This window comes from Eucalyptus grandis, chromosome 11, assembly GCF_016545825.1.
Source record: "Eucalyptus grandis isolate ANBG69807.140 chromosome 11, ASM1654582v1, whole genome shotgun sequence".
Classification (NCBI taxonomy): Eukaryota; Viridiplantae; Streptophyta; class Magnoliopsida; order Myrtales; family Myrtaceae; genus Eucalyptus; species Eucalyptus grandis.
Genome location: NC_052622.1, coordinates 23,553,940 through 23,697,583, shown reverse-complemented (window position 1 = coordinate 23,697,583; position 143,644 = coordinate 23,553,940). Strand labels below are relative to the sequence as shown.

At 40.4% G+C, this 143,644-nt stretch overlaps 9 protein-coding genes and 3 non-coding genes across 17 annotated transcripts; 5 read left to right on the top strand and 7 right to left on the bottom strand.

The window, feature by feature from the left end:
* Positions 1-712: 712 nt before the first annotated feature.
* On the top strand, positions 713-2,602 carry LOC104445670. Its single transcript, XM_039305205.1, is given in 4 exon segments — positions 713-1,378; positions 1,594-1,920; positions 2,046-2,151; positions 2,154-2,602. Coding segments are annotated over 3 exon segments (519 nt in total). The 5' UTR covers positions 713-1,378; positions 1,594-1,626; the 3' UTR covers positions 2,273-2,602.
* Positions 2,603-40,672: 38,070 nt separating this feature from the next.
* On the top strand, positions 40,673-42,557 carry LOC104445669 (1-aminocyclopropane-1-carboxylate oxidase). Of its 2 annotated transcripts, XM_039304101.1 has the most exons (5): positions 40,673-40,749; positions 40,782-40,891; positions 41,022-41,248; positions 41,687-42,020; positions 42,105-42,557. In XM_039304101.1, exons 2-5 carry the CDS (start codon positions 40,787-40,789, stop codon positions 42,390-42,392), a joined length of 954 nt encoding a protein of 317 aa, XP_039160035.1. In that variant the 5' UTR covers positions 40,673-40,749; positions 40,782-40,786; the 3' UTR covers positions 42,393-42,557. The 2 variants fall into 2 exon arrangements, with proteins under 2 accessions (XP_039160035.1, XP_010057880.1); XM_010059578.3 differs by having other exon boundaries at positions 40,710-40,891.
* Positions 42,558-45,235: 2,678 nt separating this feature from the next.
* Positions 45,236-45,377, top strand: LOC120290089. The gene has a single exon (XR_005547963.1). It is a non-coding gene; the product is annotated as a small nucleolar RNA snoR111 (small nucleolar RNA).
* Positions 45,378-45,580: 203 nt separating this feature from the next.
* LOC120290090 lies at positions 45,581-45,716 on the top strand. Its single transcript, XR_005547964.1, has one exon. It is a non-coding gene; the product is annotated as a small nucleolar RNA U19 (small nucleolar RNA).
* A 107-nt stretch (positions 45,717-45,823) lies between these two features.
* Positions 45,824-45,962, top strand: LOC120290098. The gene has a single exon (XR_005547972.1). It is a non-coding gene; the product is annotated as a small nucleolar RNA snoR138 (small nucleolar RNA).
* A 15,925-nt stretch (positions 45,963-61,887) lies between these two features.
* LOC104445668 (F-box protein CPR1) lies at positions 61,888-68,627 on the bottom strand. Of its 4 annotated transcripts, XR_726044.3 has the most exons (4): positions 67,407-68,627; positions 67,213-67,309; positions 66,148-66,210; positions 61,888-65,050 (listed from the first exon to the last, which is right to left on the bottom strand). XR_726044.3 is itself a non-coding variant. In XM_010059577.3 (3 exons), the coding sequence occupies exons 1-2, from the start codon at positions 68,349-68,351 to the stop codon at positions 66,171-66,173; spliced, it is 1,179 nt and encodes a 392-aa protein (XP_010057879.2). In that variant the 5' UTR covers positions 68,352-68,625; the 3' UTR covers positions 61,888-65,050; positions 66,148-66,170. The 4 variants fall into 4 exon arrangements, 2 of the variants coding, with proteins under 2 accessions (XP_010057879.2, XP_039161467.1); XR_005547821.1 differs by having other exon boundaries at positions 61,888-62,657; positions 62,744-66,210; positions 67,213-68,625; XM_010059577.3 differs by having other exon boundaries at positions 67,213-68,625.
* Positions 68,628-73,168: 4,541 nt separating this feature from the next.
* Positions 73,169-76,863, bottom strand: LOC104445667 (probable tyrosine-protein phosphatase DSP4). 2 transcript variants are annotated; one of them, XM_010059575.3, is made up of 6 exons: positions 76,298-76,863; positions 76,071-76,164; positions 74,990-75,055; positions 74,218-74,275; positions 74,078-74,121; positions 73,169-73,986 (listed from the first exon to the last, which is right to left on the bottom strand). In XM_010059575.3, the coding sequence occupies exons 1-6, from the start codon at positions 76,504-76,506 to the stop codon at positions 73,801-73,803; spliced, it is 657 nt and encodes a 218-aa protein (XP_010057877.2). In that variant the 5' UTR covers positions 76,507-76,863; the 3' UTR covers positions 73,169-73,800. The 2 variants fall into 2 exon arrangements, with proteins under 2 accessions (XP_010057877.2, XP_010057878.2); XM_010059576.3 differs by lacking the exon at positions 74,990-75,055 and having other exon boundaries at positions 76,298-76,857.
* Positions 76,864-82,367: 5,504 nt separating this feature from the next.
* On the bottom strand, positions 82,368-83,506 carry LOC120289840 (G-type lectin S-receptor-like serine/threonine-protein kinase At1g61370). The gene is made up of 3 exons (XM_039305204.1): positions 83,272-83,506; positions 82,987-83,181; positions 82,368-82,576 (listed from the first exon to the last, which is right to left on the bottom strand). Exons 1-3 carry the CDS (start codon positions 83,504-83,506, stop codon positions 82,368-82,370), a joined length of 639 nt encoding a protein of 212 aa, XP_039161138.1.
* Positions 83,507-84,154: 648 nt separating this feature from the next.
* Positions 84,155-91,307, bottom strand: LOC104430687 (G-type lectin S-receptor-like serine/threonine-protein kinase At1g61370). Its single transcript, XM_039305203.1, has 10 exons — positions 91,258-91,307; positions 90,070-90,125; positions 88,592-88,762; positions 87,253-88,485; positions 87,077-87,178; positions 86,674-86,891; positions 86,389-86,599; positions 86,061-86,298; positions 84,751-84,901; positions 84,155-84,655 (listed from the first exon to the last, which is right to left on the bottom strand). Exons 1-10 carry the CDS (start codon positions 91,305-91,307, stop codon positions 84,353-84,355), a joined length of 2,733 nt encoding a protein of 910 aa, XP_039161137.1. The 3' UTR covers positions 84,155-84,352.
* A 5,825-nt stretch (positions 91,308-97,132) lies between these two features.
* LOC104447553 (G-type lectin S-receptor-like serine/threonine-protein kinase At1g61370) lies at positions 97,133-105,360 on the bottom strand. Its single transcript, XM_018873876.2, has 2 exons — positions 104,662-105,360; positions 97,133-97,467 (listed from the first exon to the last, which is right to left on the bottom strand). Exons 1-2 carry the CDS (start codon positions 104,888-104,890, stop codon positions 97,250-97,252), a joined length of 447 nt encoding a protein of 148 aa, XP_018729421.2. The 5' UTR covers positions 104,891-105,360; the 3' UTR covers positions 97,133-97,249.
* Positions 105,361-105,487: 127 nt separating this feature from the next.
* LOC104445665 (G-type lectin S-receptor-like serine/threonine-protein kinase At1g61370) lies at positions 105,488-109,976 on the bottom strand. Its single transcript, XM_010059573.3, is given in 8 exon segments — positions 105,488-106,046; positions 106,142-106,292; positions 107,452-107,689; positions 107,780-107,990; positions 108,065-108,282; positions 108,469-108,570; positions 108,645-109,614; positions 109,616-109,976. Coding segments are annotated over 8 exon segments (2,532 nt in total). The 5' UTR covers positions 109,955-109,976; the 3' UTR covers positions 105,488-105,743.
* A 16,967-nt stretch (positions 109,977-126,943) lies between these two features.
* Positions 126,944-129,941, bottom strand: LOC108956847. The gene is made up of 2 exons (XM_039304116.1): positions 128,760-129,941; positions 126,944-127,356 (listed from the first exon to the last, which is right to left on the bottom strand). Exon 1 carries the CDS (start codon positions 129,720-129,722, stop codon positions 128,781-128,783), a length of 942 nt encoding a protein of 313 aa, XP_039160050.1. The 5' UTR covers positions 129,723-129,941; the 3' UTR covers positions 126,944-127,356; positions 128,760-128,780.
* Between the last annotated feature and the right edge of the window lie 13,703 nt (positions 129,942-143,644).

Sequence of the window (143,644 nt, the reverse complement as noted above, 5' to 3'; positions counted from 1 at the left end):
ACACTTGTGACAAATTTACCCCAAACTATTTTTTTGATCATGAAAAACCCCAAACCGGTACACACGCCGTGACAAATTTATCCCGACTAACTATAAAAAATCCTAAACTGGTACATTTATGACAAATTTACCCCAAATTAATTTATTCGACCACAAAAAACCCCAAACTGATAAATTTGTGACTAATATACATTCCGAAAAATTAGATTAATACCACAAAAAATCACAAAAATTATAAACTACTTTGTAAAATCTCAAATTGATATACCGGTCAATTGTCACGTGTTATTTAATTTTATAATTTAACAAGAAAATTTAACTAAAACTAACGAGAGGGTAAATTTGTCACAAGTGTACCAATTTAGGGTAAATTTGTCAAAGGTATACGAGTTTGGGGTTTTTGGTGATCAAAAAAAATAGTTTTGGGTAAATTTGTCGCGAAATGCTTAGGTTTGGGGTTTTCAAGGTATTAACCCAAAATTTATTAATCACATTGAATAAATTATAAATTTACGAATCATACTATGTATTGGGGTGAATTTAAAAATCACGTTGCACATGAGGTCAAAATTCACCAACCATTCGTTATTACCCCCTTCTTAATACATATGAACATCTCCATAGGCCTGGTTAATTTTCTTCGAATAACGAAAATGGAACTCCGCGAGCCGAAACTCTTTTGAAATAAAGAGGAGGAGGGGAGCGGCCAGGGAAAAGCGAAACGGGCGGCTCCGATTCCACGGTCCACATGCAAACCCGTAGGGGAGGGCGCCACGTGGCGAGACCCCTCTCGATTCCAGAGCCGGCTTCGATGGCTGCTGGCCCTTTTGACCTTGTTTTCGGCCGGCGGAAGCTCGCGCCTTTCTACCATCCCCGGGGGAACGAAGGCGTGGCCGAGGACGCGAGGAAGAAAGCGAGAGGAGGGGAGAAGAACGCCAAGGCGCAAGCGTACAAAAGAGAGCAGCTGACTTGGTGCAGTGCGTGCTCAGGAAAGTGGGGAGAGAGAGAGAGAGAACAAGAACGAGGTCAACAGCTTTGTTGTTTACGTTTTTGATGCTTGATTGAAGCTGAGCTCAATGGCAATGGCAGCTGAGCTCATCCCTCGCTCCACGACAAACCGGCAGGAGATGAAACCGATTTATAAAGGAGCTCTTTTTCTCTCTCTCTAGCTCGCTCTGCTCTGCCCTGCGCTTCTGTTTTGTCCTTTCTTTCTCTCTCTTCCGGCTTTTCATTCTCCCTTCCTCGAAACGAAGCCTCTCTCTCTTTCTCTCTCCCTCGAATTAAACCAGAGGTGGGTTCTGCGGCTGCGCTCTGTTCCGCTCCGTTCGGCGTCGTGTCATTTCTTGAAGGAGCTCACGAGACTTCCGCCACCACCACCGTAAGCCCCTCTTAATTTCCCTCACAATCTTTGCACTGGTTTTTGGGGTTTTTCTTTTGAGGCACATTTATGGCTTCGTCGAGAGATTTTTATCTTACTCACGTTTGTCCCATTTGGAGAAGAAGAGATTCGTCCCTCTTTTTTTACTGGCGTTTTTTATGTGTTTCGGCTTCTGGGTGTGTGCCGAAATGAACCAACTCGTGGCGATGTTGCAGGAACCGGTCCTCGGCCTGCTGAGGGGAGCGGAAATGGACGGCTTCGATCGGAGGAGGAGGCGGAAGAGGAGCCTGAAGGAGCGGCTCGGGTTGAAAGCCATGGCCTGCTGCGGCGGCCCGATATGGGGCATCCGGTCCGCCGCCATCAGCGTCCGCGACGACGACGAGGGCGACACCGAGATCCACCACCAGCTGCCGCAAGAACCGCCGCCCCCGCTCAGCCCAGACCCCGCGAGCGTATCGGGTCCGGAACCGGCCTACGACCCGATCGACCGGGCCCTCGACCCGGGCTGCGGCGTGCCCGAGGCGCAGCCGGCCGGCTCCCCATGAACCTCGCGGCGGCGCTGGCGGCGGAGCGGCAGTACAGGGCGACGCAAGAGCCGGAGGCGGGGGCCCGGCCGGCCGGGCCGGGCACGCCGCTGCGGGTGTCGCTGATGAGGCTGCTGGAGGAGGCGGACGGCGGGGACGGCGAGGGGGGACGGCGGTGGCGGTGGCGGCGGCGGCGGGGGGTGGCGGGGAGCGACGCGTTGTGCTGCGTGTGCATGGGGCGGAAGAAGGGGCGGCGTTTATCCCGTGCGGGCACACCTACTGTAGGGTGTGCTCCCGGGAGCTGTGGTTGAACCGAGGGAGCTGTCCCCTCTGCAACCGCCCGATCCTCGAGATCCTCGACATCTTCTGAATCCGACGGTCCCCCACGCGCCTCTGTGTTCGCGACGCGTCAAATTTGCGCGGGGTTTTTAATTTTTTTTTTTTTTTACCTTTTTCTATTTTCAATTCTATTGATTTCAGCAAAAGTGCCAAAGAAAAAGGAAAAAAGAAAAGAAAAGAATTTAGAGGCCAAAAAGACATGAATGCTTTGTGGGTGAATTTGGCGTTACAACCTTAGACCTTGGTTGGACCAATCCCCGCCGGCTTCTTCGTGGGAAGGAAATGTATTAGCCATGTAATCTGACCCATGTTGAAATTATACAATTGAATTGGATTGAAGTGATTGGAATTGTCGAGAAAATATGTCTAATTTTCGGGTTTTCGATGGATAAAAGAAGCTCGATTTTAATTCACAAACGATGCGTCATTATAAGACATATTAGCTCTCAATAGATTGTATTGTACTTTTGAACCAGAAAAAAAAAAGGGATTGTCTTGATATGGATAGGTATTTGAATGCCACTTTTCAAGGTTCTAGAGAGCTTTGAGTATAGAGGACATTTTTTGGGTACCAAATCATTTCATTTCACATTCAATTCCCCAGCCATAGAGGATAGTTATAGGGATCCATAGGCAGAAAATTTCACATTCAATTCCTAGCCGCCGAGATAGTTATAGCAGCCCATAGACATAAGTACGACTCTGCCTAATCATGCGATTAGTGTGAATTTGGATGGGGACAAGTCAATGGTCAAATAATTTAATCCTGTTTGATGTACGACGGCCAAATTCTAGGGGTTGGACCACGTTTTAGCCAGAACCTCTAATCTAATTCCGTGACCGACTAAGAATTTCGAGTTGAAAAGTAAACAAGTTTATTTCATAATCTATAGTGAAGATGTCATATGAAATCCCAGGTATTAAATATGATTTGGAGCATGCATATAACCTTTTTTTTTTCATTAACAAATGATGTTAGGCATCGTGAAAGGCAAGAAACACAAAGAATAAACATTTTTTTATAAGTAGAGGCGAGTAAGTAGAGGCGAGCAATTAGGCCGGTCTAATCCAGCAACCAAACTAAATTGGCTTTTCTTCTTCTTCTTCTTAATATAATAATTTTTTTATAAAGATAAATATGTCGGAGATTGAGGGCGCGTTTGTAACGATTACATTCCTGAGGCGATTCGATAAAATTAATTCTTTTGATTACATTCCGGAACGATTCCGAGTAAAAACACGTGTTTGGTAATCTTGTTCAAAATTTTTTATTCGGAATAGAATTGCGTTTGGTACCGTATTAATTGATTCTGTTCCAAATTAATTTCTTTTGATTTTAAATAAATTTTAAATAATTTCTTTTGATTTTTAAATAAATTTTAAATAATTTCTTTACTTTTTACTTTTTCTTTTTTTTTTTTCCTTTTTTTCTTTTTTTCTTTTTCTTTTTTTTTCCCCTTTTTTCCTATTCTTCTTCTTCTTCATTTGGCCGGTCGCCGGACCGCGACCAGGCCAGAGAGGCGCGACGCTCACCGGAGCGCGCCGGAGGTCGGCTGCTTCGTCGGCCGAGCCTCGCCGGGCGGCCCAGGCGAGGCTCGGCCTCGCCCAGGATCCGGCGAGGCCGAGCCTCGCCGTGGCAGCCGGCCTCGCCCGGCCTCGGCGAGGCCGCTTGGCCACCGGCGGGCCGGGCGAGCCTCGCCGATGGCCGGCGAGCCTCACCGGCGGCCGGCGAGGCTCGCCCGGCCCACCGCGAGGCTCGACCTCGCCCGATCCGGCGAGGCCGAGCCTCGCCAGTGCCGGCGAGGCTCGCTGGCCACCGGCGAGGCTTGCCCGGCCCCGTCGGTGGCAGGTCGGCCTCGCCGGTCTTCCGGGCGAGGCGGCGGCTGCCACCGGGCGAGGCCGGCCTCGCCGGATCTGGCGAGGCCGAGCCTCGCCGGTGGCCGGGCTTGCCTCCGCGAGCTCGCCGGACCTCGCCACCCCGGCCCGGCGAGCCTCCGCGATCTCGCCGGACCGGCGGCGGCGGCGGACCGGCGACCGCGGCGGCGGCGGGCGGCGGCGGGGCGGACGGCGGCGGCGATGGCAAATGGCAACCGAGATGATGAAAGAGAAGAACAAGGTTTTACCGTTTTGATTCTTTTCGATTCTCGGACGAGAATCAAATTTTTTTTATTCTCAAATCTTGTCCAAAATTGTTCCCTGGGAACAAATTTGTTCCCGAGAACAAAAAATTTACCAAACGCGATTCTCGTCCCAAACCGGTTCAGGAACAAAAATCGGAATGCGCGCTTGTTGGGCAAGTTGCCAAACAGGCCCTGATTTTGAGCTTGAGAACGTTAGAAAGTCAATCAATATTGTAACAGTATACTTTAGATTATTACACGGTATATTTTCCTATAATAATATATTACTTAAGTTTGTTTTCCTAAAAGGCATGTTGGTTCCCAAATTGACCCTGATGATGCTTGGTTTGGTTCTAGGCCGGTTCATTGGTTTGATTTTTTGTTTCAAAATCGTGAATCGACTTTTATTGGATAAGTTCTAGGTTCCATATAGAACATCTACTTGTCCCGAATTGATAACTATCCATATACAACACACACCCGATTATCTTTTTTGGAGTCGATTGGTGGATGAGAATAGATAGAATTAAGTGTGACAATTAGGATTAAAACGTTTATATTTGTACTCTTTTTGTTCACTTCAAATCCGAGGTCTTGTTCAAGTTAAAATATCTTACTCTTGAATCCTTTAAAACCTGGTATCCTGTCAGAAAACTATGTGGGTACACCGCACTTGACTTCAACACATACGATAAGGACATTTCCAACATCTGTACTTTGTTAATGGATAAAATTATGCATGATGAAGTCCAGAGGTTTGTGGGCTGAGTGGGCCCGTGAAGGGTCTTGTGAAATTTCCGTAGGCCAAATGGCCGGGTCAGATGGGGCCTGGCCTATGACCAGCTCATGGGTTATACCCAAGCTCACTCGTTACCCGAAAACACCTATAATCTTATATGTGAGAATATTTAGGACAAACCCACGAAGGGTTATCTCGCTTACTTAAGCCTGCCCATCATAAAAATCACGTGAATCAGTCGAGTCGGGCCAGCCTCGATAAGTAAAAAAAAATTATGTTTAAGCCCGTCCAAGCCATTTAAAGTGTCCCATAGCGATTATCTTATTAACTCAGTTGAACGTTTGAGATATATTTGTACTTTAACAACGGTTTAATAATCTTTTCAAGTAAATTGGTTTTGCAATGTGATCAATTCTGATTTCCTCCGATTGAATAGATCGGATGCATGAATAGATCGGATACCTTTCTAAATATGGGAAGATTGCCATGCTATTGTAGCATATCCTTCAGGTTGATGAGTCAGGAGAACAACAGCTTGAATGACTTCCTGACTTTTAGTAATCATAAAATAATTAGCTAGGTTAACCTCCTTTTTAGGTCATGAAATCATGCTGCTGATCATCTTATTATCGATGACATTGGCCACCAGCTAAGTCTATAAGAAACCTTGAATTGAGGGAATCTAGATAATCTAATATAACCAAGCGTATTGATTCAGTGTGACAAATGATTAACAAGCAAAACATTTCAAATATGTGTTCAAAGGCGAAACAATCGCTTGTAGATGAAATTCACGGAAAGCTCTCTCGATGCAATACAAAAAGTCATCAAAAGACGACTACCTTCCATTTAAGCATGATAGAAACACTCCCTAAACCCTAGGTGACCCAAGATTAACCCTAAGCAGCATTAATGAAAACTGGTGATAAAAGAGAATTAACAAACAAAATGAGGTTGAATATGTCTGCTGTTCTACTCATATATTGGTTGAAGGAATTGGATGTTCTTCAATTTGGGCCTCGCGTATCTTCAAAGAAACAAAATCTACAACTTCGTGCATTGGCAATCAAGCAGTCCCGGTCCTAGCATGGACCATGGCCATTGTCTCGTAGGCAGGTGACCACAGATCACTAAAGAACACATGAAAGGCCAAATAGATGGAAAAACTCAAGAACCCGGTCCGGCTTGCCTTGATGCACAGAACCTTGAACTCGATCCAACTTGGTCACTGCCAAGTCGAAGAGATGTGGACATGCGTGTTGTTTCTATGTGTTAGCGACATTAACGCCTTGATGTATTACCTCTCATTTGATCTAAGTCGTACCATCGCTTATTCTTTCGACTAAGGGAAATGTCAAGATGATCATAATCTCATTGATGTAACCTAAAGACAGTGGAGAAAAGAAGCATGCGTTTTAATGGTCCATGAATAGCCCTTTCATTTAGGAAACAAGGACCACTGAAATGCGTAACTTAATTGAAAGTTAGTTTCGGCGACGATGTTTTTCTAGTTCCTCTTTTGGCCAGTTAGATAGAAAGATGGCAAATCATCTCGAAGAACCTTATTATATAGAAAATAATCTCTGTGGGATACAACAAATTTCAAATGAGTGTTCAGATTAGTGAGATGGATAGAAAAATTAACCTGCGTAAAGTTAATTGAAGACTTTGGTTCAGTGCAAAACCCGCACCACTGTTTAGAAACATGCAAAAACATGCAAATTGAAGACTTCCACTAGAACGTGGCTGTTACGCCTCAACACGCTCTGGACGTGCAACATCCCTCGCTATCATCATTCACTTAGGCCATTTGTTTGCGATGTCCCAAGAGGGGGAAAATTGTCCAAAAAGTCTTATACCTATTGCAGTTTTGCCAATTTAGTTATAAACATTTTAATCTTGCTGATTGAGTCCTAAACCTTTTGTCAGTTTGCCAATTGAGTGCATCCGGTCAATTTTGATTGGAAAATGCTGACGTGGACGCCGGCGGTGCCACGTAAGACTGCTGGCACTGATGTGGACAATTTTTAATAATATTTTAATATTTTAAAATTTTTTTGATTTTTTTGATTTTTTTCCTTTTTGGTTTTTTCCTTGGCCATTTCCGGTGGCCGGCTACGGCCACGGGCGACGGCCGGCCACCGGCCACAGCCCGCCGGCTGGCCTTGCCAGATTTGGCGAGGGGAGCCCTCGCCGAGGCTTGCCCTCGCGCGGGCAAGCGTCGACCTCGCCTGGACCAAATTTGGCGGCCGGCCCTCGCCCTTGGCCGGTCGGCGTCGGCTCGTGGCCGGTGGCCAACGTCGCCCGCCCAACCGGGGCGAGGCCAACGCTCGCCCGGGCGAGGGCGACCCTAGTGAGGGCTCCCCTCGCCCGGATCCGCAAGGCCAGCCCTTGTTGGGGCCGGGCGGCCTTGCCCGGCATCGGCCACCCGGCTCACCGTGGCGGGCGAGGCCCGGCCCGGGGCCCGGGCCGGCCATCACCTATGGCGGTGGCCGGCCACCGGAAAAGGCAAGGAAAAAAGCCAAAAGGAAAAAAAAAAAAAAAGAAGGAAAAAAACATAAAATATAAAAAAAATAATTTTTTTAAATTTAAATATTATTAAAAATTATCCACGGAGCCTCACCCCACATCAGCATTTTTCGGACCGGATGGCTCAATTGGCCAGAGCTGTCAAAATGTTTAAAGCGAGGCAAGATTGAAATGTTTATGACTCAATTGCTGCAATAGGTTTAGGACTTTGGACAATTTCCCAAGAGGCACCAACCCATTTGTCACGTGTCGCCTATCAACAATCGAACCCAAGAATACAAGCTTCTTTAGCACATCCTATGCCACATCATGTACATTCAAAAAGCGCGGCTACATCCATCTTTAAAAAGGGTTTTGGGGTAAGCCTAACACTTCTTGTACTATGAGGGTGACTCCAAAAAGTGTTGTACCCCTACTACCCCTAACTCGCTAAGGGCTCCATAATTTAGGGCTCGGGCTTGACGATTTTATCAAGGTTGATCTTTGGATGGGACATAGCCCCATTGGGTATGTCCACATCCATAACATCCTAGCTAATACCCCTCTAATCCTCCAGCACCTAGGTGTCCATCAAAACTGCGAATGGGTTCGTGAACGTCGTCTCCTATCCAAATGTACCATCCTACAAAGCGGTGAGCTACCAAATTAGGATTCCCTCATTAAGCTAGAGAGTCGTGATGTAGTGCGTATAACGTGCATCAGTCCCCTTAATCGAATAATCGGTCATTTCCTGACTATACTCAACGAGGAGCCCAAACCTGATCTAACAAAAATGCTCAGACATTCCTAGGGCCTACAAACATTTAACAAACAATAGCGAGATAAACTCAATGAGTGAACTTTCTAGATCTTGTGTAGAAAAGCCATTCACCTCGGACCCAGCCTAAACATGCAAGTTATTTGTTGATGATAGATCAATAGTAAAACCCTTGATTTGCCTTAACTAATAACATGAATAGTTATCTCAATCCCTCAAAGCCATCATTAAACACACATACAATTATTATAATAGTTCATATATGTATGAGGGAAAAATGAGAACGTGCAACATCCCAAAAGCATGCACCAATGCCATGTAACAATCCATACATATCCACATATTAGTCTCATGCACGTTTCACACATATATGTTCAAATTATTATGACCGCTTAAGGTCACGGCTAACCCCAAGGTGGACGGTCTTCCGGCATAACCAGATATTGTCTCGCCTCATCGAGCATGGTAACGTCCCACGTAAATGCATAAAGACAGCATTCCATTAAGGAGTTTCGTTCTAAAATCCATCCATGAATGGCATCCCGTTGACTTGTGGGCATCCGAATTTAATCAGGTATCATCCCACGCAAACACATCAGGATAGATTCACTATATTACGTAAACGCATCAGGGTCTTTGATTGATCATACGGATATACCATCACACAACTTATTTTATATCTTTATCATTAATCGATGTAGGAGAATGTGATGCCCATACTATATGCAATAACATTTGCCACATGCCATCATGTCGTACTCGTATCTCATATCATATCATATCATACCAATGCACCATTCAAACACTCTAATGTGTTATCCTCTCCACCTATCATGATATGCATGAAAATTGGCTATAATCCTCGAATGCCATAAAGATGCATCATCTTCCATTCTAAGAGTTACACAAGCATGCACTATATTCGACTTTGGCAACAAACAATGCACCAATCAATTTAAAACCCATGGCATATAGGTCACTCACTAAAGTAAGATAAGGCATTGCAATTGAGTATAAGTTATTAGAGTAATCTATCACATATCCCAAAATGATACCTTATCGCATGTCTATTGATCATATCTTAATAACTCATCGGATATTATAAAAGCTTATTGCAATAGTCTATTGGAAAATACGATAGCCTATTGGAAAATATGATAACCTATCATGATAACATATCGATAAAACATGATAATTTTTATCAACAAAACTTGATAACCTATCGCAATAACTTAGTGATAAAACATGAGAACTTATAGGCGAAACTTGATAACCTATCCCAATAACTTGTCGATAAGATATGATAACCTATCGGCTAAACATGATAACTTATTGTGATAATCTATCGATATTCTACGATAACTTATCGATTAAAACTCACTCATCACATCATCAAATCATCATTTAACCTTAATCTAGTCCTAAACTGAGTCCTAAGTGTAACAACAACCCTAATCAAGGGTTAGAAAGCCGCTTACTCCTAAATCCAGGCTTAACAAGCGTCGGGAGAGGGGCGGCACGGCTGGACAGCGAGCTGTGGAGGTAGGTCTCGCTCCAAATAGCTCACAGTGAGGGTTGGACGTTGGCTAGGCGGCGGTATGACGGTCAGCAAGGCGGTGGACGGCCTTTGGGCTTTGCAGGGGACCAGACTGTAAGAGAAGGGGAGAGAGAAAGCTACGGTGAAAGGCTGAACAATTCCCTCACATGGGTGCATTTATTGCTTGGATTTCATAAGGCTTAAGTGGGCTTGGGAGGCCCATAGCCCTCTTGGGCTATCCATCTCCTTAGGGGCGGGCCCTTGGGCCGTCCAATGTGGGTGCGGGCCCTATTGGGCCGTTCTTCATGGGCTTGTGCCAATTGGGCCATCCAATGTGGGTTTGGGCTCACTTGGATCCTCGTCCATGGCCCGTTTCCACTTTCTCGAATTTAACCATTCCGCCAATGAAAAATTGCGCTCCCGCCCCATGAGTGGCCTTTTTTTGCATTTTCGTGGTCTATCAATCACTATTGTATTCTCATTCGAAGGTTGGCTGCGATGAAATTCCGTTCAGCATATCCGGGTCGGATCGAGGGTACCACGGTGGCAAACAAAAAGAAGACTTCTAAATTAGAACATCCTAGTGAAGTGCGTCATGTGGTCCTCACTTCTTGCGGGATAGCATGTGTGGTCGGATAGGCAATCGAACTAAATCCTTCGACAATAATTAGAGATTGAAATTCAGACCTCACAAGCAAAAAAAAACGCATAGAAGGTGCTCTTAAAGTAGATACGGATGTAGGTGCATTAAGACTCTAGGGTTTAGGAATCACGTGCATTGATTGGTTGATTGATGATTAACGTTCAATGTGTTCTTTCCTTTCGTCTCCCAGATCGCGGCTTAATTTGGTTCAAAGGGGCCGCTTGTCACGACTTATGCCTAATGTTTTTAGTTGTAGGAGAAGAAAAAATGTGGCTATCATGTTGATAGGAGTTTGATTATTCATTTTTTAAGTTTTTGTGAATAACGAAAAAGAGCATCTCTTATGTCCACGACTCCAAAGGAATATTAACGGGTGAAAATGTAATATAGATGTAACGGGATGAAATAGAGCCACTTTGAGGTTCTTTATGAATGAGTCTTGAGATATACTTTTGATAAATAGCCCTTGACAAGCTTACTTTTACCCTAATGTCTGAAATTGAGAGCAATCAGATATCAAGAATATTGATGAGGACTTCAATTTGGAGACCTTTGAAGTTTTACGTATTAGTTTTCACCCCTCAATTAGGTTGAGTTGATTTGGTAATATGACAATCTAGAAACGTGATAAATTAGACTGTCAGGATATCCATAATTCCAATTCTTAGATTAAGAATCATTTGGGGATGAATAGGACTAACTAAAATGGTTTCTCTTTTTACAATAGAGAAGGTTGACCTATAATCTCTTTGCATTTCTCATAAATTTTTTAAAATTGCATCGACACGTATAGAGTTTTAACCATCAAATGGATATAGATTTTCAAGCAGCAGAGACCCTGATAATGGCTCAAAATGAAAATATGAGGTGTACATGGGTTTGACAACCGGCCATTTTCTCCGTCGGCAGTGAGCTTGGGAGGGATCCGCTGATGGAAAGTTATCATGTTTTGTGAGTTGTGTGGACAAGGTCTAGTCCAGGGTAATTTTCCGATGTGACCCCACTTTAGGGGGTCATTAGCATTTTTCTCCAATATACATGATTCTAAAAAATAAATGAGAGATTGAAACATAATTTGTAGTATGATCAACTACCATCTTAAATAGATTGATTTAAATAGTTAATAACCTCAAGTGAAAAAGTAGTCACGAAAATTTCAAACTATATCCATTATGACATACTTACCATAAATTTATTTTTGTAATATAACAAATTTCAGACAATGCCTATGGTGACATATTTACCTTAAACTTTTTCTTATGACGTAAAAAAACCCAGAACTTGTAATTACGTGACATATTTACCATTTGTCAAGATTCTGTTAGATAATTTTTCAGCCAAAGCAACAATGATTTTATTTTAATTAAGCCACATAAACATCATGTTAACATTGTTTGCTTTCTGACATCTATGTAGGTAGATTTTAATGGTTTTCACTGATATGATTTTGACAAAGAATAAGTTCAAGGTGAATAGTAGGGCATAATCAGTTTGCAATCAAGTTAGATATTTGGTTTGTATAGCTACTTGAAGCCGATGTCAAAAATCTCGGGGTTGATAATAGAAATTTTTCTCCCATAGTATATGTGATCTTGTTTTTTCTGTAACTAATGAAGGAGAAACAAGACCATGATGCTAGGTTCTTTGTGTATTAGATAGGAGCATTAGAGCATCTCATGCATTTAGTTGGTTCTTCTAGCAGGTCAATGTACTACAAGCAACATAGCTCACGGGGCTTCAATTTTAGAATGTTACTTCATATTAACTCAATTCTTTCCTGCCGTCACTTTCATGGATATTGTTGTTTTTCTCTCGTCTTTTGGCTTTTCAGGATATTTGACATTAGTTTCATTGTTTAGGTGGCTGAAGAGTGTACTTCCGTGCCTGAGCTTTGAAGTTAGTTTGCTCAGCATTGCTCATCTACTTTCAGTTTAAAACTGAATAGTTGGTTTGTTCAATGCACGCAAAGAAATAAGATAATTTGGGAACATGACAAAGACAAAGACAGAGACAAAACGTAGTTTAACACCACGGCAATATACCTTTTGTTCAAGTCCTATGTGTTTTCCAAGTTGTACTCGGCGTAAATGCTAAAAAGAGTAAATTTGAGAGAGTGGACTAGGTGTCCAAACTCATTGTGGGTGGGTTTTTGATAAAACATTTATCTTTAACCCAACTATTGTGGTTGACAATAAATGGTACCATTTATGTGCTTTTGAAGATTCGAGGGTGTAATTCTCGATGGTTGGTTGAATAGTTAAGTGTTGGTTAGGATCCAACATATCTCTTGTTTAAATCATAGCGTCGCCCAACTCATGTTAATCTTGGTGGCCACATCCACTGCCCTATAGGTGAAGGCTTACTTGATGCACTTGAACATGACAGTTTCTGTGTATTTGTGGGGATCAATTGAGTTGCAAGGTCGGATACCTATTATATATTAATAAAGAGATTAAAAAAGATTTGTGAGTTGTCAACATTATTTGAAAGTATTATTTGAAAGACGAGAAAAGAAACACGTCGAAAACTAAAGCAGAAGCCAAATGGACACTCTATCATGGTGGATAAGCATGTAAGCTACGCAGTGAGAAAAGGTAGACATTGTGAACAATGTGGCGCAAAAAGGGCGAAAAATAGGGCAGAGCGAACACGATTCGGAGAGAGTACGAAACAGATGTTTCGGTTGTTCCGTGCAAGGAATGTCTTTGAAGTATATGTCTCTTTTAGGCCTCTGTGGGTCGTGCGGGACGTGCATCGGTGTGTTCATCATGTCCTACTTTAAAGACAAAGAACAAAGAAGACATGTTCTACTGTTGTCTGGGTTCTCTAGTAATCATCACGCTAGACTCAGCATTCTGATACAACAGTTGCTTCCATTGTCCCTTTGCTTTAATCTGAAGTTGATGCACTGGTGTTCCGGGAACGATGAGAGTGTTGGTTGGCTGTAGTCGCTCTTTCACACCTATCTTTTAACGCATTCGTTATTCGATTGAGATCAACTATATGCATTTCGAGATATATTGAGCAATTGATATGAAAAACATATCTTGAGATTCACATTCGAGTACTAAGGGTCATCTGTGCAATCGTTTACTCCAAAATATTAAAGTATTAGATTGATGGAAACTATACCCCCATGAAGCCTCGGAGAGAAGTGTTTTGAGATTATTTCAACACCCTATCTCATGCGTAAATTGGACCTAAGATGGCACGTGGAATTATCTTAGGGAAAGCCACGCATGCAAAATATATAGGGGTGAAATTGGCTCTAATACCACTAAATGGGCAGCCTAAACCTAGGCCTATCATCAGCATGATATTATTCAATTTGGTTGTGACTTCACTTATGCTGGCATGTATTTAAAATGAACCAAGCTAAATTTGACATGACACGGAACTTATCTATTTGAGTCACATCCTATATCTACCTGTGGACTAAAGAACATCATATCTGACACTTAGCGTGCCCGCCCATACTGTCATATCTGACATTCTCCCTCACGCAAAGGTTGATTTGATGACAAGGGCCTTGGCCATGCAAACCGGATGCATGTGGACGTTTCTTTTTCAGGCCTACTGCACATGAATAAAGGCAAATCCATAAATAAATGAAAGGGGTTATTTGGAACCGACTTAAATCCTTAAACTCTGATGGCAATCTAAAGTTAGATGCACAACTTTTTAATCCAAATGTTTCAGCTATTAGGTGGAAATGACTCTAGATGTAAGATCTTTTGAAATTTCATAGACAAGCTATCTAAGATTCTTTAACAAAAATCGTGCTGGTATAATGACATACCAATTTGAGAGATCGATGCCCAATATTCCTAATAATACTTTAATCAGGTGTACAAGCGCAGAGAACAGGCTATTTAGAGGAGGGCTGAGCTTGTTTGTGTATGTAAGTGTTGATTTGATCGTTGGTTTTGGAGGGTCCGACAAATCAGTGATAAGATTCGTTTCTATCATGTGCGATAAAGCGAAAAGAAAGAACCAAGAAAAGAAAGGGGGCGTTTGTTTTCATTTTTGTTTTTTTTGTTTTAAACAACTTTTCTATTTTTTTGTTCATGGGAACAAAAAAAGAACAGAAACGTGTTTGGGCGCGTTTTTGTTACAAAATTGTTTTTTTGTTCCCAGAAACACATCTGGAACAGAAACAAGAAACAAAAAAAAATTATTTTTTGTTTCTGAAACAGATTTTAAAAACACATTTTTTTTCTTCTTCTTTTTTCTTTCTTTTTTCTTTGGCTGGTCGCCGGCCTCGGCCAGGGCCGGCGTACTCGCCGGAGCGTCGCCGACCCTTGGCGAAGCTCGGGCTCGCCTTGGCTGGGCGAGCTCGCCCGGATCCGGCGAGCCCGACCTCGCCCGGCGGCCGGCGAGGCTCGGCGTTGCCGGGCCACCGCCAAGTCGGCTCCCGGCGGTGGCTCGGTGAGGCCGAGCCTCGCCGGCCGCCGGGCGAGCTCGATCTCGCCCGGATCCGGCGAGGCCGAGCCTCGCCTAGCTACGGTGAGGCTCGGCCTCGCCGGGGGCCGGCGAGCCTCACCGTGGCCGGGCGAGGCCGCCGGTCCTCTTCGACCGGTTGCCGGCCATAGCCGAGGCCGGCGACCGGCCAAAAGAAAAAAAAAAAGAAAAAAGAAAAAATAGGAAAAAGAAATTTAGAAAAAAAAAAGAAAAAGACAAAAAGAAAAAGAAAAAAAAAGAAAAAAAAAAAAAGAAAAAAATAAAATAGAAAATAGAAAAAAAGAAAAAAATAGAAAAAATATTAAAAATAAAAGAAATAAAAAAATTATACAAATTTACCAAACGTGTTTCGTTTTATTTTTTATTCCGAACAAGTTTACCAAACGCGTTTTTTGTTAAAAAATTGTTCCCCGGAACATAAATACTTTTTTCTATTTCTTCCATTCCTAGAACAATTTTTAAATAGAAATGTTATCAAACGCGTCCAAAGTGGCTAAGCTCATTCCTAAGACCTGAGAATCTGGAATTAACAATGCCCAAGGGCTTGCCACAGAAGAGGCACAACTTGCGCAAGAAGATGATGGAAGACCTCTCACTCAGATTCTATTCTGAGTGGTAAAACGATCGCAAGATTTAACTTTAAGATAGGAGAGACCTAAAACTCGATTTCTACTTGACGAACAGCTAAGTTATATCGCTCAACGCTTTTTTTTTTTTTTTGCTTGAGAGTCTTGTGGTAATATGTTGGTTAAACACGATTACTCCTATTGTATCACCTACTTAACGCTATCTATTATTTGTTCTATCACACTAATTCAACCATCGGTTAGTCTGAAATTCCCATGATGCTGAATTACAGTCTTGTTACTTATTTGTGGCGCAAGATTGAACTTTTTTCGATGCTCGCGCTTGAAGGTGCATAAAGTATCCCATGTCGACTTTCTTGTCAACTTAATACAATGTTCAAGTGCGTATTTTAACTTCAAACTTCGGTTTATTAACCTTTGCGGGGGTTGATTTTCCAACACGGCCAATTATAACTTCTTGCAAATTAATAGATCGGATGCGTACACTTAACGCTACGAGGATCACGACCTTACACGCATGAATGAGGCACAACGACCACAACAACATGAGAAAACAACCCTAAATGTGCCATGTGCATACCAACTACTTCAGTTCGACTTCAAGCTCGACATTGAAGAACAGTGATTTTAATTCCCTCCGACAATCTCGGCGTGTTTGACCGCAACCTAATAGCGAGAGGAGTGCTCCTGGTGGCGCCACGTGGCTGGGCTGGAAATAACAACTGTTAGAGAGAGAAGTTGAAAAAATTGTCATGTCATTCGAGCGTGGACTTTGCTTTCTGAGTGTCGAAGTGTCTTCCGCAGAACATTAACATCAATATCAACTTCCTGGATTAGGAGCATACGAGTCAGATGCTTATCTAGTGGAGATAAAATTTCATCCTTTAATTACTATTGTTGTCTTTCTTTTGGCTACTAAGTAGAAAACCTAAATTCTTTTTGGAGATCCGTAGTAAGATTGCTTTTTCTTCTCGTATTTTTGGTCTTTCTATGTTTAGACAGATGACCGAGTAGTTCCTGTAGCAGTTGCTCTCTTCGACACCTAACTTTGTGCCCAAAGTTTAATCCTATAGTTCGATTTTGATTCGCTCAATCTTTCCTTGACTAAAGGAGGAAGATGTCACTAGGACACCGGCCATTAAAGTATCTGCCTGTTGACATGATGAAATTTGTAAAGTCGGAAAGCTTTCGGCATTAGATTGTGAATGCACTCGAATGGAGAATTATTATCAAGAAATGTCATCATTATCATCATATTTGAAGAGCATTACCTGGATTGACGAATCATTGGATGTCCAAAAAAAAAAAAAAAAAACCAGACTTATAGCGGCATCATTGCTGTTGCCTCTATACGATTTGTACCGGATCCTATGAATTGATTTCCATATACGATAATCCATTATGTTCTCGATGATTGATTTGAATGGAAAAAAAAAAAGTTGGTGTTCCAAGGACATGTAGAATCTTATCTAATATATTCATGGCTCGATTTTTATCTTCTTTTGGGAAGGATGGAGCAGTTGAAATTGGATCCACCACATCCTCATGGCACATGGCAAAGTGTGGGAAACAAGGCATGTGCCCAAAGCACCCGAGAGAGAGAGAGAGGACCATGCTCAGTAGAGATACATGCATGTTCCCCGTTTCATTGTCTTGGGATCTCCTTCTCCTAAAGACATAATAACTTTAGCTTTCCAAATATGGGAAATGGCCATGCTCTGCAGCATATTCTTTAGATGCGATCAGTCAAGAGAACAGGAGTTGAGTTGACTAATTTGTTCAGGCTCAGTATTTGTAACATTTCTGAGCTCAATTGCATGAAATCATGCTGCTGATCATTTGCGTCGGCCTTGCCGTGACCTAAGTCCATAAGAAAACCTTGGATGGAAGGAATCGGCGTAACCTAATATGACTGAGCGTACATACCCATTAGAAACCATTAACAAATCCAAATAGATTATCTCACAAACACGCAGAAACGATTAACAACGAGCAAAAGTCATCACAACCTGTCTACCTTCCATCAAGCATGACAAAAGTGCTCCCTAAACCCTAGGTAACCCAAGATTGGCCTCTAACAGCTTAAATAGAAAACTGGTAATGAAAGACAAATTACAACTAGGAACTAAAACATTGAAGAGAGTGGGCCTAAAAATAGAAAAATGGTTAGAAAACCCGTGCAAACAATGGATTTTGAGGTTGAAAATTACATGAAACTGAGGTATCCAGTTTAGCCATGGCGTAGCACTGTGAACAAGCTTCCTTCGTACACGCGTCCCGTAACACCTCCCATTTCAAAAGTTACGGCTTATTTATCAAGCACTACAAACTCTTTAACCCAACCATTATGGGTTAATTCTGAAAAAAATAGAAGATAATGTTGACAATAAATGGTACCATTCACGTGCTTTTGAAGATTTGAGGGTGTTAATTCCCGATGGTTGATCGAGCAGTTAAGCATTTGGTCAAGATCCCAACGGATCCTACCTTTAAATCATAGCTTCACCCAGCTCATGTTGACCTTTATGGTCACGCCTGCCAACTTGTGGGTGAAAGTTTACCCAATGCACATGGACGGGATGGTTCGTGTGTATTACTGGAAGTATTATTTGAAAGGCAAAACAAGAAACATGTCGAGGGCTAAAGCAAAAGCCAAATGGACACTCTAGAAGTTCCATCGTGGATAAGAATGTAAGCTACGCAATCAGAAATGGGAGACATTGAAAAATGTGGCGCGCAAAAAAAGAACAGAGCGAACACGATTCGGAGAGAGTCCAAAACAGATGTTTCGCGTGTTACGTGCAAGGAATGCCTTTGAAGTATACGCAAAAAGTTCTCTTTTAGGCCTTGGTGGGTCATGTCGGACGTGCATCGATGTGTTCATCAAGTCCAACTTTAAGGACAAAGAACAAAGAAAACACGCTTCTACTGTTGTCTGGGTTCTCTAGTAACTATCTTGCTGGAATCAGCATTCTGATACAACAGTCGCTTCCAATGCCCCTTTGCTTTTGTCTGATGTTGATGCACTGGTGTTCCTGTAAGCGGTGAGTGTTCAAGAATAGGGCTATGTCTCTCTCTTGCAACTGTCTTTGAGTGCATTCGTTATTCGATTGTGATCACCCATGTGCGATTCCGAAACCCATTGAGCAATTTGTTGATTTGAACAGCATATCTTGAGGTTCGCATTCGAATAGTGAAAGTTGTATGCAAAACCATCTCACTTTAAAAGCCTGAAATATCAGGCCGAGGAGATGATATATAAGACCTAGTGAAACCTCATAGAAAAATGTTATGAAATGCTTTCAACATACTCTCTCCCACGTGCAAACTAGTCCAGTAAGTGGAACTGACGTATGGGCAGCTGCACATACAAATAAATGGGGTGGGGCGGGCAATCTAGCTGTGGTACTAACAAATGGGCAGCCTTATCTGGTACCGTCATTATAATATTGTATGCCTTAGTTGTGGCTCATCTACACCATCACAGTTTTAAAATGCCTCTGAGTTAATTTGACATTGCATGGAAATTATCTATTAGCGTCACAACACCATATTTACGCAATGTGGGAATGCCCCCCCTTGCTCGGACACCATTGTAGTGAGGCATTCCATTCAAAAAGCTAGAATTATAAAATGCGGTGGTGAATACGATTTAAATCTTACCACTCACTCCTTCCCACGTGAAGGTCAATTTGATGACAAAGGTTTTCGGCAATGGCATAATATCATGGCAAAAGAAGAAGAAAAGAAGAAGAAAGTGGTCAAGCTCAAGCCCTGGAATTATGCCGAGAGCTGACCCCAGAAGAGAAACAAATTGCGCGAAACATTATCTAGATCTCTCACTTTGGAGAATGCTGTATTCAACCCGAATGGGATGGTCAATGTGTTAAAACGATTGAGATCTTTGGTTTTGAAATAAGAGGGATCTAGATCTCGATTTCAACTTGCGCCAATCAGGTTGCAAAAAAAAAGTATTACAACTTTTGACTATGACCTTCAAAAATTTATTTCTGGAATGGTTATATGTTCTATAATATTATTCCAATTCTCAATTATTATGAAGTAACTGTGTATATATACATATTTGGTAACTCTGCTTGTGTAGGAAAGTGTATTAAAGTATCTCGTGGCTATTATCTAATCAACTTGGTTGAACATTTCAGACATACTTGTACTTCAAAAGACGGATTAGTAATCTTTTCATGTACATTGATTTTTTACTGCGATCGATTCCGATTTCTTGCGATTGAATAGATCATATGCATGTGCGTAACATCAATCACAACCTTACATGCATGAACGGAGCTGGAATGGGGGCCACACGACAAGGACAACATGAGAAGAAACAACCCTAAATATGACAATGACAAATGATTAGCAAGCGACACGTTTTACAGATGTGCTCATAGACGAAATAATCGTTTGTAGACGATATTCACGAGAAAGCTCTCTCGATGCATAAAGTCGTCGAAAGCCGACTACCTTCCATTTAAGCATGACAGAAACACTCCCTGAACCCCAGGTGACCCTAAGCAGCATTAACGAAAACTGGTGATAAAAGAGAATTAACAAACAAAATGAGGTTGAATATGTCTGGTGTTCTACTCACATATTGGTCAAAGGAATTGGATGTTCTTCAATTTGAGCCTCGCAAATACTCAAAGAAACAACTACAACTTCGTGCTCTGGCAATCAAGCAGTCCCCGGTCTTAACATGGACCACGGCCATTATTTCATAGGCAGGTGACCACAGAATGAAAAGCCAAATAGATGGAAAAACTCAAGGACCGGGTTCGGCTTGCCTCGATGCACAAAACATTGAACTCGATCCAACTTGGTGAAACGATGCTGCCAAGTCAAAGAGACGTGGGCATGCATGTCGTTTCTATCTGCTAGCGACATTCACGCCTTGATGTATTACGTCTCGTTTGATCTAAGTCATCCCATCGCGTATTCTTTTGACTAAGGGAAATGTCAGGTTGATCATAATCTCGTTGATGTAACCTAAAGACAGTGGGAGAAAAGAAGCACGCATTCTAATGGTCCATGAATAGCCCTTTCATTTATGAAAGAAGGACCACTAAAATGCGTGACTTAATTGGGAGTCAGTTTCTGCAGCGGTGTTTTCCTAATTCCTCTTTTGGCTAGTTATATAGAAAGATGACAAATCATCTCGAAGAACCTTGTTATATAGAATTTAATTTCTGTGGGATACAACAAATTTCAAATGAGTGTTCTGATTAGCGAGATGGATAGAACAGTTAACCTGCGTAAGGTTAATTGAAGACTTTTGTTCAGTGCAAAACCCTAACCACTGTTTAGAAAATGCAAAAGCAAGCAAATTGAAGACTTCCACTAGAACGTGGCCAACCATACGAAGACTTCTGAATTAGAACATCCTAGTGAACTGCATCACATTGTCCTCACTTCTTGTGGGATAGCACGTGTGGTCGGGTGGGCAATCGATCTAGATCCTTTGACGATCATTAGAGATTGAAAATCACACCTCGCAAGCAAAAGAAAGCTCATGGAGACTGCTCTTAAAGTAGATACGGATGTAGGCGGATCAAGACTCTAGGGTTTGGGAATCATCTGCATCAATTGATTGATTGATTATTAAAGTTCAATTTGTTCTTTCCTTTTTGGCCCCCAGATCGAGGCTTAATTTGGCTCAAAGGGGGCCGCTTGTCACAACTTACAACAGATGTTTCTAGTTGTCGGAGAAGGAAAAAATATGGCCGTCATATCAATAGGTGTTCGACTATTCATATTTTTAGTTTTTGTGAGTAACTAGAAATAGCATCTCTTATGTCCACGACTCCAAAGGAAGATTAACGGGTAAAAATTTAATGCGGGTGTAAAGTAATGAAATAGAGCCACTTTGAGGTTATTTATGAATGAGTCTTGAGATATATTTTTTTATAAAAAAAACCCTTGACAATCTTAATTTTACCTTAATGTCTGAAATTGAGAGCAATCGGATATCAAGAATCTTGATGAGGACTTCAATTTGGAGACCTTCAAAGTTTTACATATTAGTTTTCACCCCTCAATTAGGCTGAGTTGAGTTAGTAATATGACAATTTAGAAACGTGATAAATTAGACTGTTGGGATATGCATAAATTCCAATTCTCGAGTTAAGAATCATTTGGGGATGAATATGACTAACTAAAGGTGGTTTCTCTTTTTTCAATAGAGAAGGTTGAACTATAACCTCTTCGCATTTCTCATAAATTTTTTAGAATTGCATCGGCACGTATAGAGTTTTAACCATCAAATGGATATAGATTTCCAAGCAGCAGAGACCCTGATAATGGCTCAAAATGGATACCTGGGGTGTACATGGGTTCGATAACCAGCCATTTTCTCTGTCGGCGGTAAGCCTAGGGGGGATCCATTGATGGAAAGTTATCACGTTTTGCGAGTTGCGTGGACAAACCCTAGTCCAGGGTAATTTTGCGATATGATCCCACTTTAGGGGGTCTTTTAGCATTTTCCCTCGATACGCATGACTCTGAAAAATAAATGAGAGATTGAAACACAATTTGTAGTATGATCAACTATGATCTCAAATAGATTGTTTTAAATAGTTAATAACCTCAAATGACATGAAAATGCATTTCTTGTAGGGAAAAAAAAATCTCAAACTACACCAATTATAACACAATTACTACAAACCTTTTTTTTTTTTTTTTTTTTGTAATATCAAAAATTCCAAATTATACTCATTGTGATACATTTATCTTAAACTTTTTCTTGTGACGTAAAAACACTCTAAACTCGTACTTATAGGACACATTTATTATCCTTCGAGATTCTATTAGATAATTTTTCAACCAAAGCAACAACGTTTTTATTTTAATTAAGCCACATATATAAAATGTTAACCTTGTTTACTTTTTGATGTCTATGTAGGCAGATTTTTAACGGTTTTCATTAATATAACTTTGACGGAGTAAATGTGTCGTATATGTATATATTTTGAATTTTTTGTGTTACATATAAAAGTTTAGCATTGACCATAATTTAAGGGTTTTTTTTTTTTTGCGACTTTTGCCATTTCTCGTAAAATGATCTACTACAATCTACTCTTTAATTTTAATTTTATTTTTTTTGTCATTCTCTCCGGAATATTGCACACCAGAACAAGGAAAATCTTTTCTCAGATCCACAATGATTAAAACAATTGTCCTTCCCCATTTCTTTCACTGGCCATCACATCTTTCTTCCTACTTTCTTTTATACCTTTTTGATGATTTTCTGCTTGCCATGCGTTGGTTTTTTTTATTTTACTGAGTGTGCTTTTCCTCGATGTTGTAGTTGGTCATCAGTCCTCACCATGGAAATCCCATGCAAGAAAATTCAGAAATCACAAGGGCACAATGATTGGATCTAACCGGCTAGGGACCTCCATTGATGATGATGATGACAGCAATATATCGAGGATGTTACGTTGCTCAATTATTGTCCCCATTTTCGTAGAGTGGGGATGAAGACAAAGAGCTTTCATGGACACATCTCTTCAATTCATTTATAACCATTTTAGCACAGATGATCGTACGTGTAAGTAAAGTTTCAGCAAATAGAATCACCGTTTAGCAAGAGGCGTGCGAAATCACTTTCTCGAAACAATAATGCTCGAGAATTCAACTAAGACCTTTCAAATCACTGTGTCTTGCGAATAGACACAATTATTAGATAAGACAAAAAGTTTAATTTCTGACAGATATATTTATCTAAAAAAGTTAACATAGGCCCCTTTTTATAGCCCAATGAAGTGTCGAAAGTTAAAAATCGAGCACTTTAATGAGATTAAGCTTGTTTGATAATCTTCAATAGAATTGACTTGAATAATTGAATCAAGTAAAAATCCACTTAACCCAGTATGGTAAGGAATGCATTACTTAATAAGAATAATTGAAGGTAATTTGAATCCATGCAAGTATGTCGTTTTTCTAAGTTCGGTAATACACTAATAACATTCAACTATCGATTTTCAATTACTATCAAACAAACTTTTAGTTCCTATTTTCATTACTTAAAGATTGTCAAAACTTAAGTAGAGTAGATTAAAAATAATTTAATCACAACTTTTCTTTAATTTCGAATAAATAAAAGAACCTATCCAATGCACTAATATTCACTTAAGAGCCCATGCCTTCAAAAGACACTTATAATAGTGCTATCTTAGACCACTCAATTTCCTTCTATTCCTTCTTAAGAAGCATCGATACTCTCCGGGAGCTTTCATGTCATGTCTGACACGTTTTGACATGTTTGGACACATTCTAACACACAAGTCCAAAATTCCGACATACGATTCCAACACGCATTTGGTCAATTTTAAAAACTTTCAATATTTGAGGGGTCAAAATGTAAATATATAAAAGAAATAACAAAAATAGGTAACCAAAAAGCCAAATTAATCGTTTCCTTTCTCCTCCCTCCATCGTAGCATAAGGTAAAGCACCAATCCCTTCCGGCTATCCTCCGTCGTCTTCCCCCACCTCCTCCCTGTTGCAGTCGCCGTTGTTGCCGACCTTCTTCACCCCCATTAAAGGAGCTCGACAAGCTATGCGATCGGCTGCCACCGCTGTTAAGCTTCAACCAACTGATCCTCAACAGCAAGGAGGTGGAAATGAGGCATTGCAAATGCTAAGCCTACAGCCGCCTCGAATATAAAAGTGCACTGATTAAAAAAAGTTTGATGTTAATATGCACAACAAAAATAAAAGTTTGTGAATATTTGAATGGGTTAAGAAGTGATTATAAAATTATATGAGATTATTACTTTATTAGTTATCATTCCTTTGACATGATAATACAATACCCCCTTACTTATTATGGTTCTCTATTTTTATTTTATTTTATTAAATAAGGTACTATAGTGATTAATACTTAATGAAGATCCTACTTAAGTTTCTCCATACAAGAATAGGAAGATCGACCAAAAAAGACTAAAATGCTTTAGGAAATACTTTTCTAACATGGATAAGCGTAACAAAGTGAATATGGAAGTATTTAAATTTATTCTAGGCTCTCTCTTTTTATTATTATTTATTTGTGAATTTAAATGATAATTTATCATTTATATATAAAATTATATATTTAATATATAACGTATTTCAATGTGTCGAAATACTCTACTTTTTAAAAAATGACATGTCGGCGTGTCATGTCGCATGTCACATGTCTATGTCGGTGCTACATAGATTCTTTATATACATAACTCTTTTCCAAACAAGCACATCGCAAACTCTTCTAACATTACATCTTTGAATTTAATCTTATAAGAACAATTGCACCTTCGTAAAGGGATTTAAGGACATATACACATTAAATCATAAGTTTGTAAATAGTATTTTTACATTAATGATGTACTTCTAAAGAAAAGGCTTCGAGAGTGAAAGACATCATCTTGTTCTTTTCTTAATTAATCATGAATTGCCATTTTGACTAACTGATAAATGGAAAAAAAAGAAAAAAAGAAAAAAGAAGAAGAGAGTAGCCGCTCCCACGGAAGTCAATTTCCATTTGAACTTTATGTCAGAAACCAATTTTTTTAAATCCCCTCGTGGGGGGTAGGTGGTGCGGAGAAGTTATGTGTAGCTGTCATGAAAACGTACATATCTCACCTCGCTGAAAGTTGGCATCAATAGAAGGCAAATTGTGCGTCCATGTAAAGATTTTTATATTTCCATTCAACTGCTCAAAGAGATATCAAGATACGAAAAAGGTGGAAAAATGAATTGGGAATTTCTATAGAATTTGATGTATCATAATGAAGATTACATCAAATTATCTGTATGAGATGATTGTCTAAAGTAAAATATATTAATTACGATATGCACAATTAAAAAAAGCTACATGCACAACCTTAATAAAAAAAAAAAAATCCCTAGACAATAATACTAATTGTTCTTGATTCTTTTCCATGTGGATCACACCTTATGTGCCTATAAATGTCTCCTCCATTTCACTCCTCTGAGAGAGAGAGAGCAATGGAGTCATTCCCAGTAGGAGTGAGCATGGTTCCAGGGTAGAACCTGGAACCTGAGAACCGGATTGGCATGAACCTATAGGTTCTAGGTTCCAAGATATGCAGGGTAGGTTTCAGATTTAAAAAAATGAGGAATCTCTTTCAATGGGTAAATTCTAGGTTCTTAGTTGGAGGAACTTGGAACTTGTAACCTATAATTTGGAACAAGTTTTAATATTTTTCTTGATCCATGTCTCTATGCGATCTTCCGATATTCCATGATGTTTGATAATGAGTGTATAATCTTGAAGCACTAGTCCATGTTTCCATTTAATGGTTAAGATTTTTACTTTATTAATGTTAATATTTTTCGTGTATTTAAACATAAGTTATGGTTAGTGAATTGTAATCGTTCAAATAATAATATAAGTGGAACTTGGATAGACCTTGGAACCTATGACATGATAGGTTCCAAGTTCTAGGATATATAAGATAGGTTTCAAGTTCCAGAAAATAAGAACTTATTTCAACGGATAGGTTCCAAGTTTCAGATGAAACCTGTACGGAACTTAAAACCGTTCACCCCTACTTTTATTTAGTTTAATTCCTTGCCAACAATTCATTTTCTTTGGTTGATAGTTTTGTACATTTTGTAGTCTCTTTGATTAATGACAAGCTTGTTTATTATTATTGTGTTCATTTTCGTTTTGTTTAACTAAAAAAAAGAACCTGTTAGATCCTGGAACCGACCGTGGAACCTATGACAGGGTAGGTTCCAAGTTTCAGGTTTCGATGGGTAGGTTTCAGGTTTTAAAAAATGAGGAATTTGTATCTAAGGGTAAATTTCAGGTTTTAGACGGAACTTGTAAGGAACCTGGAACCGCTCACTCATAATTCCCAATGATTGATCTGGAGAAGCTGAATGGTAAGGAGAGAGGAACCACCATGGCCAAGATCAAAGATGCTTGTGAAAACTGGGGCTTCTTTGAGGTATTTAAGCATTCATTACACAACCATTAAGTCAATTACAGAAATTATTTCATTAAGACAGAACTGTGTTTTTTGGGGTGGTGTATAACAATCATTTGTATGTGCTATGATACTGTGCAGTTGGTGAACCAAGGGATATCACATCAACTGTTGGACAATGTGGAGAGGCTGAACAAGGAGCATTACAAGAAGTGCATGCAGCAAAAGTTCAAGTAGATGGTGGCAAGCAAAGGCCTCGAGGCCACTCAGTCCGAGATCGACGACATCGACTGGGAGAGCACCTTCCGTGTCCGCCATCTCCTAGTCTCTAACATCTCTGAAATCCCCGATCTCAAAGAAGATTACTGGTGATCAATCATTGAGCATTTCTTTTAATCATGCCTAGGTGTCATTTAACATTGCTCGCTTTGTTAAGGCACAACGATGTGAACTATGCGACTATTGAGGAACCTCTTTAGTCCTTTTGACTTTTCCCACATATTTGGACATTCTAATAGTCATCTAACAAAATGTCGAAAATTCAAGCTCTAATTTCGAATGGCACACTCTCTCTTGGGCCTGCATATCGTTTACCTCACTTGGATGAGAGTCTGGATCGGTCCACTCTCTAGAAATTTTCAAGCCGCTAGGGTATATCCTTACTCGATTATGAGTCCGCTTCACACCATACATGCTTAAGAAAGAAAGAGCAAGACAACACATCATGATTCTCCTATCTGCGGCTGAGTTGGATAGATTCAGCTCATCATATCTAACTAAGGCCCCACTGTGATTGCACACTTCTTCTTTTTTTCCAACTTTTTCCAATATATTGAAATTATTTCGTGGTTGTCCATAGGGCTATCAAATTCAAAGGATTGTTCTTAGCACGTCTACTGTACAAACTATACACCAGATCAATTGATTTGTCGTTCGCTTAGGATTAACTTCGTGCATTACAAGGGGAGTGGTAAATCCCATGTCAGGCAAATGTCACGATGTACCGTTTTTCCATCGCCTCAAAATGAGCAGTAGTCCTCAACTTTCTCGTGCACTTTTGGAGTACTTTAATTTAGCCTAAAATTATGGTGTCTAGGGACGAATTCTTAATCACATGGAACGACATGTGATCACAATAGGCGTGGCAATTCAAACTCTCTCCTTTTTGTCCTTAAGTCAAGAAATCGACTCCGTTGTGATTCACACTTTCATTCATTGTCCACTCGAAAAGAGTGGGAACAATGCCTCAAATTTTTCGCAACAACAAAACCCCAGAAAACATGTTCGAGTTTACGCTGAGTGTGCCACCGATAAGGCATCAAGAAAACTGATTTCATCAGTCACGACATACTCGATGCCGGAGAAGGAAAAAGAAAACTTATTCGTATTCGGTGAAGAAGGAAACAGAAGGGGGTGGACCATGTACATAAACTCGAAATCTATTTGGAATGTTGAACTCGATAAATTTTACGCGTAAAACACGTGGGTCTTACTAGATTGAAGGGTCCAGATGTGTTCGGCCGGTGGAAATGCTCAGATATCGTTTGCCACGCGGCAAGCCACAGTGGCCACCGTCAGCTCCTAAATCATTCTTAATTGTCGATTCTGATAATGTGTTGCAAGTATTTAAAAGAGTGATAGCATTTCGCGCAGCCTAGCCTAAGTATTCTCTAAGTGTTGCCAAAGAAAAGGTCTTCACCTAATGAGTAGCAAAACACTTCCGATATACAACAAAGCAAAGTCCACTTGATAATAGACCCCCTCCTACTCTCTCTCTCTCTCTCCTCTCCCCCCCCAAAAAAAAAAAAAAAAGAGGAGGAGGAGAGAGACACCCAAAATAAGGTCGATCGCCCGGATTTGATTTACCCAGACTCACGGTCAGGTTTGGTATGAATGAAAATATGATGCTATTTTCAAAACAGTTAAGACAAAATAAAAGTTTTTAAGTCTTAGGTGTTTTCCAAGTTTTGCTGGTCTTAAAAACTAAAAAGAGTAAGTTTGAGAGAGTGGATTAGTTGTATCAACTCATTGTGGGTGGTTTTTTTTTATAAAACATTTATCTTTAACCCCACCATTGTGGATGAATTTTGAAAACCATTAGAAGTTAATGGTGACAATAAATGATACCATTTAAGTGCTTTTGAAAATTGAGGGTGTTAATTTTCAATGACTGATTGTGTAGTTAAGGTCCAACATATCCCGTGTTTAAATCATAGCGTCACCCACCTCATGTTAACTTTGGTGGCCACGCCCACTACCCTATATGTAAAGGCTTACTCAATGCACTTGGACATGGCGGTTTATGTAGATTTACGAGGATGAATTGAGTTGCAAGATCCAGATACCTACTATTTAAATAAAAAAAGGAAAAGGAGGAGGAGAAGAAGAAGAAGAAAAAAGAGTAAAAAAAAAATGTGAGTTGTCAACATTAATTGAAAGTATTATTTGAAAAGAAAAAAAAGAAGAAACATGTTGTAATCTAAAGCAAAAGCCGAACCCTCTAAAAGCTTCATGGTGGATAAGCATGTAAGCTACCCAGTCAGAAATGGGAGACATTGTGAACAATGTGGCACACAAAAAAGGGCTGAGCGAACACGATTCGGAGAGAGTAAGAAACAGATTTTTCAGGTGTTACGTGTAAGGAATGCCTTTGAAGAATATGTAAAAAGCTCTCTTTTAGGCCTCTGTGGGTCGTGCGGGACGTGCATCGATGTGTTCGTCAAATTCAACTTTAAGGACAAAGAACAAAGAAGACAGGCTTCTACTGTTGTCTGGGTTCTCTAGTTACCATCGTGCTGGACTCAGGATTCTGATACAACAGTTGCTGCCATTGTCCCTTTGCTTTTATCGATGTTGATGCACTGGTATTCCTGGAACGATGAGAGTGTTCGAAAGTTGGCTATGGTCTCTCTTTCGCACCTATCTTTGAATGCATTCGTTATTCGATTGAGGTCACCGGTATGCGATTCCGAGACACATGAGCGATTGATATGAAAAAATTATGTTTAGATTCGCATTCAAGTGCTACAAGCCCTTATCTCATGCGTAAATTGGACCAAGGACGGCACGTGGAACTACCGCATGGGGAGCCACGCATGCAAAATATATGGGGTGAAATTGGCTCTGATACCACTAAATGGGCGGCCTAAACCTGGGCAATCATCTACTTGATATTGTTTGTATCGGCTGTGACCATACTCGCTCCAGCACATCTTTAAAACGAACCAAGCTAATTTAAGATTGCACGGAACTTATTTATTTGAGTCACAATCCCATATCCAGCTATGTGGACTAAGAGAAATTATATCTGACACTTAGCATGCCCACCCTGACTCTCACACCGTCGTAATAGCGCCATCAAAAAGCTTATAAGGTGTGGAATATGTTTCAATTTTAATATTCTCCCTCACGTGAAGGTTGATTCGATGACAAAGGCTTTGGCCATGCAAAGCTAATGCATGTGGACGTTTCTTTTCTAAGTTTACTGCGCATGATAAAAAGCGAATCCATATATAAATGAAAGGGGCATTTGGAACAGAACTTAATACCTTTAACTCCAATAGCAACTTAAGTTATATTCACAACTTTTATATCCAAATGTTTAAGCTATTAGGTGGAAATGACACTAGATATAAGTTCCTTTGAAATTTCACAGACAAGCTATCTGAGATTTCTTAACAAAAATAATGTAGGTGTGATGACATACCAATTTGATAGATCGATGCCAATATTCCTAATAATACTTTAATCAGGGTACAAACGTAGAGAACCGGCTATTCAGAGGAGGGATTCATCTCTATCATGTGGGATAAAGCCAAAAGAAACCAAGAAAAGAAAGTGGCCAAGCTCAGGATTGTAACTCTTTAAGACATGAGAATCTGGAATTAACAATGCCCAAGGGCTTGCTACAGAAGAGGCACAGCTTGCGCAAGAAGATGATGGAAGACCTCTCACTCGGATCCTATTTGGATAATTCGGGTTCGACCCGAATGGAATGGTCTGAGTGGTCAAACGATCACGACCTTTCGCTTTAAAAATCGAGAGATCTGGAACTCGATTTCTACTTCACAAACAGCTACGTCATATATAGTTCGACACTTTTTTTCTTTTTGTCGAGTGCCTTGCGGTTTGTATTTTGGTAAAAACGATTAATCATATTGTATCACCTACTAAACACGATCTAATTATGGAATGGCTATTTGTTCTATCACACTAATTCAACTTTCAATTAGTCTGAAATTACCATGATGCTGAAATTACCCTCTCGTGACTTATTTGTAGCACAAGATCAAATTTTTTTCAATGCTCACACTTGAAAGTGCATAAAGTATCTCATGTTGACTTTCTTGTCAACTTAATACAATGTTCAAGACATATTTTAACTTCAAACTACGGGTGCGTTTGTTTCATGGAAAACAAAATGATAAAGGAAAATGTTTTCCAGAAAAGCATTTTCTAAGAATACGGTTTGTTTTCCTTTGTTTGGTGATGTATAATTGAAAATGTTTTCTACCGTTTGGATCCCATTAAAAAAATAATTTCACACTTCATCACAGGAATTTTTTTCCTACCTGGCTTACAAGGGGTGAGCTCCAGCTGTCGCCAGAGGCACCGAGCTCACCAGCTGGCCGCTAGAGGCTGCGAGCTCGCCCAATCTGGCAAGGCTTGAACCTCATCATTGGAGGCCACGAGTTCACCCGATTTAGCAAGGCTTGAGGCTCATCGGCCTCGGGTAAGCTCAAGCCTTGTTGTCGAAGGCCATGAGATTGCTCGATTCGGTGAGACCAAAGCTCATTGGCCGTCCTTGTGGCCAGTGATGGGTGAAGAAGAAGCAAAAAGAGAAAGGAAGAAAAGAAAAAGAAAAATAAGCAAATTCGAATTTTTTTATTTTTAAAATGTTTTCCAAATTTTATTTTTTAAAAAAGAAAAATTCAAATTCAATTTTTTAAAATATATTTTTATAAGAATAATTGTTTGTAAACCAAGCATCAAATCTAAGCTTTGGTAGATTCGGAAAACGTTTTTCGGTTCTTTTAAAGGGAAATCATTTTCCTAAATTTAAGCTTTGTTAGGAAAACGTTTTCCGTTGACCCATTTTTTTTGAGCGACCCAAACGCCAGAAAATGAGGAAAACGTTTTCCTTGAAAAGATTTTCCGTGAAACAAACGCACCCTACGGTTTAATAACTTTTGCGGGCGTTGACTTTCCAACCTCATCGGTTCTAGCTTCTTACAATTAAATGGATCGGTTGCATACACGTTACATTGTGTGGATCGCAACCTTACATGCATGAATGGGGCCAGCACGAGGGCTACACGACAATGACAACATGAGAAGAACAACCCTTAATATGATCGGTGCGTGCCAACTACTTCGGTTCGACTTCAATCTCGACAGAATGAAAAAGAGCAGTGATTTTAATTTCCTCCGACAATCTCGGCATGTTTGACCGTAACCTAATCTCGAGAGGAGTGCTCCAGGTGGTGCCACGTGGCAGGGCTGCAAATAACAACTGTTAGAGAGAGAAGGGAGAAAAAAAATATCATGTCCTTCAAACGGGGAGCTTGCTTTCGAAGTGTCAAAGAGTTCCCCACAGAAAATTAGCATCAATATCAACTTCCTGGATCAGGACGGTACAAGTAAGACGCTTATCTAGTGGAGATAAAATTTCATTCTATAATGAATACTGTTGTCTTTCTTTTGGCTGCTGAGTGAGAACCTGAATTCTTTTTGGAGATCCGTTTTTTTTTTATTTATTTTGTTAGATAATATAGTAAGATAGCCTTTTCTTGTTGTCTTTGTGGTCTTTCTATGTTTAGACAGATGACTGAATGGTGGCCGTGGCAGTCGCTCTCTTCGCCACCTAACTTTGTGCCCAAAGTTTAATCCTAAAGTTTGATTTTGATTCCCTCAATCTTTCCTCGACTGAAGAAGGAAGATGTCACTGGGACTCCCCCCATTAAAGCATCCGCCTCTTGACATGACGAAATTGTCAGAAAGCTTTCGGCATTAGATTGTGAATGCACTCGAGTGGAAAATTATCGTCAAGAAATGTCATCATTATCATCACATTTGAAGAGCATTAACTGGAGTCGTAAATCATTGCTTGTCCAAAATCAATCAAAAACCAGACTTATAGCAGCATCATTGTTGTTACCTCTATACGATTTGTACCGGATCCTATGAATTGGTTTCCATATACGATAATCCATTCTGTTCTCGATGATTGATTTGAATGGGAGAAAAGAAAAAAAAAGGTCGTGTTCCAAGAACATTTAGGATCTTATCTAATTTATTCATCGCTCGGTGTTTATCTTCTTTTGGGAAGGATGGAGCAGTTGAAATGGGATCCACCACATGCTCATGGCACATGGCAAAGTGTGGGAAACAATGCAAGTGGCCAAAGTGAGAGAGAGAGAGAGAGAGAGAGAGAGGGAGGGAGGGAGGGAGGGAGGGAGGGAGGGAGGGAGGGAGGACCATACTCAGGAGAGAAACATGCATGTTCCTTGTTTCATTGTCTTAGGATCTCCTTCTCCTAAAGACAAGATAACTTCAGTTTTCCAAAAGAGGGAAGATTGCCATGCTGTGCAGCACATGCTTCAGATGCGATTAGTCAAGAGAACAGGAGTTGACTAGTTTGTTCAAGCTAAGTATTTCCAACTTTTCCGAGCTCAATTGCATGAAATCGTGCTGCTGGTCATTTGCATTTTGATGGATTGCCGTGACCTAAGTCCATAAGAAAACCTTGGATGGACGGAATCGGCGTAACCTAATACGACTGAGCATACAAACACAGTAGAAATAATTAATAAATCCACATAGATTATCTCACAAACACGCAAAAGTGATTAACAACAAGCAAAAGTCATCACAACCTGTATACCTTCCATCAAGCATGACAAGAGCACTCCCTAAACCCTAGGTAACCCAAGATTGGCCTCTAACAGCATGAAGGGAAAACTGGTAATAAAAGACAAATTACAACTAGGAACCGAAACAGTGAAGAGAGTGAGCCTAAAAATAGAAAAATGGTTTGAAAACCCATGGAAACTAGGGGTGAGTATCGGTTTAGGGTCAATCTTGGACTAACATTGGACCGATCCAACCCTACCGGTCCTAGATCAATTCCTAAGAGGACTGGGTCGGTCCTTGATCTTGGGATACTTGGACCAGTACTATGTGGATTGGTCCTCGATCCTAGGAACTTATTGTCGGTTTACCCGAATAAACCTTGACTGTATATATTATATATAATATATTTTAGATATATTATAATATATCTAATGTATTATTTGTAATTTTCAACAACATTAAATGGTTCCTTAGTAAGGAGTCCAAGTGATCTCATTAATCTTTAATAGCCTAAACTTTTAATGTCTTTTACAGTGTCAACGACTGTAATTTACAAATGAGAAAAATGTCTTAGTGTGGAGTCCTCGTAGCATCCAAAACAACGTAAACAACTCCTCACGATATCCTCCTCTAGTACTTGTTCTTTGATGTCTTTTTTGTCCTCTTAGTCTTCAATTTTGTCAAAATCGAAAAATAACTTCTCCACTCACTGCTCGATACTCACCTCACTCGTTTCTGGTTGCTCGTGCCCGCTTGCCGCTCGCCTCTCGTGCCGGTCACCTCTCTTTGTTGACCTTGCTCATTGCCGAATCCATTGAATTAGTCCGATCATCAATCACCTTTTCAAGGAATACAAAAAATGAAAAACAAAATTATCGATTGATCCTGAATTGACCCTAGAATCGAACCGAATCCATTAGGTCAATCCAGTCCTTAGTCTCAAAGTTGACCCTAAAACTGATCGAACCCATTGGGTCGGTTTAGTTCTCGTTCTCAGGCTCAATAGAGTTGGTCCTTGATCCCGAAAATTGAGGATAAATACTATGTGGATTAGTCCTAGGGTTAGGAGGTGGACTAGCCCAAGTTGGATCATGCTCACCCCCGAAAACAATGGATTTTGAGGTTGAAAATTACATGAAACTGGGTATCCTGTTCAGCCAAGGCATATCACCGTGAACAAGCTTCCTTCGGACATGCGTCCCGTAACTCCTCCCATATTAAAAGTTACGGCCTATTTATCAAGCACTACAAACTCTTGTCCTAGACCTGCGCTATGGTCCTCTACTTGTTTCAAGGCCTTAGAAAGTTTTCAATAATCACGTCGGCATCACCAGTCAAATATTGAGGCGAAAAGCTTAAGGAGATGAATTGAGTGAATTCAACCCTTTAGATCGAGAGGATTCATTGAACTTAGTGGTTAAAGGAATTGGATAATCTTTTATTTGTACAACATGGGATAAGTTGCGGCATTGCAATTTGAGCCTCACGTGTGGCCAAAGAAGTAAAATCTACAACTTCGTGTATAGGCAGTCACATGTCCAAGGTCTTAAGATGGACCACTGCCTTTATTTCCAAAGCAGGTGACCACAAATCACCAAAGAAAGCATGAAAGGCCTCGATGCACAGAACCTTGAACTTGAACCAAACTTTGGTAAAACGACACCGCAAATTTGAAGAGATGTGAACGTGAAGCACGCCTTGATGTGTTACATCTTATTTGACCTAAGTCGTCCCTTTACATAGCAGCCTTTTGCGAAATCAGTCAACGAAGGGAATTATTGGGAAGATCATAATCTTCTTGATGTAACATAAGGACAATAAGGTTGACTCCATTCACCCTTTGACCCATTTAATGGTCCATGAATAGCCCATTCATTTAGCCAAGAGGACCATTAAAATGCATAATTCCATTGGGTGTCACTTTCTATAGCGATGTTCTACTAATTCCTCTTTTGGTTAGTAATGTAGAAAGACAACAAAGTATTCCTAAGAACCGTATCGTAGGAGTATGAGCCTTGCATCTCATTAATGTGCCACAGCGAACCTCTTTCTTGTCCATTGATGGTTATATGACCACCCTTTTGCCCTTACTAGTGATTTGATGTCGTTGCACTGAATTCCTTCTGACCCTGGAAATCATCGCCGAGATTTCCGATCAAGATCAAACGTTAAATGTATTACTAGAAAAATTGATTTGTATCAGATACAACAAATCTCAAATTAGTGTTCAAATAGGTGGGATGTATAAAATGTTTAATCCGTCTAAGCGCCAATATAAAGTCATGACGGGAATAGGTTTAGTAACGTTTTTTAGTAGACATAGTCTTGCTTAGAGATAGCTGACTCACTCGACGCTTTTGTTTAGTGAAAACCCTATCCACTGATTAGTGACATGCAAAAGCACGCAAATTGAGGACTTCTATTAGAAAGGGGCCAACCGAGGGGGATCTTCTCAGTAAGAACAACCTAGTGAAGTGTATTATGCTGTCCTTACTTCTTGTAGGACAGCACGTGTGGTTGGATAGGCAATCGAACTAGATCCTCTGACAATCATTAGAGATCCAAAGTTGCTGCTCACATGCAAAGAAAGCTCATAGCGAATGCTCTTAAAGTAGAAATAAATGTAGGTTCATCAAGACTCTAGAGTTTAGGAATCATGAGCATTGATTAATTGATTATCATAGTTTAAAATGCTTCTTTTTCTGGCTCCATGATGGTGTCTTAATTTGGGGAAAAGGAAAAAGTAATCACTGCTATAGGGATAGATGTTTCATTTTGTATATTTTTATTTGTGTGAGTAACTAGAAATGATATCTCTTCAGTCAAGGACGCCAAAGTGATATTAAATGGATGAAAATGAGAAATAGATAGAATACTATGAAATAGAGCCACTTTGAAGTTCCCTAGGAAATGATAGATGGACTAGATCTTTAGTAAATAACATAGGACAAGCTTGTATTTTCTCTTTATATCTGAAATGGAGAGCAATTGAATCTCGAGAATCTTGATTAGGACTTCAGATTGGAGACCTTTTCAATTATAAATAGTAGTTTTTTTTCCTTCAATTTGACCAAGTTGACTTTAGCAATACAATAATTTAGAAACGTGGTAAATTGAGCTGCGTGGTGCTAAGTTCAATGATACAATCTAGAAGAGGGAATAGGTTGATTTAGAAAGTAAACAAATTTTTGAGAAGTATCAAGTTAAATTTGATAGATGCAAGAACAATTTAACAATATTTGACGTAGACATTTCTATCAAATATATATAGGCAATAATAAGCAAATAGACTACCTTGCACACGGATATATAATGATTTGACCTATAATCAAGTCTATGTTCACTCTCCATCACTAATAGCCACAACATTGGCTCGAATCCGCTAATAATCTTAAGAGAGTTATAATATAGCAATAGTTGTTTCCATCACATGATCGATCACACTATAAAAATGCATGGCTACTTTCACACTCATACCCTTCTCAAATCCCAAATTACAAAAGCAACAAGGACTGTACAATAGAGAGAATCACAAACAGATAATGGCACAATTTGCACAATGGAAAGAGAAGTTGATGATAACAGAGTAAGCTTTCTCAATTTCTGCCGACCCCTTCAACTTGCGTCGATGATCGTCCTTCATAGACATACCTTCTCCAGCATAACTGTTGGAGAGTCTTCAGATGGATCAAGTAGCCGTTGGGCGTCGATAGGAGCAAGCATCGATGTCCGGGTTGCCCAAACAATCTGTTTTTATTAGTAAAAGCAAGGCTTCTTAGAATGGAGTCTGCTGCCATTGTCCATCAACTATTTCTACGATTGCTAGACCGAAATTGGCAAAAAATGTTCCGACTCATCTCTAGTCCTCTTGTCATGAATTTCCAACCTTGATAATGGCTATTTTCCTTCCATTCAACGGTCATGTCGTGGTAAATAAGTGATCCTCACCTTCCAGATCATCGATAGAGGCATGATACAATGCTCTTCATCACTTTATAAAGGGAGCTACCTTTATCAATTACTTGATGATGTTGTCCAAGCAATTCCTTGGAAATTGACTCGTGATTTGCTATCTACTAGTCTTTCAAGCTATATCACCTTCCACGACTCTACTCAGATGTTCACCTTCTCACGGTCCTTCCAAGCATATTAGTGGTCAAAGTTCCACCCAACTGTCGACATATCCATGATATCTCCAAGTCATTCCTTTTAACTTGTTTACCTTCTATCATGTCCACCTAGCTTGTAGATACCTTAGTGATTAATATCTTGTTCACCGTTTATCAAGGTATTCACACTTTGTAGACATCCTTAGGAAATCAATGACACAATCATAGTCTTCTAGAAATCATCATCCGCTGATATTAAAAAAACATCTAAACTTTAAAATATATAATTTTGGTATCATCTAAATCTCAGAGGGAGGTTTACTAAGCACATGGAAATCCAATTTTCTATACTTGAGAATCATTTGAGAATGGATACGACTCACTAAAGATGGTAAAGAGGGTTTATCTAATCATTTTCGCTTTTCTTTTAAATTAAATAAAAACTGCATTGACATGTGTAGAGTTTTAACTATTGGATAAGCATAGATTTTTGAGAAACAAGAACCTTGAAAATGGTATGAAATGTAAACATGAGGTGCACTCATGAGAGTAAGGGGTCCATTGATGCATAGTTATCCCTTTTGAGGGGTTGTGTGAGGGGTTGTGTGGGACAAAACTAGTTTGGGGTTACATTGCGAAAATTACTCCACTTTAGAGATTTATTTGTTGAGATTTTCCTGAAATTTTTCCTAAATCTATAAAATTGTGAAAAAATGAATGAGTGATAAAAATGCATTTCATTATATGATAAAATACGATATCAAGTAGATTGATTTAAGTAGTTAATAACCTCTAATAATCTTGAGATGCATATCGTCATAACTATTATTATTATTATTTTATATTTTCTCGACAAAATTGCCCACCACCAAAACCATAAAAATCCTTGATTAGATCCACAATGATTAAAAGAGTTGTCCTTCCCCATTTATTTCACCGGCCATTACACCTTTCTTCCTACTTTCTTGGTTCACTCTTTGATGATTTTCTGCTTGGCATGCGTTGGTTTTCTTTTTGCTGGGTATTGTCTGTGATGTTATAGTTGGTCATCAGTCATCACCATAGAAATCCCATGGAATCGAACGAGCAAAATGATTGGATCAAACTGGTGGGACCTCCTTTGATGATGATGATGATGGCATTGTATCCGGGAGGTTGTGGAGCTCAATTATTGTCCCCACTTTCACAAAGTGGGGATGAAGACAAAGATTTTCATGGACACGTCTCATCAATAGATTCTCAACCATTTTAGTAAAAAATTATCGTTACCAATGTAAAAAAATCACTTGTTGAAATATTGTTCCGAGCTTCAGGGATAGTCTATAATATATATAGAAACAAAAATGGCCCAATCTTCTTTAAAAAGTCCTGATTTTTATGCGAGTTTCAATTCTGACCCAACCTTTTTCTATATCATAAAAAAACCAACTTTCAGTCGGTACCCGAATTTCACCGCCCTCAAGTTTCAATCACATGCATGTGGAGCGAAACATCGAATTTTCCGAGACATTATAGGACAGAAACTTGACGGTGGCAAATTTGAATATTGACTGAAAGTTTGTATTTTTCGTGAGACAACTAAAAAGTCAGATCATAATTGAACCTAATTTAAAGTTTATGTTTTTTCATGAGACAAATAACTATTTGGGCTAGATCTGAAGTCGATTTTATAGATGAGACGAGAAAAAGTTTAGGTCAACGTTGGAATCCGACCTAAAATTAACACCTTTAAAAATATATAAAGCTATCCATTTTGAGGTTTTCAGAAAAAGATACAGAAACAAGAACTATCGTTTGTTAAGAACCGTGTGAATTCACTTCTTTAAAGGGATAATCTCCAAAAATACAACTTAACCTTTCAGAATATATACGTTTAAAGTGGTGGAGCACAAGAGAGATCTAAGCCATGCATCCATGCAGACACATCTGTCAGACACCTGTTCATGAAAATCGACCCCTGTAATAGTGAAGATATGAATCGCTGTCATGAAAACGTACATGTCTAGCTGGTTGGTTCCTTCCCAATTAATTGGGTCGTACTCAGCAACGTATAACCCTAATCACAAATAGGTTGCTGCATGGTTCCCCCAGAAATTTCTTGTACCGCGTGTCATGTTAACCTGAGCAACACTTACAATGTATCTCGCTTCACATGCAATTTGACATATCTGTTCAAGTGCAAAACTTGAAAGTTTGCATCAATGGAAAGCAAGTTGAGGGTCTAGATGTAATTTCTTTATAATTGATATATCATGTAGATATATGTAAAGTCACTACATATCCATCTGATAGTAAAAAATGACAAATAAATGGACCACGTACATACCTTTATTTCCGAGTGAAAACCCCACATTGAAAAGATCAAACGACTCCTCCTTGCAAACTCATTTTAGCCAATGCTTTAGGGTTTGAGGCAGCGTGGTCCTTAGTTGGGTTTTGAGTGAGTTGGGTGGATACGGGAATTTGGGGTTTGGGATTCAGTATTTTTGGAAAGAAAATGGCATTTTAGTAAATAAAGATATCAGGATAATTGATGTGAAAGTGCAAGGCAGTAGAATTCAAGATTCATCCTATTGGGGTGTGGTTCATGTAATGGAATGATCTGTTGGATATAGGTCTAGTTTGAGGATGAATTAAAATAAACTTTGTATCTTAATTTATCTTTCTCTAGCGTACCTAATCTTAACACATCCGCCTGTTTGCAAAGACTTCCAATTGAAATCATAATCCAAGTCAAGCAGGTTACTGAGAAAGCAGCTCCATAGATCCTATTTTCACAGCATCCAAGCAGAGGAAATAAATACATGTATATAGGTGGCTAGTGCATGGGTAAAGGAAAGAATTTGCAATTTTTCTTTTTCGGCCATGCCCATCAAGAAAGAGCAAGATTAGAAGTGGAGTGAAGTTGCATCAGAATGGGACCCAAGAAACCAACTCAACAAAGAAGATGACTCAACAGTGCCTCGGAGACCCAATAGGGTGGGGGTCCATCACACGAGATGTGAACACATTCATGCTTCACGAATTTAATTGCTTCTTTTAACTTAGATTTGGACCTATAACTTTTGCTTTTTCATTTTATTCTGCCAATTACTGGAGCACCCATTTTCTTGGTTCCTTCCTTGTTGATCACACTTTTAGTGCCTATAAATATCACCCCCATCTCACTCCACCTCTCCAAACTACACAAGAGTCATCACGCAGAGAGAGAGAGAGAGAGAGAGAGAGAGAGAGAGAGAGAGAGAGAGAGAGAGAGGGAGATATGGAGTCGTTCCCTGTGATTGATCTGGAGAAGCTGAATGGTGAAGAGAGAGGAGCCACCATGGCCAAGATCAAAGATGCCTGTGAAAATTGGGGCTTCTTTGAGGTAATTAAGCTTTTATTACACTACCCATTAGAGAACATTAGACGAACTATTTCATCAAGACAAACTGTGTTTTGAGTGATGGTGGATCACAATCGTTTCCTTGTGCTGATTTTATCTTCATACTGTGAAGTTGGTGAACCATGGGATATCACACCAGCTGATGGACGGTGTGGAGAGGCTGACCAAGGAGCACTACGCGAAGTGCATGGAGCACAAGTTCAAGCAGATGGTGGCGAGCAAAGGCCTCGAGGCCGCTCAGTCCGAGGTCGACGACATCGACTGGGAGAGCACCTTCCACCTCCGCCATCTCCCAGTCTCTAACATCTCCGAGGTCCCCGATCTCGAAGACGATCACCGGTGATTAATCACTGAACGTTTCTTTTTAATTGTTCCTTGATATCTTTACCATTGCTCATTTTGGTAAGACATAATTTATATAATGATATCTCCGAGTCCTTCCAACTTTTCCCACATATTTGGACATTCAAACAGCCATTTAACCTGATATCGAAGGTTCAAGCTCAGATTTTTGGCTGGGGACCAGTCCCTGTGGTTATGGTCTATTTCGTGCACGAAACGCCCTCCAATATTAAAGATCTATACTTCATCACATCTTTACTTGTATTGGGAAATTTTTTTTATCTTGATTCCATCTGTACTCTTTATTAGCAGATGTATGGACCACGCGCCTTCTACACGCAATGTACGAAATAAAAATCAGTACCGGCCCACGTCCGCACAATTATAGTATTTTGAGACTAATGATATGACCTCATTTGTGATCTTAATCAACAGGAAGGCAATGAAGCAATTTGCACTAGAGTTGGAGAAGCTAGCTGAGCTGCTCCTGGACCTGCTCTGTGAGAATCTTGGCTTGGAAAAAGGTTACTTGAAGAGAGCCTTTTATGGTTCTAAAGGCCCGACCTTCGGCACCAAGGTGAGCAACTACCCTCCCTGCCCGAAACCGGACCTTATCAAGGGGCTCCGGGCCCACACAGACGCGGGCGGCATCATCCTCCTCTTCCAGGATGAAAAGGTCAGCGGCCTCCAGCTCCTCAAGGACGGGCAGTGGGTTGACGTCCCTCCGATGCGTCACTCGATCGTCATCAACTTAGGCGACCAGCTCGAGGTATGTCTACTCTTAACCCATTAATAGTTGAGATGCTCGTAATTTGAGGTCACAAATCAACCTGATCAGTTGGCAAAAATATAGGTCATTACAAATGGCAAGTATAAGAGCATCGAGCACCGCGTGATCGCCCAGACTGATGGGAACCGGATGTCCATCGCGTCATTCTACAACCCCGGGAGCGATGCGGTCATATGCCCCGCACCGGAGTTGGTGGAGAAAGAAGAGAAGGGCCAGGTGTACCCCAAGTTTGTGTTTGAGGACTACATGAAGCTCTATGCGGGGCTCAAGTTCCAGGCCAAGGAGCCGAGGTTCAAGGCCATGAAGACCATGGAATCATCCACCAATCTGGGTCCAATTGCAACTGTTTGAGCTTATGCAGTAGTGGATTAAGAGAGATGTCTCTTCCCTATTTTCTTAAGTAAGTCTTTTTGGGTTTGAAGATCAGTGCATGTATGTGTATTTGCTTCGCTGAGTCTTGTACTTCAGCTTGCCTAGACATAACATAAGAATAAGGTTTTCTAAGATGTTGCCAAACTCGAAACTTGCCTTCTCCTAAGCGACCAAATCTCATGCGCATCTCAATGTACTCGCATCGCTTAAGGAAGTTGGTTTTCCACTTACGATGGATGTAATACCTGATCATCTCAGGATGAACATATTATGCCGAGTGCTCAACTTCACATAAAGATATGCTTAAGAAAACAAGAACGAGATAAGAAATCACGATTCTCCTATTTGCAACTGGGATTCAGCTTGTCACATCTAACCGAAACCGCGCTTAGTTTCAATCCTGACTGCCCGACTTTACACGAAGATATGCTTTCGTCGGACTGTCGCTACGCGAAACGACGAAGCAAGTAACCGGATTTCACTCGGCACGCTGCTTTGAGTAAAAGAATCTCCATGTCGTGAGCAAAGATTGAACAGAACGGAATCTTTTCCTTTTTCATCATTGGATTGACAAGTTGAGCCAAGTCTTGTCAGCGGCCTCCCCGAAAGCTTTGCCCAGGATTTTGCCTGATTTGGGTCCCTATTTGGGGTCTTTCCGCAAAAGCCCAGCGAACCGGCTTTGATTCAAGTTGGAAAAGGAAATTGTTAATATGATCCGTCCACTTACTTCCGCCATTGCCATGGCATCACTTGTCATGCCATAGCAGATACTGCAATTCGTGCCGGGCCAAAAAATGTTCTAGCTGAAATAATTCAATGAGCAGAATCATAGGCCGAGTTATATTTTGCCAAGATGACAACATCTCATTGCTAACGAGTCGGTCCATTTAGAGTCATTCTCATTGTAACATGGGGAAAATAAAAAAACAAAGTAAAAATAGGTTCTTGGTTAGAGTGGGGAACCGGAGTGAAAAGAATATGGTAGGTTTTAGGGCAATAAGAATAATCCAAGTTCCGAAATTTAGACAACCGCTCTAATAGAGTAGGTCAGGACCAACTCACTCTAGAACCAACCCCCCTGAATAATGCATGTGGAGTCAACCGCATGTGTATCAGGGAGATAAGCAAGAGAATTACAAGAAAGGAACCATCAGCCATCATGGCCAACATCCATCACCAGACAATCACCCACTTAGAATCTCTTCTTCACTTCACCACTCGGAAGTTACACAACTCATTATGAAATTCCCTCAGTGAACTCCATAGGTCAGCGAGGCTCTGGCGACCTCGGGCAAGGCTCGAGCCTCACCCAAGTCATCAAATTAGGTCAGGCTCGAGCTTGCCGGCATGGGGCAAGCTCAAGAACCTCGCTAACCTATGGCGAGGCTCGAGCTTGCCTATGGCCGGTTGCCGACACCGGCCAATGAAGAAGAAGAAAAAAAGAAGAAGGAAATTGAAAAGTAGTAAGTCTATTGTATAAGTTGAGGAAACTTTGTCTTAAGTTACCCACTTAATATCAAAATTGGGTTAGATATTCTGACCCATTTTCGACTCATATAACTCAATTTTAAAAAAAAAAGAAATTGGACTCATTTTAGTTGGGTCTTTATATCTTTACAACCCACCTGTTACATTGATACAAAATATGAGTTAAAAAGTGGGTCGTCGACCCATTTTGCCACCCTTACCGAAAGTCTCAGGTTTTTGATGTAGGCAAGGGTGTCCGCGTGAGAGGCGGAGCTCAATTGGCGCAACACGAATTGAGCGCGATTCGGGAAAGTGACAACACATTGCACCACTCAAATAAAACTTGGCCACAATTCATGTCCATCATCTCTTCACATTAGCTTCCGGCGGGGCATTTTACCCCAAAATTCCATATATGAAACTCAGTGCGAGAGGGGCATCCGCGTATACCCTAGTGCAAGCATGCTATATCTGTCGAAAATCACGGCCAATCTTCAACGGAAAAGGAGGGTCTCAAACAGCCTAAATTTACGGGAACTAATATCGTATGAACTGGATGAACAGTGAACACACATGATATACATATTGTATAAATCATCAAATCCCTGTAAATCTCGTATTTGAGATGAACGGCTCTAAATTCTTTATAGGTTTCTTCTAAAGCTTAGAACCTAAAATCTAACTCGGTTCGGTTCTCGGTTCCCGATTTGATTGCCAATTTGGTTGGTTCCTAAAAATTGGAATCAGAACCAGGCACATTGAAATCTGAAACCGAACCGGTTTCCATCACTTTGGTTCCCCGACTCCCAATTGAGCTTTGCTCTCTCCTATCCCATGTCAAACATATTGGGAATCCACCAAGTTCAATTGGGAGACGATGGACTTCCAGGTGCATCATGGCACTCGGACCATGGCGTGCGACAAACATCTCCTGGGCTCTCTAAACAAACATGAACTCGACTCAAACGGGCCCAATTCGATCACCGCATCAAGGCCCAATAATATGAGGCCCAATATCAAAAGGCCCAACAAAGGAAGGGTATTTAAGTCATTTCGCTTGCGGCCTTGCCTTATCATTCTAGGGTTTGCTTCGTGACGGCTCGCTCCGCCCCCGAGCCTTCCTCTGTGTGTAGTTATAGCCTGGCCTTCGGGCGTCGGTGTACACCAGCTTCGCATCTTAGAGAGCTTCTCCCTCCATGGAGAAACTAGGGTTTTCTCTCTCTATCTGGATCGCATGTCTACTTTTTCATTGCTGTGAAGCTTGTCCATGCTCCGGCGCTGTAGAAATGTTCTTCACGTTTTTTCCGATTCTTGTGCGTCTCTGAAACCCTCTGCGTTCCTGCTCATGAAAATGAGAAGCCGCGGTGGGAAAGCGCTTCTTCTTTCCCATCGCGGAGAGAACTTGGGAGGGGAAATGAATTCGAAAGTGGCCGAGAAATCGTTTCATCCGCCATTAGTTAATCTTCGGTTGGCGGTATGATTGTTGCTCGTCTACACTGCGCTTCGATTTTTGTTCTTAAATTCTGTGGGGAATGAGATTTACCATCCGTATGTTTCTTTGCCTTCGTTAGATCTGTCGATTTCTTGGGTATTTTTCTTTTTGTCTGGTTTGATTCGGTCTTCGTTCGGACACTGCTGTTGGGTCGGATCGACTTCCGGAACTGCCTCTTTGAGTAGCCGTGTCGAGACCCATGTTCGACAATTGGCTTAGTTAGGAGGCAAACATGAACCTGGAGGACCAGAGGATCTCTGGTCTTCCTTTGGCTAAGGCCTCTTGAGGGGACTCTCTTGCTGCTAAACCCAGATCGATTGTCCTCCAAGCAGCCTCGGACATTCGACCCAACAGCAAATGTGTTTGCACTTTTGATAGATTGTTGGTAATTTTCTGAAATGTGATGCATCGGAGTTGGGGGCAAGTTTGTTGTCTATGGAGTGGAGTGTGTATTGCCTTCGAATAACCAGAGGGTGAAATCAATGTAAACGCCCTCTGGTTCAGACAGAGGCTGAAACTAAAATGGGAATCAGTTTGAGGGTGAGGAACGGTTTCCCGATTGTTCTTTGCCTAGATAGCTTCCCACATCGCTTGCTCTTGCTCGGTTTTGTTTGTTTCGGGGTCTTTGATACCTAAATTTTTCCCCAAAAATCATTTCTGAGAATTAAGAATTTATTTTTTCATAAAAATATTTATTATAAATTTCTTGCATATAGATTACCTAGGCATTTTGTATAATTCTTAAATGCATTTATTTTCTTAAAAATAAAATAAAAAAGAAAAAAGAAAGAAGAGATAGGAGGAAAAAAAAAATAGAGTTGATGATCTGAACGTGGCTAGGCAAGCCCTGTGGGTTAGATTGACATTAAAACCCCAAGTTGGGGTTAAAATGCAATTTTTGAAAGTTGAAGAATTAATTTGCAAATTTTACAAAATTTCGACCAATCCTAAAATCATCATTTTGGCCCCGAATTAAATTGAAATTGAACTTGGGTCAGGTTGAATTAACCAAATCGGGCCAAAAGGATCAAATTGCATTGAATTAGACATTCTTAAGCAAGAAAATTACCATCTTTGAGAGAGAATCTTGCAAAATTGGGTGGAGACAATTATGAAGACTGGTCAAGATCTTAAATTACTATACATAAGCTTGCTAATCGATAAAAAATCACAACTAAATTGATATGAATTAATCTCAATTCGAAGCTGTTGAGTAAGTAATTTGGTGGCCCCACCATATCCTATTTAAGCCTCCGATCAACCTGATCTCTGCACGTGATGGAAGATCATATAGTGCAAGTAGACAAAAATTGGCTAGGGATGAGCTGCTAAAGACACGTGAAAATCATGGCAAAATCCACAAAGTTTGTGAACTAGCTCAATTGGCAAGCTTGGTAGGTTGGGCAAAGACAAACCAAAAGATGGTTTAATCCAGTAGATAAGATCTCTGAAGCGGGCTCTTTTGAGGCATGAAAAGTAGAAGACAAGAAGTAGGAAAGGAAACTCACATTTGTTCTCCAAAGACATTCTTATGAGCAACTCAAGAAAAGCAAAACCTAGAAATTCCAAACTAACCCTTGTAGAGCAAAGTGAAATTTTCACAAACCTATAGTCAAAATTAGCCAAAACCTTCAACTAGAATGTGAATGTCACTAAAAACTCTTTCCAACCATAGATTGCACATCCCAAATGGAGATTCGAGGCCCCCAAAGAAGTATCCTCCTAGCAAGCCAAAAAAGACTGAAAATTTTTCTTTTATGTTGAGCCATGTTAGTCACGGGTGAGGGAAAGTGAGTGTTTTTGAGAAAAATGAGAAATAAATGACAAAAACCATGCCTTGTAAACTAAATTAGAATACATATAGTTCGGTTTGGTTTAAATTGGTCAATAAAAGAGGTCATCGAGTTTGGTTTTAAGGACCAACAAAAACCTTCCCTGTCGATTCTTTTTTTGTAGATCTAATTTCCACACATTTCCAGAGGGTAATAACTTGGTTTTCTAGGCTAAGATACACTTGCAAAAGAAACTACGAAGTAAGTTAAGAATCTATTTTTGTTCAAGTTTGGACATGTTTTAATCATGAAAATTAAGAGAAAAACCACCCGAAAAACTGATTTCTAATGCTAGAATTTTTCCAAGTGTTTGAAGCCTCTTCAAGAGCCGTACATGTTTGACTTGCTACTCCCATTTGCATGCGTTTTCTATCTTCATAAGTTGATGTTATATAGGAGTACAAATGATGCTAAGATCAGCGTGTTTTGATCTTTAAGATCCCCTGTGAACCATAAGATCGTTTACAACTTGAGCCAAAAAACCAAATCTATTCACATTAATTCATGGCTGGTCAGTATGGACCATGTGTGTATGCTTCTTGGAGAGGTCTTTTTGATGCGTTAGGTTGATCATTCTCTATGATGTTTATTCCATTTGAAAGTTTATATTACCTACTTTCATTAAGATGAAGTAATGTTTCCTATCGATCTTGTATGTAATGATGAGTGTCGGGGCTTGAATATGGATGGGCATGCAATATGTTTGCTTGACTTAGGTTCAAACCTGAATTTGCAAAATTAGCTCAAACCCACATACTTGAAGCTGATTTCAGCTTGGTTCGTGTGATTTAGGCTATGATTTTTATCTAATCTTGCTATTTGCATGTGGTAGTATAACTTTAATACTTTAGTTCCATATGAAATTGCTTATGGGTCGAGGTTGAAAACCACAAACATGGCTCAAGGAAGCTGCTTGGGATAGTTTAATGCACACCAAATGTTTGACGAAATGCCCAAACCAAGTTTCAAACTTGAGATGATTGATTTGAGCTCAGTTATTGTAATAATCATGGACTGGGTTAAATCAAGCATAGATTGGTTTAAGGAATTATTTAAAAAAAATTGAAAATTTCAAAAAATATAAAAAATGTTGGGTAATATCAAATTATGGCATAAATGACATCTATGAAATTTTCTAATTTTAAAAGGCCACTTTCCTGATTTAATGTTATTTTGGCATTTTATAATTATTTCTGTAAATAATCTATTTTATATAGACTAAAATTATGTAGAGTGGCTTCATGCGTCTAGGATAATTTCATGCATATTTATATTTCAATTTAGCTCACGGGGGTCTTATCTTAGGGCGTGATAATAAAGCCAAGTAATATTATTTGCCCTACTTTGGGTTATCCTATTCTGCATTTACTTTCAAATCATTCAATTTCTTGGATGTTTACTTTTCGCATTGCCTTTCAATAATTTGAGTATAAATTTCTTTTCTAAATTATGTTATACATTAAGGAAAACAACTCCACAAAAATATTTGCATGGACACTCAGCAGCTTTGATAAGGATAATAATTGGTAATCAAGATTTTGTGGCCATTTAGATAAATAACCTTCCAAGTTAGTGGTACCATATAGGCGCTAATAGAAATAATGACGTAAACAAGTCCCTGATCCTAGAAATTTCTAGTTGCATAGGAATCGAGACAACATTCTTGTGTCTCAATTGGTTTTTAACCGATCTCAGTAGGCTTGTGACGACTTCTAAAAATACTTAGATTATTAAGAACTAAAATACAAAATCCAATATCGTGCGAAGTATGAGCTTGAGAAAGTCTGCGTCTAATATAGAGCCATTGGCTCACCACCTTAGGTGATACTCCTAAATCTCTTCCTTTTCTCTCAACGAAAAGAGAGAGGTTGAAATAGAGGGAAATGTTGGTGTCTTCCCATATGTATGGCGAGAATTCAAAAATGAGTTGGATACTGATCTCAACCATACAGAATAGAAAACTAATTTGTGTGTCTATTATGGGAACACATTATCTTTTCTTGGATTATTTTGTTGCATTACTTGATTCCGATGATGCTTTGGATTATCACATCAAAAGTTGCTTTAGCAAGATTACTAAGATTTTAAGTTAGATTTCTTCTAATAAGCCATATTTTCGGGTCGGAATTGAGCTGGGAAATCATTAATCCATGGAGCTCAGGGACGCTGATAAGATAATAATGCTTGATTTGTGTTTGGTTTTGTTTTAATTGAATATACACTATTATACCCACTTTTGATCATGAAGGACCCCGACTTGTTACCTATCCGCACAAGCTAATCAGTTCTAGAGTTGGAACTATGAGGGAATGTTATGATCTCTTGCATGATGTGTTCATCAAAAAGTTTTTCAACTTTTGAAATAAGATTTTTCAACTTTTGAAATAAGATTTTTCAACTTTTGTACATTTCATTGCTTTGTTTCTTGATTGATTAAGTCCACTATCATTAGGGGGTCACCTTGATTTGTGGGGCCACCAATTAAACTAGCTGGAAGCCATTTATGCTCATGAATATTAATGTTTTTGTTTTTTTTTTCATCTTCCAACAGCCACCTAACTTTCAAATTAGCACATCTATTCTCGTTAACAAGCTTTGCCACCTCCAACGAAGGGCGAGATCCCTTATTTGCTTTCTACTTGATTTCTAGAAATCTGTTCTTGGGAAGTAATTTTTTTTTTTTTTTTTTTATATCTGACTCATAAGGCTAAATGGCAACGTGACAATCTCCATGCTTGTTTACTCAACATGCTCTTGTTGAAAAGGTCTAGAAAATTCCCCTTGTTAATCCCAATTTTTAGGACTTGTCATTTCTTCCAATGATCTTTTTATTTGGAAGCCTTTTGTTTCCATCAAAAGGAAGCTATGTAGAACTGACATGCAATATGCAACATGACACGACGACACGTCATTTCTAAAAAAAATAGAGAATTTTGACACGTTGTATATTAAATATATAATTTTTATATATAAATGATAAATTTTTCATTTAAATTCACGAATAAATAATAATAATAATAATAATAATAATAATAATAATAATAATAATAAAAGCCTAGAATGAATTTACATTGAAACCATTATTCAAATATTTATTAATATCATTCATTGTTTTAATTTGACAAATTTAACTATATACAATTGTAATAATTCATAAAACTTGGAGGGAAAAAAATAATCCATATTCCACTATTGAATTTAATATTTAACAATAAGAAAAAAATCAACGTTTCACTATCAAATATAACAAAAGTCATTCTTCAAATGTGTCAAACTTGGTCTCTCCTCCTACATATTGTAGGCTTTTTCTTTAGAAGACGAAGGTTACTAAATAAATATCAAATCTTCCACACATTTTGAAGTCATCTTATTTCTTCTCATGAGTACATGAAGGAGTATAGGTGCACATGATGAAGAAGAATGCTGTGTAAGAAGCTTTGAGGCTATATTTTGAAGCATAGGTGCATATGCACCATGATGATTCCATCAAGCCTTAGGATCTATAGAATATCAATTATAAATGGAATCAAAATCTCAAAAATCTCTATTTTTGTTCGCAAATTCTATATACTCCAAATTCACGTTGATGCGCTCACCCAAGTTAGAAAAGTATTTCTTAAAGCGTTTTAGTCTTTCTTAGTTGATCTTCTCATTATTGAATGGAGAAACTCGAGTATAATCTTTATTGAGCCATTGATCACTATAGTACCTTATTTAATAAAATAAAATAAAAATAGAAAACCATAATAAGTCAAATGAGTATTATATTATCATGTTAAAAAAAGAATAATTAATAATCTCTATAATTTTAGAATTTACTTAGGAATTAAGGCATTTGCCAAGTAATGAAATGGAGCGTTGCTCCTCGCTCAACATCCATAAGAATTATATGAATCACATCATAAAGTCTTTTCACATATATAAAGCTTTCTTCACTTTTTCAATTATTAAACCCCACGTATCATAAATAAAGAGAAGATAAGGCTTATCAATGTCACAAATTCTAGGCATGTTATAAATAAGAGCCGTGAAAGAAAATATATAAGCAATTGAAATCCACCAAAAATCATTCAACACCTGCTTCTTGATAAACTTAGCCTTCCTTTGATTATCATCTCAATAGATATCTTATTCATTACAAATCTTTTCAAGACCACTTTTTATTAATTTGAATCTCCAAAGCATCACAATAATCATTGAAGCAAAACATATATTCACTAAGAAAAAGCAACTTCAAGTTAAAGAATGATTGCATATTGCTAATATCATGTGATGGTTCATGATGAAATGTTTGATTTGTATAATTTTCTTAATAATATCTGAAATCCAACTACATTTCTCGTAAACTATTTTATTGGTCTCCATATTTTTTGCAACACGAATGTTCTTCAAAGCTAAATTAAGGGTGTACACCACACAAGACATCCAAAAAATGGATGTAAATTCTTGCTCAATGAATTGTCCTGCGCCCTTACAATTTGAAGTATTATCTATAATTACTTGGATCATATTCTCACACCCAATTTCATTTATAACTTCTTTCAACAAGTTAAAAATGAAATGCATATCATTTGTTTCTCCCAAACAAACAATCAATTTTGTAAACACTAGTTATCCATCTAATATTACCATAAAATTAATAAGCGGTCTCCTTTGTAATTCATTTCATCCATCACTCACAATACTTACACCATTCTCTCTCCATATGCTTCTAATAGTTGCACACAACCTATCAATATTTGAGTTTTCTTTTTGCAACAAAGTTGTACTTAACAAACTATATTTCGGTGGTATATACCCTACAATATTATAATTAGCGGTATAAGTGAAAGTGGATTAAAAATAAGGATTCCTTACTAAGTTAAATGACAAGCCTATCGGATAGAACATCCTAGCAATCTCATAATCTAAATAAGGATTCCTTACTGAATTAAATGACAAGCCCGATTGCCATTATCAATTTGTTCAACACACAACTTACTAGAGGATTCTACATCTTCCGAGCTCCAAAATACATTTTCCTTTGATTAAATTGTCATCTACTAATAAAGTGACGTGAACAAGTTTGAATAATAAGAATAAACCACTAGAAACAGAAAAGGTTATGCCTTAATCATCCACCTACATTAACTTCTTTCCTAAACATTCAATTCAAGCTAAGCATGACTAGTAATGTATAAGTTAATGTAAGCAAACCTCATACAGAGAATAGCCGGTGGGAGTTAAGCATGACAAGCATTGTGTAGTTTAATTCAAGCTAAACATTCAAATAGTAAACATAATATCCAATTCGATGTGTGCAAACCTCTACCAAATTCAATGTTCAACACAAATGAATCTGTGCCGAAATGTGTAAGTCACTAATCAATGACTCATAGTGAGAATTACTCAAGCTAAGCATGACAAGCAAGAATGGACAAGCTCATCCCAGATACTTTCAATCAGAAAGATTAAGAATTAAAGCACCAAAAGAAGCACAACAACAATGAAATTGACAAATTCACATCCTCTAAAGCAATAGATAAGTTAGGCGAAGCCCTCACGACTACTTGACAACAACCACAAGCAATGACAAATTTCACTTGATGACCACATTGCAATGATCAATCAATACTGCCCAATTAGATCGAACAAAGGCAAACGTGATCGCACAAGACACACGTCAACAATGACAATTTTGAACATATCAAAACTACAATCGAGATGGAGAACCAAATATGCACTTGCAATCCTAGAGATGAAGAGGAAATCAAAGTGCCGGAAGGCGAGCAAATTTGAAGAGGGCAAGCATAGTGAATGAAGTGCAAAGTCAAGCGAGGAAAAGTGATAAGAGGCAAAGGCAAAGTGCAAAGCAAGAGCGAAGAGTGAGCGAATGGTGCGTTTATAGATCTAGGGTTTCAAAAAAAAAATTTGGTCGAAAAGAAACCTTGCATTTAGTCGAAAGAAACAGTACATCCCGCTTCAAAAGCGTCTGAAACAAGGTCTAACAAGGGAGTTGGGGGGGAACAGCCCAAGTTGGAGGCAACAAGCCATAGCTATGGCCCTTAGGGGCCCAATCCGCAGCAAAGTTTGCTTCTCTTCTGCAAAACCTAACGAGCAGACGATGGAAACAAGGGAGGATAGCAACAACCTCACCGATCAGCGGTCTGACCTCCCATGGTGACGCTTGAAGATCTTGAACCGCTTCAATCATCGCGAGACAATCCAACTCAATTATAAGAGGATCCGTAGTCTTGTTGGTGTTCAATAGGTGGTGTAGGGTTAAACTCAGCGCCTGGATCTCCACTTGCAACACCAAGGAAGCATGTACGTCTTTGGTAAAGCCTTCAATCAATTTACCGGTATGGTCGCGATAGATGTATGCTACTGATCTTGTGGTGCTTCCTGGCTGAACAGCCCAAGTTGGAGGCAACGAGCCATAACTATGGCCCTTAGGGGCCCAATCCACAGCAAAGTTTGCTTCTCTTCTGCAAAACCTAACGAGCAGACGATGGAAACAAGGGAGGATAGCAGCAACCTCGCCGATCAGCGGTCTGACCTCCCATGGTGACGCTTGAAGATCTTGCACCGCTTCAATCATCGCGAGACAATCCAACTCAATTATAAGAGGATCCGTAGTCTTGTTGGTGTTCAGCAGGTGGTGTAAGGTTAAACTCAGCACCTGGATCTCCACCTGCAACGCCGAGGAAGTAGGTACGTCTTTGGTAAAGCCTTCGATCAATTTACTAGTATGGTTGCGATAGAGGTATGCTACTATCTTGTGGTGCTTCCTGGCTGAAAAGCCCCATCTATATTGATCTTTAGGACTCTTAGATCAGGGGGCCTCCACGATGTGGCTAGATCTAGGTTTCTTTGAGCTAATCCGGCCACATGGACAGAGGCAACCTGAGCTATGCGTGCTTGGGCGAGTGCTGCAGCAACAACATATGAGGGATCTAGACTCTACGGCGTAAGATGGACCTGTTGCACATCTTCCAGATTTGCCATAAGAGTGTGGTGATAAGCTCCATACCAGGTAAGATGTTCCTCTGTTCAAATCGGTCTTCAATCCAATCCTCTATGTGATGAATTTATGAGGGTAGTATACGAATGTTGATTTAGGGGTGAGACCAAACTTTTGATGTCCATGGATAGAATAAAAATAAGTGTTCCAATGTTTATGGTTGTTGAGTTGAGCATAGATTACAAACTGGATTTGCACTAATTTTTCTGAGGAAGAGGTTGTCCTTAGTGGGCAGAGCGTTTTGGCATAATGACCAAAAGAAAAGTTGGATTTTGGGTGTGATTTTGAGTTTCCATATGTTCTTCCAGAGGTGCTTTGGTGGTTGATATGAAGAGGACGCTTTGTTTTCATTAATATTAAGGGCTGCCTGCCGAATAACACGATAAGCGCTTTTCACAGTATACTCACCTCGAACTGTACTTGTCCAAATAATTTAATTTGGCCACATAGTGAGGTCTTATCGGGATATTAAGGATTTCCGCTATAGTCTCAACATCAAAGAGATGTTGTAGTAAAATCACATTCCATAGGTTGGTTTCTGTATCGATCAGTTCAGCTGTCACACCTCGAACCCCGGGCACGCACACAACCCACCATGGTCATGCAAATGCGACATCCCAGGTGTGTCGTCGACCCCGTTCATTTTATATGCGCATGTGTAACGTATAATAAAATCCCTGACAATAAAATACGGGATAGAAAAACAGGAAACAATTCAACAACATAACACTTTCATAAATCAACAGAGTTACCAACAGAGGTCTACGGCCAAAAGTCTACAAAAGACCGGCTCATAAAAAGGAACTGTCCTACGACCTACAAGTCGGACACGTTCTCCAATCCTCATGACTTCACCTCTGCAACTCCTCAAGGCCAACCAAAAGGATCTGGCCGCTTCGTCCACTAGGGACCTAAAAATGTAAGCCCACAACCGGGGTGAGACATTGTGTCAACAAGTTCACCCCCTAAACCCCTATTAGAAAGAAAATACACCTTAGGATAGCCCAGCCACACCACACAGAGGACTTACCTCGCCTCAGTTCCTTCTTGCAGGTTGGCACAATTCAAATCATTCAATCATGTGCAGTAATACGAATTTAAACAACCGGAACGCACATATTTTCACATAACCAACAACCATCGTAATCCTGATTATAAGACTAAATCGTTATGACACGTCTCATACCATGTCATACAATTCCGCCCCATAATCCGCCATATCAAATCATTCAGCATGCATTCTAATTGTTAATCACTGCCCCACAAAGGCATAGCCTACTTGCAATTCGGCTATCTACTGGCATATAGTTAGGCATCGTCTCCCCACTTTGGAGCACGGCTTCATCACTACGTCGATGGCGTTCCCGAAGAAGTATAGGTCCAGTTGGCCTAGCCTCTATTGCGACCTGAGCCTCGTCATTATGTTGATGGCGTTTCTAAAGGAATAAAGGTCCAGTTGACCTAGCCACTACCGCGACCGAGTCTTGCAACCAATACACGACAATTCAATACTGACCCCTGGACACTTTGCATTTCACTCAAATGCTCACATTAAAATAATAATCCATATTTTTCACAATCAACATTCAATTTGCATTATCCAATCATCATATTCAAAATCTAAGCAAACAAACAAATGATTGGCCCGAAATTCGAGGAAATAAAGCCCAAAATAATTTTCGAAATTTATTAAATAATTATTTTTATTCCGAATTTAATTAATTAATAATATTTTAATAATTTCGAACAGTAATATATTATTACATTAATAAACAATTTCGAAATATTTAATTAAATCAAAAGTAAAACATTTATGCCTAATCACGGGTTATTCTAATATAAACAACCATTTAACCATAATTAAACGTACTTTAATTAAATCACACCCCTAATCTAATCCACATTTAATTAAATATCTACCAACTTAATCTCAATCAACCTAAGATAAACACACTTAAGGTAGATATCATTAACTCTCTAATCAAGATTTAGTGAGCTAAACTCACCGGAATCGTTTTCTGATGAGTCCCCGTCAAAGACAACGGCGAGGTGGTCAGAAAACCTCCTCGAGGCGACGGCAAAAGAGGATCGGAAGGCACCCAAAACGGGCCTTGAAGGTTCGGATCTAGTTGGAACTTCCAACCGCCGGTCCCGGCGGAGGAGGGCCAAATGACGGCTAGTTGGGCACGAAATCGGCGGAGAAGGGTGGTAGCAGCTCAGGCGGGTGATTGGCGGTGGTTCACGGCGGCCTTGGCTAGATTCGACGGCCTTGGCTAACTCCGAAGGTGACCAGGGGCAACAAACGGCGATGCCGGAGGGTCGTGACGCACGAAATGTGAAAGCAGGCGCGAGCCGACTCCGATCGGCTCATGGTGGCTCTACGTGGACTGCACGACAACGAGTTGGCTTCGACGGCAGCTGCCAAGGCTGGACGATGGCCTAGACGCACGGCTGTAGAGGATAACGGCCTGGAAGCTCGGACAGAGGCAGAGCAGTGAGCTGGTGGATGGAGCAATGTGCACAAGTGGGCAACGGCGGAGTGCGTGGACGAATAGCGACGATGAGGCTTCCGATGGCGTGCGGGCAAGCTCGAGTGAAGGAGGGGGACCGGTCACTGGTTTCTGCTTTGCTTTCTCTCCCTCTCTCCAATCGGTTCCCAAGGAAGAGACCAAGGAAGAAGATGATGTTGATGGGTGTTTTTCAGGGCAATTGTACACCCTCCACTTGTCAAAATCCTAGACACTCAAGCCCCACCATGACATCACTTGATGATGTCACACCCACTATCTCCAATCTCCCACGACCTTATTCCAATGAGTGCAATTTCTTTTTCACCGTGGCATGAATTCTTCAAAACCTTGTACAAAACATTCTTTCAATTTCATTCAATTTCCTTCCAATTGAATTAAATTGAAATCCATAAATTTAATCCAATGTCACCACACTTCAATTCACATTTCTACTCGACTTTAGAACCATCTTGAGTCCCAAAAGCACGACCAAAAGCAGACCTACTAAATTTTCCCGAACCAAATTAACCATATGCCGATTCTTCGCTGAAGACTCGCCTTGCATGAAAAATCTTCCTCAAGATGAGTCAATGTTCCTAAAATGATTTGTGACACACAAAGACTTCCAATTTCTGAATTCAATATCAATTTCATGGTTAATTTCACTTTGGCACGATACTAGCGCGTCCTGATCTACCGGGTAGCTTTTAGAAATTTTTATGCATTTGACTTGTAGTTGATCAATTCAAGCCACATTGTACATCTTTCACACATTGACGATTCTCGGTTGTTGGGGGGTAATCTCAAGGTTTCAAATACGGACACAGGGTACCCAATTGACAGAAAAGTCGGTCTAGTGCTGATTGACAAGAATTGTGAGATCCGGTGGAATCACCCACACTTGATCACATGCCTCTGTCGAGTCGACATATCTCCAATTTCTAATCAATTTTTAATTGTGCCGTAATGACCCTTGCAGATTAGCTTGGTCGAAAGGTTGCTTCCTGATCAAATTCTCGAGTTTGATGCATTAGAATCTTTTAACGGCTTCACCTAATAGACTAGCTTTCACATGAGTAGCTGACTCAAGGAAAAGAATTATACACATGCCAATGAAATATCCGTATCAATTTATTAAAAATAGAATTGGAGAAAATCGGGATGTCACATCAGCTACTCTTCCAGGTTCTTTTGTAGTAGCAATTATGCCTATTTCACCTCTAGGAAGCCATCGATCCTCACAAATTCTTATGTTAGTCCCATCTTCGACCGACCATTGAATCTTTGATAAAATGGAATCCCGTCCGACTAGTAGGCTCTGCCAACCCCATGAAGGTTGGGTACCTTTGGAAGCATTTAAGAAATCCTGTGAATGGAAATAAAGACCTTTAAAGAGTTTGCTCTACAAAGAAGTAGGTTGCTGTATTATTCGCCAAGCTTGTTTGCCTAAAGTTGCTTTATTGAAAGCAATGAGGTCTCGAAACCTAAGTCCTCCTATTTCCTTCCCGTTCTTTAGTACATCCTAGTTCTTCCAATGTATTCCTGACTTTCGGCTATCGTTTTGTCACCAAAATCTTGCAATCTTTTTTTCAATGGACTTGTAAAGCGAAGCAGGGATTTTGAAAATTGACATAGCATATTATGGGATTGCTTGTACAACACTTTTTATGAGAATCTCCTTGCCACATTTAGAAATGAGACTTTCTTTCCATCCATCAAGTTTTGCATTGACTTTCCTTAATATCCAAGCAAACATGTCTCATTTGTATCTTCCCTAGTTCGACGAGATACCAAGGTATTTACCGTTTTCTCTAACATTGGGATTCGGAATTCCTTTGCTAAGCTTTCCTTAAGTCTGTCAGGGCAATCTTTACTGAAGTATATGCTAGATTTGTTTCGATTTATTGCTTGTCCGTAGCTAGACAATATTGGTTCAGAATGTTGGCTAGTTTTTGGCATTCCCGTACTTTCCCATCTAGGAAAAATATAGCGTCATCTGCAAAAAAATAAATGGATCAAAGTAGGAGACCACCTGTTCAGCTAAATGCCCTTAAGGTTTCCCATTTGGAGAGCTTGATGGATGAGTGTTGACATGACATTCGCCATCGTGATAAAAAGATAGAGTGATAGAGGGCCTCCCTATCAAATGCCTTGCGTTGGGTGGAAGTAATTCAGTTGTTCCCCATTAAATGTTACACTTATGGAGACTGTAGTGATGCACTACATTACCCATTGTACCCAAGTAGAATGGAATCCCAACCTGAGTAGATAATCTCTTAGGAAATCCCACTCAACACGGTCATACGCCTTTTTCATGTCCATCTTGACGACCGCTTGAAATTTTCGCTTTCTAGTTCTTGTCTTGATTTGATGAAGCACCTCTTGTACAATTAAAATATTGTCTTGGATTTGACAATCGTCACAAAAGCACTTTGTTCCATAGATATCAAGTCAGGAAGGAAAGGTTTCAATCGGTTGGCAAGCACCTTGGATATTATTTTGTTAGCATAATTACAAAGACTAATGGGTCGATATTGGTCTAGACATTCCGAGTTAGGGACTTTCGGTATTAGTGAAATAATGGTTTTATTCAGTTCCGAGGACATCAATCCGGATTGGAAAATTGCTGCACCGATAAGTAAACTTCGTCTTGTAAGATGTCCCAATGGTTTTGATAAAAAAAGACCGTTGAATCCATCAGGACCCCGAGCTTGAGTTTTCCCCAGCTGGAAAGTGGCTGTTTGAACTTCCTTGCGGGTGACTATTGCAATTAGTTTAGCATTCATATCATTAGTAACAACACACTCACATTTGTCAAGAATCGGCCCATAGTCACGATAGCCCTCTGTTTTGTAGAGTTTGGAAAAGAATTCCATCGTCATTTCCTTTAGAAGGTGATAATCTCTAAGCCATCGTTGATTGTCGTCTTGTAGCATCTTGATTTTGTTCCTTTGTCTTCGATGGATGGTAGTGACATGAAAAAACTTGGTATTTTTATCATTCCACCTTAGCTAATTTATCCTAGAGCGCATAACCCAATATTGTTCCTCCTGCTACCAAGCATTGTGGAGCTTTTCTTTCAACTTGGTGACGAGTTGTTTGTCATCGAGGCTATGTGTTTGATTTGTTAGAGAATGTAGTTGTTGTTGTAAAGTTGCAATTTGATTGTTTGCTTTAGAGAAAGTGACTCTACTCCATTCCAATAGAGCCCAACTGACCTTTTTCAATTTGTATGGCAGGTTGTATCCATTTGTTGTAGCTGAGGACCAAGCCTTTGCTATGATATCTTGGCAAGCTTGATCTTGCAACCAATAAGCTTCAAATTTGAAGGTATTCCTTTTTCTACACGGCTTTGCATTAGTAGTTAGCAACAAAAGGCTGTGGTCTGAACCCACTGCTAATGAAAGCGAACACTTCGGCCCCAGGGAAAGTTATCCGCTAGTTCCAGTTGCAAAGAACCCTGTCCAATCTTTCATTAACCAAGTCATCCCCTTCTCGGTTGTTCATCAAGGTAAAAGCACATCCCTTGCTTTCTATATCCATCAAGGCGTAATCATGTAGAACTTCTCTAAAGGACTGCATATGATAAGAATCAGGTGACCGTTTACCTACTTTCTCCCAGTGGTAGGTTATTTCATTGAAGTCCCTTGCGCAAACCCAAGATAAAGAGTTGGAGGAGGCGATTCGTTAGAAGGCTGTCCATAAAGGTTGGCACAATTGAAGAGTTGCCGATACGTGTAAACAGGTTAGTCGCATTGGTATGCCTCTCTCTATATTTGTACATATGGTGTCTATAAAGTCCAAAGTAGCTAGATCCACCCATAGAGATATATTAGAATACCAAAACATAGCCAGACCTCCAACCCTACCCACTCGGTTGATTATATGAGAGTTAGGAAACTTAAATCGTTGCCGAATTCTTGAAAGCACTATCTCTCTATTCTTTGTTTCCTTCAAAAAAATCACATCAGGCTTTTCTTTGGCTACTAGGGCTTGAACTGTCGGGGAAGAGTCTAGTCCTTGACAGTTCCAAGAGAGGAGTTTCAATTTTTTATAAGGTGTAGAATTGGACAAGATGGTGTTAATTTGTGTATGAGTAGGTAATAGATCAATTCATATGAGGGGAGGAGGGGTTTGATGGAGTAAGGATATGAAAGCTTTACAAAGAAGAGGGTTGATGGGTGAGTAGGGTTCTGACAATTCCCTCGAACGGGGATTTGGGTGTTAGGAAGAAATTAGGCTACGATTGATCGTCCGAATTTCTAATCATTATAGGACTGAATATGATATGATATAAAATCATGAGATTTTTTTATATTTTTATATCATGTCCATTGTTTGGTGAATTGCAGTGTTAAAGTCGGATATATTCATATCATATCTCTTGTACATTTTTTTTAATATAAACGGCATATCATATAAATGAACCTAAATGTTTTTTTTTTTTTTTTTTTTTTGGTTAACCCTGGAACCATCGTACACCGACAGCCGACGACGTAAATTAGGGGGAGCACTAGCACAAAGGCCTACCTCCCACAGCACTCCACTTAGTGAACCTAAATGTTCATAAATGAAGACGGTGAAAATTATCGTAACACTTTTCCTTAATTTATTTTATTTTATTTTTCCTCTTTTTTATATTATTTTCTTTATTATTTCTTTTTCCTCTTTCATCATTCTTTAATAAAATTTATCAAATAGTAAACTATACTAACATTCCTAAAATACAAAAATACCTAAAATATATAATAAATATAAATATCTAATTTATAGATTGAATGCTTATTATAAAATATAATTAAAGTTAAATATTTTAATTAAAAATATTTTTTTATTTTTTATTTTTAAATTAGAATTCAAATATTATTCATAGTGAAATATAATTTCAATTTTGTTAATTTAATAAATTTGTTATTCGATAAAAATAACTTTCATATTATAAATATTAAAAATCATATCAACATTTATCTCATGAGATAATTTTACCCCGTCTATATCCCATTATATCCGATATCATATCATATCCCAAATTTTATCCTGACTGTCAAATGCAGTTTTAGGATTTAAGGATAGGTGGGATTTTGGTAAAGCTATCACTAGTGGGATAGAGGTGAGCTCCCTCGGGAATGCAAGATTATAGAGAAGATCATGCAAGTGACTTGAAATAATATGATCTTTTAATCTGTTTTAATCTCACCACGTTCAACCTTCTTGTACAGATACTCGATCAATGAATTGAACAGAGGTCAAAAAGACATTCAATCCGAGAAGGAAAAGATCATGTTGATCCGTAGTTTTATTATTTTTCTTTCTAACTTGTGCATTGATATTTTTATTCTCCAAAAAAATAATGGGATTGTTTTTCTTTTATTTTTCCCCCGTAATTATGCTTGGGCAAGTGAAAATACACAATCGGCTCCGAGGTTGACTCCGCTCAAAAGGGTACAGCCCCACCCAACACTAGTGCCTTGACTAAGCTCATGCTGGCTCTTCTTTCTTCGTGGTCAGTCAACACAAGCCCGCTGTAGCATGGCCCGTGTGATCCACGAGGATTTCTAAGTCCAGATTCCTTTGGAAACCGTGCCTTGACTTGACTCGGCTCATGCAGCTTTTCTTCCCTTGATTCCAGACAACATCAAGCATGGAAAAAAGGGCACGTTGTGATCCACGAGGGTTCCTTAGTCAAGATTCTCGTGGAAAACCGTGCCGATGAGTAATGTCTCGGCCTGTGGAATCTGGACCGAGAAAATGCAAAACAAAGGTGGTGGCAGGCTAGTCGTACAAGCGTACTGCACTCGTAACGTGCACGCCGGAGTAGATTTCCATGGAAAAAGGACATAATTGTAGGGCCCCGATGACTTAAAATGTGGTCTCACGCAATTCGACCTGTAGTGGAAGTACGATGATAAGTCAACTACAAGTCTTCTGGTGCTCCCCAACCTGTTCAATTGCAATGGCTAAGATGTGAAAGGCAAAAGAACTCTAAACTTGTACACGAGAAGGAACCGCAATTTCATCACACGCACCTGCATGCGCCCCTGCATATACGTCTGACAAGATAGAGCAACTAAGATACATTCTCGTGCCGGTGCGGGATGGAACAGGCTGGAAATTACTGGTATCTAAGTACATTCAAACCACAACATGCATTCAGAGTACACTCCAGAGTACATCAGATTCCGCTTCGCCTAGGGTGATTACAATGCAGACCTTGGATGATCCTTCCCCATACGCTTTGATATGAAATCCAACACTCCACAAACAACAATACAGCCTATATAATTAACATTACAGAACCCAGCATAACCAACTCCGCAGATCGCATAAAATGAGGTGCCCAAACTCCCATTCCAACAGGACAAAATTTAAGGGAAAAAAATATTCACCTTCAATCTTCAATCTGTCCATACGAAACTCTACTATTCAGTGATATACTGATTGCTTAAGCGATGATGGCTCGGAAGCATTACCTCAAAACAGCTCCGTTGTCAACTCGGCAGCAAAAGAAAGATCCCACATAAGTTGAGGTCATATGGTTTTAGGTACAGACTTTTTAACAGTCGTTGTAGAACAATGCTTCATAAGGGGACTCTTTCCTTGGAGAACTCCACCTCCCGATTCATCAGAAAAAACCTTCCCAATAATCAACAACATTGCATGACATTCCTCACTCTCAGGCAATTAAAGTGCCCTCAACCCACTGGATATGGAATGTTTAACAGAGCTTGTTGTAGAACAATGCTTCACATGGATTTGGGTTGAACTAGGTTTGTGTGGCCGGACCAAAATAGATGCTCTGTTCTAATAGTGTTCTGGGCACTACTATAAAAATGGCTGCAGCAACTTTCTTGTGTGGTATATTGCCACCAAACTGTATCAAAAGCAAACTTCCTTGCATAACATACCAAGATGACAACAGTTGGCAGTCACTTTTAGACCAGAAGTAGGTATCTTCCCTCTCCATGTAATTTTATTCGATCTATAACCCTGACCTGATATCAAATGATGTCTCATAGAAGAGATTAGAATCGATACAAAGCTTCTTCAGCTGCTAATGCCAGTATCATACGCTATGGTTACCCATGCTTTACCCATGCTTCTCTCCACAAAGCTTACATGTCACCTTTTCCTCTTGGAAGACAAGCATTGGAGCAGCTTCTTTTTATTTTGGCACTTTGATCAATAAAAGCCTGCAAGCATATGCTATTAGCATGAATGGAACCTTCCCTCAACCGATCGCGATTCACTCTCAGGTTCCACAAAAATGTCATTTTCAGGAGAAGGCTCTGCTCATCCACTCTACATCAACTTGTGACAATCAGTATTAACAAAAATCTTTTGAGAGGGACCTATAATCCATCCATTTGGAGCACACTTTTAACCCCAAACCTTGCCACTACTGCAGTTGATTGTGACTTTCAATTGGGGAATGTTTAAAGTATTCTTGGGGAGAATGTTACAGAACTGAAATGTCACATTCCTCCTCTAGCTTAACATCCCTGTAGAGTTTTAGAACATCAATTTTTCATAGGAGCGTCGATAATGATGTCAAAGGCAAGCTAGCCGGTTGGAATTTCCGATACAAGAGTAACTATCAGTTCAAGTATAAACACTCGTCTGTATGATTCGAGATGGGCCAAGTGAGTGAGTAAGCAATAGTTCAGGGGAAGGCTGAGCTTAGATGACTATACTAAAGGGTGAATGAGTCATTCAAAGCCTAACTGCCACACAGTTCATGATCTCAAGTGTCTGCTTGTGACAACTGTTATTAGGTCGAGTTGTAGAGAGTATGGTTGAGAGAGTTGGTAGTGGTTGAGAGAAAGTTGGAAACAGATGTTACCGCTATTGTTGTAGTTGGAGAAAAGGCTCGAGGAGAGCCATGTGCCAAGAGGACTCAATTGAGGGATGTCATGTCCTCCTTTGACAAAACTCTCACCAAGGTCAAGGACTTGAAGGAGCAGATCAACAGGATCAACTTATTATACCATAGTCAAGGTCCTTAACTTCAATTTCAAGTTGTATGGTTCTTGTCAGCGGGCTTAGTAGGTTTCCTTAATTGTGCTAATTAGTTCTTCTTTGTGTTACTTCTGTTGACAGCAGTTTTCAGCAGTTTGTTCTTCAGGGAAAGGAAAAAGTATTCTCTACTTACTGGAGGGGTATGTTGGGCAGGTCTGATAGTTATTTTTATCCATCTTTTTTTCTCTTTTTTTTGCCAAACCTTTCCCAATGATACATTGGTCCATATTGTCGAAAGTTGAGCCATGAATCTAAATACTGAGGCAAAAAACTTAACTTCTCCTACTGCATTTCCTTCGCTGAGTAGTTTGTGACACCTGGAAAAACCAATTGGCAGTCATGGCAAGACCTCGGACACATAAAAGCATGTAGCAATTGCTTTTCAGATATGTTTTTCACTTATTAAAGGACACTCTTACACGCATAGGATATATCATGAATTGGAAGGAAAACAGATCTCCTATGTTGAAAGTTTCAAGAACTACTAAATGCATCACTCTTTTAGAAGTAATTTGAAGTAATAATTTAGTAACCTTATGCCGTTTATGATGATGGGCTAAAATTAAAGCCATTGCATTTGTAAACCAGTCATCACAAATCCCACAAGGAATTTGGCAGGTGGGAGGTTCGACCCCCACCTATGTATTACGGGGATTAGATTTAGGTTCTAGGATCAGATCCAGAGAGAGCCCAAGAAAGAGATGGTAAATTAAAGTTATAGATGGAACTTTTATTGTACAGGGCATAGCATAAGAAAGCAAAGATACACTATTGCAACCAGAAAAAGTGAAAATGTTTCATCTATGACAAGTTGGTAAGGCTACCCACAAATATCAACATCTTTAGGCAAACATACACATGCTGCAAAGTTATATTCGCATCTTAAAGAAGTTCAGAAACAAAAAGCCACTGACACTGACACTGTTTCAATGCAAGTATGGCAAGGATGCATCAACGACTTCAAACATACGTGAAAGTATAAACAATACAAAACACAGAATATATAGCAAGTTAAAAAGGCATAACAAAAGGTGAAAGATAAGAGGGCATAAACAAATGACAGGAAAACTCGACTATAGAATCCTTCACGATCTCCGTCCTACTAGTTAGCTATAACTTTGCTCACGTTTCATTTCTCCATGACCATGTCATATCGATGGGACAAGACAGCATGTGTTATCATTAGATGGTTTATCTAGAAAATAAAACCCCTATCTGATGCTTAAGTACATAACTTAGACACAATAACTGTTTGCCTCCCTCTAAAACAAGATGTTTTTGCTTAAAAAATTGACAACACAATTGGAGCGATATTTTCTCAATTAAAGTCCAATTTATAAAAAAATCATGCTCGATAAAATTTGTAAAGCGAAGTCATTTATCAGAGTAATCACAGTTCATAGAGATAACTCACCCCCTTGCACAACTATGTCTCGATTAGAGAACAAGCTTGAAGCCCACCGAGAGGAAGTCATCCCTGGACAGGAGGAAGGCAGTTTCTAATCAACTAAACAATCAAGAACAGTAGTAAAGATGAGAGGTGCGAGTAAGCCAAGTCACCAAATATTTACCAGAGACATTTAGTTGCAGATTCTATATATAAGTGAAAGCAGACGAGGCAGACTGACAATTAAATCTATCATTAAGCAACCATAATGGTACAATGGATGGAACGTAATCAGAATAAATCAACATAAATCTTTGTCCCTCAACTTTGGCAGTCTTAAAGCTAACACATCGAATGGAACAATAATTGCGAGAAGGGGAACTTCATTCCTATTTATCAGTACAAATTAGAGCAACGGAAAACCTTTTTTTTTTTTTTTTTTTTTGGGCTGTTTTAGATCTTAAATAGATGTTCTCTAACCTATTGTTTCCATAGAAACCTCTGTGAATGTGTTTTCTTCATATGCATCATACATAGACTCCTCTTATATAACATAAATTCTCATTTCTAACTGTTTTTTTTTTTTTTTGGTATGGAATTTTTTATTTTTTTTGGTAAGGAATTTCAAACTGTTTTATGTTTTCTTTTATCAGTAAAAACATAAATAAAAAGAAATAAAGGAGCACACAGCTGTTTTGTTTTGTGAAACATAATTTGGCGCGTAGTCTTCGATTCCAAGTTCCCAATTCCCAGATTAGTTCCCCATAGTTCTCAATCATCTACTCTACTCAATTCTTTGTCCATATTTTCAAATTAATTAGATCACACAACCACCCAAAAGTTATCACGTCCAGAAATAGGGAGAAGTAGGGAGGATCTGATTATCCATCACATCAATTGAACAACTCTTCTTCCTCCAGAAAGAGCTATCCTTTTCCATCCCAAAAGCCATGGACAAGTTTCTTTCGCTTCACCTTCTTCACAAACATGCCAGAGGAAGGAAGAAGAACAAGCAACCCACTACACCAGGTTCTGTATATGAGGGAGGAATCTTAACACAAAAGAACATGCTACTTTTCACAAAATACTTACCTCTTGGTCCTATTCTCAATCTCTTCCGCTTCTTGCTGCTTCTTCTTGGTGTATCCTCCATAATCATCGACCGAAACAAGGGTTCTCAAACAAATTTCTGCTTCAAAGGAATTTGGCATGCCGTTTATATCAACCCTCTCGATGTCCTTAGTCTGTAGATCATACAAAATGAGATTCTTACTGTCCTGTCTTACCAAAACTTGACGACCATTCTTGGCGTAAGCCAACGGCCGGACAAACCCAAGAGGCCTCGCAACTTCAGGTTGCGGTATCGAGAACAACTTATTCCATGAATCTCTCAATCCATACTCTCTCATAATCCACACATCGACACCCATGTGGTTCCGGTTAATGCTAAGGCAGAGACACCCTCCCAGGACGGACAAATCCATGTCAAGCTTATTATCGATACCTTCAGGCTGGTCCACCACCTTAAAATCCTCAATTCGAAAATCGAAAGCCACCAGCAGATTCGCCGAATCCGACACCAGCTCCCGCGTCATTATCCAGTGCAGATGGCCGCACACGAAAACCCCCATCTTGCGGGGATAAACGAGGGAGTACGGCATGTCCTTGAGCCGCCTCCAAGCGTTATCCTTCAAGCTGTAGATACTAACTTCCGACTCGATCGGCTCCGTCACGAGCTGGACCAGCCTCAGCAGCACGTAATCGTCTTGCCTCTCGTCGTACCCGAACCCGTAGACGCAGACGGAGAAAACCGAGGAGCGCCGCACCTCGACGGCGGAGTACGGCAGGAACTTGTGCTTCCGCGTGGCGGGGTTCCAAACGACGACGTCGTCGGCGGCGTTGGAGATGCAGAGCAGGCCGTTGCAGGAGCCGAGGACGCGGATCTGGTCGCTGTAGCACATGAGCGGGTAGTTCATCTCGGCGACGCCGCCGTGGCGGAGGAGGGAGGTGAGGTCGATGCAGTAGAGGCTGGAGGAGTGGCGGAAGAAGAGGGTGAGGTTGGCGGTGGACTCGAAGGAGCGGGCGAGGTGGGAGCGGACGAACTCGCGGCTGTCGATGATGCGGCGCCACCGCTTGGAGACGGAGCGGCACCGGAGCAGCGACTCGACCGGGAGGCGGTCCAGGATCTCGGTCACCAGCTCGCCGGGCAGATCGCCCGCGAGTTCCGCCATGAATGCTCAAGGCCCTAACTGCTCTACGCCTCGAAGGAGGGAAAAGGACGCGAACTTTTTTTGTGGTTCAGGCGAATCGATGCGGGGGGATCGGGGAGGAACAGGTTCGATTCGAGAGCATCGGTGCGAGATCGAGATCTCACCTTTTCTGCTGCTTCTTCTTCTTCTTCTTGCTTCTTCTTCACCTTCCTTCTTCGTCTTCTTCCTTCTTCTTGACAGGACGAGATAGAGAAGATGGAGATATAGAGAGAGAGAGAGAGTACGGGTTGGGTGGGAGGTGTGCGGTTGGGAGAAGGCGACCTGGCAGCCGTTCCGCACCTGGCTTTTTTATACGGTGTGCAGCCCGACAGCTTGCAGTCTTATCCGTCAAGGGTTCTCACCATGTTGAAGTTTTTTTTTTTTTTTTCTTCACTTTAGAAAAAAAAAATCGATACAACCACCACCTTCGGTGACGCAGTTAACTCGAACTCTTTCCCCTCACGAAGGGAAGAAGTGTGAAGAAGTATCATTAGAAATTCTTATTTGGAATACTGTGATCTAGGTCTTGCAGCCGCTCCCTTATGGTCGACTTATGGAATTTCCCGAGTTACCAAAAAAAATAAAATTGATACAAATAATACATCGATTTTGGCTTAATATACAATTTATTTAATACGATTCATGAACTTTGACTTAATGTATAATATATTCGCAAAATTATATATATATAAATATATATAATTTGATTTCTATATTTTTGGTTATATTTAAGGTACAACGCTTGGTAGCTGATTCTTGAAACCTAAATGGCTGTCAAGTAGGATTTTCACCTACCTCCACTTACTCCAAGTACGGATGGCTATTATATCAGTCTACTTAGTGGTAGCTAGAACCGAAATCCTAATGTAACGTTTATCTTCATCATTGTGAGACCTCTTAATTCCTCCCCAATTTTTGTCTTCTCGAGGAGGGAAGAATAGGGAGTGACATTGTGATATGGTTCTCATGAACCTTTAACGACTTGCTCAGATTATGGTTCTCAGCATGTTCAAGCTTTTTTTTTTCTTTAATTGATATAAATGATCCCTCGATTTTAACTTAACATACAATTTGTTCAATACAATTTCTAAATTTAAACTCAATATAATCCTTATGCTTTTGGTATATGTTCAATGTGGTCTTTGTACTATATAGTTGAAAAAATTCAATGGTATCCTATTAAGTTTTTTTTTTTTTTATATATAATTTGAGGATTAAATTAAACATGTATAAAAGTTCATGGACCACAAAAGTTCATTTATCAAATTACATATTAGGTTAAAGTCTAAAAATCATACCAAACAAATTAAAAGTTGAGGGAGCTAAAATTCATATATTATTTGTGTAATTTTTTCTTGCTTTTATTATTGCAAAAAATCTCGAACCACTCCTCGCGATGGACGCACTGGCTCGCACCCTACCCCCTCATCCGGGAGGAGAGGGGTTTGAAACTCCGCACATCTTTTGTGCGACTAAAGTGGAGTGCTGTGGGAGATGGGCCCTCATGCTAGTGCTTCCCTAGTTTATGTCGTCGGTTGTGCCTTAATTCAAGGTCAACCAAAAAAATAAAATCTCAAACCACACGCTCGTGAATTTTTATATTATGAGCTACTAGACCAAAGAAAAGTTCCAAACCGATCCACTCGATGGTAATTTTTGACTATCTATCAGCTTCATCCAAAATGCTGCTGACTGGAAATCCACGCAACAAACTACCGGGGGAGGTCGGATCCAGAGGCGGACTTGGAGTGAAAATTCGGAATAAATGAGTCTCATGTACGAAGGCGTTTCGAGGGATTCCAGATCTGAGGAGAAGAGCCCTGAACGGGGCCGGGAAAGCCTGCTGATATTTACTAATTTAATCTCGATTTATGTTATCAATGCTTTGGCACATCGTGTCATGTCGTGTCGTGTCGTGTTGTTAAAGTAATCTTGAGTGTGCATGTGCTACCGCACTGATTAGATCTGACGGGGTTGTTGGATTGACCCGATTTTAGGATGGTGACAATTACTGCCTTCCTCTCTAGCCTCCTTTGTCGGAACGGTAGTTTTTTTTTTTTCTTTTATGGGAACGGTAGGTTTGAGGTGGTTCGATTTTGTACTAATGAATCTTGACCATTACTGAAGAAAAAACTTGATCGTGACAACTAATCCTTCGGTTCTTAATTTTATGTCGATGCGTCTCATATAAGTCTTCTTTATTGACGATTAGTCCTCAAGTTACGCAGGGCCAATGTATAATTAATTACCATTGGCGTCATTTTCTATGATCATTAGTCGTAAATCATCATCAAAGTGCGCAACTGATTATGCAAATCTCGCCTCCCAAAGTTGAATTTTTCTAGATTATATTATATGTCACTGTCATTGATTTCGAAAGTATTTATTTCGTGATGGCGTTAATGTCGAGAAAAAAACATCGATACCAATCGTGCGAGCTGAAATTGATTATGGTGATGGAAATTTGATTTGATGGCAAAATTTATTTATAGGTAAACTCACGTGATTTGTTGCTCAAAAAAAAAAAAAACTCACGTGATTTGTCTATTTCAATCTTGAAAGTTAGCTCATTTTGGCATCTCTTGAGACTATTTGTTCAAACTTTTTTTTTTTTTATTGAGGATCCGGCTTAACTCATCTTACAGGAGCATAACACCAACTATACTTTGAGAGAGACTAACCTAGCAACTTAGCCATGGCCTCCTTGCTTAAGTAACGGAACTACTCTAGGAGTTTTGGTGGACCCTAAGAGTCGAACCCCTAGCCTATGGCCAAGCTTCACGTGGGTGGGACTATTTGTTCAAACTTTAGGTTTGACATTCATGATTATTTATAGTATCATCTCTAAACTTTTATTTTCTTTAATATAGTTTATAATTTTTTTCTTTGTAAATATTCAAGTTAGTGTCCAAATTATATAAAAATATCAATATTATATTTTCACAAATTTAAGTTCTCAAACAATATTGAATATTTTTTATAATTCATGAACTAAACTGAACATATACAAAAATATTAAGGATTACATTGAACATAATAAAAGTTCGGAAATGACATTGAATATTGGACTAAAATTCGAAACCATATTTAATAAATAAAAAAATTGGGGTCGATAGTGTAAAATTGAATTAAAATTTATGAATTATTCGTCATTTTCTTCGTACAGAAAGGAAAGCAATATCTGCCTTGTTATTTCCGCCAAAGCTGTCACGGGTGCCTTGGGAGAACCTTTTGCATTAATTAGACGACAAGCATTGATGGTGCCAAGGCGGCAACATCTTTGGCAGCTATAAATGCTAGATTACAAAACCGAAATTGATTAAGTAAATATACGTATATGCATACGTATGCATACGTATATGTATGTATACTAAAAGCGATGGACTTAGCGCGGTGTAAAGAGGAAATAAACTTCGAACGTTTAGCAATTTAGATATGGGTTTTAAGTGGCGTGCTTGTCAATTTAAAATCTTCATAGATAATAAGCGGCGTGAACGATGTCTAAATCTGTCTTGATGTTTCGTAGATCTGAAGCCATGCGGACCGCCTTTTTCCGATTTTTTTTCGATTTTGAAAAGGACAGCATCATGATCTGATCCACGCGCAGGCCACATTTTGTGGATCGAAAGGAACGAATAGATGCAAAGAAGGAGAAGACAAAAAACAATGGGCGGCGAATTTCAAGGGGAGATCCGAAATTATCGACGTTTGGAAAGCGTGATTCCAATGCAAAGTTGAAGGAACAAGGGACCGCCCATGCCCCCAATCGAATATGTGCGATGTCTGAAAAGAATACATAGTATAGATCTATGAAAATTAGATCTCTCTATTTGACAAAAAAAAATAGAAGCAATTAGATCTCTTTTTTTGACCAATGTGCCCACCCGCCCCTAGAGACGGTTTCGAACCTTTGACCGGGGGCACTTGTCGTGCTTTTCATAAAAAAATCCAAAGGCGGCAATTTAACAGCTGCACCAAATGAAAACCACCAATGACACCATGCCGAAAAGTCAGAGCAAGAATTCTGAAAAGCTATTAAATGATTGCGTGATTGCGTGATTTAATGCTAAATTATCTGACAGCAATGGCGACATTTAGGTAAAGCATCGACTGGTTGGAAACTGACCCAATCTCCACCTAATTCTTTTTTGTGCAAAGAACCTAATTTTTCCGGGGCCCAAAACATATTTTCTCTGTCAATCAAAATACAATAATGCTAATTTAAAAGTCATAAAAAATCTCATATCAATACTGACCCACGAAATATTTCGTCCAATTATATACTTAATTGCAGTCCATCGCATTATTTGGCACGGCATGCTATAATCTTTAGCGTCACACCTTACGATCCCATCATCCGCCCCTAGACAGACTTATTGGCCTCAACCTTTATATAATAAAACTTCATCGAGAAGAGAGGAACTCGATGCTGTGTACGATGCACAATCTCTTTTTGCCTCGACAGTTCCGCTGCTCAGCAGCGAGATTCGGTGGCAAGTTTGCCCCAAGCCAGAAGTCACGTGATTACATGTGGGGTCACGTGCTCCGTGGAGTGCAGATCACAGGAAAATCCAACTTGGAGAAGTGCTCCCTCATCAGAACAGAGGCCGCACTACGAATGGGGAAGGGCAAAGGCTTGGGGGAGGTGAGGGTGATCCCCCCCACCAATGTCTAATCTCTTCAGAGAGTGGTCCTCCAACTTGCAGATAAAAAAAGTCAATCAGTCTGCACCTCGAATCATGATGTCGCCATCATGCAGAAAATGCGTGGAGGGGCTGCATTATGAGTAGAGCTTTATCTGACACACGACCAACTATGATAGGATTGAGAAGAAGGTTCAGAGTGAATTACAGAAAACACCACTAGGCTCAGAGTGAATTACAGGATACACCACTACCACTACTCAGATAAAGTTCACCCACTCATCCATGCTATGAACATCTACTTTGCATCCTGTGCTACTCTCGGAAGGCAACAACTATGATACCCAATTTTTGCTACCGCGGTGGTTGGTTGCTAGCGACGGCTCGAAAGCCGGCCCACGCATGGTCCTTTCCAGCAAAAGAAAATGAGATTGGCAAGTGCTACACAGCTCAAAATGCCCAACTAACCCAACTAATGCCATGATCTCTTGTCGAAATGAGAAGCTGACATATCAACTAACATAGTCAGTGACTCTGATGAACAAATGGAAAAGATAATACACAGAGAGCAGTTAACAACAACGTTCGCATTGCAGCCCGTTCTACTCCCAGATATCGACCCAATAGTCCCCAAAAATTAAAATTTTCTACTTTGCACACTAATCTACCCTGAAGACAGTGTTGAAAGTATTAAAGATAGGAAACATACTGTGACTCGACTTCACTAACTTGGACACTCCTTTTGAACCCTTGATAGTTGGCAGCAACAGCTGAAAATATCAACATCATCATCTTTTTAAACACGAAAATGACATTGGCGAGTGCTTCAAGCTTGAGATATCGAACAACTCTATAAATCTCTGATCCGATACTCTAGCTTTAGTGCCGGCAAACCTCTGGTACTCATCAAAGATAGAAGACAGACACCACCTCTGTAACTTTCTTAGGCATCCCGCAAGACAACCAGTTCGGTGCTGCAAGCCATTGATGAGCAGATCGTTGGTCAACATGGGCTTATAACTCAATCTTCAAGAAAATAATGGGTAAAGAGGAAACGAGGGGTACCTTCCCACGTTTGCAGTGGATTAAGACAGGGTGGTTCCTTACATCTGCGACCACAAGGAAAGAACCAAATACTTGAGCAAATGTCCAACAGGCAAGCTAACCACTCATAATGTGAAGTCACATCATATATTTAGTTATACCAAGGAGTACTTTCAGCGCTTCACGAATTGCTTCATCTGGAATATTGATGAAAGGTTCCTGTACAGAATAACATCGATCAATAATAAGAACTGTTACAGTATGTTAGGACACTCTTGCACCAAATATATCATTTTATTTGAAATAAAATGCAATTTTTCTACTACAGCCATGTATATCTATATACTAATCATCTCATGAGGACTTGAAATGTTGACGTAGATTAGAAAAACGTGAAAACTATAACGTACATATCATGTAGAAGATTCAGAAAAGAGCTTTGTTGTTTATTTTTCTCTTCTTTTGCTGGAGCAAGAGAATTTTACTACTTCAATAAATGAAGTAGCATGAATCTGCTACAATATACAGTAACAAGCCTCATCGTCTGACCAGAAATTATTGTTTGATACCCCCTAATCACAATCTTCAGTTCTCTTAGCTCAATAGCTTGTTACAAACCAAAGTTATTTCCTGTCCAATTTCCCAACACCCTGCAATGATGCAACTTGCATTTTATATATTTATTTTTTATTATCTAATATTGTCCACCTGTTTCACATCTCAGATTCTCAACACTAGTGAGGTCCCATGGCAGGGGTTGGTTCAACCTAATATTAGCACCATCTGTAGTTCCAGCTGGTATGCGAAGGACTCATAAAAAGCAAGGTCATCCATAAATTGAAACACGGGAAAGCCATGTGTATCTGCTGCTAAAAGAGATTTTATCACACCCCAAGCAAGTGCAAATTACAGAAAGCAATTGAAGCAATTTACTTCGTATTCTCGAGTCTTGTGAACACTTCTGATATGAATGCATCCACTTGACATGGATTCAAATTCCTAGCAGCAAAACACAAGTCACAGGACATTTGTTTAGGAGGCACAGAAGAACAGGATTATCATTGTCTGGCAAGAAGATTGATTACGATTCTATGACCAGTAAGATCCTTCGAAGCATGACACCACTGATATCAGATGCACTCAAAGTGTCCAAGGTGCAAGAAAACGAGCAGTACTGGTTTCTTATGAAAGCACACCTGCTCAACAATGCTTAAGGCCATTATTCTTCGCCTTGTTACATCAGAGGCTGAGGGCTACCAACAGCTAGCCCAGCATCCATCTTTGAATAGTCAGGATGGGCAGTTTATTTTTTGGCAGCTTCACTGGAGGCAGGATGATTCACAGATAAAGTATTTTGTTGTCATCTCTGCTGTGTACCCTTTTCTTTTTGCAAAGAGATAAGGGCAATAATTTAAATTACCCAGTAGCCGTCCTATCTTAAAAAGTTGATTGCATAGCACATGATCATGTGAGTAAACAGCCACGGGTAGATTATTTTCCATACGAACACAAGTCAAGGACAAAAGCAGCTCATGCTTAAAAAGTAGCCTCTAACGTGGCATAAGATAGTCTACGATAGTAAACCACATTAAGTGAAGGTTAGGCTATCCTCGCTCCATGCAACATGCAAGCAGAAGCATTAAGAAGACTCTGCAGCTAGTTCATTGACAAAAACCCACGGACCACACCATTTAAAAAATAAAAAATAAAAATTTGATGCATATCTTAGCATCGCATCAAGTAACCAAACTTCATAGTCATTCGAAAACGGGAAAAAGGGTATCTCCAAAATTGTGACATCACTTTGCTAGAGTTGAATAAGAGTCCTATACAAAGTGATACGAAAGAAGCCATTTGTCGTCAACAACCACAGATTCCAACGGTTATAACTTCTATCCCCAATCGCCAATTCACATCCAACGATTAAATTCTGATTCCGACAATTCCATCCCCACTCACCAAGTCACCGTCACCTGAGAAAGGGAAAACCAAAGGGCCATTCCGGAGCATTTACCTTGCAATTCTCGATCCCGAATTGGAAAAGCCGAATCCCATTGGCCGCCAGGAACTCGCTGTTCGCCTCCGGATAAGGCTCGGGGCACAAACATCTGCAACAATCCCACAAAACCCACAACCACAATCAGGCCACATTCAAGACACACACGGAAACGACCGAGCGCAAACCGCCCCCGAAGAAACAGCCGCCACCGCCGCCGCCGGCGACGTCGCCGCAGCACTCACATGACGGACCGGAGCCCGAGCGACTGCAAGAAGCTGAAGTTGGCGCCGTCGGGGAAACCCGACCTGAACAAGCCGCCGTCGACCATCGCGAAGTTGAGCGGCGGCACGAACAGCTCGTCCCCGTCCCTCTCCCTCTCCCCCTCCGCCCCGTTCGCCGCCACCGCCGCCGCGGCAGCGCCGCCGTTGGGGGCGTCGAGCTTCATGGGCATTTCGCGCCAAAAAGGGAAATTTAAAACGGGAGGTTGGAATCGAGGAGCCGATCGCCGGTGGGCAAAAGTTCGATTTCCCGAATTCGATTCCCGGAATCGGGAATCGGGGATCGGGATCTTCGAGCGGAGAAAGGCGTCTGGAATTTAGGGATTTGATAGGCGAAAGGAGATGTTGTTTCGGGCCTGATCCGTTTGACCTTTTATATTTTCTACGCGGAAGTCGGGCTCGCGCGCTTTTGGCGTGGGCAGCAAGGAAGACGCAAGGAAAGAGCGTCGAAATTTTCTTGCTCAAATTGGGGGAGGACGACCCGAAACCCGGGCCCCCTCCTCCAAAGAGATTTCGAGGCAAGTCACGAGCGAATCTTTGATCAATTTGTATTTTCGAGCATGTCATCCCTAAATTTTTGGCACATTTGGTGGGGCTTTCGAGGGGAGATTTGGAAACCCAACCCCTTCCTCTTGAAGGAAGTCGAGCCAAGTCACGAATGAATTTTAGATCAATTTGTATTTTCGAGCATTTGAATATCGACACGTCGATGGGAGCTTCTGTGGTGGTGGGTCCATTCATGTAAGGATCGGGGAGGGGGCTTTCGATTGAACATTCCCGCGGTGTGTGTGAAGCCCTCTTGGTGAATTTTATAGATCATAGCACAAATGATTTGTGATTTTTTGATTCGATGTGTCACATGATTCATAGTCTTTTATTATCGAACTTTAACTTAATGTACATATTCTGTCAAGTCCTTAAATTATATAAAAATATTCAATAATGTTCTTGTGTTAATTCAAGTGCAGGACAATGTCGAATATTTTAATATAGTCTTGGGATTACATTAAATATACACTAAAAGCCTGAAGATTACATTGAACAAATTAGAAATTAAGAGACCGTATTGCACATTAAATCACATTCAAAGATCATTTGAGTTATTTTCTTTTGAGGCATAGGGATAATTGGTCAGAGTACCCTTCCTCGCCCTTTTACTTATAAAAAAAAGAAAAGAAAAATTGCTAAATCGGGGAAAGCGAAAGAGGGGATGAGAAGTACATGAATTTGTCCTAGACTTTAGTTGACGGATGATGCGGCGTATAGTAAAAAATGGTCCCAAGGACAATTCCTGGAAACTTAGGAAATTGATAGATTAAACTGATTGGAATTTGATGGGTGGAGAGGCTAGTTTTTCTTAATTAACGACGTCGATTCGGTGAAAGTGGGACGAAAGCGGCACTATAAACAACTCAAAAAGGTCCACCAATTTTTAATATGGCCGGTGGCTGGCTTTGAAAGTGAAGTTTGAGAACCGAATATTCCTTAACTCAGTTTGGTTTTGATTGTCTCGGTACCGAACTGAACCGAAAAATTTATAATAGAATTGGATTGGTATAATGATTCGATGTGTCATATGATCCATAGTATTTTATTATTGAACTTTAACTCAATGTACATGTTCCGTCAAGTCCTTAAATTATATAAAACATTTAATATTGTTCTTGTGTTAATTCAAGTGTAGGACAATATCGAATATTTTCATAGTCTTGGAACTACATTGAATATGCACTAAAAGCCTGGAGATCACATTGAACAAATTAGAAATTAAGAATTCGCATTACGGATCGAATCACATTCAAAGATCATTTGAGTTATTTTCTTTGAGTCATAGGGATAATTGCTCTGAGTACCCTTCCTCGCCCTTTTACTTATAAAAAAAAGAAGAGAAAAATTGCTAAATCAGGGAAAGCGTAAGGGGAAAAGGGGACGAGAAGTACATGAATTTGTCCTAAACTTTAGTTGACGGATGACGCGGCGTATAGTAAAACATGGTCCCAAGGACAATTCCTGGAAACTTAGGAAATTGATAGATTAATCTGATTGGACATTGGACTTTGACGGGTGGAGAGACTAGTTTTTCTTAATTAACGATGTCGATTCGGGGAAAGTAGGACGAAAGCGGCACTATAGACAACTCAAGCAGGTCCACCAATTTTTAATATGGCTGGTGGCTGGCTTTGAAAGTGAAGTTTGAGAACCGAATATTCCTTAACTCAGTTTGGTTTTGATTGTCTCGACACCAAACTGAACCAAAAAATTTATAATGGAACTGGATCAGTATAATGGGAAAAATTTTAACTCAAAAGCTCTTCACGCTTTCGATATTATGTGAGATTTTATGGGGTTACCGTCGACTATTCTAATAACTTAAACTATTAGATGAATGGTTTAAGTTTTTAGAACAATTTGGAATAGTCTCACAAAATCTCACATTCTATCTGTTAATAGATTTCGAATCTGTTCAGTTCAATTTTATTGAGTCGACATAAGAACAATTGTTATCATTGAGAGAGTGAAAAATCCCTTTGCTTGGTTATGACCAAGGCTGCTTGTTCGGCAAATGGGTATCGTGCCTACGAATGTGAAAGCTCCGAGCTCATCTTCCAACTTCATTATGTGCATGAGCTGTTGAGGAGGAAATTTCGGCCATGCTAGTGAAGCCCGCTGTCCTGAGGGGCGCACCGCTGTGACATGGTTGTGCTTTTGTAGCTACTTGGCCATCGAGAAAATCAATTCTGAAGTGGCTAATAGTATTATCTAGAGGGTGTGAATATGTGATTTTATAAAACTTGACAAATAAATGCTAGAGTCAAGTGGATATGGGTGTGACTACGAGAGTCGTTATGAACATGATCAAATTCTAGTGGTACTTAGATCGTTGAGTGTGTTGTTTCTATTGAGTAATACATAAATATAATCAAAGAGATAGAAGACTTTGCACAGAGTGCTTTATAGTGATTCAGCTTTGTGTAGACCTATATCTACTCTCCCACACCGATAGCTTTGTGGATTCTAATAAGCTTTTCTCCTCGAGGTTGTATTGCCTATATACAAGCTGATATGACTCATTTTCTTGCACCAAAGTCATTGCCAACACTTTTCAAATGATTACATTTGTAATCTCACTAAAAACAATGAAACAATGTGAAGCTCTTTTGAACTTTGGAATTGTTAATCGTAGATTGCTCTCTCTTCAGCGCGTTGGACTTCTTTAATACTCATTGTCATCCAGAACATCTCGTTGGATAATTTTCATGAGGATTCCAAACTAGTCGTTGGAAAATTGACAAGAAGATTAGGATAGACTTTGAGATGGAACAATCAAAGAACCCATCAATTTAATCGTCAATACAGTTAAATTTTAGTTTCCATATGTGGAGTTCCTCAATTAAGGAAAGAATTTTGTCTTTGGGACGATTTTCAATCAATTAAGATATTTTGCATGATTAATTATATCACAAATATAATCTTAAGATAGAAATTAAATCAATATCTTCTAAAAATGGAATCCATACCAGATCATAAAAGTTATCGTGGGATGAGATGAATTATCTGAAAGTAATAGTTTTGAAGTTCGTGATAAGATTGTCGCTGTTGGTAGAGTAAGTGGTCTCTTGATATTCAGCCATTGTAGTACTGTCATAATATTCAACGCTTACTAATATTCAAGTGCAAATTATGCTAATATCCATGTAGTTGCTTGCAAATATCCAGTGTTTGCCTCGCTGATATTCAAATGTAATCCTTGAAATATCCATGCAGTAGCTTAGTTGACATCCACTAAGTAGCATTGTTGATATTCACATAGTCCACCTATTAATATCCATGCGGTACGTTGCTTCGTGGATATGACCAACTATTTTTGTCAAGATAATTTAACAACGATAGTGGTGTAGATACCATAGACATAACATCTTGCTACCAACGTGAACTTTCCATTCCTCTAGACTTGTTTATGTAGGTCCATCAGTCATAAAGAATCTTTTTAGCATGAGCATATCCTAAAGCATAAACGCTTCTTACGTTTATCACGATCACTATAGATCATGCATAGTTTCGTCGACTATAAAAATGAATCGTGCACGAGATGGCAACAAATTCTGGTGGCTCGTGTTTCCGGGACTAGGCCTACCTCGCCCGGAAAGTGGCTTTGGCAATGGTTGGTTTATGTCTTGAGTAGGTGGACGGATTGCGACCTGTCGAAGTGATCGTGGCGTGTCGTGTTTTTCTACGTCGGTGGATGGTGCGTCGACAACGATCGATCAGTGAGAAGCACGGATGATCCGTGTGAATCACAGGTTGCACGGACGGTCGACACCTTTTCTAAAAGGGTCCTTTGCTTTTCCCACACGAGTTCCGTTTGGATCTGCCGAAAAAGTTTCTGGATCCGGATACGGCTCGATGGGGCCACCCGTATGCTGCTGTTTTGCTTTCTTCGTCTTCTCGAGCCGAACTGCTTACGCACCTCGCGATTGGAAGGGCAAATACGTCGAAGTCACAAATGGAGACAACAAACAAGGAAGTACTGCAGGCCCCGTCGAATTCGGTCCGGCCCGGCCTGGCCCATATTAGAGCTTATCGCTTCACTAATGATGATGATTAACCAGACATTTTTGGGAAGCTAGGAACGATTCTCCTCTATTCAAAACAGAAGTTAGAGACTTAACATTAAAATCATGTTCCAGCGTTTATTTGATGCCTAACAGCTCAGCATAACATGCTGCGCAACCTTCATGATTCAATCCTATTATTTTCTTCGTTAAGCTGATCATTCAGGCCGCAAGGACGAGTACCTTGACCGTTCCCTGACTACTTGCAGCTGCGCTATCGTTCTTCCAATGCCGGCACAAGTAAAATACGAACTTTGCATCCTCATCGGTCTCATTCCTGTCAGAAGAAGCGAACTAGTGCCGAGCAGCAGGATTGGCGATGACCTTTGTGGAAACACTGACGATATGACTATGAGAGATGAGCCATCACCCATATCTCCAACAATCTATGATGACGACGCATATGTATAACCAGTGGAGCTTGTCTTACTTCCCGGTTGTGTATAGTATCAAGATGTTCCTTCTCGAGCATGTTTTAAGGTAAATGTCAAGTCAGGTTAACAAGCTCAACTTAACTCAAAAGTGCACAAGGTTCGTTGATCTGTCCAGAATTTCACGTCTTAAAGTGGAAAATCCATTGGTTAAATCATAGACTGAGAAAAGCAGATACGCACCGCAGCATGAATGCTAGATCCTGGATTGTACTTGACAGAATAAATATTTGCTTGCGAATGAATGTTAAAAACACTTGCTTCCTGCTTTATGCACCATGTCTTGACAGTCAATTCAACAGACTAGATATGACCTTACACCATAACTGAAATAGCCCTGGGAAGTGAGATGAATTTAGAGCTTAATACATTTTTACATCTCCCGTTGCAAGTAACTGCGCTAACCAGCAAATAATCCCAAATATATGAAGGGATATAACAATGCTCGACTCTTTAATTTAGGCTATTTGACCTTCTTCTCTTTCGAGACCGACTGTGATTTTCAATGGAAAAGTGTGCATGCATCCAGTTCTAGGCGAGTGCTCCTCCTATTCCGAGTTCTAATTACAAATTTCAGGTTTCAACCATTTTTCACTGTACAAAATGTCACGATCGAAAGTTAAAAGGCAAGCTAATGTAAACCAAGATGATATCCTTGTAACTATTGCCAAGTGATATACATGAACATAAGGAAATGGAGGGAGAAAAAGTGAGTACGGTCATCAGTTACCTGAATTGGGTTCAGTTTATGTTGCGCCAATCTCTTCTACGAGAATGATGAGTTTTTCTTAAACGGACGGACTTGTTAGCAGTGAGACGTTGTGATTTTGGCATCATAGCTCTGCCTATTATTCTCCTCATTGAATTATTTCAGCTGCCTATTATGAGTTTTGACCCGGCACAAATTGCAGGATCTGCTAGCCCAAGCCTTGCTATGTCATGGCAATGGTGGAAGTGGTTGGATTGATCATATCAGTCTTCCAACTTGAATCAAGGCCGGTTCATTAGGCTTTTGCTTAGGTAAAGTCCTGAGGAAAGCTTTCCGGTAGACAGGTTGATGCTGATCAGCTCCAATATTAGTACTCCAAAGCTATAAACATCTGATTTTTCAGAAAGTATCCCACCCATGGCATACTCCAGAGACATGTAGCCACTGTATGGCTTGGACATGTTATATTCGTACATAGGATGCCATACTCCTGATAAAGGTATACAGATCATACATGTGAAGGGTTCATGATATCCGGTTCAAACAAAGAATCATAGACTCTACGATGATTGCATGAGACGTCAGAAAATTGGAGGGTGATACTTCCAACTCGACAAGTACTGTTTTTCTCGTACCTTTTAGCATTTGTATTTCAGCGCTGGTCTACAATTACCTCGGAGCGAGCTGACTTATTGGACCATTGGATGTACATGGAGGAGTTTTCTCGGTCATATTAGAGGACAAAAGTAGGAAAATGCACTAGAGGAAAGGTGAGCGCATTATACGTCTAATCTGCTGTCTAGGTGACAAATTGCCTCATGAGTAACTACTCTTAGGTGGGAGGATAGAAAGCTTACGGTGTCCCAACAACTTTGTGAGTATTAATCGAATCTTGAGTGCCTTCGAATATCCGTGCCAGCCCAAAATCTGAAATCTTGGGATTCATCTTTTCATCCAAGAGAATGTTGCTCTCTTTCAAAACTTGATGTATGACCCTGGGGCAAGAATTGCGTTGGAGGGAGAGCAGCCCTCTTGTGACTCTGAGGATAATGCGGAAGCATATGGCCCAGCTAAGTTTTGGCTTCTCTGTTGAATCTAAACAAGGTAACGAACGGAAACAATGTCTAGTTTCAGTACCATATTTTGTTGAAAATGGAAATTAGTTCTTCAGAGAGTGAGACAAACCAGAAAGAAAGGAGTCCAAGCTCTTGTTCGGCAAGTATTCATACACTATTATCTTTTCTTCTCCTTCTCTGCAGTAACCGACAAGTCTCACCAGATTTCGGTGTCGAAGTTTGGATATTAGAAGGATCTCATTCTTGAACTCGGCTATGCCTTGGCCTGAGCTGCTCGAAAGTCTCTTCACAGCTATCTCCTTACCATCATTGAGCTTTCCCTGTTTCCAAATGAACATAGCCATCAGATCTTGGTCGACCTCTGTATTTCCCTCGGAGAAGGCTTATTTTTACCTTATAAACGGGGCAAACCGTCCCTGCCCAAGTTTGTTTTTCGCATTGAAGTTGTCTGTCGCAAGGAGTATGCTGTCAAAATCATACACCAGCAATTCAGATGCGTCACCTTGCTTCATTCGCTCTTTCCATGCAAATTCTGTTAGCAGTTCCTCTGATTTGTTGGCTGTTGCCAATGACTTAAGCAGTCTTGGGATTGTCATTTTCCTAGAACTCCCTTTCTTTTTTCGCTCAGAGAAGGCTTATTTTTATATAGGATAGGGGTGTGTGACAATGATCCTGGATCACATAATTTGGCGATTGGCCATCTCCAAGACAAAAAGGTCCATAGGAAGACTTTCCTGCTCTCCTTTTCTTTTTCCACTTCTTAATCAAAACTTTGATGGAAAAGTTACTGGAACTGCAAGGAGGGAGTATCATAAATTGGACAGAACACTCAAAATGACTCGACATCTCGGAGCAAATCAAGAATATGCTTTGACATCAGAATGGTATCAATTTTGACAACCAAAATGAATGCGCAGTCATACCAATTCCATGGCGAAGAACACTCAAAGTATTCATATTCATATCGAGATTATCTTGATGCATACTGACTTTCTGAATTTTTGTGCCTCCGTGCACACATAAAACTCTTCTAATAGAGCGATGGCAACTGGGAACCCCTCACTGTCTCTATGTTTACATCATATATCAACGTAATAGTGCAACGACAGATTAGTTATTCAAGCAGATAATTTGACAAACACTCAATTCCGGGAAAGTTGAATTGGTCAGAGACAATGCATATGAGAGTTTTATCTTCCTTCAGCCATAGTAATGGTGATGGAATTCCTGGACCAAATGTTTTCTTCTTGTGATCGGACTTCATGAGTCGTTGAGCGTTGAAATGTAAATGCTGGTTGCTTTGGCTGTGGAAGATCAGACTGCCCACTTAGCATTAGAACCACAGCTGACGTGTCGGGTCTATCTGTGGCATGTTCCTGCACACAGAGAAGTCCTAATTGAATGCATCTCATCACTTCTGACAGCGAAAATGCGTCAGCAATGGCTTTATCCATTAGGGCCAATCCTCTGCCTTCACACCACAAATGCCATACCTGTAACAACCGGTTGATTTTTAGATTGTCCCAGGGATTACCGATGATTGAAACCTGAATGGAGATATTAGTTTGAAGTTAGATCTGATGCTTACATAGGTCAGGAGATTGAGATGCTGTCCATGGTAATCTAAACTTGTGTTCTTCTTGCTGCTGATAAGCTCCAATATCAGTACGCCAAAGCTATAAACATCAGATTTTTCAGAAAATATCCCACCCATGGCATATTCGAGAGACATGTAACCCCTGTATGACTTGGACATGTTATGTTCTCATACTAGGATGCCATCATCATAATAAAGGTATAAAAACTTATACAAATGGAAGGTTCCCGAAATACAGTTCAAACAAAAATTCAGACTCAAGGACGATGGCATGAGAGGTCAGAAACCAAATCAACTAGTACTGCCTTTCTAATACCTTTTAGCATTTGCATTATAGAACTGGTTTATAATTATCTATGAACAAACTTGTTGAGAAAACTTCCCAATATGTTTTGAAGATTAACAAAACCTTAAGGATTCCCGATTCATATGACAATCTTTTTGAGGTGCTCTCACCTAACGAAGAACTCTACTTATGGAAACCCAACGTCTGTTGTATGGGCAATGGAATCATAAGAAGATTCTAATCTTGTGATCCAAGTAGCAATCAGATCTTCTCATATCATTTAGGTCCAACGGGTGGATTGGATGAATGATCCTCAATGGTCAGCTTGGAAATTGAGGAGTATAAAAGGAGATCATGGTGCTAAAAGAAAACAAGATTTGAAGTCTATAATTCTAAAGTTCAAAGAGAGCCTTGACATTTTCATACTCGTCTCTCTGAGTTGAAATTGTAATCTCCGAGAGGCTGTCATTTAGAGTGACTATGTGAGATTAGAAGATACGATCACACATTCTGGAGAGTACTCAGACTCTGTAATCTCTGAGTGATTCTCTATTGAAATCCAGCCAATAGGCTATCGGAATGAGAGAGTGGATGTTAGCTTACTATAAGCCGAACTACTATAACTGTTGCCACTATAACTGTCATGTGCAATATATTCTATCCCTTAACCTCTCTTTCATTTTGATTGATATTTTATTGCACATAGTAGTTCTGATCCCTGCGTAGTCTTCATCAAATGTTGTTCTTTCACAATATTGAACTTCATTGTTTTAAATTCTGCTTTAATTGTGCCTAACCACATATTCATCCCCTCAAAGTGATAGTACTAGCCACCTCATAACTGGCTTATTGGAACCGTTGGATGTAAATGAAAGAATTTTCTTGGTCATATTAAAAGACATTAGTAGGAACATGCATGAAGGGAAAGGTGAGCACATTAAACTGCTAATCTGCTGTCTAGGTGACAAATTGCCTCATGAGTAAGTACTCTTAAGACTGATGATAGAATGCTTACAGTGTCCCCACAACTTTGTGAGTATTTACGAAAACTTGAGTGCCTTCAAACATCCGCGCTAGCCCAAAATCTGAAATCTTGGGATTCATTTTTTCGTCCAAGAGAATGTTGCTCACTTTCAAATCTCGATGTATGACCCTGAGGCATGAATCACGGTGGAGGTAGAGCAGCCCTCTTGCAATGCCCTGGATAATGTCGAAGCGGATGCCCCAACTGAGTTTTGCCTTCTCTTTTGAATCTAAACAAGGTGGTAAACAGAAACAATATCTAGTTTCAGTACCGTATTTTGTTGAAAGCAGAAATAAGTTCTTCAGAGAGTGAGACAAACCGAAAAGAAAGGCGTCCAAGCTCCTGTTCGGCAAGTACTCATACACTAGTATCCTTTCTTCTCCTTCAGTGCAGTAACCAACAAGTCTCACCAGATTTCGGTGTTGAAGTTTGGATATCAGGAGGATCTCATTCTTGAACTCTGCAATGCCTTGGCCTGAGCTGCTCAAAAGTCTTTTCACAGCTATGTCCTTACCACCGTTCAGCTTTCCCTGTTTTCAAACGAACATAACTATCAGATCTTGGATAATCTCTGGATTTCCCTCGGTAAAGGCTTTTTCTTTACCTTATAAACAGGGCCAAACCCTCCCTGCCCGAGTTTGTTCTTCATGTTGAAGTTGTTTGTTGCAAGGAGTATGCTGTCCAAATCATAAACCATTAATTCCGATGCATCACCTTGCTTCATTTGCTCTTTCCATGCAGTTTCCCTCAGCAATTCCTCTGATCTGTTGGCTGTGGCCTTTGAATTAAGGACCCTTGGGATTGTCATTTTCCTAAATTTCCCTGCAATTTTACAAACAAAACAAAAACGACTGATAATAAGCGTGAGAACATGAGAAGCAAGTGTTTCTATTGTAGTGATTGCCAAGCTTCTGAAGCCATTGCTTTACCAATGATACAAGATTCTTACATCTCGGTTAACATGAAATCACACTTAAAACAGCCATAAACTGCACGTCTTTTATTACCTCTCCACTTGAAAAGACCACACACTGAAATGCCAGCTCCGAATAACATGATGCCAGAAATAGTACTTAAGCTGATGATGAGTTTTGTCTTCGTAGGTACACCTGAACTGGGAAAGTACATTATAAGAACCACAGGCGGTGCAAGATTAAACGCAAATTAATTCAACCTTTCCAACCTTTATCCACATCCACAAGTCGAATAAATAGATCTCTGCCTTCTCTGGAGAATTGCTGAGTATCTATGAGGTTTTTAAACCAAGTCATACATCCTACAGTATCCACATAAGAAAAGGCCAAGCACGAGCAGTTTCCTAGGCACCAACTTCGACATCCTTCTGCATCAGCTATGTTTGACAAATAATCAGCAGAATCAGGCAATTTCATATGTTTTATTTTCCAGAACACGTCTTTTTCCACAGTCGTCATAGCTGCTGCACGTGTGGATTTCTGACAATTCAATTCCATTTTCCGAACGCACCCTCCGGTCCAGTTTCCTCTGTTCCACTCTTCATCTGACCTTGGTTTAAACCCTTTTAAGCAACTGCATAAAGGTGAACTAAACGTGTTGCAAACTCCAAAAGGACCGCATGTTCCATAAATTTCACACCGGTTAGTTCGTGATACTTCCCAGATTATTGACCATCCATCGCCCCAACGAAGAGACTCTATAGATCCTTCTGAAGAGATGAAACTGTATCCAAGGAAGGAGTTGTTGTAATTATTGCGGAAATAATACGTTGTTCCCTGGTCGATATTTTGCTGGATCTCATGGCCACTCAGATATGTGTTGCTCATGGTCGGCATTCCATTAAACTTGGATTTATCCCACTGTCCGCTTCTCCAGTATGGACTTGATCCATTCCAAGCGAAAAGCTGAGGCGGTGTCTCCGACGTCACTCCAAGGACAAAGCTTCCGGGCGAAGGATCATCTTCACCTTTCCAGGAAATCAAGTATTTTTTCTTTCCTGTTTTCACGTTTACTCCGATCTTCATGTTTGGCAGGAGAGTGTCGGTTGGCTCATCGAAGCTTTCCCACATTTCATTTGCATTCCCGTCTTGAAGAACAAGGTTTCCAAAGTCTGAAAGCACTGCTGCAGAATAATTAGACTTCGCCATGACATTTGTAGACCAGACAGTATTTTGTTGCCCATCAAGAAGCTTCAGATTTCCGTCTCCACTAATTATCAAACTCGCAGATTGATCTTTGTGTCCAAGTGGCTTGTCCCTGTTGGCCACCCAGACAACTTTGGAGAAAGTCGTGTTCTTGTACCATATTCCTACGTACTGCTTTTCTGATCCATTAGGCGCGAAGAACCCGAGCTCGAAGATTTTACGAGGAGAGACAAGGGTTTTGTTCTGAATGAGTGGCCTTGATGAAGTTATATTGTAAATTGTGCTGCTTTGAAGTGCTTGAAACAGGGAGCAGACGAGCAAAGAATACACAAATACACAATCATAAGAACAATGATGAACAAATTCAGGAAGCATTTTTGAAAATTGCCTGGGAAATTTCACCTGTTATAGGCAGATCAAAAAGGATAAAAATGGGATTACTGTAAGCCAAGCTTACAGTGCTTAGATCCTCTGTGTAAGTGCACTCACAAAAAGCCAATATTCCTTCGGGATAGTGGTATTTAATGACCAGAAGAGTTTCGTTTGGCGATAGTAAAATGGTTTGAGTCGGAACTGTAGCTCCCAACAGCAATCATTTTTGAAAGTATAGCCTCCATGGCCCGCCATGGTTGGGCTTTTCTTCTCCACTTCTCCAAAGTTGACGCGGTTTCATAGGTAATATTTAGATCTTACTGAACCAATAGAAGTATTTGTGGCTTCTTTTCCTTTTTCCCTATAAATGGCAGGATATCGAGACATTCTAGGAGATTGAATTCATATGCTGAACTCGAATGCACCCATTCTTTCTATTGTATACAAGAATAGAGTAATGACCGGCTATATGGTATGTTGAAACATGTCTCAAATTTGAGCTTATTGAATAATATTTAGTCTAAATAAATTAGACCGGCCGTTCTCATGATTCCGTGGAATTTCTCCTTCGGTCCAACTACTCCTGATTGCATTTATGTTCAGCCATAATTGTGAAAAGGAGATGGTTGTGCATGGATTCCATTTTGCATTTATTTTTCTGCATGGGTAGGAGATAAAGAAAGTGGGAAGAGTTGGTGGCGGTTGTTTTGGCTGGTGTTCTTGTGTTTGTTCTGGTTCTTTTTTCTTGACTCCCTTTCCATTCATTCTGCTTTTGCATTATGAGTCAAAGTTTTTGGCGCTGTTTTTGTATAGCTAACTCTCCTTTAATATATTCTTATCTTTACCAAAAAAAAAAAAAAAAAGTGGGAAGAGTTGGTGACGAGATTTTTGTACATTTACCCTTTTTTCAATATATTTATTATTTTTTATCCAAAAAAAAAGAAAGAAAGCGGGAACAGCATGCATGTTTTATTCAACTCTGTCAAGCTGGGCCACGCAATATTTGACGAAACAAAAAGGAGAACAATCATTAGGCCCTACTTTTTTTTTTCTCAAATCATTAGGCCCTAGCTGAGTTGGAAAAGCAAAGCATGTGCATGGAATTCCTGTTGACTTCTTTGTTTCAGCCACACACAGCAAAAAATGAAAGGATTTTTTGCACACTTATACTATGAACGCATTTGAGTATTCACAACATGGCACGTGATACTCGTCCTAAGTTTACAAAGCTAAAACCCGTGATGATAATTATTATAAGTTTTTTCATGTGCATGGAATTCCTGTTGACTTCTTTGTTTCAGCCACACAAAGCAAAAAATGAAAGGACTTTTTGCACACTTGTACTATGAACGCATTTGAGTATTCACAACATGGCACGTGATACTTGTCCTAAGTTTACAAAGCTAAAACCCGTGATGATAATTATTATAAGTTTTTTATTTTATTTTTTGAATTTTTCTTTTCCTTTTTTTGCCCTTTTTTCAAGGTCGGTCAAGATCACCGGCTACCCTTGCCAGTTGCAAAGGCCTCGTTCGGGTGGGAACCACCGGTGACCCTCGCTGGCCTAAAAAAGGAAAACAAAAACAAAATTCAAAATTAAAAAATTAAAAAAATCAACGTTGGATGGGAAATTAATTAAAAAAATCACGTTGGATGATTTGCACAAAATGACACTCAAATGATCGATTTTACTTTGATATACAAGTTAAGTAATTGAACAAAAAGTTATAACACTCAAATAAGCGACGTATGGAATTTATGGTAGTTGTGTTATTTTTCTCCCGAAAATTTCTGAGAACTTACACTCACATAAAGGAAAGCCATCGCTCTCCCTCGTTGCTATGACTTTGTTTGTATGCTTCAAGTTTTTTCTTCTCCGAAAGTTGGTTCTTCCATATTCAAATTGCTTTTATTTTGGGTTGGGTTAACCATTGATCATTTACAAATTTTGCGCTGATTGCGCTTGAGTCAAGTAAGGTTAACTTGGAGTTAAAAGCTCATTCCGGTCATTTGACAACTGTCATTCTTTCTTTTGTATTTTCATTTGGGAAAAATAACGTAAATAACCTATGAACTTTGATCTAATTGGCTTGAACTTTAAATTTGCTCAATATCTCTAAATTTTGATCAAATATTTAATGTGCTCGATTAACTTTTAAACATTAAACAAATTAAAGGTCAAGGAATGACGTTGCACATGGAGCCTAAGTTCAAGGATCACAATATATAAATTAAAAGTTCAAGGATGACTTTCACATTGAAACAAGTTCGGGACTATTTGTGCAATTATCCCATTCATTTAATTTGAAATTGACTTGTAGATTGTCACAGCCTTATAGCAACAAGAGGCATCATCTGAAATATGTATAAAAATCTCAGTAGAATTTTACCATGGTAATGATAAAATAAGAAGAAAATTGATGAAATCCTATTCTTCAACGCTTGGCAAGAGTCCAAACACGAAAATATTGGATGATGATTTTAACAAGATGGCCTCGTCCACGTGGGACAAGATCCCAAAATGAGTAGTCTAAATAACCGACACAAACTTATGAACATTTGGAGATCGGTTTTAGCTTATACATGACTCAACAAGGCTTCACCATCTAATTTTGGACTTAGGATATACTATGACATCTTTGGATTAATTTACTTAAGGTATTGTCCGTTTTGGCCCGTCCCATACCAAACCTTACAGTTTTGCCATTTGACGTACAGGTAGGCACTTTCCCAAGAGATCACCCATCTTGGTAGTGCCCTAGCCTAGGCTTGATTAACTTTGGAGTTCCAAAGCAAAGCTTGTTGTTACGTCAAAAACCATATTCGTGAGTTAATTTTAGTTTTCACATATATATTATCACGCCCCGATCCTTGGGCATGCACACATCCTTTTACTTGGTCGATTTTAAAATGCGATATCCTAGGACTATGTATCGCCGACCATTTCTTTTATTAAGCATATGCGGAAGCATTTATAAATCCCAAAACAATAAAACAATGGGATAGAAAAGCAAGGCCATATTTTCATATTGAAAACGCATAACCAAACTTTTATACATAGCATAACAGGCTTTCAAACTTCACAATACTATTCACCAAGGTCTGATTTAACAAATCTACAAATATTCACAAAGTTTTCAAAATGAGGGGGTCTAAATCCTTCTGCAAGTCGTACTCAAAATCATCATCTTCACCCTCCTATGATTCCTCACCAGGCTTTTCTTGGAATCTTCCTCTTTAAGATCTTCCACCTAAGGGCCTGAAATTGGTTTTTTACAACAACCAATGAGACGATGTCTCAGCGATTCCTACCCCCTAAGACTCAATTAGGAAACCAATATACCACCAAGTTACCTAGCATAACACGAGTTAGATGACTTATCTTGACATCAGTTTCCAACTTGCATTTTAAGGTTATGCACATATGCCTCATATATTGCGTTAAAACATTCAATCAATTCACAACCTCTGGATCAACTCATTGATCAATCGACCTAGTCGATTCATATGTCAGTTGGACCATCTTTGGGTCACTTCACTTCCCATCATCACACCCCCAGCAGTACACTTAGTCACAGAGCTTCATCAATGCTCTCGGGCATTACTTCTGCCAAGGTGACGTGTATAATGGACAGCACTCGTGTGTTCTTTAAGGCGCCGTTTTCACCAGTGATACTCTCCATCACCGAACCACGTATGTCCATACTGCTGCATATAATAGACAGCACTTGTGCGTTCTTTAAGGCGCCGTTTTCACTAGTGATATCCTTTATTCATCGAACCACGTATGTCTCATTACCTCGGTCCTGATTGGTCTCAGCCGAGAATTTCCCCAATTCACTTTCATAGTTCCCTCTTGCTTTACAACTCATCCATGCTAAATAGTCATACTCGGCCATTAACCAATCAATCACTCAATTTCATTCAATTTGGAATAAATCCCTAATTTGCACAATCAATTCAATTCCACGCAAAGTAGAGCTCAATTAAATAAACGGATTGCACCATGACAATCAGCACGAAATTCCGGTCACCGGCCATCCCAGTTTCCGGAAATTAATTAAATAAATAAATAATTAAATAAATAAATAAATATGATAAATTCAATTTAGCACAATATAAAGCTCAATTAAATAAACGGACTGCACCACGATCATCAGCCTGAAATTCTGATCACTGGCCACCCTAGTTGAATTTCCGGGAAATAAATAATTAAATAATTAATTTCGAAAATTAATATTTAATTCCTAAAAATTTCACCTAGGCCCGATTAGCTTAATTAACACCCAATAAGGGACGGGAAAAATCCCAAGAAGCATTCAATAATTAATAGGACATGTCTACCTACTAATTACACCATCAATTTAACTAACATGCATCGACGAGTCTCTAATTTAATTATTTTAATCTAACCTATCCACCTAATTGCAATTAATTAAATCTAAATAACCCTTAGGCATATTAGTCTACTAATAAAGCATTAGTGAGTAAAACTCACTTGCACAAAACGAAGACACTGGGACAAACTGCGAAACTTTGGGCTGAAAACAACTTGAACTTGGGCCAAAATTATTGGGTTCAATCCCCGCTTGAAGACTGAAATTGCTGAACTTGGGCCGGGCCAAGAACTTCGCAAGCCCGAAGAAACTTTGGGCTGAAAACAACTTGAACTTGGGCCAAAATTATTGGGTTCAATCCTACGGGCTTGAAGACTGAAATTGCTGGCCAAATCGTTGAACTCAACTAAGCTGTTGGTGGGCTGACAGTGTTGGAATTCACGGGCCGAGATGCACGGACAACTGGGCTTGGAATTCGCTGGGCTGCTGGAGTCAGCCAATGCACGGAATACACGAAGAAGCTCCTCAATTGATGCTGCTAGTGCTGGGTGGACTCGAGATCAGCGCTGGAGATGGCATAACGAAAATGGAACAGCAGGCGTGAGCTGCTGGGTCAACACGGAGGCGTCCAGCTGAGAACTCGCTGCTTCGTTGACCGAGTGAAGGACGCCTGGCAGCTGGATTCGAGCGCGACTTCAGCTGAAGACGTGAGCTGAGTGAGCAGCAGCTTTGGTCTTCGTGCACTGGAGTTTCTTCAATGTTTCAGCAGTCCAAGACTTCGTGGCTTCGCTGGGTCGACGGGCTGGAGAAAATCAGCGAATGGGACTTCAACGTGGCAGCTTTGGCGAGGCTGGCAGCTGGGTTTCGTGTCTTCGTGGGCGGCTGAGTCGAAGACACGAACGGTGGAGTCAACGAACGAAAAAGGGATTCGCTGGTGGAGGCTTGCGGATGGCAAGAAACTGAAGAGAATCAGCTGCGTGAAGCCATGTGGAGCTTCGGTCTTCAGAGATGGGCTAGTTTGCTGACCTGCGGATGAAGACACGAAGATGAGTGGTCTTCAACGCTGGTTTGTTGACCAAACAACCAGCAGACGCGGCCAAGTGGCAGCGTGGAGAGGAGAGAACTTCGGTGGGACGTTGGCAGCTTCTGATTTCTGGTTTCTTCGCTGCTGTGCGTGAGAACACGAGTGAATGGAGAGAGAGAGGTTTTGGGGTGGCTTCACGCTTCTCCGAATGAAGAAGGGGATTTTCACGCGTGAGGCAGGAATGGCTGAACTTGCGGGAGAAGCTAACTAAGATGAAGGGAAAAGTCAGCAATCCTTAGCCAACAAATTTAATGCTTGGTCCCCTTAAAGGCTACACAAAAATATCTAATGTTTCCCTAATACTTTCTAGCACCAATATCCACTCAATTATCCAAATTGAAGCCTCAATTTCTGCCCCTTTTCCAATTTCGAATTTCACTAATTAAATTCAATCTCCTCGCTCAATTTCCCAAATTGAGGCCCGATTTCGACGAAGAAAAATCCCAAATGATTTTCTATAAATCCACGACACACAAAGGCTCGGCCTGAGAGTCCAATTTTTCATTAATTTAGCCAATCTGGATTTCTGCCAAAATTCCGCAACGTCCGAACCCATTTTCCGTAAAAATCTCGGAATTTTCGAAAAATCTTCTGAGACTGAGTCGATGCTCCTAAAATATCTCGTGACACCATAGAACTTTCAATTTCTGAAATCGAACTCAAATTGACGGTTAATTTCACTTCGGCGCGCTTTTAGCGTGACCTAGACTACCGGATAGTTTTCGGAACTTTTCAAGACAATTGACTCGTGGTCGATTTTTTTCGAGCCACAATGAACCCACTCGACACATTGGCGACTCTTGATTATCATGAAAATCTCGAGGATTCAATTACGGACACATGGTATCAAAACGATAGAAAAATCAAATTAGTGCCGGCCGACGATAATTTTCCAATTTAGTGAAGTCACCCACGATTGGCCACACATCTCAGTCAAACCGACCTATCTTTGATCTCAATTCGATTATTAACTATGCCGTAATGACCTCTAAAGATGAACACGGTCGAGAAGCCGATTCCTGATCGAATTCTCAAGTCTATTGCCTTAATATTCTTTAATGGCTTACTCAGCTAGTCTAGTTATCTCGAGAGTGATCAGCTCTGAGAATAACCCTATAGACGTGTCAATGAAATGCCCGATTAAATTTAATAGAAACAATACTGAAAATTCTGGATGTCACATATATTCCAAAATTGCGCTCCCTCTATTCCGCGCATAGTTTGGTTAATGATGATGATTAACCAAACATTTTTTGGAAGCTAGGAACAATTCTCCTCTATTCAAAACAGAAGTTAGAGACTTAACATTAAAATCATGTTCCAGCGTTTATTTGATGCCAAACAGTTCAACATAACATGCCGCGCAACCTTCATGATTCAATCCTATTATTTTCTTCGTTAAGCTGATCATTCAGGCCGCAAAGACGAGTACCTTGACCATTCCCTGACTGCTTGCGGCTGCGCTATGTTCTTCCAATGTCGTCACAAATAAAATATGAACTTGCATCCTCATCGGTCTCATTCCTGTCAGAAGAAGCGAACTAGTGCCGAGCAGCAGGATTGGCGATGACCTTTGTGGAAACACTGACGATATGACTATGAGAGATGAGCCATCACTCATATCTCCGACAATCTATGATGACGACGCGTATGTATAACCAGTGGAGCTTGTCTTACTTCCCGGTTGTGTATAGTATCAAGATGTTCCTTCTCGAGCATGTTTTAAGGTAAATGTCAAGTCAGGTTAACAAGCTCAACTTAACTCAAAAGTGCACAAGGTTCGTTGATCTGTCCAGAATTTCACGTCTTAAAGTGGAAAATCCATTGGTTAAATCATAGACTGAGAAAAGCAGATACGCACCGCAGCATGAATGCTAGATCCTGGATTGTACTTGACAGAATAAATATTTTCTTGCAAATGAATGTTAAAAACACTTGCTTCCTGCTTTATGCACCATGTCTTGACGGTCAATTCAACAGACTAGATATGACCTTACACCATAACTGAAATAGCCCTGGGAAGTGAGATGAATTTAGAGCTTAATACATATTTCACATCTCCCGTTGCAAGTAACTGCGCTAACCAGAAAATAAATCCCAAATATATGAAGGGAAATAACAAAGCTCGACTCTTTAATTTAGGCTATTTGACCTTCTTCTCTTTCGAGACCGACTGTGATTTTCAATGGAAAAGTGTGCATGCATCCAGTTCTAGGCGAGTGCTCCTCCTACTCCGAGTTCTAATTACAAATTTCGGTTTCAACCATTTTTCACTGTACAAAATGTCACGATCGAAAGTTAAAAGACAAGCTAATGTAAACCAAGATGATATCCTCGTAACTATTGCCAAGTGATATACATGAACATAAGGAAAAGGAGGGGAAAAAAGTGAGTACGGTCATCAGTTACCTGAATTGGGTTCAGTTTATGTTGCGCAATCTCTTCTATGAGAATGACGAGTTTTTCTTAAACGGACGGACTTGCTAGCAGTGAGATGTTGTGATTTTGGCATCATAGCTCTGCCTATTATTCTCCTCATTGAGTTATTTCAGCTGCCTATTATGAGTTTTGACCCGGCACAAATTGCAGGATCTACTAGCCCAAGCCTTGCTATGTCATGGCAATGGTGGAAGTGGTTGGATTGATCGTATCAGTCTTCCAACTTGAATCAAGGCCGGTTCATTAGGCTTTTGCTTAGGTAAAGTCCTGAGGAAAGCTTTCCGATAGACAGGTTGATGCTGATCAGCTCCAATATCAGTACTCCAAAGCTATAAACATCTGAGTTTTCAGAAAATATCCCATCCATGGCATACTCGAGAGACATGTAGCCGCTGTATGGCTTGGACATGTTATATATGTACATAGGATGCCATACTCATGATAAAGGTATACGATCATACATGTGAAGGGTTCACGATATCTGGTTCAAACAAAGAATCATAGACTCTAGGATGAGTGCACGAGAGGTCAGAAAATTGGAGGTTCATACTTCCAACTCGACAAATACTGTTTTTCTCGTACCTTTTAGCATTTGCATTTCAGCGCTGGTCTACAATTACCTCGGAGCAAGCTGACTTATTGGACCATTGGATGTGCATGGAGGAGTTTTCTCGGTCATATTAGAGGACAAAAGTAGGAACATGCACGAGGGGAAAGGTGAGCGCATTATACGGCTAATCTGCTGTCTAGGTGACAAATTGCCTCATGAGTATCTACTCTTAAGAGGGGTGATAGAAAGCTTACAACGTGCCAACAACTTCGTGAGTATTAATTAATCAAATCTTGAGTGCCTTCGAATATCTGTGCCAGCCCAAAATATGAAATTGTGGGATTCATCATTTCATCCAAGAGAATGTTGCTCTCTTTCAAAACCTGATGTATGACCCTGGGGCAAGAATTGCATTGGAGGCAGAGCAGCCCTCTTGTGACCTCGAGGATAATGCGGAAGCATATGGCCCAGTGAAGTTTTGCCTTCTCTGTTGAATCTGAACAAGGTAGCAAACAGAAACAATATCTAGTTTCACTACTGTTGGGAATTACTGATCCCCGAAATACCGGATTCGACACTAAATCGAACCCCTAAATCAATGCGGAAGCGAAGCCCAAGAAAACGACACGTATCACCGATCGTAAAGCACACCACGGATTCGAGCGTACCTTGATTGCCACATATTAGACACCGACGCCGTTAGAGGAAGAGAAATCGAGCCTTGTTCGATCCGAGGAGGCAAACTCCTTCAATTGCTTCACTGTTTCGCTTTTGGAGAAAACGGGAGAGAGGGAGAGAGCGTTGAGAGAAAAACAGTGTACGTACAATTTACCAACGGTTGTTTTTCTCTCTCTCTCCTCCCTTTTATACCTCCCTCTTTCCACGGGCCTTATTCCCGTGGGCCGGGCTTTCTAGGCCCAACTTTGGCGGATGGGCCTTAAGCCCAAATCAAATAAAGCCTTCATCTCCCACTCGCACATGGTGGTCCAAAACCAACATGGGCGGACAGGCCCTACTCAGGCCCATCAGAGAATAATCCATCATAGACTCTCTCTAACATGGTGGACCGAACAATATTCTCTTTACCTCTCTTCAACATTCATACCGGTGAATAATCCAGTGCGACCAGCATACTTTGAGAGCTCGTTGCTACACATCCGTTAGGAATATATAGCAGCTCATTAATGGGCGTCACACTCCGAGTAGATTTAGTATGCAAAGTACTCTAGATCGATCGATCACATTTATATCTCTTAATCTCTTTTAAACAATGATATATATTGTATTCACAATTATAATTATCACAAAGACAGTTATAATTGGTCGACCCGGTGAATACAAAACTATAATGTGATTCTCCAAAATCGATCTTCCTCTTTCCTTCAAACTCTCATTTCAGTCCAGCTTGCTTTTCTAGAAATGCCCCATTAGATCGAATCATCACATGACCATTGGCAACACCCTAAGATAGCAAACACTAAATAGAAATCTTGAGAATAAGTAAGAGTCCCGAGGGACTAAAAAAAAAAATTGAGGAACTCTTTTCCTCAAGAGTCTCACACGTCATAAAAGTTGAGATCAAACTTTTGTCACTCTTATTGGTCGTCTCATGCATACGTAGTATGAAATACGTATTACGGTATTAACTCCTTTACCATGGAGCGTATGTCTACACTTTTCAATACCGTACAGATGATAGTTCAAACATACCTAATGTCTAACTTGAGTTCACGTATCTACTCAATCACAAAATTCATCGAACTCACATCTGGCATTTTAGACATAGATAAAAAAATATGTGGGTTATTTTACTTTCGGACATAGTAAGTATTATGTCCTCATCTTAACACTCAGTTAAGGCGACATGCGTGTTTTAAGCTTGAGTTCTCGATTATCACCTAGATAATAAGCTTAAAAACAGTCTCATCTCTATTTATCACACAGTAAATAGAGGCGATTACCCGTGTGAGTGGGCTAATCTTATATCTGTCCGACATACTTCTCAACTTAAAATAATGCACTAAGCATTAAGATGCATAAAGATCAAACAAAGATTCATAGGCATTAATGATGAAAACACAAATTCATCAAATTGTGAACACTTAGGGAAATTACAATATTTAGTACATCAGTTTCTATGCAGTCCTAGAGATTTCACATGGCCACAAAGCACATCTCTAGGTATTGGCTTTGTTATAGGATCTGCAACTATTCTATGCGTAGTATGTACTCTAAGTTCACATCCTTTCGTGCAACCATATCCTTGACAAAATTATACTTGGTATCTATATGTTTGGTCTTGCCATGATATTTGGATCTTTAGTGTACACTTTTGCTGCTTAATTATCATAGTTAACTAATAACAAATCTGCAGCACTTCCAATAACACCTAAATGATCCAATAATCTCTTAAGCCAAACATTTTCTTATACAGCTGCTGATAATGTCACGAACTTAGTTTCCATCGTGGACAAGGCTATACACTTTTGTTTCTTACTGCTCCAACATATGGTGCCATTATTCGTAAGAGAACAAACCCAGAGGTAGATTTCCTTTTATTTAAATCTCCTCCCAATCAATATCGAATAGCCTTAGAGTCACGTATCCTTTCCATAATAACTCAGCGTATAATCAGCAGTCCCCTTTAGATACCTTAGTATTCTTTTAACGGCTTTCTAATGTGCTTGACCTGGATTGGATTGGTAACTATTCATCATTCCAACTGCAAAGCATATGTTGGGTGTTGTACACATCATAGCATACATCAAGCTCCCAACAGCACTAGCATAAGGAACATATTTTGTTTGTTCCTTCTCTTGTGGAGTCCTTGGACACGCCTATGGCTCAATCCTTCACCTTTTGCAATAGGAGTGTTTATGGGTTTACAATCCCATATTATTCATCTCAAAGTTGGAAGACAACTGTCTCTTGACAAAGTATAACCAACTCCATATTGCTTCCGGCAATTAGTATATCATCAACATATAATGATATGATCACAAATTGATCCTTGGATCTTTTGATATATATACAATGATCCTCATCTATCATTGTAAGATCATATGCTATTATGGCATTATGAAAACGTATATATCATTGTCTTGACGATCGCTTAAGGCCATATATCGACCCCCCAAAGTCGACATACATTTTCTTCTTGGCCTTTCACTATGAAACCGACAGGTTGTTCCATATTTATTTATTTCTCTAATTCTCCATTGAGGAAAGCAGTCTTTACATCCATTTGATGTAACTCAAGATCCAGACTAGCCACTATTGCCGAATTATGCGAGTCGAGGTAAATCTCAATACAGAGAAAATGTATTTTCATAATCAATATCTTCCTGTTGATTATACCCCTTCGCCACAAGGTGAGTCTTATGCCTTTCTATCGAGCCATCAGCCTTTTGCTTTATTTTTTGAGAACCCACTTGTTCCCAATGGCTTTGCATCCTTTTGGAAGATCAACCAGTTCCTAGACTTGGTTTGACTTCATTGACTCCATTTCCTCTTCCATTGCATTAATCCATTTTTTCTTACTAGGGCAATTAAGAGCCTCATTAATATTTCTCGGCTCATCCTCATCTTGCGGAGCAACCATAAAAGTTTCCTTTTCAATGTCAAAACATCGACGGGGAATACTTTGGCGACTTGTTCACCGTATGGGAGATTGTACACTTAGCACATCATTCCCAATTATGCTCCCATTTGGATTAGGTAATGATGATGTCGTCACATCAGGTGGTTGCAATTGAGAATAAATTGAATTCAATTCATCACATCTCATATTACTCCCACTTGGATGAACTCCACTAATATCATTATCTTGATCCAAGGTTTCAAATAGGAAGTAATCTTCCCCTATTTCGCCCCTCTAAGGAAATTCATCCACTAAGAATGTGACATCCCGTGATTCAAAATTCAGTTATTCTCCCACTTTCCTGCTCACCTATGAACACATATCCTTTCGAGTGTTCGGAGTATCTCATTAAAATACTCTACTTTTATCTGGGACTCAATTTCCCAAACTTGTGAGAGGACATATGAGTATAGGTAGCATAACCCCATGGCTTAAGTAAACTTAAGTCCGGTTTCTACCTATCCATAACTTATATGGAGTGGAAATAACTAATTTGGAAGGCACCCGATTAAGTATGCAGGCAACTGTTAACAACGCATCACTCCAAAAAAGTGATAAGTAAGTTAGCGTGCGCCATCATGGACCTAACCATTTCCGTAGGGTTCTCGTTTCTTCTCTCCGCAACACCATTTTGTTGAGGAGTATATAGAATAGATAATTGTCTTTCTATTCATTTTTCATCACATAATTTTCTGAACTCATCGATAAATATTCTCAACCTCGATCGGATCTAAATACTTTTATTTTCTTGTCTAATTGATTTTCTACCAAGTTCATAAACATTTTGAAACAACTTATGCTTCAGATTTATGAGAAATCAAATAGACATATCCGTATCGAGTAGAATCATCTATAAAAGTGATGAAATAAACAGCCCCATGCCTTCCTCTCACATTCATTGAACCACGAGATCGTCGAAATGGATTAAATGCAGAGGAAATTCAGCTCTTTTACCTTTTTTCAAATGGTTTCATTGTTGTTTTCCCTTCTAGGCAATGCTTACATATGAGCAAATCGACTTTTTCAATATTGCCCAACAAGCCCTCTTTGGCTAGTCTTTTCATATGTTGTTGGCCCATATGACCAAGTCTAGCATGCCACCATATTCACATCATTATCATATAAAGTAGAAGACGTGAAACAAGGGAATAACATATTGACATCACCACAAAATCAACATTTAGTACAATAAAACCATCCGAAAGTGACCAAAATCATAGTAGTTTGTATCCAAATACAAATCTACACATCTATTATGGAAATTCATACTAAAACCAAGCTTAACCAACATCAAAACAGACACTTAAATTTCGACGAATCTATGGAGCATATAGGACATCATGTAGGAACAAGGTGCGTCCACCACGCATATTCAATTGGTAGGTGCCAATCCCTTTAACTTCAACTCTGAAATTATTTCCCACATAGATCCACATAGTTCCAGTTGGTATCGTCGGAATTTCACGAAGGATCCTCTATCTTATATGGTCTGTCGTTCCTGAATCTGCAGTCCACAAAGGATTGGATTCAGCCAATAATGCAGCACTCGACACATAAGCAAAGTTCTCAAATGTACTAGAGGTGTATACTTTCTTTGGCTCACGACAGTCGCAAGCATAGTGACCTCTCTTGTCATAATTGTAACACCTCACCCTTGACATTTTATTTACTTGAGGACGTTTTCCTCTCTTGTGTTGGTTAACCCTTAATTTCTTGCAATAAGGACTTGATCATTTGCATGCCCATATATTGAACGAATCAATATGCTTGCGCTTAGAGCTCAAAGCCCTTTCTGAGCTAGAACCAACATTGCCAATATTTATTTTCGGCTCAAATGCCGTTAGGCGGTCCTTTACTAGCTCAAGGTGGCGCACGGCACCCTCAAGATCTTCCATAATTTGGTCAAGAGCTTCTAGTGCTTTTCGCTTTTCCAACACATATTGAATCTTCATATTCAATATTTCACAATTGTTGCCGTTCATATCAGCAATCACATTCTTAGTTGCTGAAACCATCGATCCCGAACACATCGCATACATGCACGAATAATTAATGCCTATTATTTATGCATCCACTTTTACATAGACCCATCATATTAATAAATAATTTCAAGTAAGGTTTCAGAATCAAAAGGTCACTATGTTTCCAATCATCCTCCAAAATCCTAACTTAAAACTATCATCAATATAATTGTCTTATGCAAAGTCAATTCTATGAAACTACAAAAACTTCTAAAACTACCCATAGCTAATTACCCATAGCAACCAGCAATAACAGAAAGCAATATATAATAGAACATTTAATAAAAACAATAATGCTTTCAATTAACACAATTAGGTAGTAATCATTACATAATATGTCCACAAATCACACTTAACATATATCAGCCAATACAACTAACACCAAGTCAAGACACGAACCGGGAAAGATCCTCTTTTGTTCAATTTCTTGATCTTTTCCTCGAAACAATACAATAATATTCATTTACAAAATCCATCACAATTTTCTTATAGGAAGCGTTTCTGTTGACATCCCATATGCGATTCAACACATCTTGCCATTCGGGAAAGAGTGTTTATGAAAAATCGCACCATCTCTCGATGTGACATAGGACGACCATTCCATATGACCATTGAATTTTCCCGTTGACTTCAAGGACGTGATCAATTAAGCCACCACTCTCCCATCGATGATCATCGGCTCGCCTATCAACTTAGACAAATGACCTTTCCTTTTGTTCACCCAGTCACCGCGCGAATAGGTGTGCGCAACCTCGGGGAGGCATTGTTCCTACAACAAATGCGAGAACAAATAAGGATTACATATAATCCACATAGACTTAATTGAAAAAGAAACACATTCTTTTCCCTTTTTTCTTTTTTGGGTCAACGGTCAACGGTCGGTCAACGGTCAAGTCAACGGTCAACGGTCGTCGCCGGTCAACGGTCGTCGGTCGTCAGACCGGACGGACCGGTCGGACCGGTCGGACCGTTCGGGCGAACCGGCTGCACGTGCCGCGCGCGGCGCGGGATGACGCCACGCGCACGTCGGCGGCACTCGCCACGCACGTGCCATCGTCGGCCAATGGGTCGGGTCGGGTCGGTTCGCGGGTCGTCGCCGCCCGGCCAACGTCATCGGCGACGTCATCGATGACGCCAGCCCAAATAAGCCGGCCGTTGGGTGACGCTCATGACGCCAGCACACGTCGGTCCGTGGACCGGCGCGTGCCGGCCACCGGCCGGCGGCGCGCGCACGCCGAGCGCGCTAACCGGCGCGTGTGACACACGCGCTGGCGATCGAGCGCTCCGGCGCGTCGCGCCCACGCGCAGCGCCTTCCGGCCGCGCGCGTGGGCGCGTGCGGCGTCGCCCCGGCCGCGCGAGACATCTCTGACTCGTCTCGACGCGCCTTTCTCCCCATGCTTTCAGAATTTGTTTTTGACATTCTAAAACTCATGAAAATGGCCGAAGAAGTCTCGGGTGTCGGGATTTTCGCCCGGTTCCGTACGGCCGAAAGTTTCTTCAAAAATCAATCAAAGAACATGAAATTGATCGGGAAAACGTGAAAGCGGGCTCGATACCAATGTTGGGAATTACTTGATCCCCGAAATACCGGATTCGACACTAAATCGAACCCTAAATGAATGCGGAAGCGAAGCCCAAGAAAACGACACGTATCACCGATCGTAAAGCACACCACGGATTCGAGCGTACCTTGATTGCCGAGATTAGACACCGACGCGTTAGAGGAAGAGAAATCGAGTTTTGTTCGATCCGAGGAGGCAAACTCCTTCAATTGCTTCACTGGTTCGCTTTTGGAGAAAACGGGAGAGAGGGAGAGCGTTGAGAGAAAAACAGTGTACATACAATTTACCAACGGTTGTTTTTCTCTCTCTCCTTTTATACCTCCCTCTTTCCACGGGCTTTATTCCCGTGGGCCGGGCTTTCTAGGCCCAACTTTGGCGGATGGGCCTTAAGCCCAAATCAAATAAAGCCTTCAACTACCATATCTTGTTGAAAATGGAAATTACTTCTTCAGAGAGTGAGACAAACCAGAAAGAAAGGCGTCCAGGCTCTTGTTCAGCAAGTACTCGTACACTATTGTCTTTTCTTCTCCTTCTGTGCAGTAACCGACAAGTCTCACCAGATTTCGGTGTTGTAGTTTGGATATTAGAAGGATCTCATTCTTGAACTCAGCTATGCCTTGGCCTGAGATGCTCGAAAGTCTCTTCACAGCTATCTCCTTACCATCATTCAGCTTTCCCTGTTTCCAAATGAACATAGCTATCAGATCTTGGTTGATCTCTGTATTTCCCTCGAAGAAGGCTTATTTTTAACTTATAAACGGGGCAAACCGTCCCTGCCCAAGTTTGTTTTTCGCATTGAAGTTGTCTGTCGCGAGGAGTACGCTGTCAAAATCATACACCAGCAATTCAGATGCGTCACCTTGCTTCATTCGCTCTTTCCATGCAAATTTTGTTAGCAGTTCCTCTGATTTGTTGGCTGTCGCCAATGACTTAATCAGTCTTGGGATTGTCATTTTCCTCAAACTCCCTTTCTTTCTTCGCTCAGAGAAGGCTTATTTTAAGGGTATAGTGGGTGTGTGACGATGATCCTGGATCGCATAATTTGGCTATTGACCATCTCCAAGACAGAAAGGTCCATAGGAAGACTTTCCTGCTCTCCTTTTCTTTTTCCACTTCTTAATCAAAACTCGATGGAAAAGTTACTGGAACTGCAAGGAGGGAGTATCATCAATTGGACAGGACACTCAAAATGACATCAACTTCTCAGAGCAAATCAAGAATATGCTTTGACATCAGAATGGTATCAATTTTGACAACCAAAATGAATGCGCAGTCACATACCAATTCCACAGTGAAGAACACTCAAAGTATTCATATTCATATTGAGATTATCTCGATGCATACAGACTTTCTGAATTTTTGTGCCTTCGTGCACACATAAAACTCTTCTAATAGAGCGATGGCAACTGGGAGCCCCTCACTGTCTCTATGTTTACATCATAGATCAACGCATTAGTGCAACAACAGATTATTTATTCAAGCAGATAATTTGATAAACGCTGAATTCTTGGAAAGATGAATTAGTCAGAGACAATGCATATTAGAGTTTTATCTTCCTTCAGCCAAAGTAATGGTGATGGTATTCCTGGACCGAATGTATTCTTCTTCTGATTGGACTTCATGAGTCGTTGAGCGTTGAAATGTAAATGCTGGTTGCTTTGGCTGTGGAAGATCAGATTGCCCACTTAGCATTAGAACCACGGCTGACATGTCAGGTCTATCTGCGGCATGTTCCTGCACACAGAGAAGCCCTAATTGAATGCATCTCATCACTTCTGAAGGCAAAAATGCGTCACCAATGGCTTCATCCATTAGGTCCAATCCTCTGCCTTCATGCCACAAGTGCCATACCTGTAACAACCGGTTGATTTTTAGATTGTCCCAGGGATTACCGATGATTGAAACCTGAATGGAGATATTAGTTTGAAGTTAGATCTGACGCTTACATAGGTCAGGAGATTGAGATGCTGTCCATGGTATTCTAAACTTGTGTTCTTCTTGCTGCTGATAAGCTCCAATATCAGTACTCCAAAGCTATAAACATCAGATTTTTCAGAAAATATCCCACCCATGGCATATTCGGGAGACATGTAACCCCTGTATGAATTGGACATGTTATGTTCTCATACTAGGATGCCATCATCATAATAAAGGTATAAAAACTCATACAAATGGAAGGTTCACGAAATACAGTTCAAACAAAAATTCAGACTCAAGGACGATGGCATGAGAGGTCAGAAACCAAATCGACTAGTACTGCCTTTCTAATACCTTTTAGCATTTGCGTTACAGAACTGGTTTATAATTATCTATGAACAAACTTGTTGAGAAAACTTCCCAATATGTTTTGAAGATTGACAAAACCTTAAGGATTCCCGATTCATATGAGAATCATTTTGAGGCGCTCTTACCTAATGAAGAACTCTACTTATGGAAACCCAACGTCTGTTGTATGGGCAATGGAATCATAAGAAGATTCTAATCTTGTAATCCAAGTAGCAATCAGATCTTCTCATATCATTTAGGTCCAACGGGTGGATTGGATGAATGATCCTCAGTCCAACGGTCAGCTTGGAAATTGAAGAGTATAAAAGGAGATCATGGTGCTAAAAGAAAACAAGATTTGAAGTCTATAATTCTAAAGTTCAAAGAGAGCCTCGACATTTTCATACTTGTCTCTCTGAGTTGAAATTGTAATCTCTGAGAGGCTGTCGTTTAGAGTGACCATGTGAGATTAGAAGATATGATCACACATTCTGGAGAGTACTCAGACTCTATAATCTCTAATTGATTCTCTAGTGAAATCTAGCCAATAGGCTATCGGAATGAGAGAGTGGATATTAGCTTACTATAAGCCGAACTACTATAACTGTTGCCAACTGTCATGTGCAATATATTCTGGCCCTTAACCTCTCTTTCATTTTGATTGATATTTTATTGCACACAATAGTTCTGATCCCTTCGTAGTTTTCATCAAATGTTGTTCTTTCACAATATTGAACTTCATTGTTTTAAATTCCGCTTTAATTGTGCATAATCACATATTCATCCCCTCAAGGTGATAGTACTAGCCACCTCATAATTGGCTTATTGGAACCATTGGATGTAAATGGAAGAATTTTCTTGGTCATATTAAAGGACAATAGTTGGAACATGCATGAAGGGAAAGGTGAGCACATTAAACTGCTAATCTGCTGTCTAGGTGACAAATTGCCTCATGAGTAAGTACTCTTAAGACTGATGATAGAATGCTTACAGTGTCCCCACAACTTTGTGAGTATTTATGAAAACTTGAGTGCCTTCAAACATCCGCGCTAGCCCAAAATCTGAAATCTTGGGATTCATTTTTTCGTCCAAGAGAATGTTGCTCACTTTCAAATCTCTATGTATGACCCTAAGGCAAGAATCACGGTGGAGGTAGAGCAGCCCTCTTGCAATGCCTTGGATAATGTGGAAGCGGATGCCCCAGCTGAGTTTTGCCTTCTCTTTTGAATCTAAACAAGGTGGTAAACAGAAACAATATCTAGTTTCACTGCGGTATTTTGTTGAAAGCAGAAATAAGTTCTTCAGAGAGTGAGACAAACCGAAAAGAAAGGCGTCCAAGCTCTTGTTCGGCAAGTACTCATACACTAGTATCTTTTCTTCTCCTTCAGTGCAGTAACCAACAAGTCTCACCAGATTTCGGTGTTGAAGTTTGGATATCAGAAGGATCTCATTCTTGAACTCTGCAACGCCTTGGCCTGAGCTGCTCAAAAGTCTTTTCACAGCTATGTCCTTACCATCGTTCAGCTTTCCCTGTTTTCAAACGAACATAACAATCAGATCTTGGATAATCTCTGTATTTCCCTCGGCGAAGGCTTTTTCTTTACCTTATAAACAAGGCCAAACCCTCCCTGCCCAAGTTTGTTCTTCACGTCAAAGTTGTTCGTTGCAAGGAGTATGCTGTCCAAATCATAAACCCTTAATTCCGACGCATCGCCTTGCTTCATTTGCTCTTTCCATGCAGTTTCCCTCAGCAATTCCTCTGATCTGTTGGCTATGGCCTTTGAATTAAGGACCCTTGGGATTGTCATCTTCCTAAATTTCCCTACAATTTTACAAGCAGAACGAAAACGACTGATAATAAGTGTGAGAATATGAGAAGCAACAGTGTTTCTATTGTAGTGATTGCCAAGCTTCCGAAGCCATTGCTTTACAAATGATACAATATTCTTATGTCTTGGTTAACATGAAATCTCATTTAAACAGCCATGAAATGCACATCTTTTATTACCTCTCCACTTGAAAAGACCACACACTGAAATGCCAGCTCCGAATAACATGATGCCAGAAATAGTACTTAGGCTGATGATGAGTTTTGTCTTTGTAGGTACACCTGAACTGGGAAAATACATTATAAGAACCACAGGCAGTGCAAGATTAAATGAAAATTAATTCAACCTTTCCAACCTTTATCCACATCCACAAGTCGAAGAAATAGATCTTTGCCTTCTCTGGAGAATTGCTGAGTATCTATGAGGTTTTTACACCAAGCCATACATCCTACAGTATCCACATAAGAAAAGGCCAAGCACGAGCAGTTTCCTAGGCACCAACTTCGACATCCTTCTGCATCAGCTATGTTTGACAAATAATCAGCAGAATCAGGCAATTTCATATGTTTCATTGGCCAGAACACATCTTTTTCCACAGTCGTCATAGCTGCTGCATGTGCGGATTTCTGACAATTCAATTCCATTTTCCTAACGCACCCTCCAGTCCAGTTTCCTCTGTTCCACTCTTCATCTGACCTGGGTTTAAACCCTTTTAAGCAGCTACATATAGGTGAACTAAACGTATCGCAAACTCCAAAAGGACCACATGTTCCATAAATTTCACACCGGTTAGTTCGTGATGCTTCCCAGTTTGTTGACCATCCATCCCCCCAACGAACAGACTCTATAGATCCTTCCGATGAGATGAAAACATATCCAAAGGAGTTGTTGTAATAATTGCGGAAATAATATGTCGTTCCCTGGTTGATATTTTGCACAAGCTGATGGCCGCTCAGGTATTTGTTGCTCATGGTCGGTATTCCATTAAACTTGGATTTATCCCACTGTCCGCTTCTCCAGTATGGACTTGATCCATTCCAAGCGAAAAGCTGAGGTGGTGTCTCTGATGTCACTCCAAGGACAAAGCTTCCGGGCGATGGATCATCTTCACCTTTCCAGGAAATCAAGTATTTTTTCTTTCCTGTTTTCGCATTTACTCCGATCTTCATGTTTGGCAGGAGAGTGTCGGTTGGCTCATCGAAGCTTTCCCACATTTTATTTGCATTCCCATCTTGAAGAACAAGGTTTCCAAAGTCTAAAAGCACTGCTGCAGAATAATTAGACTTCGCCGTGACATTTGTAGACCAGACAGCATTTTTTTCGCCCATCTAGAAGCTTCAGATTTCCATCTCCGCCAATTATCAAACTTGCAGATTGATCTTTGTGTCCAAGTGGCTTGTCCCTGTTGGCCACCCAGACAACTTTGGAGAAAGTCGTGTTCTTGTACCATATTCCTACGTACTGCTTTTCTGATCCATTAGGCCCGAAGAACCCGAGCTCGAAGATTTTACAAGGAGAGACAAGGGTTTGGTTCTGAATGAGTGGCCTTGATGCAGTTATATTGTAAATTGTGCTGCTTTGAAGTGCTTGAAACAGCGAGCAGACGAGCAAAGAATACACAAATACACAATCATAAGAACAATGATTCACAAATTCAAGAACCATTTGTGAAAATTGCCCTGGGAAATTTCACCTGTTACAGGCAGATCGAAAGGGATAAAAATGGGATTACTGTGAACCAAGCTTACAGTGCTTAGATCCTCTGTGTAAGTGCACTCACAAATGCCAATATTCCTTCGGGATGGTGGTATTTAATGACCAGAAGAGTTTCGTTTGGCAATAGCAAAATGGTTTGAGTGGGAAACTATAGCTCCCAACAGCAATCATTTTTGACAGTACAGCCTGCATGACCCGCTAAGGTTGGGCTTTTTCTTCTCCACTTCTCCAAAGTTGACGCGGTTTCATAGGTAATATTTAGATCTTACTATTGTGGCTTCTTTTTCCTTTTCCTTGTAAATGACAGGATATCGAGACATTCAGGATTTAGGAGACTGACTTCATCTGCCGAACTTGAATGCATCCATTCTTCCCGTTGTATACAAGAATAGGGTGATGGCTGGTTATATGGCATATTAAAATATATCTCGAGTTTGAATTTATTGAATAATATTTAGTCTAAATAAATTAGATTGGCCAACCTTATGATTCCGTGGGACTTCTCCTTCAGTCCAGCTACTCATGATTGCATTTATGTTCAACCACAATTGTGAAAAGAAGAAATTGCCCATGGATTTCATTTTTACATTTATTTTTTTTGCATATGTAGGAGACAAAGAAAGCGAGAAGAACGTACATGTTTTATTCAACTTTGTCAAGTTGGGCCACACAATATTTGACAAAACAAAAAAGAGAATAATCATGAGCTAAATAGTATCAACACCAACACGTGACACGACACGTCGATATGTCATTTTTCCAAAAATAGAGAATTTCGATATGTTCGGACATGTTGTATATTAAATGTATATTTTATAGATACATGATAAATTATCATTTTATGATTATTTTAATTAAATTAATTTGATTCAAATTCATAAAAAGATAAATAATTAAAAAAAGAGCCTGGAATGAATTTATATTAAAAACATTGATTTTTTTTTTTAATTTTTATAGCCAAGATCCACCGGGCCCGACTAGCTTACGCTCGCCAACCCACGGCCCGTATATTGTCCAGCCAAAAAGATAAGACAATCATCTCTGAGAAGAACCTGTTTAGGATTGTGGACAAATCTTCCAAACCTTGATCCATTTCAGCTTATCACAATTAAACATCGCATTGTTACAGAGTATTTATTTCCTCTTTTACGCAGATGCTAAAGGAGTCTCTCCAATGATTCTCTTATGCTGATTATGCAGGACCCTTATGTTAGGAATATGCAACGTTGATGAGAAGAAATTGGAGAACAAGGCAAGCGAAATTTTACATGGAAAGCCCAATCAAAATCAGAAAATAAAGCACATGAGCTCGGAGTTTTCAGAGTTACAAGTACAACTATAAAAGATATTGTCCCGTTTTATAGGAGTTAAAGCATACGAAGTTATGATGAAAATTACATATATGCCATTAGCAACAATAATTTTTCTCTACTATAACAAATAAATTACATGTATGCTATTAACAATGAAAAGCCCTTCTATTTTTATATTATTTTCCTCTATCGAACCCCACAACTCCATCAATCTCCCATATGGAGAGTGATCTTTAAACTAGCAATAGTCTTTTATATCTTCACTTGTCTTTATAACAAAAAATGTCTTAGTGCGGTAGTCTCCTCATTACTAACCAAGGAGGTCAGCTGAGGCAATGCACAACCTCAATCTCTTAGTGGTGATAGCCTTGGTTAACATATGTACTGGATTTCTTGCACCAAAGGTCTTCTTCAATGACAATATCTCATCATCTATCAATTAACGTATATGATGATACTTCACTTCAATGTGCTTTGCCCTTAACTAAAATGGCTCCCCTCATGTAGGCATCATGGCTAAGTGCATGGGTTGTGTTCAAGCCAAGCGGCCATAAAGGATGAATTGGTGACCGAGTCACTTGGGAATTGATGAATCTATGCCTTTCAGTAAGATGAGACCATGCTTCGGGCATGAATGAATGAGCCACGCGCTATCAAGCCACAATCCGAACAAGATATTGGTGTTCTAGCGTCTAGCAATGCAGATGTGACCTCATTCGATGAGTCCATGTGGTCCTCGAGTTCTCATGCTTGAGAAGCTATGGATGAGTCAGCTTGGTTTATTTCTAGTGTATGCAATGGCATGCGAAAGACAATAAGAATGTGTGTGTTGGCAGGTTCTATGTTGGTGCATCGAACTCTTCTCTCATTTTCAATCAGTTGTTGCTCCACGAGCTAACATTATATGCAAAAAGCGTGGGTCCCTGTGTTGCATGCCTATTGTGATGAACATGTGTGCCTTTGGTTGTCCCTTCCATCATAGCATCCTTTTGGATGCTCGGTTGGACTAGACAGTAGGGTTCCTGTTCCATGAACATGATCTCATTCGATTGTTCAAATGGACCACGAATGCCTACTTGTTATCTTGGATGCGAAACCTCTTCATGGGTATGGGGTCATTGGCCCTTGTTCCTAAATTGTTAAGCATTTATTGGTTCACCGGAATGATGCTCTTGCCTTATCTTTGACCAAGTAAAGCCCTTGAGCTTTGTGATGGATCATGCCCGGCAAACATTGTGAAGGAATGCTACTTGGTTGATTCTGCTAGTAGTCATATACTTGTTTCAAAGATTAAGCTATGCATGTATAGTATGAACAAATTCAGGTTGTGAAACTATGAATGTCTCATTAATTGTGACACAATCATTAGCTGGATAAAACTAGCTTGTTTCACGATAGTCTAAACTCAGCTCACGTTCCTTATTGGTGGGTGAATAATTCGACACTTGGTGAATTCTACTTCACAATGATAGGAAGAGCCAACATCAAAGGATCAAAAAGCAACATCACTATGAACATTTGGCCACCACAAGCTAGTTATCCCTGTGGTAACTTTTTTGATGCCTCTAGCTTCAAATTCTGAAGATCTAAAAGATCGATTGGCCATGCTTTTATGGTTTGTATTCGTACTGAAAATCAGAATCAAACGAACTTTTACCATTTTGGTATACACGAGATTTCTGTTCTTGTTGAGCTTATATTAGGACACCTACGGTATTTTTTCACAGATGTGCTGCCCTAGCCAAACTCCCCACCTGATAATGTCTTTTACTCGGATCTGTTCGTGTGCGCGGACCTTAGATCTAAAAGAAGGGGCATTGCCCCACCTCCGTTTATGGAATAAGTAAAATAACGTTAAAAGTAGTGGTATTTCACTTTCGTTGTTTGTAGCTCCCTCTACAACTCTCAAGTCATTTCACAAAGTCGGACTAGAGTCAAGCTCAACAGGGTCTTCTTTCCTCGTTGATTTTGCCAAGCTCATTCCCTTGGCTATGATTTCACTGAATAGTAGACAGAGACCGTGGGAATCTCGTTAGTTCATCCATGCGCATCACTAATTAGATGACGAGGCATTTGGCTATCTTAAGAGAGTCATAGTTACTTCCTCTGTTTAACCATGCTTGGTTGAATTTCTTCACTTTAACATTTAGAGCATTGGGTAGAAATCACATTGCGTGAGCATCCACGGGAACCATCGCAATGCTTTGTTTTAATTAAGCAGTTGGATTCCTCTTATCTGTACCAGTTTTGAGTTGACTATTCGATGTCCGAGGAAGGCCCTTGAAGGAGCCGTTCCTAATCCGTCCCCTGATGGGCATGTGGCGACCTACTCTCACCACAAGAGTAGCCGAGCAGTCCATAGATAGTTGACGGGTTCGGGATTAGAATGCTAATTCAACTTGCCAATAGAATGATGAACAAAAATGATGAAAAAAGTGTAGAAGTATTCTACTTCGATCTTCAATCTGTCCAGGTGAAACTCTAATAATAAGTGATATACTGTTCGCTCAAGCGAGAGATGGCTCGGAAGCATCACTTGGAAAACAAGCTTTGTGGTTGACCCGGCAGCAAAAGAAAGACCCTCCAAAAGTTGAGGTCATAAGGGAACTCTTTCACCGGAGAACAACTGACTTCCAATTTTTCAGAAAATAGCTCTCCCATTGATCAACAACTTGCCACGACAATGCAATCAGAGTGTGTTCAACCCATTGGCTATGGACAGTGTAGCAAAGCTTGTTATGGAACAATGCTTCACATGCATTTGTATTGAACTAGATCGAACGTGGCCGAGCCATGATAAATGCTAAGGTCTAATAGTATTCTAGGCACTATCATACAAAATGACGGCAGCAACTTTCAGGTGCGGTACATTAGTATTCAACATCAAAAGCAAACTTCCTAGCATAACTCACCATGATGGCTACTCCCAGCAGACACTTTCAAACCGGATGTAGGTATCTTCCGTTGACCAGCAACTCTATTCAATGTGTGAGTGACAAAATACCAAATGATGTCTTATAGAAGAGATTAGAATCGACAGAGATTTTTCAACTGCTAGAGCCAGGATCGCACCCACGATTACCCATGCTTCTCTCCACAACTCTTACAACATCACTTTTTCCTCTTGGAAGACGAACATTGGAGCAACTTATTTTCATTTTATGACTCTGATCAATAAAAGTCTACATGCATATGCTACTGGCATGAATGGACTCTTTCCTGCACAGATCGCGATTGCCGTTGGATTCCATGAAAGTGTCAATTTTAGAGGCTCTGCTCATACACTCTACATCAAATTGTGACAATCATTATTAACAAAAATCTTTCAAGAGGAACTTACAATCCATCCATTTGGAGGACGTTTGTAGGCCCAACCCTTGCCACTACTGCAGTAAACTGTAATTTCGATTGAGGACATTGAAGTATTCTTGGGGAGAATGTTGCAGATTCCAAATGTCACATTCTTCCTGTGGCGGCATCACACCCTTGTAGAGTTCTAGAGCATCAATTTTTCGTAAACGCTTTGATAATGATGTCAATGGCAGGTTAGCTGGTTGGAAGTCCAGAACAAGAGTAGCTATCGGTTCAAGTATAGACCTATTATGCCATCTTCAGGAAATCTTGCCATGCATAGCTTGAATTTCAAGTTGTTTGGTTCTTGTCAGCGGGCTTGTCTGACAGTAGGTTTTCTTGTGCTAATTTGTTCTTCTTTGCGTTCTGCTGACAGCAATTTTGGCCGTTCGTTTTCATGGAACGAAAATTTTACTTCTCTACTGCTTGGAAAGGTAAAAATATGCAGTTCGGATAAATCCATTAATATTCCTGTCCTTCAAAAGATTGTCAAAAGCTAAGCCACTTATCCCACTACTAAAAAGCAACTAGCTTTTGGCTCCTCAATTCTTTGCAGAAGGACACTAACAGCGCCATCATACGATGCTCATTTTGTCGCTATAACTTTCCAGGCGATCATTTAAGTGCCACGACTTCCAAAAATCGATCATTCAAGTTATATTGGCCACTTGTGTTGCCAAAAATATCACGTGCCATTGTTTTAGAATAAATAATGCGACGTGGCTCTCAAAATGAAGGGAGGAGGAATTATGGGCACCGAGGAATTAGGGAGAGAGAGAGGGAGTTCAAATGATGATGGTGGTGGTGGCCGAAGGAGGAGGGGCGTGGCGTTCGAGATGAAGCATTGATTTTGATTTGCAAGTGGAAACAGGGGTTAGGTTTTGAATTGCAACCTACTTTAGTCTTGAATCCTTAAAGTGGGGCAAGAAAGGACTTCAACGGCATCTTTTAAAGGCACTTAATGACTGTTTGAAATTTTTTGACATTTAAAACGAGTGTAGTACAAAAATTATGGCACGTCCTCTTGGCTCATTTTTCCTATTGCATTTCCTTCTCTGACCAATACACAGGGCACATGGGGAAAAACTAATTAGCAATCATGGCAAGCCTTGGCCACGCAGAAGCACTTATAAGTTGTTTTTTGGAAATAGTTTTACTAACAAAAGGACAATCTAACATGCGTAAGATATCATTAATTGGGACGGAAAAAAATTCTCACACGGTGAAAGTTTCAAACTGATCGGAAGCAATAATGTTATAAGCTTATGCCATTTAGGAGGATTGACTAGCTATTAACGGTGGCAAATTGAAGCAATTGGGCTTGTAGCCAATTGGTACACCTGTCAAATGAGTGGATAGCATCGAAATTAGATAGGATTGAAAATGATCCAATTCAAATTGGCTCGTTTATATAAAATACAAATTTAGCTACCTCTACTTCACCTGACCCGGAATTTTAGTCATTTTTCTCCTTAAATTGTTACCTTTGTAGAATGGACGGCTTCATAAATCGGATCATTCAATGTGATAGCTTGAGGTCGTATTATGGATGAAAACATAAAGTTGGTGATAAGGCAAAGGGTGAATGAGGATGCTTGAGTGACTAGCAATGCCTTTGTTTCCGTGAACTGGTTCACTTCCAAGCATAGCTAGTCATTTTGGTCAGACTACACAACCGCTGGTCAGCATTGAAATGCTAGTTTGGATTAGGAGAACAGTATCGAAGCCTTTCCATATTGAAATGCTGTCGAGAATTCAAATAACAAGTTCAAACAAATATCTTGGTGATCATCCAATCTCAAGTCCATGTATAAACGCTTTCCTGTTTTCTTACCACACCTGAATATGTACTCGAACTCTGAGCAAATTGAGCAGTTGACCAAGTAACTTGTAACTAGTGTCTACCATCATACAAACTTTACATGGCAATACTAAGAAACTACATAAGGAGGAATTCAAATTGAAGCACTTTGAATGTTCCTGTGACGATGTTACAAGGCAAAATCAAAGGAAAGAAGTAAGATTTTAAGGTTTTGTTTACTTTGAAAAAGATGAACAATTTGGAAAATTGATCGCTTTCTTGAAATAATTAGTAAATAGAAAAGGTTTTCATTTTTTATAGCAATTTATGTCTAAAAGTTATCAAGAACGATGCATCAATAACATCAAACAAACACAACAGTATCCAAATAAACTTTATAAAGCACCTCATATATGTCAAGTTATAAAGTGCAAATGTGTCAGGGAAACTCGCCAATAGAATCCTTCAAGATCTCCTTCATACTAGATATCTAAAACTTTCGCTCCCGTTTCATTCCTCCATTGCATGTCATACCAATGGGACAAGACAGCATGTGCCATCATAAGATGGTTCATCAAGAGAAGGAAAACACTATCCAATGCAAAATTTCACTAATTAGGTACAATAACTGTCCGCCTCCCTCCTCAATAAGATAGACAGCCCAAATGGAGCTGTATTTTCCTAATCAAAGTCCTATTTACAAAATATCATGCTCGATGAAGTTTGTTCCGCAAAACCACTTACACGACTCCATTAGCTCAGAGAGTAGCTGGAAATAGTCTGGAAGGTTGTCGTACCTGGACAAGAGGAAGGCAGTTTCTAGTTAACTAAAAGATCAACAACAAGAGTGAAAATGAGAGGTGCGAGTAAGCCAAGTCACCAAAATATTTACCAGAGACATTATGTTGCAGATTCTATATAACAATGATAACTAATGGCAGGTATTAGTCCCCCGCTAATAGACTAAGCAGACCGACAATTAAATCTATCATTAAGCAGTCATAACGGTACGGTCGATGGAACGTAACCGGAATAAACTAACACGCGTCTTTTTCCCTTAATTTTCGTGGTCTCAAAGCTAACATGTTGAATAAGGCAGTAATTGCGATGAAGGGAACTTCGATCCAACTCATTGGTACCCTACAAATTAGAGCAATGAAAAACGTTCCCTTTTTCTTTTTTTGTCCGTTTTAGCTCTTAAATAGATGTTCTCTAACCTATTGTTTCCACAGAAATCTTAGTGAATGTGTTCTGCTCACATGCATTACGCATAGACTCCTCTCCTATAGCATGGATTCTCCTTTCAAACAACCTTACTCTTTCTTTCATCAGCAAAAATACAGATAAAAATAAAGGAGTACACGACTATTTTGTTTTGTGAAACATGATTTGGCACGTAATCTTCAATTCCAAGTTCCCAATTCCCACATTAGCTCCCCTTATTTCTCAATCATCTCCTCTATTCTTTGTCCATATTTTCAAATTAATTAGATCACAAAACCACTTTAGTAGCTCTCCTTGAATTCCCAAAAGTTATCTAGTCCACAAAAAGAGAGGATCCCACCATCCCTCGCATCAATTGAACAGATCTTCTTCCTCTAAAAAGAGCTATCCTCAAAGCAGTATATTTATGCCGTGGAAAAAAAAAAGGTTTCTTTCGCTTCACATCTAACCAAGTTATTAATTAAAGGCCTATCTACGAAAAGAAAAAGAACTAGCTACTTTCCATGAAATACTTACCCCATATCTTTTGGCAGTTCCCTAATACCACGAAAAAGTTGCTGCTGCTAGGAAGGTCCTTGGCATGCCGTTTATATGGTGTAATTGCTCGACGTCTTTGGTACGTAAATTGTAACAACCAAGAGTCATAGTCTCACTGCCCACTTCCACCAAAATTTGACCACCATCCTGGAGTAAGCCAATGGCCGGACAGGTCGGAAACTCCACCAGTGGTCACGTAGCGAGAACAACAGGATCCCATGGTTGGTTCAATCCATATTCTCTCATAATCCACACATCGACAACCCCTGGCTCACGATAAACGGTAAGGCAAAGATGCTCTTCCAGGACGGCCAAATCCATACGAAGCCTATTGTCTATAACATTAAGCTGGTCCACCTCCACAAAACTCTCACTACGAATATCAAAAGCCACCAACACTTTTGCCGAATTTCGCACCCACTCGCGTCTCATTATCCAGTGCAGACGGCTGCGCAGGTAAACTCCCATTCTGCCTGGCTCAACCAGAAAGTATGACATCCCTTGGAGCCGTCTCCACACGTTAGCTTCTGATTTATAGATGCTAACTTCGGATACAATTGGCCTCCGCAAGGTCTGAACCACCCTCAACAACACGAACTCAGCATTGCATTCATCATACCCAAATCCATAAACAGAGAGATCCAATCCATGGGGTATCTCAGCATCTCACGACAAGACGCTATGGCGATCGAGATCGGATCCCACATAGCAACCTCACGGTCAGCCACATTAGCAATGCAAAAGGTAGAACGGCAAAACCCTAACAACCCGACATATCTCCACCGGCGAGGGTACCGCCTCTCCACCTCGTCCGTTAGGGAACCCCGATCTATACGGCAAAGGCTCAGGGCGATGCTCGCGAAAGAGGCCGAGTGTCCACGCCATGAAGAGATGGCTGTCTATAAAGGGACGACACGCACCTGCACCTGCTCCGGCGATCAAGTCCAATATCTCGGCCTGATGAAGCGCTGCGGAGGCTGGCGGTTTCTCCTGTTGGTGCGGGAACGGACCCTCACCACGTGCGAGTGAATCGGGCGATCGATGGGCTCTCCCCCTTGTGAAAAGCCTCGCCTCCTCCGAGCTCGATTTTGGCACGTCGATTCACGTGATCTGTAAGGAAAAGATTCGATTTGAGAGAATCATCGGGGAAGAGGATTACTAGTGCGAGTAGATTTTTTTAGGAAACTTTGATACACAATTTGATTTTTTTTTGGATTTTTCAAAACAAACAATTTCCAAATATAAGCATTATATTCAATATTCATCAAATAAATGATTAAAATAATTGAAAAAAATAATCCATTGTCTCATGAATTAAATTAACAATTATTCTAACCCTAAACATCACAACAGTCAAGAAAAATCAAAATAATTAAAAATTGATCCAAAGTCTCACGGATCAAATTAATAATTTTGATGATTTTAAAGTCAAAATATCATCAAAATCAACATAATTAAAAAAATAATCGAAATCTTACTTGATCAAATTGGCAATTAAAGTTTTATTTTTGCCAATAATATCCTATTGGATAATGCCTAAAGTCTCGATGAAATCACTATTGACATCAGATATTTCAATTTAGGCAATAGTATCAAAATGAAATTTAGTTCAAGAAAATTACCCAGTTTGGATTTTTTATTTCCAAAACGGGACCGGCGCAAAGAATTCACGATCAGCTGCTGATGATGAGACGGTTTGCGGTGTGAGCGAGTCCACGGAGCTGGAGCTTGCAACTAATGGTCACCAAGGAACAATACGTGTCTTTTTTTTTTTTTTACAAAAAAAAAAAAAAAAAAAAAACAATGCCCTCACTCTCGTGAACCGGTTCACATTCAAGCATTAGCCAATCACGGTGGTCGGAGTACAACCGCCGACCAACATCAAAATGCTAGTTCGAATTAACGAAAACAGCATCAAAGTCATTTTATATTGAAATGCTATCGAGAATCCTAAAAACAAGGAAATGTCTTTGAACGAAAAAACTTGATAATCTTTTAATCTCATGTCCATGTATGTACGCTTTCCTGTTTGTTTGCCACACCTGCATGCATGCTTGAACTCGAGCAAAATTGAACAATTGACAAAGTAACTAAAATAACTTCTTCCATCATACAAACTTTACGTGGCAAACCTTGAGAAACTACGTATAGAGGAATCCGTGGATTGAAGCACTTCAAATGTTCCTGAACGCCATTACCTTGACACGCACATGAACCGAAGTAGCGACTTCACTGGCAATCCTTACAATTCGAGACGAACCGAAGAAAGATGGAGAGGAGAACAGGAAAAGTGGACGGCCTCAGCTCCAATAGAAAGGGCCAAGCGCAAGCATGACAGAAACGGAAAGAAAAAAAAAGGAAAAGGGAAAAAGGGGAGGGTGCATGCCGCAGGACCAGAGCATCAATGACGTTTCGATCTAGGAATCTGGACCGAGAAAATACAAATGTGACACACCCCGGACAGGAGGATCCATGACGTCTCAGTCTAGAATTTTGACCGAGAAAATGCAAAGGTGGGGCAGGTCAGATCGGACAAGCGTGCCCCACATGTACTATGCACGGAGCAGATTTCCAGGGGAAAAAGTGTATGATGACGGGACTCTGGACGACTAAAAAGACCGTCAACGCAATTCGACCTGCAGTGAAAGTCATGATAATAAGTCAACTACAAGTCTTCTGGTGCAGCTCCCTGTTCAATCGCAACGGAGAAGAAGACGCGAAAGGCTAAAGAACCCTATCTTGTCCACAAGAGAAGGAACTGTAATTTCATCATGCTCCTGCATGTACGTTCAGTAAGATAGAGCAAATAAGCGGATGCAACAAGCCGGAAACTTCTGGTATCAAAGTACATTCAAACCACAACATGCATTCGGAGTACACTCCAGAGTACATCAGATTCGACTTCGCTTTGGGTGATTACAACAAAGATTTTGATTATCCTTCCAAACGCTTAGATGAAATCTAAAACTCTACGAGCAACAATACAAGCCTATATAATTAACGTGCCAGAAGCTGACATATCCAACCCTGCATATTGCATAAATGAGGTGCTCAAGCCCCCATTCTAGTAGGACCACTGAAGGGGCGAAAAAAGAAAAAAAAGAAGATTCACTCTCGATCTTCAATCTGTCCATATGAAACTCTACTATCCGTGATACGCTGATTGCTTAAGTGATAATGGCTTGGAAGCATTGGAAGCATCGCCTGGAAACCAAGCTCCGTGATTTTCTCAGCGGGAAAAGAAAGATCCCGCAAAAGTTGAGGTTATGAGGGGACTCTTTCCTTCGAGAAGAACTAACTCTCGATTCATCAAAAAAACTCTCCCCTTGATTAGCAACATTGCACGACATTCCTCGCTCTCGGGCAATTAGAGTGCCTCCAGCCCATTGGGTATGCACTGTTTAACACTTGCTATAGAACAATGCTTCATAAGGGGACTCTTTCCTTGGAAAAGAACCGACTCCTGATTCGTTAGAAAAAAGGCCCCATTAATCAACAACATTGTGCGACATTCCTCATTCTCAGGCAATCAGAGTGCCTTCAACACAATGAGTATGGAATGTTTAACAGAGCTTGTTATAGAACAATGCTTCGCATGGATTTCCACTGAGCTATATTGGCGTGGCCAGCCAAAGATAGATGCTTCATTCTTATAGTGTTCTAGGCACTATCATAAAAATTGGCCGCAGCAACTTTCACGTGTGGTACATGGCCACTGAATTGTATTCGAAGCACACTTCCGAGCATAACATACCAAGATGGCAAAACTCAACAGTCACTTTCAAACCAGAAGTAGGAATTTTCCCTCTCCGTGTAATTCTATTCAATCTACAACTCTGACCAGATACCAGATGATGTCTCGTAGAAGAGATTAGAATCGATACAAGGCTTCTTCAGCTGCTAGAGCCAGTATAATACGCCTGATTAACCATACTTCTCTCCACAGAGCTTACATGTCACCTTTTCCTCTGGAAGACAAAAAATTGGAGCAGCTTACTTTTATTTTGGCAATTTGATCGCTAAAAGCCTGCAAAGGATACGCTAGTAGCATGAATGGAACCTTTCCTATTCTGATCGTGAATTCTTTTGGGTTCAACAAAAATGTCATTTTCAGAAGAAGGATCTGCTCGTCTAATCTACATTAACTTGTGACCATCAGTATTGACTAAATCCCAAACCCTGCCACTGCTGCAGTCAATTGTAATTTTCATAAGAGGACATTCAAGTATTCTTAGGGAGAACGTTGCAGAATCCAAATGTCACATTCCTCCTCCTCGAGCATTGATTTTTTTTTTTTTTTTTTTTTATAGAGGTGTCGATAATGATGTCAAGGGCGAGCTAGCTGGTCGGAACTTCAGTTACAAGAGTAACTATCGGTTCAAGTGTAAACACTCGTCCGTATGATTCAAGATGGGCCAAGTGAGCAAGTGAGCAATAGTTCAGTGGTAGGCTGAGCTTAGACAATTACAGTAAGGGATGAATGAGTCCTGTGAAGCCTAGGTGCTGCACGGTTCACGATCTCAAGTTTCTGCCCTCTGACAAATGGTATTAGATTGAGCAGCAGAGAGAATGGCTAAGAGAGTTGGTAGTGCATACCAAGTGAATGTTGGAATCAGATGTTATCCCTATTGCTGTTGTTGGAGAAAAGGCTTAAGTGGAGTCTTGTGCCAAGAGGACTCAACTGAGGGAGGTCATGTCCTCCTTCGACAAAAATCTCACCAAAGTGTTGCAGGCCGCGGGAAAATTGAAGGGTGGGCTCAAGAAGTTGAAGGAGCAGATCTACAGGGTCGACTTATTTGTCTCCTTTTCATCCTTTAATTTATTGCAAGTAGCGTAGAACTTTGCACTCCCTTTCCCAAACTACACGTGATCCTGTCCTAATAAGAAAAAGCCAAAGACTTGCCACTTTGGTGAAAGATATTCGCAAGGGAACACTTCCCAGCGAACAAGATTTAAATCTAAACGTGAGAAACACTCGAGTACATGATGAGAGACTATAACTAAAGCAAACTTAATCTTGATCCCATGATGTTCAGGAGCAGGACTTTTAACTTAAACTTGCCTCTTGGTTATTAGAAATCGAGATTTATTGTTGTTTGCCCTTCTGACTCATTTATCCCGTCATTGTTTCCCTGAGTGCCCGTCTACCTCTGCCATATCACCCATTTGACTGTCGTTTCCTTCTGTCCATTCCGTTTCCCTCCATCGCAAGAAATAGGAGGGGTTGATTCGATGAGAAACCAATTGAGTTTCACTGTCGGAGGAAATTTGTAGGCGATTCATACATGAGACAGTGCGATACAGCTTTTCGAGACACGTTCAACGGTCAAAAAGGATGCTACGCTTTTCACATGGTATTCGGACCTCGGAGTCATATCACGAAACATAAGAGTCACAGCAACCACATCACACAACTCGACTGCAGTTCAGTTGCAGCAGTACCATGTACAAAGATCGGTCATTTCATTTATCTAGATTTGAGGTACCATCGCAACGTACTCGGAAACCTTGTTTTCCACTTAGAGGTCCTAGGATCGGATCCCGGAGAGAGCCCAAAAAAGACACAGTAAATTGAAGCAATAGTGGAACTTAGGCAGGAAAGAACAGCACAAGTGCCATAACTCTGGGCACGCCGGGACACTAAGTGCCATAACTTCCAAACGGTACACTTAAGTGCCACTTTTTTTTTTTGAGTGGGACACTTACGTGCCCACCTCCGGCGACCCTTGCCGGAAATCCTACGTGGCAATATTTTATTATTATTTTTTGCCTACGTGGCTCGCGAGCTCCAAATCAGCATAAAAATTAACAAAAAAATTTTTAAAAAGAAAATTTTAAAAATTTTAATTTTAAAAATTTAAAAAAAAAAAAATTTTAAAAAATTTAAGAATTTAAGAATTTAAAAAAAAAAAAAAAAAAAAAGTGGGGGAGGTCGAACGGGCGGCGGAGGGCGAGCCCTCGCCGCCGCCCCCCGCCGTCGCCGAAGGGCCGGCGACGAAGGGGGAGGGTCGGTCGGGGTCGCCCCCCAGGCCGACCGACGGCGAGGGCTGCGAGCCCTCGCCAAATCGCGCGGGCCGCGACCTCGCCCAGATCCGGGCGAGGCTCGCGGGCCCTAGCCGCGGTCGGCCGGCCCCCTGGCCAGGCCCGGCGACCCCGACCCGACTCCCCCTCCGTCGCCGCCCTTCCCGGTGGCGGCGGGAGGCGGCGAGGCCCGCGACCCCTCGCCGGATGGGCAGGGTCGCGGCCCGCGCCGGGATCTAGGGCGCGGGTCACGGCCCTCGCCCGAGATCCGGCGAGGGCTCGCGGGCCCTCGCCACCTCCCCGCCGCCGGAAGGGCCGGCGACGGGAGTGGGGAGGGTCGGCGAGGGCCCGCGAGCCTCGCCCGATCTAGGGCAAGGGTCACGGCCCTCGCGCGCGCCGGCGAGGGCTCGCGAGCCTCGCCGTCGGTCGGCCGAGGGGACCAAGCGACCCCCGCCGACCCTCCCCCTCCGTCGCCGCCCTTCCCGGACGGCGGAGGCGGCGGCGAGGGCTCGGCCCTGTTGCCTCGTCGACCTCCCCACCCTTTTTTTTTTTTTTAATTTTTCATTTTCTTAATTTTTTAAAATTTTTAAATTTTTCTTAATTTTTTAAATTTTTGAATACTTTATAATTTAATTAATTTTTATATTATTATTTACACGTAGGCACAAAACGGCGTCGTTTTTTGCGTTTCTCTCGCCACGTCGGCGTGCAAAACGACGCCGTTTGGACTAAACTCGCCGGAAAATTGCCACGTCAGCCATTTGGCCGGATTTTATTGAGTGGCACTTAAGTGTCCCATTTACTCCGATGATGGCACTTAAGTGTACCATTTTAAAGTTATGGCACTTAAGTGTCCCGGCGTGCCAAGTTATGGCACTCCAGGTGTCCTCACCTCGTGGAACTTATATTGTTGGGGGCATAGCATAAGAAAGCAAAAATACAGTACTGCAACCAGAAAGAATGGAAAGTTTCGTCTATGACAAGTTGGTAAGGCTACCCACAAATATCGACATCTTTAGGGAAACACACACGTGCTGGAAAGTTGAATCCGCATCTTAAAGTTCAGAAACAAAAAGCCACTGACACTGACATTTTTCAACACAAGCATGGCAAAAGCGCGTCAACAGCATCAGACAAACGTGGTAGTATCAAATTAAACAAAATAAAACACAGAATATATAGCAAGTTAAAAAGGCATTACAAAAGGTGAAGCGTTGAGAGCATAAACAAATGATGGGGAAACTCACTAATAGAATCCTTCAAGATCTCCTTCTTGGGGGGAGGGGGGGACTAGAGGTTCTAGGATCAAATCCCAGAGAGAGCCTAGAAAAGACATAGCAAATTCAAGTAATAGATGGAACTTATATTGTTTAGGGCATAGCATAAGAAAGCAAAGATCCACTACTGCAACCAAAAAGGGTGGAAAGCTCCATCCATGACAAGTTGGTAAGGCTGCCCACAAATATCAACATCCTTAGGCAAACAGCCACAAGTTTGGAAGTTGAATCCGCATCTAAAAGAAGTTCATAAACGAAAAGCCATTAACACAAGCATTTTTCGACACTAAGTATGGCAAATATGCATCGCAACATAAGAAAAACTTGACAGTATTTTCGAGGCACCTTTTGTAATTCTTGAATTTTCATGGTTGATTTTCCTTTTACTCTTCCCATAACTTTTCCTGCAACAGTTTCCATGCAAATCAGTGTCGTCTTTTATTCTTCTCAGTTTTAATTCCATCACAGTTTCCACACTTGTCATAACACCATCGTACTAGTTAGCTATAACTTTGCTCACGTTTCATTTCTCCGTGACCATGTCATACAAATGGGCCAAGACAGCATGCGTCATCATAAGACGTTTTACCTAGAAAAGAAAAGCACTATCTGATGCTTAAGTACATTAGTCAGATACAACAAATGTTTGCCTCCCTCCAAAACACGACAATCTTGCTTTAGAAATTGACAACCCGGATTAAGTTATATTCTAGCAAATTCACTTATCAGAGCAATCGCAGTTCACAGGGATGATTCACTGCCCTTGCACAACTATGCCTCCATTAGCTCAGGAGTCATACGTGGACAAGAGGAAAGCAGTTTCTAATTAACTATAAGATCAACAACAACAAGAGCGAAAATGAGAGGTGCGAGTAAGCCAAGTCACCAGAATATTTACCAGAGACAATATTTTGCAGACACCACATAACAATGATAACTAACGGCAGGTATCAGTCCCCGCTACCAGACCAAGCAGACCGACAATTAAATCTATCATTAAGCAGCCATAACGGTACGATGGATGGAATACGGCCAGAATAGACTAACACGCATCCTTTTCCCTTAATTTCCGTAGTCTCAAACCTAATATGTTGAATGGAACATTAATTGCGATCAAGGGAACTTCATTCCTATTTATTGTTACAGAGCATTTATTTCCTGTTTTTTTGCAGATGCTAAAGGAGCTTCTCCTATGATGCTTTTATGCTGATTATTCAGGATCTTATGTCTGGAACATGTAACGTTGAAGAGAAGAAATTGGAGAAGAAGACAAACAGAATTTTACTAGGAAAATCCTATCAAAATCAGAAAATAAAGAACATGATCTCACGGCTTTTAGAGCTACAAGCTACAACTATAAAAGATGTTGTCCTAATTTACGTGGAAAAAATGATCGCTTACTTGACATCAAACAAACACAACAATATCCAAATAAACTTTATAAAGCACCTCATATATGTCAAATTATGCAAATGTCAGGGAAACTCGCTATAGAATCCTTCAAGATCTCCTTCACACTAGATATCTAAAACTTTCGCTCCCGTTTCATTCCTCCATTGCATGTCATACCAATGGGACAAGACAGCATGTGCCATCATAAGATGGTTCATCAAGAGAAGGAAAACACTATCCAATGCAAAATTTCACTAATTAGGTACAATAACTGTCCGCCTCCCTCCTCAAATAGACAGCCCAAATGGAGCTGTATTTTCCTAATTAAAGTCCTATTTGCAAAATATCATGCTCGATGAAGTTTGTTCCGCAAACCACTTACACGACTCCATTAGCTCAGAGAGTAGCTGGAAATAGTCTGGAAGGTTGTCGTACCTGGACAAGGGGAAGGCAGTTTCTAGTTAACTAAAAGATCAATACAAGAGTGAAAATGAGAGGTGCGAGTAAGCCAAGTCACCAAAATATTTACCAGAGACATTATGTTGCAGATTCTATATAACAATGATAACTAATGGCAGGTATCAGTCCCCCATTAATAGACTAAGCAGACCGACAATTAAATCTATCATTAAGCAGCCATAACAGTACAGTGGATGGAACGTAACCAGAATAAACTAACACGCGTCTTTTTCCCTTAATTTTCGTGGTCTCAATCTTGCTTTAGAAATTGACAACCCAGATTAAGTTATTCTAGCAAATTCACTTATCAGAGTTATCACAGTTCACAGGGATAATTCACTGCCCTTGCACAACTATGCCTCCATTAGCTCAGGAGTATACCTGGACAAGAGGAAGGCAGTTTCTACTTAACTAAAAGATCAACAACAAGAGTGAAAATGAGAGGTGCGAGCAAGCCAAGTCACCAAATATTTACCAGAGAATATTTTGCAGACTATATAACAATGATAACTAATGGCAGGTATCAGCACCCTGCTACTAGACCAAGCAGACCGACAATTAAATCTATCATTAAGCAGCCATAACGGTATGATGGAGGGAATGTGACCAGAATAGACTACCACACATCCTTTTCCCTTAATTTCGGTAGTCTCAAAGCTAACATGTTGAATGTAACACTAAATGCGATGAAGGGAACTTCATTCCTATTTATTGGTACGCTATGAATTAGAGCAAAAAACGTTTTCTTTTTCTTTTTATTTTTTGGCTGTTTTAGCTCTTAAATAGATGTTCTCTAACCTATTGTTTCCACAGAAATCTTAGTGAATGCGTTTTCCTCATATGCAAGATACATCAACTTCTCTTCTATAGCATGGATTCTCCTTTCAGACAGCTTTGTTCTTTCTTTCATCAGTAAAAATATGGATAACAAAATAAAAACAAAGGAGCACGCCGTGATGGTTTTACTTTGCGAAACATGATTTGGCATGTAATCTTCAATTCCAAGTTCCCAATTCCCACATTAGCTCCCCTTATTTCTCAATCGTCACCTCCATTCTTTGTCCATATTTTCAAATTAACTAGATCACAAAACACACACTTAAGTAGTCTCAACTTCCCAAAATTATCCCATCCACAAAAGAGAAGAGATAGATCCCATCGTCCCTTGCATCAATTGAACAACTCTTCTTCCTCTAGAAAGAGCTGCTTAAGTGGGATGTTCATCGTGTTCACATCAGTTTCCTCATTCCATCCAAAAGCCGTGGAAAAACATACAAGAAGGAGGAAGCAGTTCAAGCAAAATCCACTACACTAACTAGGTTATTACAAGTCTGTCTACGAAAACAGTCAACGCGAAAAAACTAACTACTTGTACTTACCCCTTCATCTTGGCAATTCGGTCAACCCTGCAACCATAAAGGAATTGCTTTGTCAAAGTACCTTGGCATGTCGAGTAATTCGAATTGCTCGACTTTGTTGGTAATTAAATTGTACAAACTGAGAATCTTAGTCGGACCGCCCACTTCCATCAAAATTCGAGGACCAACGATGCTGCGGGAGATATCCACTGGCTGGATAGGTCGCAAACCCCACCAGTGGTCACGTAGCGAGAACAGCCGCTCCCATGGTCGCTCCGAACTAGATTGTGTCCTAATCCACACATCGACAACCCCTACCTCACCATAAACGGTAAGCCAAAGCCGATCTTCAAAGGCAGCCAAATCCATGCGAAGTCTATTGTCAATAGCATTAGGCAGGTCCTCCTCCATAAAACTCTCAGTATAAATATTAAAACCCACCAACACTTTCTCCGAATTTCGCACTGGGTAGCGTCTCATTAACCAGTACAGACGGCTGCCATCGAATACCCCCATTCTGGCCGGCTCATTCAGATAGTATGGCATCGCCTGAAGCCGCGTCCACGTGTTAGTTGTTTGTATAGTGCTATCTGCTTGTCTATAAATGCTAACCTGAGAAACTATCGGACTTCGTAGGGTCTGATCCACCCTCAACAACACAAACTTATCTTGATCATCATCATCATTACGGTCATGCTTACCGTTATATCCAAAGCCATAAACAGAGAGACCCCATCCATGGGGTATCTCAGCAGGTGGCAAGATGCTATGACGACCAGAGAGCGGCTCCCATATAGCTACCTCACCATCGGCCACATTAGCAATACAAAGGGTGGAAGCGCGAGACCCTACGAACCTGACATTTCGCCACTGGCGAGGATACTGTATCTCGTCCAGGCCCCTCGGAGTATACGGATTGAAATTGCGGACGGTCAGGCGATCCTCGCGGAAGAAACCGAGGAACCACTTTTCGAAGAACTCCATAAATGAACGGCACCGTTTGGACAGACCCGCACCGGAGCAGCGACTTCACTGGCGATCAACTCCAGTATCTCGTTATCGAATGGGCTCTCCACTCTTCCCAGCTACTTCGAAAGCCTCGCCTCCTCACGGCTCGATTTTGGCAAGTCGATTCCCGTGATAAGGAAAAGGCTCAACCTGAGAGAATCATCGGAGGAAACAGGGAGAAAGAGGGGGAAGAGAAAAGAAAGAGAGAGAGAGAGAGAGAGGGGAAGGCAATGGGGGCACACCGGAATATACAAATATTATTTGGGGATCCGCGGCGAAAAAGCGCAGTGGTCCGGGACCGCCACGTCAGCGGGGTTCCGGACCACTCACGTAGCGCCACGTGTTAGGGGAGGGGACCAAAAGTACCTGGCCCTGACCCACCTCTCTCCTCTCTCGACGCTCTCTCCCTCTTTCTCCTCTCTGTCTCCCTCCCCTCACACGTGGCGCCGCGTGAGTGGTCCGGGATCACGCTGACGTGGCGGTCCCGGACCACCCACTATTTTCTCGCCAGGAGGGAAGGAGAGAGAGTCGAATTTTTTTTTACTAAATTCCCGCTCCCTTTTTCCCTCCTCAGCTTTTCTCCAACGATCAGTGGTTGGTTTGACGTGGCATATAACTTTTGTACTGAAAACCAATAAGAAATAGACACGCGTCCATGACTGGCAGGTTAAAAAAATCAAGATTTAACTTCTGTTTTGCTCCGTCTACTGCGGTCTCCTTCGTTCAGTCGCCGACGCTGCGTCACCGTCTCCTTTATCCACATCCACAAGTCGAATAATATAGATCTTTGCCTTCTCTGTAGAATTGCTGAATATCTATGAGTTTTTCACACCAAGCCATACATCCTACGGCGTCCGCATAAGGAAAGGCCAAGCACGAGCAGTTTCCTAGGCACCAACTTCGACATCCTTCTGCGTCAGCTATGTTTGACAAATAATCAGCAGAATCAGGCAATTTCATATGTTTCATTTGCCAGAACACATCTTTTTCCACAGTCGTCATGGCTGCTGCATGTGCGGATTTGTGACAATTCAATTCCATTTTCCTAACCACCCTCCGGTCCAGTTTCCTCTGTTCAACTTTTCATCTGACCTGGGTTTAAACCCTTTTAAGCACCTGCATATAGGTGAACTAAACGTGTTGCAAACTCCAAAAGGACCACATGTTCCATAAATTTCACACCGGTTAGTTCGTGATGCTTCCCAGTTTTTTGACCATCCATCGCCCCAACGAACAGACTCTATAGATCCTTCTGATGAGATGAAACTATATCCAAAGGAGAAGTTGTTGTAATTATGGCGGGAATAATACGTTGTTCCATGGTCGATATTTTGCTGGAGCTCATAGCCACTCCGATATGTGTTGCTCATGGTCGGCATTCCATTAAACTTGGATTTATCCCACTGTCCGCTTCTCCAGCATGGATTTGATCCATTCCAAGCGAATAGCCGAGGCGGTGTCTCTGATGTCACTCCAAGGACAAAGCTTCCAGGCAATGGATCATCTTCACCTTTCCAGGAAATCGAGTATTTTTTTTTCTTTCCTGTTTTCACATTTACTCCGATCTTCATGTTTGGCAGGAGAGTGTCGGTTGGCTCATCGAAGCTTTCCCACATTTCATTTGCATTCCCGTCTTGAAGAACAAGGTTTCCAAAGTCTGAAAGCACTGCTGCAGAATAATTAGACTTCGCCATGACATTTGTAGACCAGACAGTATTTTGTCTCCCATCAAGAAGCTTCAGATTTCCATCTCCGCCAATTATCAAACTCGCAGATGATCTTTGTGTCCAAGTGGCTTGTCCCTGTTGGCCACCCAGACAACTTTGGAGAAAGTCGTGTTCTTGTACCATATTCCTCCGTACTGCTTTTCCGATCCATTAGGCACGAAGAACCCGAGCTCCAAGATTTTACGAGGAGAGACAAGGGTTTGGTTCTGAATGAGTGGCCTTGATGCAGTTATACTGTAAATTGTGCTGCTTTGAAGTGCTTGAAACTAGTTCAAAAAAAAAAAGTGCTTGAAACAGGGAGCAGATGAGCAAAGAATACACAAGTACACAGTCGTAAGAACAATGATGAACAAATTAAGGAAGCATTTTTTATAATTGCCCGGGACAATTTCACCTGTTATAGGCAAATCGAAAAGGATAAAAATGGGATTACTGTGAGCCAAGCTTACAGTGCTTAGATCCTCTGTGTAAGTGCACTCACAAAATGCCAATATTCCTTCGGGATAGTGGTATTTAATGACCAGGAGAGTTTCGTTTGGCGATAGTAAAATGGTTTGAGTGGGAACTGTAGCTCCCAACAGCAATCATTTTTGAAAGTATAGCCTCCGTGGCCCGCCATGGTTGGGCTTTTCTTCTCCACTTCTCCAAAGTTGACGCGGTTTCATAGGTAATATTTAGATCTTACTGAACCAATAGAAGTATTTGTGGCTTCTTTTCCTTTTTCCCTATAAATGACAGGATATCGAGACATTCTAGGAGATTGAATTCATCTGCTGAACTTGAATGCATCCATTCTTTCTATTGTATACAAAAATAGAGTAATGACCGGCTATATGGTATATTCAAATATGTCTCCAATTTGAGGTTATTGAATAATATTTAGTCTAAATAAATTAGACCGGCCGTCCTCGTTATTCTGTGGGATTTCTCCTTCAGTCCAACTACTCACGATTGCATTTATGTTCAGCCACAATTGTGAAAAGAAGAAGGTTGTGCATGGATTTCATTTTGCATTTATTTTCTGCATGTGTAGGAGACGAAGAAAGCGGGAACAACGTGCATGCTTTATTAAGCTCTGTCAAGCTGGGCCACATGCAATATTTGACAAAATAAAAAGGAGAACAATCATTAGGCCCCTAGTTGAGTTGGAAAAGCAAAGCAAGTGCATGGAATTCCGTTTGACTTCTTTGTTTCAGCCACACAAAGCAAAAAATTAAAGGACTTTTTGCACACTTGTAGTATGAACGCATTTGAGTATTCACAACATGGCACGTGATATTCGTCTTAAGTTGACAAAGCTGAAACCCATGATGATAATTATTACAAGTTTTTTATTATTTTTTTCTTGAATTTTTATTTTTATTTTTTCCTTTCCTTTTTTTTGCCCTTTTTCAAGATCGGTTAGGATCACCGCTACCCTTGCCAGCTGCAAAGGCCTCGTACGGGTGAGAGCCACCGATGACCCTTGCTGGCCCTAAAAAAGGAAAATAAAAACAAAGAAAGGAAAAATAAAAACAAAATTTAAAATTCAAAAATTCAAAAAATCCACATCGGATGGGAAATTAATGAAAAAAACCATGTTGGATGGTTTGCACGAAATGACACTCAAATGATCGATTTTACTTTAATATAAAAGTTAAGTAATCGAACAAGTTATGACACTCAAATAAGTGACGTACAAAATTTATGGTAGTTGTTTATTTTTCTCCCGAAAATTTCTAAGGACTTACACTCATAGAAAGGAAAACCATCGCTCTCCCTCGTTGCTATGACTTTGTCTGTATGCTTCAAGTTTTTTCTTCTCCAAAAGTTGGTTCTTCCATATTCAAATTGCTTTTATTTTGGGTTGGTTTAACCATTGATCATTTACAAATTTTGCGCTGATTGCGCTTGAGTCAAGTAAGGTTAACTTGGATTAAAAGCTCATTCCGGTCATTTGGCAACTGTCCTTCTTTCTTTCGTATTTCCATTTGGGAAAAATAACATAAATGACCTATGAACTTTGGTCTAATTGGCTTGAACTTTAAATTTGCTCAATATAATCTCTAATTTTTTTATCAAATATTTAATGTGCTCCATAAACTTTTAAACATTAAACAAAGTAAAAGTCTAGGGATGACGTTGCACATTGAGCCTAAGTTCAAGAATCACAATATATAAATTAAAAGTTCAAGGACGACTTTGCACATTGAACCAAGTTTAGGACTATTTGTGCAATTATCCCATTCATTTAATTTGAAATTGACTTGTAGATTGTCACAGCCTTATAGCAACAAGAGGCATCATCTGAAATATGTATAAAAATCTCAGTAGAATCTCACCATGGTAATGATGAAATACCAATTAAGAAGAAAATTGATGAAATCCTATTCTTCAACGCTTGGCAAGAGTCCAAACACGAAAATATTGGATGATGATTGTAACAAGATGGCCTCGTCCACGTGGGACAAGATCCCAAAACGAGTAGTCTAAATAACCACACAAACTTATGAACATTTGGAGATCAGTTTTAGCTTATACATGACTCAAAAAGGCTTCACCCATCTAATTTTGGACTTAGGATATACTATGACATCTCTGGATTAACTTACTTAAGGTATTGTCTGTTTTGACCTGTCCCATACCAAACCTCACAGTTTTGCCATTTGATGTATAGATAGGCACTTACTCAAGAGATCACCCATCTTGGTAGTGCCCTAGCCTAGGCTTGATTAACTTTGGAGTTTTAAAGCAAAGCTTGTTGTTATGTCAAAAACCGCATTCATGAGTTAATTTTAGTTTTCACATATATATTCCAAAATTGCGCTCCCTCTATTCGGCGCACAGTTTGGTTCATTACTACCCCATTTGCTATCCTGGAAACCTACTAGAAGTTGCTCCTTGTCCAAGTCCTATAGCCCTGGCAACTACTCCTCGCCCTCGTTATATTGGGTTGTTATAAGCCCATCAACTTTTGCCCGAGTCATCCTCGAACCACACACCTAATGGAGAGGTTCCTGCTATAATATCATATTGTGACATCCCTGAATTAACTTACTCGAGGTATTGTCTGCTTTTACCCATCCCATACTAAACCTCATGATTTTGTGTCACGCCCCGAACCTCGAGCGCGCGCACAACCCTTGGTGGTTGGTAGAATTTCGCGATGTTCTCAGGACTCATCACCGACCCTTTTTATTTTATTGCACATGCAAAAGCGAATTAACTAATCCCCTGACAACGATATACATGGGATAGAAAAGCAGGACAATCAATTTCAAATCAAATACACTTTTATAAACACTTCAAGCTTATATAAAAGGTCTATGTCATAAAGAACTACTGAACCACCTATGCACCTGACCCTTCCGCTTCAAGCTCGTGGCTCTTCACACTAGGGACCTGAAAATGGTTATTCAATAACCAGTAAGATATAAATCTCAGCGAGTTCCACCCCTAAGCCCCGGTTAGTACACCAACTCAACTCAGGACATCTTTCTAAAACCTCCTCTCAAACAAACTACAACTAACAACCAACAATCAATAGTCAGTTCGCATGCAACCTTACCCGGTATGCCATATCCTGCACGTTATAACTCAGCACAATACACACAATGCACATGGCCATTAGATGATGCAGTTCATCAATCACGTACGAGTCACGTCACAAGCGATCTCACCTAACCATTGCCACACTCTACACGTTATCGATCCATGCGTGTGTGCCATAAACAATGTGATTCACTCACGCTTATAATTAATGCATATAACAATTTCACATCAATGCATCAATTCAGATCGAGCTATCGATCAATCGACTCAATCGATTACATGTTATCACGACCATCTCTTGATCATCTCATTTACTCAATCCCAACGCTAAATTACGGCTTAGTGAGCACAACCTACTAAATCTTTGGTGGTAATGCTAAATTACGGCTCCGCGGCACAGTCCAGGCTTAGTGGTAATCACGGCCCCACTCGGCACAACCTTTATTAGGTAGTAAATCTCGGCCCGATTACGCACAACCTTTAATAGGTGGCAAATCACGACCTTGTAGGTGCAACCTCATCATGGCTCCAGTGGGCACGACCTTTAACAGGTGGTGGATCACGGCTCGAGTGGGCACGACCGATTCCAAAATTGGTGGTGAATCACGACCTCGAAGGCACGAGCTTTAATCGGTGCTAAATCACGGCCTCAAAGGCACAACCAATCCCAATTCGGTGGTTTCCTTGATCTAACCCACAACAACACGTGATTATACAAATCATCACTCAATTCATGCAAATGCCCATGCATTTATACATCCATTCACTTCATAAAATCAACACACATGAAACAATGTAATTTTTCGCTCTCGGGTGAACAGTGCACGTGAACAATACTGCAGGAACAAGAAACAAGGTCGCGTCGCGTGAACAGTAAATTTTTAGAATTCTATATTTAATAAATTAAATTCAGAAATTAAACGAAATATTAATTAAAACAAACAAACAAACAATTAATTAAGCAACACAAGCTTAATTAAACACATAAGCACAATTAAGCAAATAAAGTAAGATTAAGCTAAACTAATCTAATACATCCATCTAACCACCTATATTAGGGCTAATACAACTTAATTAAATCTCCTAAACTTGAATTGAATCTAACTAAACCAACCCTAAGCAAGTTTAGGCACTAATCGAAGGATTAGAAGCTAAACTCACCCGTTAAGCGGGCCGGAGACACCGATGTAGCGGCGACGACGGTGGCTACGCACCGGGACCTCTACCATGATGATCCAAGTGGTCCCAAGCTCAGCACAACAACCACAGCCTCTGTCTCCCTCTGAAATTCTGAAAAACAGCCCTGCCGGAGGAGAAAACAAGTTGAACGGCTTGGCTGGAGCTCTGGCGAGGGGGTTGGCCGGCAATCGGTGACACCTGGGGGTCAAGGGGGAGTGGCTAGTAGCTGGGCTGGGTGAAAGAATGATCAAAATGGGAGAAAACGGGTTGAAATTGCGAACCAGGCGAAACTGGGCGGAACCAGGCAGTCCGGCGGCCGGTGGCTTCTCGTAGGATTTCGAGACGTCTAGAGAATCGTTCCAGCGAGCGGTTGGGTGCTCCGGTACGGTTTCAAAGTCTTCTTCGCGGTGGTGGGTGGAGCGTAGCCTGATTCTCACAGGAAGATAACTTTTAATTCGAATCTTTGATGAAAGATCAGCTGGAGCAAAATTGTTCCAGACGGTCAGACTGCCAATGGCTTCTGGCCGACCGGCGGGTCAAACGGCGGCTCCGATCGATGAACGGCCAAGTCCCCATGCACATTCTGGATCTTCTAAAGACAATGGTGGGTGGCACGAAGGATGATTCATCCATGAAGCCAACAATGAACTCGGATCTTTAGAGGAAGGTCTGCAGGAGAAAAAACTGGAGGAAGGAGAACGAAGAGAGAGAGAGAGCTCCGTCAAGGGAGAGCTGAATGAGGGGAGAGAGAGAGTGAAGTGAGGGATGTGAAGGCCTCATCAAAGCCATTTAAGGCTAGCTTCAAGTCCCCATGCATGACATCATCATTTTCTCTCTCCTCCTTTGCCCTTATCAACTTGCTTTTGGGGGCAAAATAGTCATTTCACCTTGCACCAATTTACCAATCTAACATTGGGCTGAAATTGGTGGATGAGCCTAGGAATTGGGCTTGAAATGGCTAAGATTTGGCCCATGGGCTTAGAAGATGAATAGTTGGTTTGGGCCCAATGGGCTCATTTGCTTTCCTTAGGCCCACCATGGTGGCTATCCCAACTTGGGCCTAAGGCCCACACTGGCTTGGCCCGGCCCACATCCTCATGGGCTTACTTTCTCGGTCTGAAAATCCCTTTTCTAATTGCTCGGCTTCAATGGCTCTGTCGACTGTTGAAGCGGCTTCATCTAATGTCTGTCCTGGACATTCCCAATAATTTGAAGCCCAATCTTTAGTTCTCATGCCATGTCAATTTCTCCCTAATGCATTTTGGGTACAACTCAAACTGACAGGTGGCTCCGAGGATTCTTGCGTGACCGACTCATGTCAAACCACATTCAAGACATCTCAACATATGGATGTCCTTGACTACATGAAATTACAAAAAATAGATTCTTATTTCAAAGTACACGATTACTGAGGATCGACATAGAGTCATTCGCGAGTTCGATAACAGTAAACGAAATCACCCGTCGTTCCATTATGTTATGTCCGGGAATCGACTTATAGTCGTCCTTAGAATCGGCCTGCTTATCTACAAGATCGTCCTCACGCAAGTCTCATGGTCAAGTCGTTTTCCCAGGTCAAGTTCTTTAGTCGTACGAGTTCTGTCCTCATTAGTCTTTCCCCTCAAGGTTAGTATCTCAGAAATGATCAATTATAAATGAGATCAACCAACAATGCAATGATGAAATTCACATCTATTCATTCCTCAAAAGACTTGAATTTCAAGATGTCACATTTTGTCCTTTGACATATAGACAAACATTTTCCCAAGATGTCACCCATCTCAGTAGTGCTCCAGCCTAGGAATGCTCAACTTTGGAGTTCCAAAGCAAAACTTGCCATCACGTCAAAAGGGGCCTTGAGGAGTTAATTCCAATTTTTATATATATTTCAAAATCACTCTCCTCATATTCAGTGCACAGTTCAATGCATTCATGCCCCTTTTGCTATCTTAGAAGCTTGCTAGGAGCCGCTCCTTATGTAGGTTCTCTAGTCCCAGCGACCGCTCCCCGCTCTCATCGAACCAAGTTGTTACGTATTCAATGGTCATCATTTGTGAGGTTACCTAGAGTATTCCTTTAGCAAACTAGGCACACATGGACCGATCTAATTCGTTATAGATGATATCAAAGGAAGACCCCTCCAAAAGATTCATGGCTCGTAAATAGACTAGCCCATACCCAAATCAACAAGGGCCAAGAGCGATCGTTCAACCGAGAGGGCTTGAACAAGGTGTGGATCCTAATAGGCTTCTAGAATAGTAGTGGACAACAATAGACCAGGCCACATATTGAATGGGGACAATATTAATAAGCTAACACTAACGAGGAAGTTAGTTCTCAAAGTGGGGGAGTTTGTGTAATATATCATTAAAAAAAAAATGGGGAATTTTGGAAAGATAAAATAAAGAAGAGGAAATTACTATTCTGGACATACACAAGGATGGCGTGCTACAAACTTGGGAGGGGATAAAGGAATTCACTAGCTAATGGGACGACCAGCTTCTGCGCCAACGGTTTCCTATCAAAATTGGTCTTATAGACTTAGTTTGCAAAATGTAAAAAGATTCAGGGCTCAATTGACACAATAGAAAAGTTAAGGATTGAATTAGCACAAGTACAATAGGTTTATGACTTTTTTTATAATTTTCGCATTGACTATAATAATCTTATCAATTTGTCTATGTTTACATCACAATATCCCCATTAAAGTGCGGCAACAGACGGGATGCTCGAACTTAATTTAATAGGACACCATTTCCCTGGAAAGACAAACTGAAAAGAGAAAATGCAGTGTGATTTTATTATCTTCCTTAAACCGTAAAAGTGGTGACGGAGTTCTTGGACCAAGTTTTTCTCGTAAATGGATTTCGTAGTTTGGCGAGATCCGAAATGTGAACGTCGGTTGCTTTGGCTGGAGTTAAATCGCAAAATCCCCATTAAATATAGACTTTCTGGGTTAAAGATCATTTTCAGATCTGCACTGATTGACTCTAAGTGACGTTTCTTGGGGTTGACAATTCATTCAGCCTATGAATAGTTTATTAAATTTATTTATTTACCGGTGAAATTATATTGGGATCGCGATGGTTCAGAGTCATGTCGTGTGGCTTTTTCGGTCCCGTGAAATTTTTCCTTGTCTTGACTATTTTACAAAGGCATTTTGACAATCATGCCTCTTCCCCCAGGGGGTGCTTTCCTTTGTATAACGACTTGACTCAACTGACTTTAGGGTAGCATTTTGCTTCGTTATTTACTACAATTAGAGATGAAATGTCCTATAGATAATCAGCAAAGAGAGGCATAATCTAAAATATGTATTAAGCGCGAAAATCCTCGTAAGCCAAAGCGAGTGACCCAAATAGGTCGAAGAGAAGAGCATACATCGTAGAAATAATCTATGACACGATCTCCAGTCTCTGTATTATACTGTAACAACATGATACTGTCCAGCCAAAAAGATGAGACAATCATTTGTAAAAAGAACCTATTAGGATTAAAGTGGACAAATATTCCGAACCTCGATCCATTTCAGCTTATCACAATTAAACATCGCATTGTTACAGAGTATTTATTTCCTGTTTTTTCGCAGATGCTAAAGGAGCCTCTCCTATGATGCTTTTATGCTGATTATTCAGGATCTTATGTTTGGAACACGTAACGTTGAAGAGAAGAAATTGGAGAAGAAGACAAACGGAATTTTACGAGGAAAATCCTATCAAAATCAGAAAATAAAGAACATGATCTCACGGTTTTTAGAGCTACAAGCTACAACTATAAAAGATGTTGTCCTAATTTACGTGGAAAAAATAATCGCTTACTTGAAATAGTTAGTAAACAGAAAAGGTTTTCATTTTTTATAGCAATTTATGTCTAAAAGTTATCACGAACGATGCATCAAGACATCGAACAAACACAGCAGGATCCAAATAAACTCTATAAAGCACCTCATATATGTCAAGTTATAAAGTGCAAATGTCAGGGAAACTCGCCAATAGAATCCTTCAAGATCTCCTTCATACTAGATATCTAAAACTTTCGCTCCCGTTTCATCCTCCATTGCATGTCATACCAATGGGACAAGACAGCATGTGCCATCATAATTAAAGTCCTATTTACAAAATATCATGCTCGATGAAGTTTGTTCCGCAAAACCACTTACACGACTCCATTAGCTCAGAGAGTAGCTAGAAATAGTCTGGAAGGTTGTCGTACCTGGACAAGAGGAAGGCAGTTTCTAGTTAACTAAAAGATCAACAACAAGAGTGAAAATGAGAGGTGCGAGTAAGCCAAGTCACCAAAATATTTACCAGAGACATTATGTTGCAGATTCTATATAACAATGATAACTAACGGCAGGTATTAGTCCCCCGCTAATAGACTAAGCAGACCGACAATTAAATCTATCATTAAGCAGCCATAACGGTACGGTCGATGGAACGTAACCGGAATAAACTAACATGTTGAATAAGGCAGTAATTGCGATGAAGGGAACTTCGATCCAACTCATTGGTACCCTACAAATTAGAGCAATGAAAAAGGTTCCCTTTTTCTTTTTGTCCGTTTTAGCTCTTAAATAGATGTTCTCTAACCTATTGTTTCCACAGAAATCTTAGTGAATGTGTTCTACTCACATGCATTACGCATAGACTCCTCTCCTATAGCATGGATTCTCCTTTCAAACAACCTTACTCTTTCTTTCATCAGCAAAAATACAGATAAGAATAAAGGAGTACACGACTATTTTGTTTTGTGAAACATGATTTGGCACGTAATCTTCAATTCCAAGTTCCCAATTCCCACATTAGCTCCCCTTATTTCTCAATCATCTCCTCTATTCTTTGTCCATATTTTCAAATTAATTAGATCACAAAACCACTTTAGTAGCTCTCCTTGAATTCCCAAAAGTTATCTAGTCCACAAAAAGAGAGGATCCCACCATCCCTCGCATCAATTGAACAGATCTTCTTCCTCTAAAAAGAGCTATCCTCAAGCAGTATATTTATGCCGTGGAAAAAAGGTTTCTTTCGCTTCACATCTAACCAAGTTATTAATTAAAGGCCTATCTACGAAAAGCGAAAGAACTAGCTACTTTCCATGAAATACTTACCCCATATCTTTTGGCAGTTCCCTAATACCACGAAAAAGTTGCTGCTGCTAGGAAGGTCCTTGGCATGCCGTTTATATGGTGTAATTGCTCGACGTCTTTGGTACGTAAATTGTAACAACCAAGAGTCATAGTCTCACTGCCCACTTCCACCAAAATTTGACCACCATCCTGGGAGTAAGCCAATGGCCGGACAGGTCGGAAACTCCACCAGTGGTCACGTAGCGAGAACAACAGATCCCATGGTTGGTTCAATCCATATTCTCTCATAATCCACACATCGACAACCCCTGGCTCACGATAAACGGTAAGGCAAAGATGCTCTTCCAGGACGGCCAAATCCATACGAAGCCTATTGTCTATAACATTAAGCTGGTCCACCTCCACAAAACTCTCACTACGAATATCAAAAGCCACCAACACTTTTGCCGAATTTCGCACCCACTCGCGTCTCATTATCCAGTGCAGACGGCTGCGCAGGTAAACTCCCATTGCGCAGGTAAACTCCCATTCTGCCTGGCTCAACCAAAAAGTATGACATCCCTTGGAGCCGTCTCCACACGTTAGCTTCTGATTTATAGATGCTAACTTCAGATACAATTGGCCTCCGCAAGGTCTGAACCACCCTCAACAACACGAACTCAGCATTGCATTCATCATACCCAAATCCATAAACAGAGAGATCCAATCCATGGGGTATCTCAACATCTGCTGACAAGACGCTATGGCGATCAGAGATCGGATCCCACATAGCAACCTCACGGTCAGCCACATTAGCAATGCAAAAGGTAGAACGGCAAAACCCTAACAACCTGACATATCTCCACTGGCGAGGGTACTGCCTCTCCACCTCGTCCGTTAGGGAACCCTGATCTATACGGCAAAGGCTCAGGCGATGCTCGCGAAAGAGGCCGAGTGTCCACGCCATGAAGAGATGGCTGTCTATAAAGGGACGACACGCACCTGCACCTGCTCCGGCGATCAAGTCCAATATCTCGGCCTGATGAAGCGCTGCGGAGGCTGGCGGTTTCTCCTGTTGGTGCGGGAACGGACCCTCACCACGTGCGAGTGAATCGGGCGATCGATGGGCTCTCCCCTTGTGAAAAGCCTCGCCTCCTCCGAGCTCGATTTTGGCACGTCGATTCACGTGATCTGTAAGGAAAAGATTCGATTTGAGAGAATCATCGGGGGAAGAGGATTACTAGTGCGAGTAGATTTTTTTAGGAAACTTTGATACACAATTTGATTTTTTTTGGATTTTTTCAAAACAAACAATTTCCAAATATAAGCATTATATTCAATATTCATCAAATAAATGATTAAAATAATTGAAAAAATAATCCATTGTCTCATGAATTAAATTAACAATTATTCTAACCCTAAACATCACAACAAATCAAGAAAATCAAAATAATTAAAAATTGATCCAAAGTCTCACGGATCAAATTAATAATTTTGATGATTTTAAAGTCAAAATATCATCAAAATCAACATAATTAAAAAAATAATCGGAAATCTTATTGATCAAATTGGCAATTAAAGTTTTATTTTTGCCAATAATATCCTATTGGATAATGCCTAAAGTCTCGATGAAATCACTATTGACATCAGATATTTCAATTTAGGCAATAGTATCAAAATGAAATTTAGTTCAAGAAAATTACCCAGTTTGGATTTTTTATTTCCAAAACGGGACCGGCGCAAAGAATTCACGATCAGCTGCTGATGATGAGACGGTTTGCGGTGTGAGCGAGTCCACGGAGCTGGAGCTTGCAACTAATGGTCACCAAGGAACAATACGTGTCTTTTTTTTTTTTACAAAAAAAAAAAAAAAAAAAAAAAAACAATGCCCTCACTCTCGTGAACCGGTTCACATTCAAGCATTAGCCAATCACGGTGGTCGGAGTACAACCGCCGACCAACATCAAAATGCTAGTTCGAATTAACGAAAACAGCATCAAAGTCATTTTATATTGAAATGCTATCGAGAATCCTAAAAACAAGGAAATGTCTTTGAACGAAAAAAACTTGATAATCTTTTAATCTCATGTCCATGTATGTACGCTTTCCTGTTTGTTTGCCACACCTGCATGCATGCTTGAACTCGAGCAAAATTGAACAATTGACAAAGTAACTAAAATAACTTCTTCCATCATACAAACTTTACGTGGCAAACCTTGAGAAACTACGTATAGAGGAATCCGTGGATTGAAGCACTTCAAATGTTCCTGAACGCCATTACCTTGACACGCACATGAACCGAAGTAGCGACTTCACTGGCAATCCTTACAATTCGAGACGAACCGAAGAAAGATGGAGAGGAGAACAGGAAAAGTGGACGGCCTCAGCTCCAATAG

Bases quoted from the DNA above. Each gene is read 5' to 3' on its own strand.
- LOC120289840 (XM_039305204.1), bottom strand. From the start codon at position 83,506: ATGGCTATGTTCATTTGGAAACAGGGAAAGCTCAATGATGGTAAGGAG. The intron at 83,182-83,271 runs GTTTGTCTCACT...TACCTTGTTTAG, and splicing joins CTTGGACTCCTTTCTTTCTG to ATTCAACAGAGAAGCCAAAA. The intron at 82,577-82,986 runs GCACTCAAGATT...TACCTTTATCAG, and splicing joins GCTGGCACGGATATTCGAAG to GAGTATGGCATCCTATGTAC.
- LOC108956847 (XM_039304116.1), bottom strand. From the start codon at position 129,722: ATGGAGTTCTTCGAAAAGTGGTTCCTCGGTTTCTTCCGCGAGGATCGC.
- LOC104445669 (XM_039304101.1), top strand. From the start codon at position 40,787: ATGGAGTCGTTCCCTGTGATTGATCTGGAGAAGCTGAATGGTGAAGAG. The intron at 40,892-41,021 runs GTAATTAAGCTT...CATACTGTGAAG, and splicing joins AAAATTGGGGCTTCTTTGAG to TTGGTGAACCATGGGATATC. The intron at 41,249-41,686 runs GTGATTAATCAC...CTTAATCAACAG, and splicing joins GATCTCGAAGACGATCACCG to GAAGGCAATGAAGCAATTTG.
- LOC104445667 (XM_010059575.3), bottom strand. From the start codon at position 76,506: ATGCCCATGAAGCTCGACGCCCCCAACGGCGGCGCTGCCGCGGCGGCG. The intron at 76,165-76,297 runs GTGAGTGCTGCG...GGATTGTTGCAG, and splicing joins CTCGGGCTCCGGTCCGTCAT to ATGTTTGTGCCCCGAGCCTT. The intron at 74,122-74,217 runs GTATAACTAAAT...TTGTGGTCGCAG, and splicing joins AGCGCTGAAAGTACTCCTTG to ATGTAAGGAACCACCCTGTC.
- LOC104447553 (XM_018873876.2), bottom strand. From the start codon at position 104,890: ATGTTCATTTGGAAACAGGGAAAGCTGAATGATGGTAAGGAGATAGCT. The intron at 97,468-104,661 runs GTTTGTCTCACT...TACCTTGTTCAG, and splicing joins CCTGGACGCCTTTCTTTCTG to ATTCAACAGAGAAGGCAAAA.
- LOC104430687 (XM_039305203.1), bottom strand. From the start codon at position 91,307: ATGGGTGATCTCTTGGGAAAGTGCCTACCTGTACGTCAAATGGCAAAA. The intron at 90,126-91,257 runs GTAAGGTTTGGT...TTCCTTTTTTAG, and splicing joins GTACGTCAAATGGCAAAACT to GCCAGCGAGGGTCACCGGTG. The intron at 86,892-87,076 runs GTAATAAAAGAC...GTAAAATTGCAG, and splicing joins TGGTCTTTTCAAGTGGAGAG to GGAAATTTAGGAAAATGACA.
- LOC104445668 (XM_039305533.1), bottom strand. From the start codon at position 68,351: ATGGCGGAACTCGCGGGCGATCTGCCCGGCGAGCTGGTGACCGAGATC. The intron at 66,211-67,212 runs GTAAGTATTTTG...CCTCCTGTCCAG, and splicing joins ATTGAGAATAGGACCAAGAG to GGATGACTTCCTCTCGGTGG.